Source organism: Hyaena hyaena, unplaced genomic scaffold (assembly GCF_003009895.1).
Source record: "Hyaena hyaena isolate Hyena2069 unplaced genomic scaffold, ASM300989v1 scaffold_493, whole genome shotgun sequence".
Lineage (NCBI taxonomy): Eukaryota > Metazoa > Chordata > Mammalia > Carnivora > Hyaenidae > Hyaena > Hyaena hyaena.
This window is the reverse complement of record NW_024081125.1, coordinates 344,261-485,531: the sequence shown is the minus strand read 5'-3', so window position 1 is coordinate 485,531 and position 141,271 is coordinate 344,261. Positions and strand designations below refer to the sequence as shown.

The window sequence follows — 141,271 nt, the reverse complement described above, 5'->3', positions numbered from 1 at the left end:
TACACAGTGAGGGGCTTCCAGGGACCTGAGACACTTTGATGTGGCCTCTGAGATGCTAGCTGCAGCCTCTGCGCCTCTGATACATTCTGCTTTCCAGGGAAGCCCGAGCACGGACCTCTCCTGGGCCCCAGGACCCTGAGCCAAGGCTCTGGCTTTTGGCTCCAATCAGAACTGAACTTCGCTGTCATGGTTGGGAAGGTTGGATTCTCCAGGCTGTGAACTCTCAAATGCTCTGTAACGGAAACATCTGGGCCCTCTGCTGGCCCCAGGGCGCACAGCTCTCAGGCTGCCATAAGTCACGACGGCACATCCAGGGTTTTATTGTGCTTATGAGTTATGGATATGGCCCAGGCTGTGCACTTTTCATTATTTTTTTCCTGCTGCAATTAAGCTACAAATCATACTTGAGAAATGGGAGGGTGACCGATTAGTCAGGATTCGTCCTTAATAGGCTGACCCTGGAAAAGTCATCCAGGAGGGGGTCAGATGTTCGCCAGGTCCCAGGAGCCCGGGCTGGGAGACAAACAGCGTCTCCTGGTCCAGGCTTCCAGTGCATGGACTTTGTGCATCCGAGGGACTCATGCTGCTCAGACGCACATTTAACCCACTCGGTGCCTATGTCCGGCCGCAACCGGAAAGCACAGAGACTCTGTGGTCGGCAGGTGGGGGAGGAGGCTGGTGTCCTGTTTCTTGACTGGTGGCTCAGACTGAGGACCAGCTTTCTGATCCCTTGAGTGATCATGATGAGGAGGGACTGGGACCCTCCTGAGCTCCGAGCCTCTAGGGTGAGAGGGGCTCTCACCCTACTGTTAAAATTGGCTTTGTATTGACATATAATGTACTTGTAGAAAAAGTATACAGTGTGATGAATTTTCAGCCTGTGCAGCAGGCCCCCAGATCGATGTGAAGATTTCCCACTGCAGAGAGTGAATCAGGGTTTTGGCCCTTGAGAAGCTCACAGTCAGCCAAAGAAAAGGATGCATAAATAACGCACGGCAATATCAACCGAGACAAAATCAAGGAACAGTGGTGGCAGCCCACTGCTCCTTAGGGAGGGCCTGGTGTGCTGTCCATGGGAACCTGGTTCCCTTCTGGTACCTGCGGACGTGACTGAACTTCCTATCCCCCTCCACCCCCGCCTCCTACAGTTTGGTGGGACAGGAACTGGTTCTAGGCCAATCCGTTGAGTGGATGTAACCAGCGTCGCTTCTGGATGAAAGATTTCATTGCTGGCCAGAGACTCGTCAAAGTTCTCTTTCCATCAATGATGCTTAGTGACATTTGAGAAGAGGACCACAGAGCAAGGCGGGGAGATGTGGGGAAATGTGGAGCAGCGCCCCCTGCTGACTTCAGAGGACAGGCTGGACCAGCCCGTTTTCCCCTGATAAGAAACAGAGATTGTAGGGTTGAGTGTTACTGCAGATCCAAGCGTATCCCTCCTGACGCCAGGCCCGGCCCTGCTCACCCCCGCAAGCCATCTGGGGCTACCTGTGAGCCCAGCTGACCATCGAAGCTGACCGTGAGGAATGAGCGATTCGTGCCTTTCAGCTAGTGCTAGGATCGGCCACCTAAGTGTTGGCTGGTGTCTTCATCTTCCAGCCCCCAAACCGTGGGGACCATCTCTGACACGCTAGCTCTGTGTCCTCCCCCCTCCCCCCTTCCCCAGCCCCACAACCAAGCCAGGACTCTGTTCCTGAGCTGCAGCTTCGGTCTGTGCCTTCGTGCCCATCCCCAAAGCCACTGCTGGATTTCCGGAGGGCTGGTCATCGCTAACCCCTCCGACATCGCCTTGAATCCCGTCCCCAACCTCTCGCCTGTGCGGCAGCTAGAGCAAGCTTTCTCCAGCACAAGCCTGACCGGGGCTGTCCCTCCCTACTTGCCCACTCAAAACCCTCACATGACTCCTTGTTTTTTGCAACAGGGCTTTTCGAAAAGGACAGCGCGACTCGTGGGAATGGGCCTGACACTAAAAGCCAGGCGGCCTGCTTTTGAATCTTAGCTCCACCGCTAGCCACTTGTGTGTCCCTGAGCAAGTTACTCAGCCTCTCTGTGCCCCAGCTTCATTGATAAAAGCGAGGAGAAAAGTAATAATAATGGATAATAACAATCCTTGCCGCAGAAGATTGTGGTGAGCACTACATGCATCAGTAGGTTGTTTAGGACAGTGTGTCCAGGTATATGTTGCCACACTAATAAAACGCCCTCAAACTTAGCGCCCTAACCTGGTCCTTATTGTATTATCATGTCTCGCATCTCAGGGGACTGATGGTACACAGCCGGGCCGCTTTCACTTGGGTCCCTCTCCATGGCGGCTGCTTTGGAATCCAGGCTTCCTTTCTCACCTGTCTGGAAGATGAGGCAGGCTGTCCCGGAGTCTGCACAAGGCTGCCACACCCACACCGGGCCTGGACATCCTGATGGCTTGGTGCCCGGGTTCCGAGGCTGGGGAGCCCGAGGGAGCCAGGTGGAGGCTGCACCAGCTTCCATGAACCAGCTTGGGAAGCCACACAACAGCCCTTCTGTGGTCATTAGAAGCCTTCCAGATTCTAGGTGAGGGAGAATAAACACCACGGGGGTGAGGGGAGGGCTCTCAAGATCACATTATAAGAAGAGAACGTGAAAGAGATTGTGTTATGGCCATTGTAGAAAATATAATCTGAGAGGCGCCTGGGTGGCTCAGTCGGTTAAGCGTCTGATTTCGGCTCAAGTCATGATCTCGCGTTAGGTGGGTTCGAGCCCCATGTCGGGCTCTGTGCTGACAGCTCAGAGCCTGGAGCCTTCTTCGGATTCTGTGTCTCCCTCTCTCTCTCTGCTCCCCCCCCCCCCCACACACGCACACACTCTGTCTCTCAAAAATAACTAAACAGTAAAAAAGTTCTTTTAAAAGAAAATACAATCTGCTATGCAACACCCACTGTACAGCAAGGGCTCAGTCAAGGTCAAGAGCTATTACTGTTGTTACTGTTTCACAAATGCAATCTTCCTTTGGAAGCTCAGTGTGTGAAAAAGTAGAGCAGCAGGGGTGGCAGTGATACAGAAGCCCCTACCTCAGCCCCCGGAAAGCTACTTACACTCACCTTCCCCGCAGCACCCACTGGAAAGCCACCGGGTTGTACCCATCAGAATTATCGGTTGTGAGCCACAGAACTCCCTCTGGTTACTGTTAAGGAAAAAGGGGGTTGTAAAAGGGCATCGGCAGCTGTCAGGATATCTGGGGTAAGCCGGGGTGGGGGCTCGGAGGCCCTCGGGCAGGAGCGATGGTCACATCCTGTCCCCGGGGAGAGACCAGTGGCACCACGCCTGATCAGATAGACAGAAGCAGGTGCTGGTGACGCCTGGCCCCATGCATTTCCACACGCTGCGGGCTGGAGTCTGCAAGGCGAGCCTGCAAAGCACCCTTCTCATACCACTGGGTTCCAGAATAAAGTCTCCCAGGGCCGTGTCTCATGGGTGGATTCAAGGTCACGTGGTTGTGGCTGGTTGCCAGGAATGCCGGGAAAAGAGACTTGCTCGTCTTTTCCTTGGGAAGGCTAGCATTTCGAAGAGGGACCTTCTTAACTACAGTTGGAGCATCGAAGGTCCTGCGAAGTTCGGGAGCAGTGCAAGTGTCTTCCATGTCCACGTGGACTTCCTTCTCATCATGGCTCCTGCTGCTCCACTCTTTCCCTGGCCCCTGGGGGTCTCTGATCAGCTCCTCTCGCCCTGCAGCATTCGTGCAGACCTCTGGCCCAAGTGCAGACGCCGATTGCTTCTATTTATTTGCGCGTCTGTAACTCTGTGGACCGAGTCTCCAGATGAGCGGCTGCGCTGTTTCCGTCTCGAGCTCTAACATGGGTAGCAGCGAGCTGGCACATAGCAGGTGCCCTGTGCACGAACTGTGAGGGACTGGCATGAACGGCAAGGCTCACGCCCTGGGGTCTCGCGCTCGGCTCCCCTCCGAGGCATCTGGAAGGTCTGAGACTGGAGGCTTCTAAGGGCGCGCACATGCGCCGTGCTGACGTCTTTCCATTTCCCCAAAGAAATCAGTAATCTAAGAGGTCTCTCCACCTCGAATAATACTAGAGGCTACAATTTAAAAAAAAGGAAAAGAAAAGAAAAGAAAAGAAAGAAAGGAAAAAAAAGAACCCAGCAGGAAATGAGGCTATTTCCCGGCCCAAAATGGCCTCTCTGTTGAGTGTTGACCCCACTTTTCTGGTGAAACACATTTTCCTACCAAAGAGTCAGGGAGTGGGTGACGAGCTCATCTGATTTCCTCCTGATCCATTCTGACCTCTCCCAGAGAAAGGCCGTGCGGCTGTTAATCTGGCTCTCGCCGACTAATTAAGAGTGAGGCCTTGGATATTTGCGTAAGGAGCTGAGAGTAGTTTCCACTAAGTTGTCACGCAGGCTCTCTAATCAATGTGGTCTTCACATTTGATGGCAAATGACAGTGTTTATATATAAGAAGGAGGAAAAGAAGGCATATGATCTTCCCCCAGCCCAGGCCAGCTCCCCTCCGTTCCTGTGCGGGTTTCCACTTTCCACCGGTGGCGTGGGCCGCGCAGGCCCGAATCTGGGTCAGGGGTGGCACGTGTTTATGGAATGTTCCAGAAGCCAGTTATAACTGGAAGTGGGGGACGGGGCCAAATAACAAAGGTCCTGCAAGGCGGGGAGACACATGTGTGTGCGGGCGCACACACACACACATATAGATATAATTTATTCTCTAGTTCCTCAGTTGATACTTGCCTACACATTCATTTCACAAAGTATCCCCCAATATAGAAGTGTCTAGAATAAAAAAAAGCCGTTTCCTCCCTTGACTTACCCCTGCCTTCACTGCCCCCTTCGCCCCTACACAGTTACGAGTTTCCGTGCACAGGTAGGTACCATTTTGAGCAGGTAGGAATCCTTAGGAATCTATCCTAAAGCTTCTGGATTTCTCCTCCCAATGATGACCTGCCTCTTTCTCTAACCCTGAATGGTGTCTCGGTTGAGTCCCATCCTGTAGCCTTTCTGGTCACTCCTGGATAATAGAATGTTCTCTAGTTTCTCAAAGTCTCTTCGGAGATGACCCCACGCTGGCTCCCTTGGGGGTTGACTCAGGTGGTGGGGGAGCATCTCCCACTTCTGTTCCCTGCCTTCAGCGGAAGTACCGTTTAGTCCCCCTCTTCCTGCGCCAGCACCTGCTCTCTCCCACTGTGGGCTGGGGGCTCCCACTCTTGCCTTCAGGTTTTCTCAGGCTCGGGGCTGACACCTGTGAGCTCTGTATTCACAGACACCAGGGACACCAGGTCTCCAAGGGTTCTCTGGCCGCCTCCCCCCCACCCCCCGCCGCCCCACCCTGGGCTTGAGGGAGGAGGGAAGGACCATTCCGCCTTGGGGCAGGGCAACGCCCCAGCACCCAAACCCCTCTCCCCAGGAAACCCTCTCTTTCCCTGTCCCTTCCACCTAGATATTGGGTATTGGGCCAAGAGCTACCAAACAGGTTTTTATCCACTTTCTTGGTGACACCACCAGGGGGTCCAGAATCTCACCTTGAAGTGTGGGGATGTCTGGCACCTAGTGTGTTGCTACTGGCCTCTGGGGCTTCAGGGAAATGTGAGGCAAAGTCATGTTTTCAGATCCTGCCCCCAGAGGCAAGGAGGCAACAATAACTCATCCTTCTCACCCTCTGGCTACAACACACCTCTCCACCACCCACGTTGGCCAGGACCAAGTGACCTTACGCACCATCTCACCCAACACCCCCAACATATGTGGGACATATGGGAGCAGTTAACTGTGTTCCCATTTTATAGATTTGTATAGTGAAGTTCAAAGAGGTCAAGGAATTTGCTCAAGATCTTACCACCAGCAAGCACAAGGCTGTGACTTGGACTCTCATCTTTTGACGCCGTGAGCCGGTTAATGAACGTCCATGCGGGGCACCATTTTATGCCCTCTGTGTTCCAAGGGGTCCCGAGTGGATGCAGTACAGGACGCCACCTCCTGTCTCGGTTGAGCTCGGTGAGCTGGTGCGTTTGCTCCTTCTTGGGGACCACAGGTATATTAGTGCATTAATTTACACTAAACTAGGGGGCTCTTGATAGATTTGCATTTCAGTGGAGGACGTCAACAGGATGACTCAACCCCAAGGCACCCCAAGGCCGTGAGGACTGTGACTGCGGATACACAAGACCCAGCTTTGTCTTTGAAAAGGACACTATAACTGACCCCCACCCTGATGAAGCAGGACACTTCCTGGTGTGTGTGCATGTGGGTGTGTGTGCATCTGAGCGTGTGTGCATGTGCATGTGTGCACAAATAAGTGGTAGAGGGTCATCATTTTAATAATTATTGCCAGGGTTTTTTTTATACATTTAAAGGAATTCTATGTATTTTTATTTTTTAAGTTTTAGTTTTTTAAAGTGATTTATTTATTTTTGAGAGAGAGATGGATGGAGTGCAAGCAGGGGAGGGGCAGGGAGGGAGGGAGAATTTCAAGCAAGGCTGCGGCTCCGTTGGCGCAGAGACCAGCCTGGGGTTCCAACTCCTGACACCAGGAGATCACGACTTGAGCCCAAACCAAGAGTCCTCTGCTTAACCACCTGAGCCACCCGGGGTCCCAGGAATTATACGTATTTTTAAAAATATGGAAGCATATCACACACACTGTCTGGCCTCCTGCCTTTTTCACATAGCAGTTTATCATTTCTGTAGAGAGCAAGATGGAGTCACTCATGTCAAGTCACAGTGTTGAAGACCGACGCCAGCAGGGAAGGGCGCTGCGGCTAAGCCCGGGTATCACCAAGACCAGCACCATGAGGACACACTCAGATCTGAGAATCACCAGAGACAGAGCAGGTCTGCAAAGGCCCAGGACCTACTGAATCCCTTTAAAAGGGGAGTATTTTTGCAGCAAACTATCAGAAGCCTCAGACGCTGACCCCTCTACATCTGACCCATTAAAATTTTTTTTAATGTTTATTTTTGAGACACAGAGAGATAGAGCATGAGCAGGGGAGGGTCAGAGAGAGAGGGAGACACAGAATCTGAAGCAGGCTCCAGGCTCTGAGCTGTCAGCACAGAGTCTGACATGGGCCTCGAACCCACAAACCACGAGATCATGACCTGAGCCAAAGTCAGATGCTCAACTGACTGAGCCACCCAGGCACCCAACTGACCACTTTAAAAAGCCAGTTACTACTGAAGCCTCTTCCCAACCAATCTCAGAACAGAACGAAGATCCTTCCCTGCTTGACCAGAATGAGCAATACATGCTGACAGTTTACCCAGACCCCCGAGGCCTCAACCCAACTGCGCGCTCACAGACCGACGTGGAGTTTGATTCGTTCACTTCCTTCCCCTCGTTCTATCTTGTTTGTCATGCTTTACTTTCTGTGACATGTAAGAAGCCACGTTAAACACACGGTGAAATGTCATTGACTTCAAAATCCTGAACCTGCTTTATCGTTGTGTTGATCTTGCTTTATGACTGAAGGAAACTGACATTGAGGACAGCCACAGCTCAGGTGCGTGCCTTCACGGCGTGCTCGTTACAATTTCTCATATTTGTAGGTCTGCTTCTTTCTTTCTTTTTTTTTTCCTTAAAAAGCAGTTTAATGTATTTTAATAGCAAACTTACAGGGACAACAGGCAATCAATGTTACAGACTTGCACTTGCACGCTGGAGCGACTCAGGAAAGTACAGTGAATGACAGACCCAGTTATGTGGCAAGAATTCTACAAATACCATTTGGCTGCCATTAATAAGAAAATTTGGGTTTTTCTGAAACCTCAAACGCTGGCATGGTCCAGAAATTTTTAACAGGTTATTTGTAATTGTTAGGAAGTTGAACAGCAGAAACGTGCTCACTGAAACATTCCGATTTGCATAAATGCTTTATGTCCTTACCCGTAGATTGAAAATTCACACACTAAGGGAAATGAAAAATTTCCGATACACAATTCCTCGTCTTCTATTTTGCCACTTGCAGTCATCTGCTTAGGCACCTTTCAACCCGATGGAGGAAAAATGGATTGTTCACAATACATAGTAACAGGAAGAAGAGATTTCTTTTTCCTTTCTTTCCCTTCCCTTCCCTTCCCTTCCCTTCCCTTTCCTTCCCCTTCCCCTTCTTTTACCCTTCCCCTTCCCTTCCTTTCCCTCCCCCCTTCCCTTCCCTTCCTCTCCCTCCCCCTCACTCCGCCTTCCTTTCCTTTCCTTTCCTTTCCTTTCCTTTCCTTTCCTTTCCTTTCCTTTCCTTTCCTTTCCTTTCCTTTCCTTTCCTTTCCTTTCCTTTCCTTTCCTTTCCTTTCCTTTCCTTTCCTTTCCTTTCCTTTCCTTTCCTTTCCTTTCCCTTCTTTAGTTCCTTTTCTTTTCCTTCTTTTTCTTGGCTTTGACAGTGAAATGCCTCCCATGATAGTGAAGTCTTCAGCACAACTCCATGAACACAGCATGCTGCTGGAACGTTGCATGTCCTGTGGCAGAAATGTGAGCGCTGTGGCATGGGTAGCACTAGCTTGGTGTCTGCAAAAAGGCCAGGCAGATAGGTTTTGTAGCCGGGAAGCTAGTCTGCTTTGTAAGAGCTGTGGTGTAGTGTCCTCCTCACTGACCCCTTCTCTCCTCAGCTGGAGCCCCGCAGGCTGAAGGCAAGGCTGGAGTTCAGTTCTTTCTTTTAAATAGCAGCACAGAACTCCAAAATATGAAGTTCAGAGTTCAGTCGCTTTCCCGCATTGCCTCTCTTTGCTCGATTGAATATAAAAGCCAGTAGGTTTCACTACGGCTTTGGTTCTTCATTTCCTATGAAGCCTCCCCCTGTGGCACATAAAACTTGTATTAAATAAAATCGTATGCTTTTTTTTTTTTCTAGACACAGCCAAAGAACACCCTAAGAGGGTAAAGGTAAAAGTTGGGACTCCCCTACAAACAGCTGTACCATTATTTATTCAATCAGTGCCAAGGTCAGGTTGCTTCCAGACCACTGCTAACACAATCTTCAGTGACTAGTCTTGTGTGTGTGTGCTCTTGTATTATTGATTTCTTTTTTTTTCACTATTTTTGAAATTCAAAAAAAATGTTTATTTATTTAAAAAAATTTTTTAATGTTTATTTTTGAGATAGTGACAGAGAGACAGAGAGTGAGTGGGAAAAGGGCAGAGAAAGAGGGAGACACAGAATCCGAAGCAGGCTCCAGGCTCTGAGCTGTCAGCACAGAGCCCAATGTGGGGCTCGAACACACGAGCTGTGAAATCATGACCTGAGTCAAAGTCTGACGCTTAACTGAGTGAGCCACCCAGGTGCCCTCAAAAATGTTTATTTATTTTTGAGAGAGAGAGAGAGAGCACGTGGGAGTGGGGCAGAGAGAGAGAGAGAGAGAAGCCCAAGCAAGCTCTGCACGTGGGGCTCAAACTCACAAACTATGAGATCATGATCTGAGCCGAAACCAAGGGGTGGACGCTTAATGGGCTGAGCCGCCCAGGGGCACCTTGTATCATTGATTTCTTAGGAACAAGTTATTACAAGTGAAACAGTCGATGAGAGAGCATTTAAATTTTGATAAAAATTGCTTCTTGCAAGAATTGCACCAATTTATACGCCCTCCCAAAATTTCTGCAGGTGCCTATTTTCTCACACCTTGGACACAGGATATATTGCCAATCTATCTCATCAGTTCTGGGTCAGTCAGATAGAGGAATATGGTATCAAGGTGTAGATTTCACTGATTTCTCTCATTATGACACTGGATGTTTAAATTCCACCTGTATTTCTCCCTCTGTCAGCTGCCCACATTCTTTTCTTCCTTTGCTCCATTTCTTAATAATCCATTTGTAATTTATTAATAAATAAGTATTAAATACTTAAAGTATTAGATTAATAATATATTAACAATCTATTCAAGATTATATACAAATTATATATACTTATATAATTATAAATTATATACAGTTATATATATATGCATATATTTGTGCATATGTATATATATGTAGATTGAAACTGTTTCTCTAGTTAGTCACTGGTCTTGTGACTTCATGGTACCTTTGCCTGGTGAATATTGAAATTTTACATAGTAAATTTTACTTAGTAAAATTCATCCAATTGATCATCTTTTCTTTTATGGGTTTTGGGTTTAGGATCATGCCTAGGAGAAACACACACATGCACACATCATAAAAACAAACAAATTTGCCCTATGCTTTCTTTAATACATTTAAAAATTTTTCATTTTCTACATTCCAGTTGTTGCTTCATCTGGAATATACTGATATCAAGAATGATCAAGCAGCCAGAATTAATTCTGCCTGCCTGGTTGCCACATTATCCCAGCCATGTTGATTGGAAAAGCCATCCCTTCCTCACTTTAAAATATCACATTTACCACATAGATTAAATTGAGAAGAATCCTTTAGCCTACAGATAATGGAGAAAATTACATTGTAACAGATCAATAGACGTGGCTGCATGGGAATGTACAATTTCCTTGCATTGCAATGTGCTATGAATATAATTAAAAGGCTTAAAAAAAAAAGTTGTAAACTTTGGCCAGTAAAAGGACAGGGGACTCTGTGTGTAATACATAAAGATTTATGTTTTTGCATTTACCAAACATACGAATTTTATCATCAGAGAAAAAAATGACCAAAGAATACCTTGGGGACTCATGTCGATGCCACGTTTGCTGACTCGGTACCCAGGAGGCTGAGAGAGGTTCGCAGCGGCTGGGACTGAGCTGGAGGCCGGGAACAGGTTGGTCAGAGCCGCACACGAGCCGCTTCTGCTTGAACTTGCAGGGATCTGTTAGCGCACCATTGCAATTAGCGCAGACTGATCATACGTTTTAAAAACTGGAAGGGCAAGGACTGGATTTGACCCTTTCTTTAAAAAAATTCTATTAGCCATTCCAACATTTTAAAGGGATGACTTGACAATCGCTTCCATCAAATTATGAAAAACTTCTGTTGGTTTCACTGTTATCGCATTAAATCTTTATTTCATTTGGGATCAATTGACAGCTTTTTTTGCCATTGTGTCTTCCCATTCCGGAACATGGTCTCTCAATTTCCTTAAGTCTCATTTTACAGCTCTCCGTAAAGTTTCACATTCTACATACAGATACTTCTGTTACCTTTTTAGAGTCTTTCTTAGACGTTTTATGTTTTTTATTGTTATTATGGAGGGATTCTTCTTTCCTTTTCTGTGTCTTCCCATCTGGAATTGTTGGTGTATAAAAACGCTATTGACCTGGGCATATTTATCGCAGATCCGGCCCTATTATTGAACTCCCATTATTTCCTAATAGCTTTCCAGATCATTCCCTTGGGTTTTCTTAATAGAAATACTGCCTAAAAATAACCTGATTTCATCTCCTCCTCCAGAAATCATATCTCTTATATCTACTTTATACAGAATTGCCTTGGATGGGAACCCAAGAACAATATGAACTAATAAAAACATTCCCTGGCATCCCTTTCTTGCCCCAATTTAATGGCAATGTCTGTGATACTTCACCATCGAATGTGAGATTAAGTTAGATGTCCTCTTCCTAACTTTCTGAAATGTTCCCAAAATTTAAATTGAGAATGAATCTGAAATGTCATCAGCTTTCCTTGTGGCATTTGCTAAGACTCTTTGTTTTTATAAATGTGTTTTAGTCAATTAATAGTTTACTTACTATTAAACCCTTTTGCTTTCCAAGTTTCTCTACTAGGTCATGGAGATACTATTATAATTTGATTTTTTAAAATTTTATTTTAGAGAGAGAGAGTGAGAGTGAATAGGGGAAAGGGACAGAGCGGGAGAGAGAATCCTAAGCAGGCTTCAAGTGCAGTGCAGAGCCTGACACGGAGCTCCATCCCAGGACCCGGGGATCATGACCTGAGCCAAAAGCAAGAGTCAGATGCTTGACTGACTGAGCTGCCCAGGCGCCCTTTTAATTTGATATTTGGCTTGTTAATATTTGTTTGTTTTCCCATTCACATCTGGTATGAATGAGGTAAGTGTGCATCTCCAGATCTGTGGACAGGCCGGATCTAACATTTGCAAGACCCAGAAGGAGATTTTATCTAGAGGCCATGGTTAAGAGCAGAATAAGAAGCCCACGTACTATATGCCTATAGTATATATTTGCACATATATGAACTAGATGTTTAAAAGTTATAAACCAAAGTAACGAACCACTAAATAATATATGTTCTATCCTACCTTTTCAAATATACTTGTACAACAACAAAGTAGTCTATAAAGCTATGATTTTTATATGACTAGAAGTTGGCAAAATATTTAAGAAAAAACTGAATCGAATTATTATCATGTATGCCTGGATATTTGGTTCTGTAATAGAATATACAAAATATATATACCAAATATACAAAAGGCTTAAACTGGTATATATTTTTTTCAAAAAATATTACTTATTTATCTATGCCTTCATTTCATCATTTCGGCAAAATCATTGATTCTATTGCTGTAATCAAGATTATTCAACAATATATTCTATGGACAGTAGTGAGCTAAAGTACTAAACAATGAAATGTAATTAATTCAAAGTATAAAAACATGAATGTACTTTCCTAAAAGTGTAAATAAAAAATGTAAAAGAGAAAATTAAACACTGTTCGTGTTTTCAAATGATTTTGTTTTCTAAAATATTGAAAATTATCTTTCATCACATGGCAAAATGCAAATTAAAATGAATAAATATAAAGGTTTAAATAAGAATTATTCGGGTAAGGCAGAATTTAGTTTTTAAATTTAGTTAAATTTTAAATTGTTTTTAAATTTAGTTGAATCTTACTAAATATTTTAATAAATATGAAATCATTTGCAATCCTAGGGCACTTGGCAATGTGAAAAGTCCACTCCATGCTTCATGCGTGTTTTGTCTGGACCTAGGTTGTACAAATTTGGGAGTAACATAAATTATTTAATATTGAAAAATATTTCTGGGGCACCTGGGTACCTCGGTCGGTGAAGCATCTGACTTCAGCTCAGGTCATGATCTCATGGTTCGTGGGTCCAAGCCCCACATCGGAATCTGTGCTGACAGCTCAGAGCCTGGACCCTGCTTCAGATTCTGTGTCTCCCTCTCTCTTTGCCCCTTCCCCACTCATGACCTGTCTCTCTCTGTCTCTCAAAAATGAATAAATATTTAAAAACTTTTTTTAATTGAAAAATATTCTTCAGCTGTCATGAGCAACTATTTGGGGATATTATGCAAATTTGTGAGCGCTTCCAAAAGCATAAATCATAACACAAAAAGAAGTAGGAAAATGCACGTTTGTGCTTCCAGAAAATGCTACATCATTATGCAAGTATCTGTTGAATTCTTGCTGAGGGAAAGAGTTAGCAAACCCATGTATCTGTCTTTCCTCTCACCCAAGCACACAGCTCTGCACTCAGAAACAGGGTCCGTCTTCAGAAGCAACTGGGACACAACCCAAGGTCCTTCCCGACATCTGGGCACACTTATCTTTTGTTTTGGTGACACGACACAAGAGACCTGGAGACACGTTTACGTTTTCCTGGGGCCTGAACGGTGTTAGTCATGAGAGTGGGTGTTTAGAGTTACACTGAGCACCTAACTCTGAATGTTCTTTAATACATTCGTGTGTGTGTGTGTGTGTGTATGTGTGTGTGTACGCATGCTCACGTGTATGTATATGTGCGTGTGCACGTGTATACATGTGTCTTGATGTCTGCAACTTTTTTTCAGATGGATTGGCAAAAGGAGTGTGTGTGTGTGTGTGTTGTGTGTGTATTTATATAAATATGGGTGGGGGAGAGAGAGAAAGATATCACTTGTGGCAAAATGTTAATGACTGATAAATCTAGGAGAAATGTATATGATTCTAAATTGTGTTACTCTTTTAACTTTTCTGTGGTATTTTCTGAAAGAAAATGGGGGAGGGGTGGTATTTCACTTGCTTCTTCCTTCTTTTATTTGTAGGCTACTAGAAAGTTCTGATTTGGTTCCAGCACTTGTATGAGAATATCCCCAGAACGTCGGAGGTGTTTTACTGTGGAGAGTGGTAGCAGAACTAAATCTCCAGGCATTGGGTCTTCAGGAGGCCATGGGGTATCCCCAGAATCAGCACTCTCTCTGGGAAGCGATTTGGGAATCCGCAGGTTGGGAGGTTAGCCAGGCGCGTACTTTGGAGGGTGAAGGCGGAAGCAATTGGAACTAAATGCAAGGCTGTTTGTTGCCAAAATCGGATGTGGGCCCTCAGCTGGGTGAGGAGGGAAATGAACACGTGAGAGAGTCTGAAGGAGGGAACATTCCAGATCAGTGACTGGATAATGTAATAGGACAAAGAAGCGTTGGCGTGAGCATGTTGTAAAGACAGGGTAGCGGTCAAGGGTGAGAGGGTCGTGTGGCTGAGAGCAGCATGTGGATGGTGGCCAGTTATCAGTCATGACCTAATCTCGGGTGCGGCCATAGGAACGGGGGCCCTAGGAGGGTAGAGGAAAAGATCCCACTGTAAATTCAGGCATTGTTGCCAGATAAGCAGAAGGAGTTAGAACATGTCGCCTAGACACGATAGGAACGCACTACCAGCTGCCCAACCTGGGGCAAGTCCCTTGGCCTAAGACTCAGTTTCCTCATGTGTAAAACAAAGTTAATAACCCTCCCTCAGTGGGTTCCAGTACAGAGCACAGCACATGGTACATGATGAGTGCCACTAAACACAGCCCATAACCATTGGGTAGAATCATTCGAAATTGCCAATATTCAACCATTTTAACCTTCAAAAATGAAAATTGCATAGAGTTTAACCTAATATAACATTTTATTCTTTTCAATAAAAGTCAGGTATTGTATTTCCAATGCATTATGGTTTCATGTTTACAGAGCTATTTTATAATGTCTTTATTTGAAGGAGGCGAAATATATTCAGTCAAGCCTTGGGGGTCCAGCCACTTGAGAAGAGTACACGGCCTGCTCTAGCGTCCAAGCACCTGTGGCCCAGGGTCTACGTGGCTTGAACTCAGGAACTGATTTCCACCAGTTGTGAATGGGCTTCTCTGTCTGGATGTTGGCCAGCCTCAGGGTTGGTCCCAGAGGCCTAGATGATGAGCTGTGCCATGGTGGTGAGGGAACCAGGATCCAAGGGTAGGGGGTGGTCCTAGAGTTAGGAATGGGGCCTCGAGGACATGGAGGGGCTGAGCTGTACAGATGCTTCCAGAATGGGGATCTGTGGCTGGGGTCTGTGATCATGGCTTCTTGGGCAAAGGGTTCTGAGTCTCTGAGGACCTTCTGAGTCAGGCTGCGTTCCTAGTGTGTTAGAGAATATCACTGATGTGCTGATTACCATCAGCACAGGACATTTTATCTTTGGCTTTGCAACTTTCTTTGTATCGTTCCACTTCTCGTTGAGTTTCTCTGCTGTCTGTCAAGACCCAGGATCAAAGAAGAATTTGAAAATGAACATTGTGCGCATGTGAAGGCATTTCATCAACACCGCAGGTGGTTTTCTCTAACTGCATGGGATTAAAATATCACCTGTTGGTGTTTTGGAAGTCACTTAACACACTTATCTACTTTAGGGGAATAGAAGGAGATGGTCATGAGAAGGTGGGGGCCTTTTCTTAAAAATCACTGTAATCTATTTGCCGAGGCAACTAACGTGTGCTAGATCTTGAAGGGTGGCAAAACATGAAACAATAATAATACTGGCTATAGTTTATGATGTCCACTATGTCCCAAGCACTGAATGAGACCCCCTAATTATGTGATCTCACTCAGCACTCGCGAAAACCCTTTGAGCCACGGCCCAGAAGATCAGAAGAATTTGAGACCATCTAGATCAACTCAGATATGTGTCAGAGAAGTCAGTGGTTGGGCAAAGCCAGCCCCAGAGCATGAAAAGAGGCAAGGAGAATGTACCCAGTGTAATTTATCTGTTGAGTGGATGAATTACAGTGTCAGATGGAATTTTAAGAGGAAATGGAGCCTCCAGTAACATTCTATCTGAAAGGAACTAAGCATTTCCAAATACCATTGACGAGCCCTTTGTAATAGAGTCTCCCATCAAGATGGTGCCCTAGTATAAAAAGACAAGTATGCGAATGCTGAGCCCAAGGGCAGAGAGACTGCAGTACAGGGTCCAGAGGTAAGAGAAAAGGGGTGCACACCAGCTGTAACAGAGCCTGGTCTCTGGCAATCCTAAGGTTTCATTGCTTCCTTAATGGTGAGCAGCTAAAGGCACCACAAGAAGTCCCCAGGTAGTACCCACGATATATATTCTTTTGCTTAAATTAACCGAATATAGTTCTTATCCCCAAACACAAGGTCAATAATTCTCACTGAACTTTATTCTTATATGCATAAAATTCCAAGTTAAAGAACATCCCAAAGTGGATTGGGTCCACCTCGTATGAGTAATTTAGTAGAGATTTTGGTGCTCAGCATGGGCAAATTCTGGACAATCTTGGCCACCTACTGTAGGTTTTAAAACTGACAGATACAGGGGTGGGTGGAAATAACCCATATGGGGATAGAGGGCAGATCTAAAGGACAGTGTTTGGGAGCGATAATGGACCCATAATCAAGTCCAAGTTTCAAGAGGAGCATTGACCCAAAGGTATCAAAACAGTGAAAGGCAGAGGCTGCCAGGAAGTAGCAGGCTCTGAGACACAAGCTCTGAACAGGCGGGTTCAGGCTGCAGGTGCGGGGGCGGGGTGAGCCAGAGTCAGGGAGGGTCACATGCATGGACACATATTGTGATGTGAATCAATATGTCGGGACATCAGAAAAACAGCACCTCCTATAATGTATTAACATGATAATAATAACGGTAAAAATGTAGTAGGTATGTATTTTTACTTTGTCAACTCAGATGTACAAGTGTTACGTTTCTTTATTTTAAGAATTTCCATTGATCTGACTCTGTGTCCCCATCCAGATGGCTGGAAACTCATTATCAATCATTATCAGGAAATGGGTGTGGGTAGGGCTCCCTTTCCCTTAGGTAGCAGAGGAGGAGGCTCAGGCAGGGCTCATGACATTGTAGACAATTCTCAGCCCTTCTGTCCTAATGATGCTTCAGGGATGCTCGTTGTCAAAATCTTGATTGCCATGGTCATGGTGCCGGAACCCTCCAGCGTCCACTTGGATGGGAATCCATCGATGGTTTGGGATTGTGAGAAATTCTGCATAGTAATTCTCAGGGGCATGTGCAATCTAATCTGGGTCTTCCCGATTCTGAAGTTCCCTCTCATGCTGACCCAGTGCACAAAGTCCTTAGAGCTGGCAATGCAGGGATGGGGTAAACCTCTGAGTGGGAGGTCCGATTTGGTCCTCCAGCCCCTGCTGAAGCACATAGCTGTCTGATGTAGCATGACCACTTTCCCCAAGGATCTAAGGTTAGAATTTCTCACTTGAAATTAGTGGCTTAGGCAGAACAGAAAATTCTCCCTTTGGGCAAAAGGCTTTCACAGCTTTAACTACTGAGAAGAGAGCTGTTGAGTACAATCTTCATGGGACCCTCTGTCTAAGAGAAGGAGAAAAATGCATTGACATTCTGGAGCAATTTGACGGCTTTAGTTTGGGGGAAAAAAATCTCTCAGCTGAAATGGAATTAGAGTTGACCTTTAAAAAAAATCTTGGTCCTGGCTTTTCTGAAGAAATGTCTTCCAATTCTGAAATATACAAAACTCAATGCAGAAGCAGGAAAATTATGGTCAATTGCCTTGAACCTTCTTGGTATGAGATTTCAGAACATCTAGGGTTACATAATTGTTTCCAATTCTCAGAAACACACAAACACTTAATTTCATTGTTTGATGGGTCTCCATTGTGGTCCTTGGCTGGCGAACTCAAGAGAACTAGTTGCACACAGTGTATTTTGTTCTTCCCCTTGGTTAAAGTTGTTTTGTGAATAGGTAATTTTCACCCTGTGCAAGATTCAAAATGAATAAGAGGGCTACAGGGAAACGTTCCTCCAAATGCTTCCCAGACACCAAGGTCCCCTTCCCAGAGGCAAGCATGTTTTAAGCAACTTGGACATTTTTGTCGAGAAATATTTTATTCATGTGCAAGTGGCAGCGTAATGTTCACACTTTTTTGCACCTTGCTCTTTTCATGTACTTAGCAACTTATTTATTGGCTCACAAAGAGTCGCAAAGTGTTTCCTCGTTCTTTTTGAGTAATTCTTTTGTCCGCAAGATATTCCATTATATGCATGAACTGCCATTTATGTAAGCTGTCATTTATCAATGGGTATTTAAACTGCTGCCTTTCCTTTTTCTTTCTTTTTTGCAACTTCGAATGAGACTGCAATGAATAACTGTTATACATGTCATTTCTCACCAGTGTAAGTACACCAATGGGATACCTTCCTAGAAATGGAATTGCTGGATTAAAAAGTAAGTGTACTTATATTTTTGAGAGATTATGACATATTCCTCCACAGAGGCTCCAATTTTTATTGGAACAGCTCTAGGAATATGGGAAGGTCCCTATTTCCCACATCCTTAACAATACAGCATCGACTTTTCTCATCTTTACCAATCTGACAGGTGAAACAGAGCTTCTCATTTGTAGTTGTAATTTGCATTTTTCTTAACCTGAATGGTATTTTCATAAGCTTAAGAGCCAAGTTAATTTGCTTTACTATGAGCAATAGATTGATATTTTTGGTCAATTTTTATATTGGGTCACTAGTCTTTTTCTTATTGATTTGTAAGAACTCTTTATATATAAATGAAATCAGTCCTCTTTCCATGATATGAGTTCTAGGTATTTCCTCCAGTTTTTCCTTTGTCTTTTCATTCTGCTCATGGCAGTTTTTGTCATGCAGCAACTCTCTGTATGAATTTAAACTTCATAATCTTCTAAAAATTGACTTTGGGCTCTTATAGCTTAGTTAGAAAGGTGTTTTCCACTCCTAGGTCTTTTAGGTTTTCTGAAGATTTATTCTAGCATTTTTAGGATCCCATTTTTTACATTTAAATCTTAAATGTCTATGAAATTTATTCTGATGTATGTTGTGAACGCATCCGTTAGAGTAAGGTAATGTAGGCTGCAATGCTCATTCACCTTACATGTCTATTTTGTATTAGCTTGGGGCTCTAGGACCCAGGCAAACAGAACATCGTTGGCCACTGTGGCAAGAACGTAGATATACAGTGAATCAAATCCTGACTCCTTAAGGCTTCCTCTTGAAAGAAACACATCTATGCTCCCATTGCATTGATCAAGGCAAATCACACGGTCAGAAGGAGAGGAGAAGTGGAATGTTTGTGAGTAGATTCAGTGAGTACCACAAGAATCATGGATCCAACTTTCATTTCCAGATGACAACGTGGCTGTCTCTGCTGTATCTCACAACAGATCCACCTTTTCTCTACTGATCTGAAATACCTTCTTTATTCTGTTACATATTTTGGATTCTTACAGATTTTCTATTCTGTTCCAGTGATGAGTCTGTCTATTCACATGCTGTATGGTTTTAATATTATTAAATTATAATTTTCTAACTCATAGCTAGGAGATGTATAAGATGGTTTAGTATCTGGGAGGGCTAGTCTCCACTCCCCCCCACCCCCACCCAGTATTCCTTAATTTTTGAGAATTTTGCTATTCTTGCTTGTTTATTTTTTCATATGCATTTTAGAGATATCCTATTTAGTGACCATATCCTGTTGGTGTTTTTTATTGAGTTTACGTTAAATTGATATCTTAACTGGGGAAGAATTTTTATGATGGGGGGGGGCCTTCCTGCCCAAGACTGTGTTGTGTCTTTTCTTTTGTTTGACTCTTCCTTATGTTTTCCAGCAGCATTTAAGATTGTCCCCCATCTAGGGACATCTGGGTGTGTCTCAGTTGGTTGAGTGCCTGACTCTTGATCTTGCCTCTACTCATGATACCAGAGTTGTGGGACAGAGCCATGTGTTGGGCTCCGTGCTGAGCGTAGGTCCTGCTTGAGAGCCTGTCTCTCTCTCTCTCTCTCTCTTCTCCATCCTCTCTCTCTTGTTCTAAAAAACAAAAGCTGGTCCCTCATCTAGCACTAAAGATCGTCCCCCATCTAGTGCCCACATACTTCTTGGCAAGTCCCTGAGTATTTTGTGGTCATATCGCTACTGTATGAAAAGAGGCTCTTCCTTCTTTTTCCTTCTCCTCCCTCTCCTCCTTCTCTCTTTCTTTCTCCTTATTTGTAGGCATGAAATTTCTTGGTTCCTCCAACCTATTTGCAATTATTAAATTGGAAGGAATGATAAGGTTATGGGATACGCATGACCCGATGTTAACATAAGGGTGAGTTAGAGTTGCTCACAGACATTTTTGCTTCCTTGTGTTTGAACTATATAGATCATAGGACAATGGACTTGAGCTATAAGGTTGTTATTTACTAAGTTAGCGAGAGGGAGGTAAGTTGATCTCAGAGGAGGAAGAGCAGCTTACTTGACAGTTCCCTGCATAAGCCACACCAGTCCTTTTGGGTGGAAGGACATCAAAATGAAGGACACATCCCCAGGCTAGACACCTAACACAGTGCCTGAAACTCACCAGGTCCTCTTATCAGATATTTTTGGAATAAATTTAAGTCAAACCAGAGTTTAAGCACTAAAGGGGGGCTTCAAATTAGCTAGAGGAGTGGTTTTCAACTCTGCTCGCATGTGAGAATCACTGAAGGAACTTTTGGAAAGCACTGATATATGGGCCCATTTCAGACCAGTGATGTCAGAAGCTGTGAGGCCTGGGCTGGGGGCTGGGAGGGTCAACGCCTTTCAAACTTCCCGGGTGATTTTATTGTGCAGCAAAGTGGGACCACCGCTCTGGGCCAGCGCTGTTGCTGAGCAGATGAGGGATGGGCAGTGAGAGGTGGTGAGGCGTCCGTGGTCAAGCTGAGAACCAGTATTAGGTCTTCTGGGTCCCCGGCCCAGGAAATGGGAGCTGTGCCTCCCGAGGCTGCCAGGCCCATGGGCTCCTAAGTGCTTTAGGGTTCAGACTCTTTTTACACTGTCAACCACTCCAGGGAGGAGGCACCATGCTATCCCCATGAAACGGGAAGCCAGTGGGGCACTTGGGTGGCTCAGTTGGCTGAGCATCTGAGTATTGTTTTCCGCGCAGGTCATGATCTCATGGTTTATGAGTTCAAGCCCCACATTGGGCTCCATGCTGAGAGTGTGGAGCCTGCTTGGAATTATCTTTCTCTCTCTTTCTGCCCCACCCTCTCTTTTTCTCTTTCTCTCTGAAAACAAATAAACTGACTTAAAAAAAAAAAAGGAAAAAGAAATGGGAAGCCAGTTCTGCAGCTTGCCCAAGGTCACGCAGCCAGAAAGGGCAGAATTCAAGAGAGAAACCGGGCCCTGATGGCCTGATCCAGAAGTCCTTGTGCCCCAGGCCATCCTCTTATTTAGTCCGGCCATGAGGCCCCCCGGACACTACCAGCCACTTTCCCCTCCCTGGGGAAATAGTAAGTTATACAATATGGTCATTAAGAATTGTTTACACTTGAAATATTTTTAGCAGTGCAACCTCTTTGTCAGTTGAAACCCTACTTGAAGAATGCAGAACAGAGCCACCCAGCTTGGGGCAAACCGGGGTCACTGAGCGCCACCCACTGGCCCCCTCTGCCCATCATGCCCTGGCAGGCTCCCCTTGGGGGAAGCGTTGTGTTTCAAAAGCAGGGGATAAAATGCTCTAACATTAGACGACGAGATAAAAGAGGAAAAGAACAAGAGGAAATTGCTATCCATTCATCTGCCGGTGCACATTTAGATTGTTTTCACCGCTTGGTTACTGTGAATAATTCTGAGATGAACAAGAAGGGGGTGCAGGCATCTCTGTGAAATTCTGATTCCAATTCTTTTGGATATATGCTCAGGAGTAAGATTGCTGGATCATAGGGTGGCTCTACTTTTTTTAAAAAATAAATTTTTAAGTTTATTTATTTATTTTGTGAGAGACAGAGAGCACACAAGGAGGGGAGGGGCAGAGAGAGAGGGAGAGATGAAGAGAATCTCAAGCAGGCTCTGCATTGTCAGTATAGCGCCCAACGCGGGGCTCGAATCCACAAACCGTGAGATCATGACCTGAGCCGAAATCGAGAGTTGAATGCTCAGTGACTGAGCGGCTCAGGCGCTCCGGGATAGCTCTACTTTTACTTTTTTGAGGAACCTCAATCCTGTTTTCCATAGCGGATGCACCATTTTACATTTCCAGCAATAGTGCACAAAGGTTGTGATTTGGCCTCATCCTTGCCAACACCTACTTTGTTTTATGTCGCTGGCCATCCCTACAAGTGTGAGCTGGTACCTTATGGTGGTTTTGATTCGCATTTCCCTGATGATGAGTGGCATCTCACATCTCACATACCTGTTGGCCACGTGCACGTGTTCGATGTCTTCTTGAAAGTCTGCTCAAGTCCTGTGTCCATTCTTTAATGGGGTTATTTGCGTTTTTGCAATTGAATTATAGGAGTGCCTCATATGTTTTGGATATTAACCCCTTACCAGGTAGGCAGTCTGCCAATATTTCCCCCCGTTCTGTAGGTTTCCTTTTCATACATGCGATGGAACATTATCCACTGTTTCACAAGAAGGGGATTCTGTAATATGCGACACCATGGATGAACTTGCAGGACATTATCCTGAGGGACATAACCCGTCACAGAAGGACGAATCCCTAGGATTCCACATATAGGAGCTATGGAAAATAGCCAGACTCACAGAAGCTAAGAGTGGACTGGCGGTGGCCAGCAGTGGGGGCGGGGGTACGCCGGGAGCTGCCTTTGAAGGGGCGTAAGTTGTAGTCACGGAGGATGAAAAAGCCCTAGGGACCTGCTGTGTGTTGTGGCCGTAGTTAACAGTGCTGCACGTACACTTCATTTATTAAAAGGGCTGATCTCATTAAGTACTCTCACTATAATAAAACAAAGGCGGAGAAATTCACCTGGACCTCCTCCTCCTCACTTCGCACCGCACTTCCTCTAGGGCAGCACGTGAGCTTTTTGCGTTTTCCTTTTGCCAACCCCAGATCCGGCAGACAGACCCCCCGCCCCCCCAACTCCCGCTTAGGGAGGGCCTGGTTTTAAGGGCCGCACCTTCGGGGCTCTCGGGTTACCCACCCGGCCTCTCGGAACGAGCAGACGGGCATCTGGGGTCCGCGTGTGCACGGGCCATATTGGACCACTTTTCTCTGCCACCCCTCCCCCAGGCTCAGGGCCGTCAGAGGCGCGGATGCCAAGCCTGGTTTGGGGAGATTTTCTCCAGCAGGCCCCGTCCGCCCCTGCCCGCCCCCCCTCCTCCCAGTGCTGGCAGCTGCAAGGGGACCTCTAGACCCGCTAAGTGACGGGGCTGTAGGGGGCAGGGGGCCAGCTCCGCAGTGCCTCTGGAAACAATTTCTTCTGCTCTGCTTTGGGAGTCTGTGAAATTTTCTCTCCTGTCTCCCTGCTGCCTTTCTCGGCCCCTGTCTCTGGGGTCCCTGCTTTCCCTCCCGGCCCAGCCGGCTCTCTGTGCGCATGCGCGTGCGGATGCGGAAGCCGGAGCGTGCTCGGTGTTTCCTCTCTCTCTGTGCTCCCTCCGCCTCTCCTCTGCTCTGCACGCAGGCACAGCCCACGGCTGCCCGCTGCCCGTCGGGGGGCCCCCGATTGCCCACCTTGGCCCAGGCACCGCCTCGGGGTCTGAAGGATCCAGGACTGCTGTAGGCCTGACGGGTGGGGCACGAAAAGCAAAATGCCCAAGAGAGATGGGTCGCAGGGCCCAGGAGACGCGTGGAGGACCCTGAGCGATTTGGAACAGATGTGGCTTCCACTTGGGAGCTTGGAACTCGAAGTTACTTAAGGCTCTGTGTCCCTGATTGCTCCCGCGGCTGTCAGGTGCAAGAAGTCCTCCCCTAGGGTCCTGGTGAGGACTGAATGGAGGTACATCACGTTCTGACACAGGGGGACATTCCGGCCTCCATTTTACAGGTGCACGTGCTCATAGTATCACTGCTCGAGGCCCGCACCAGGGTGCTTCCTAGGGGCTCCTGGCCGGGCCACCCTGCCTCCCTTCCCCGTCTTCGGCCCAAATCTGCCTTTGATTCGCCCTCCGTCACAGCTGAGATCCCTTGCATTCTGCCCAGGTGTGCACAGCTCCACGCGGGCTCCCGGGGGGCAGGCTCTGTGTTAGGATGCCCTGCCTGTGGCAGGGTGACCTATCCCCAGCCCGGCCTGTGCTATCAGTGTGCTGGCTTGTCCTAAAAGGCAGACAACTTCAATGGACTTCATTGTTGCAGGAATTTGGTGTCCCATGACCAAGAGCCGTGTCACCAGACGGCCAAAGGGCCCCCCTCGGCTTTGGTATTGTGGACGTCTGAGCTCATACTGGGGCTTGGACCAGATCATCCCTCCGGGTGTGGATGGGGCACAGGGGCTTGGCCAGATCAGGCTCCTTAAACCCCAAACGGGAGGTGGGTGCATTGAGCAGGACACCAGCACTTCACTCTTTCGCAGAGGCCTGGGGCTATGAAAGCTTGGAAGGGGCTGCCTGGGGGTAGGTGGAAATGGTCCAAAGCTGGGAGCTATGACCTGTGGTCCCCCGGGACCCTATAGGCCTGGACAGGGAGCGACTTAGCAGGACTTCTGAAGGCAGAACACCACCATGAGCGGGGTAAGAGCCCTAGATGGCCAGAGGAGACTGTTCGCCAACCCTCGACAATGGGGCCCCGAACAGACCTCTTGCATCTGGGGAACTCAAGGGACACAGTAGTGTTGACCCCAGAGATGGGGATTCAAGTCACCCCTGCTGTGTCTGGAGCCCCTCACGGGCATTCATTCAACAAGCATCATGGCTATGGCGCCGGCCCCTGAGCACCTATGTGGGTCATGTACCACTTTCTCAGGGCTGCTGGGACAGATGACCACAGACAGGGGAGCTTAGAACAAAAGAAACGTTCTGTAGTCCGGGAAGTCTCAAACCCTAGTGTCAGCAGGGGCCACTCGCCCTCCAGAAGAGGGAGGGGAGATCCCTGCTTGTCCTCCAGCTAACACTGGTTGTCACTGTCCCCTGTGATCAGCCCTCCCGTCTCTGCCTGGGACTTCACATGGTCTTCTCCTCTGTGTCTGTGTCTCCTCCACCCTCTTAGAAAGACTTGTCACTGGATATAGGGCCCGCCTGAATATTCCAGGATGCTCATCTCAGGATCCTTGAATACATCTATTAAGACCCCCATTTCCACATAAGTGATGTTGGCAGGTTCTGGGCGTTAGGATGTGGGTAAATCTTCTCTGGGACTGTTACTCAGCTCACTCCAGAGAGTAAATGGAAGACATTTCCAAACCACTTCCTTGGTCCAAGAACTGTTCTCAGAACTTCCCACCACTGGCCCACCTCACCTCATGCTGGTGGGATGGGCACCAGCACCACCCATTCCCAGGCGAGAGAGCCTCCAGTCTCTCCAGGGCTGAGGGGTGGGATTTCCACCTTGCCACAAAGTACAAGTAGAAATCAGAGAGACTGTGGGCACAGCTCCTCCCCACTGAGCCACCCTGGCCAAGGCTCATGTGGATCCTTGGAAGCCCTCCTGAATAGGCCTTCTGGGTCCCATCTCCCTGGGGACGGTTGACATCTGGGTGTAGCCTAACCTGGTCCACACAACAGAAGAGCTCAGGCAAAGCTGTTGGTTAGAGGCTGAGTTTTCTTCCCAGTCACTCTTCTCTGAAAGGCTGAACTTGCCCAGGGGGTTGGGGTCAAAGTGGGTTGCCCCAGGCTCTGGTCATCCCTCCTGACACCCCATGCTGGTGTCACCTGCCCTGGTGATTTCCTTCCTCCTAAACCACAAAAGCAGCTCCACCTTACAACATTCCGCCTCATATGCCCAGAAACATGTCGGTAGGATGGCCAGTTGAGATGCCCATCGCTTGCATCTCCCCCTCAACAGCAAGACTTGAGGTCCAAATGCCCTTGTGGGGACTTAGGGGTCCCGCACCATACGCCAAGGGACTGGGGGGGCATCTCTCCCACCTGGGTGTCAGATAACAGTCACAGACTCTAGCTCTCTTTGCTGTGGTCTTGGAGTCCCTGGAGAACTCTGACTGGGACAATCACCCACAGACAAGAGAGTGTTTGTAAAACATCTAAGAGTCCATTGGGAAAGTTCCAGAACATCCTTGGAGCAAAAAAGAAATCCCAGTGTGGATGCACTGGGGGCAGGAAGAGGGACAGGTGGACTCCTCTCCCGAGGCAGCGCAGCTTGATGCCAAGAGAATGCTTGTCAGCCTGTGATTTCTCCCCCGGGGCGAGTGAGAGCACATGAGTGGTTGCCGGGCTTCCCCACCTGCGTGGCCAACGTCCATCCAGGCGACTGAGTCACGAGCTGTGCCATCCCGGGGCAGAGCAGCCAGGGCTTGGAGTGTGTGCTGGGATATGGAGCTTGTCATCCCCTGGCCCATTCATTCCCTGCCTTATGCCTCAGCCCCACCCCCTCCCCTCCGCGGCTCCCCACTTGGTCCTGGGATGGCCACTCAGGCCACTCTCCCTGGCACTGCCCTTCTCTTTACAGTCCATGGCACTGGGGAGGCTCTTCTCCGTCAACGCTCCCTGACCATCCAGGGGGACACATCCTGACCCTTGCTATGCTCCGGCCCAGATTTCTCTCCCAAACCTCTAAAACAAATCCCTTGGCCGTCTCCTGCAAATCCCCCCATAACGTGACATTGGACTGTCATCATAGCCTGTGAATCGTCCCTGCTCTGTCTCTCTCTCTCTCTCCAGCCGTGACCCATCTTTTGCCCTTGATCCTCAACAGCACCTTCAATGCCCGTCCACACCCCTGTCCCCCGAGTCACTTCTCTGCATGGCAACCGGTGTCTGCTCTTTAGCGTGCAAACCTGCTCACATCAGCTCTCTGTTTAAACTCCTTTAAAGCTGCCTGTGGCTCTAAGGAACTGTTCCAGAACCGTTACTGAGCCGCAGCAGTCCTTCCCCTGGGAAGCCCCTCTGCTCACTGCTCCGGAGGCTGCCCAACACCCTCTGGTTTCTTGAAAGTGCCTCCGTCACCCTCTCCTGCCCAGAACATTCTCATCTCTGCTCACTCAACCATCTTCTACTCTTCCTCTGATTATAGCACAGAGGTCACCACCTCTAGGAAGTCTTCCCTGACTTCCCTGAGTTTGGTGTTTTGTCTTAGCTTCTAGAGCCTTGCTTTATCATCAGTCTTGACCATCAGATTCCAAGTCCAGGAGGGTCATCCCTGTGAGAATCTTTTCTTATGTATTTTTTAATTTTTTTTATCTTACATTGACAGAGAGAGAGAGAGTATGAGTTGGGAGAGGGGCAGAGGGAGAGAGAGAATCTTTTTTTGTTTTGTTTTTAGTTTTAATTTTTTTAAGTTTATTTATTTTTGAAAGAGACAGAGAGAGCATGAACCAGAGAGGGGCAGAGAGAGAGGAAGAGACAGAGAACCCGAAGCAGGCTCCGTGCTGCCAGTGCAGAGCCTGACACGGGGCTTGAACTCACCAAACCGTGAGATCATGACCTGAGCTGAAACCAAGAGTTGGACGCTTAACCGACCGAGCCCCCCTGGTGCCCCGTCACTGTGAGAATCTTTAAGGTCAGAATCTCTTTGCGGTTCGGAGTGGTCCTCTGACATCGAGCAGGTTAAGATAACAGCCTGTTGGCAATAATTCCTAGCTGTGTGGGCATGGGGGAAATTACTGAGCCTCTCTGTTCCTCAGTTTCCTCATCTATAAAAGGGGGCTCAGAATAACCTATAGGCTTTCATTGCAGTTGTCCATTTGTGGCTCATTTGCTCCCAGCCTCCACTCTGCTGGGTGAGGGTTTCATCTGGTGGGGAGAACTCAGCACCGGTGAGGCCGGTGAGGAACCCCGGCCGGGAACCTAAAGTAGCTACTCTCCCTGGATTGGGGGTGCTGGGGGTCAAAGGAGGCATCTTGGAGGAGAGAAAGCCCAGGAACAAGAGGCTATGCCAGATGTAGTTGGTGGCAGGGGGTGGGGGGGTGTCCGTGTGTAGACACAGGCTGGGCTGATGGGAGGGAAATGGCGAGTTTGGAACCAGGGACAGGGGAGGCCGCGGATGAGGGAATAAGGCTGCAGGCTCTCCTCCCATCCTGGGCCTGAGATCCAAGTGGGCTTGGCCACAAGCTCTGCGGGCAAAGGCCCCAGAGCCTGGGTGAGACTGAGCCCCGTGGAAGGTTCTGGGGCTTGGCCGCTGGGCACAGGCAGCTGTAGGCATGCGGAGTCAGGCAGATCAGGGCAGAAAGGCACCAAGAAAGCATCTAATCCCAGAAAGGAGGTTTATTGCTGGAGTTCTCAGAGCCTCCCATCCAACGGTCCACAGGCTCCCTGTGCGTGCGGAAGCCACAGGCGGACTCACTGTCGTCATCTAAAGGATGAGCCAGGCAGGGCCAGGCACGCGGCTCCTTGGCGCACCGAGGCCAGGCTGCATCTGGGGATCTGGGCACCTGGTGCCTTAGAAAGGGGCCCCGCCACTTGCGGGGGAGCCCTAGGCTTGATTGGGGTTGGTGACTTTGGCCCAAAAGAGGATGTCCTGGGTATCGTCGTGGTGTATGGAGAGCAAGAACGGTCTGTTGAAACTGACAATGAGCCGTGGGCCAATTCTTCCGGACAAAAAAACAATTTTAGTTCCCGTGGCCGCCGCCGCTTCTGTGCCCTCCTCGGCCACGTCGAGCACGGTCTTGTGGACCATCTGTGGGAACGCAAGAGCGTTAGCCCCCATAGATGGGGTGGGCCAGAGGTGAGCAGCCTGCCCGAGAGCCCCAACGGGGCACGTACCCTGGCCTCTCATGTCTGTCATTGTGCTGCTCAACTGGACCCACTTGTTTGTTCCTCCCAATGACCCTGTGAGTGGTCTTGCATAGACCCAATGCATAGATAGACAAACTGAGGCTCAGGGTCGTGGAGATATAGAGGAAGCGCTCCCTGATCTGAGTGCCTCTCTGTCTGAGTCCAGAGGCTGCGCTGCCCCCCAAATGTTCCATATAATGTAGAGGAAGAGTCAAGGGCCACATTTTTCTTGCAAGCAACTTTCTGGCAGCTCCTTTGCCTTGAAGCAGCCGCCACAGGCACCCCCGTGGACAGGAAGTGCCCCTCCTGCACCATCTGAAAGGTCCCCAGGGCCCTTAGCTACTTTGGGGGACTTGTGGCTTCACATCCCTGCACGACCTGGGATCCCTCCATTACCACACCCTTTGGAAAGTGGGGTGCAGAGGAGAGGGGAAGGCTCAGACACCCTACTTCATTCGGAGGACCTTGTTTCTAGAAGCGCAGCGCAAGGGTCCCTAGAGTCTCCTTTCACGCCCTTAGGGCATTTCCATCACCATTGCCCTGTGGCTGTGACTAGCTAGGGCCTCTCCCATGCTCTGCCCCATGTGGTTCACTGGCCATGAATCATCACTCCCATTTTACAGACGAAAATCTGAGGGGTCTGGCACTTTAATCATTTGCCGCTGTAGGCAGTAAAAGTGGGGCACAGGATGGGGGCCTCCTCTCATTCCATCCCAGCTCTTCCCCAGGAGTGGCTCTGTGTCACATCATATGGCAAGGGGAGGTGGGGACCGGCTCTCCACATGCCCGCAGCCCAGCTCTCCCGTGCTTGCAGAAGTCCCAGGGAGGGGTCCGGATAATGAGAAACAGTTATTTATGCAGATTCAGGGTGACCCGAATGTCAGCCCGGCCTTTACCATTCCAGCTCAGGTATAGAGGATGAATGATCTAAAGTTTAAAGACTCACCTGGGAAACTGCCAGGCTTTTCTCCCTGGTGATTCCTGACAGTTCGGCCTGGTTGCTGAAGACCTTCCTTATGCCCAGCTTAGGAAGGATGCCTTCCAGATTATAGCTGCTGGAGATGGAAAACTTTGGCAGGAAGAGCCTGTCTATAAACCTGGGAAAAGAGAAAAATTACTGTGAGCACCTGCTTGTCTCCACGCTCACCTTCTCCCACCTCCCAGCATAGGCTTCCCTGGTTTCCTTTCCAACCACCTTGCTGGAAATAAGTACTCGCTTCCTCAGTTTCTTCTTATTTTTTCAGCTTATTTATTTATTTTGAAGGGGGAGGAGAGAGAGAGAACGTGAGTAGGGAAGAGGCAGAGAGAAAGAGAGAGAGAGAGAGAGAGAGAGAGAGAATCCCAAGCAGACTCCACACTGTCAGCACAGAGCCCGATGCAGGGCTCGAACTCGTGAACCATGAGCCGAAATCCAGAGTCGGACACTTAACTGATCCAGCCACCCAGGCGCCCCTTGTTCCCTCTGTTTCTTGAACCCTTGTGCTAACTCGTGTTAATTCATTCTTTATCCATTCACGTCCGCAAGTGCCTACGTGTGCCAGGCAGGGGCCGGGGCCGGCTGAGGCTGTGGTGGCCTGCCCTGGTCTCCCCCTGCAAGCTTATAGTGCAGCAGGAAGCACACTCTCCCCAACAGGGATTCCACAGCACACTCCATGGGCACCTGGAAGGCTTCCTGTAGGAAGTGGCATCAAGCCGGAGTCCTGAAGGAAGGGAAGGAGCTAGCTGGGTGGAGAGGAGAGCAGGAGGCGGGTGGATGAACTTGCAGGAAGGCAGGAAGAAAGAGGGGATGGTCCACAGAGTAGAAGGAAGCCCTGGTATTGGAGATGAGGGGCAGGGGCTGGCGCTGGACATGAGGGGATTATATTCCAAGGGCCTCGGGGATCTGGAAACGAGCAATTGGCGGTCCCCATCTGGGCTGTCTGGTGAGCTCCCTGAGGACAGGGGCTTCTTCTGCTTCTGAGCAGAGCTGGTGGTGAGTTCTTGGAGCAGGAGCTGATATTTCCCACGTCCACGCTTTCCTCTCTCTGCTTATATCCCTTAAGGCTCTTGTCCCCTTCTGTCTGGTTTCACAGTGGCCAGACATGAGGAGGCTGTGTCTCCCATCGAGCCTTGAGTCCTGTGCGCAGGGAGGATGTCTCCTTCTCTCCAAATCCATTCATTCATTCATCCATTCATTCACTCATTGACTCACCCATTCCTAGCACCCATCACGGGCTAGAAATGTGTGGAGGCGTATATGTCCTCAGTGCTTTGTAAATTAAAGGTGTTTGATGAATATTCTACCCATTTACACCTGATCATTAAGCCCCTGCCGCGTAGCTGCTATGTAGTCCTGAAGGAAGGAAGCATTGCAAAGGGAGAACATGGATGAGACAGCGGGGTCCCTGTGTCATGGGGCTTCCTGGGATCTGACCCCCAACTGCCTCCTCATGTCCCCATCGCAGGGACTGGGCCCAGGACTCCCCTTACCTCGCCTGTCCCCCTTGACCTTGGTCTTCTGCATTCCATGTCCTAGCCTGTCTCTCTACCCTCAGGTTTATCTGAAACCTGACCACTCATCTCACTTATTGTGCCATGGGGCTCCTTCCTGCCTCCATGCTTGATCTCTGTAGTCAGCTCTCCCCTCAGCTTCCGGGCGGTCTTTTTAAAACAATCCTCAGAGCATTCACTCTTCGGCACAAGATCTTGTGATGACTCCCCATTTTGCTTAGAGGAGGAAGAGGTGAGGTTTTCCGGGGGCCGGCTTGGCCCTGCGTAACCAGAACCATCCCGTGAGCGCCCCCTGACTTCTGACTCTCACCCTGCTTCAGCCTCTCTGCCCTCCCTAATCCTCAGACATACCAGGCTTTGCGTGGAGGCTTTGCACTGGCCATTCCCTCTGCCAGGAATGCGTTGCCCTAACATATCCACAGGGCTCAGTCCCTCACATCTGTCATGCTGATCCTCAAATATCACTTGCTAGCGATCCTTTATATATATATAAATATATATATTTGAGAGAGTGTAAGCGGGGGAGGGGCAGAGAGAGGGGGACACAGGATCTGAAGTGGACTCTGCGCTGACAGCAGCGAGCCCCATGTGAGGCTCGAACCCACGAACTGTGAGATCAGGACCCGAGATGAAGCCAGACGCTCAATCGACTGAGCCACCCAGGTGCCCCTGGTGATCATTTTTAAAATCACTGACCACCTCCCGGTTGGTTCAGTTTTCTGAATCCTTTTACCCTGTTCTATTACCCACTTCCACGCCTTCCTTTCTTAACGCCCAACATACTAAACACTGTACCTATTTATTGTATTTATTCATTTTCTCATTTTCCAGTTACGAAGTAAACTCCATGGGGGGAGGGGATCTATGTTTTACTTGCTGACATACCCTCAGGGTCTCAATTAGTGCCTGGCCCATCATAGCTGCTCAGTTAACCTGTGTGATGGAGGAATTAAGAGGTCAAGGGCAAGGTTATCCCAAGCCCCCGCCGTGTTGGGAGGGTTCTCCCCGCACTGCAGCCCCGGCCCCGGACATTAGGGAGGCCCTGTGTGCTGGGGGCACACAGGAGTCGGGGAGAGTGGCCGAGGAGGAAGGGGGGACGGTCACCTCATCCGCAGTGAGTCTCTCCAGCTTCTCAGCATTTCTGGGAACAGCACGGCCTCCAAGGCCTCCATCGTGCCCTCGTCGGGGAGAACGAAGAGGGCGCTGTCGTTGCTCGTGTAGCGGAGCTCCACCACCGTGCAGTTCAGCAGCCTGTCCCGGAAGTAGGGCAGCCTCACGTCCTCGAGGCTCATCATGGGCACATTCACCTGCCTCCTTTTGGTCACGTAGAACTTTGACTTGAAAGTATCCCGGGGGTCGAAGGGCGTCTTCCATTTGGCTGAAGGTCAGAGAACTCTGTGAATACAGGGCTGCTCTGTTCCCACCCCTTCTCTGTCCGGGCTCCCTGGCTGCTGAAAACCCTCGGCGCCCCAACAGGCACCCCACTGGCCTCTTAGGGGAGGCCCTGCTTTGGCTCAGGGGCACCTTGGCAAGTGGGCGGGCCACCAGAGGTAGGGGTGAGTCCCACGGGTCTGGACTGGGAACGCGCTGTGGAACAAAGATCTGGTTAATTGTGGTAAGCGAGAGACCTACAGGAATTTGGGAATAGCAGGTGCAGAGAGAGAGGGGCAGGGGATCAGGGAGAGAGGGGTGAGGGGCCCGGGAGCGCCGCAGGAGACTGCAGCAGGGGGAGGGATGGGAAGCCCCGGACCCCCTAAAAGGGACAGTGCTAGTAACCACTAGTTGGCCACCCAGTTGTCGGCATTGCAGGGATGTCCGCAAACACCCACAGCCTCGTCCAATGGGCTGAAACAAGGGGCAAAATGGGAATGTGAGGGCAGGGGGGAGTCAGCCAAGGAGAGGGCACAGGTCTCTATCCTCAGGAGGACTGGAGCACTGGGTGGGGTGGGTGGGAGATCCTTTGCTGGGAAAGTGAGCCAACTCCTTTCCCCTCTCTCCCTTCCCCTTCCCCCCTCCTCCTTCCCCCTCCCCCTCTGTCCTCCCCCCTCCCTCCTCCCCCCTCTCCCTTCCTTCACCCCTTCACCCCCTCCTCTCCACTTGCTCTCCCTTCCACCTCCTTCCCTCCCCTCCCCCCCTCCCCCCTGCCCTTCTTTGTTAGAAGCAGCAGAGGAAGGGAAAGCCCGCCCCCCACCCCCCCCACCGCAGGCTGGTATATCCCTGGGAAGGAGAATTTGGAGGAGAAAATCCTCCAACAGGGCAGGGTGGAAGGAGGGGAAGACACAGGAAACACACAAAGAACAAATAGGGCTCATTCTGCTCAGATTCGTTTTACAGAGAAATCTGGTTCCAAGTCTCCACTTGCAGCTGCAAACCCAGACTCAGCCGTGCAAACCGGCCGGGAGGGTCCCAGCCCCAGGACGCAGCAGAAGCCCCGTGCGGCTCTCAGTGTCTCCACACAGCTCCTCTCTCTGAGACACCTGATGGCTCCCTGACTCCCTGATCGGTCTTTGGGTCTCTGGCTGTGTTTCGGCCCTGTGGGGACTGCTGCACCGCAAGGCAGACCCTATCTGCTCGCCCTCCGTCTCTTCCCAACTTACGGGCTGAGGTCTGCGTTTGCGGAGTTTCTACCCATGGGGTAGAAACTAGAATCTGGGAGTGGGCCCTGCCTCGGGTATTGCCCTCCCCCCAGGGCACTTCCCCAGAACAGCGACCCTGCCGCTACCACCCTCAAGATCACAGGGGCTCTGGGCGCCCCGGTGGTTCAGTCGGTTAAGCAGCTGGCTCTTAAATCAGCTGGCTCCTGGTTTCAGCTCAGATCACGATCACACGGTTCGTGAGTTTGAGCCCTGCATCGGGCTCCACACTGACAGTGCAGAACCTGCGTGGGCTTCCCTCTATCTCCCTTTCTCTCTGCCCCTCCTTGCTCTGTCTCTCTCTCCCCAAATAAATAAATACACTTAAAAGAAAAGCTTATGGGGAGCATGATTGCAGAACCTGGATTGACCAGGCTCCTTAGAGGCGTTCATGGCCCCCAATGGGGTTGGGACCCCCCAGAGGCTGAGCCCTTGGGCAAGACGGAGCCCAGGTCAGAATGGTCTCACAGGTGTGGCCCCGGCAGAGGGCTTTCTGAGCATGTCCAGAGGTGTCTCTTCAGAGACAAAGCTGAAGTTCCCACCCACCCAAGAGCGATTTGAAAGGGCAGCCCCTTCCTCCTGGTAACCAGGCAAGTGTGACTCTGACTCAGCCAAAGGGTTCCTGGGCCCCTCAGTAGTTAACAGCCTACAATGACAAAGCGTCATTCAGACAACCTTTAGAGAAGACACCGCTTAAGACGGGCACACCGCTTAAGACGGGCAGGGTGGGACCTTGGTGCCCTGCCTCCTCCCTCTGCCACCCCGGGGACCAGGGGCACCTGCTGTATGTCGGTCTCCCTAATAACACAGTTTACTACTCTGGGCCAGAAATGGCCTTGAAGAAACAGAACGAGAGGCCCTGTTTCCTTCCAAACCCTGAGCCGGGCACTCACCTTTAAGGAAGATGTAGTTCACCAGGACCATCGCTGTGTGCAGGTCAAGGTCCTTGACCAACTGCACAATTTTCCCCTGGGTCCTATTCTTCACGTAGTCATTGATGAGCCTCTCGGCGGCAGCTGAGTCCTGGAAGTTGGTGGGGAAAGCCTCGGAGGCGTAGAGCGCCCTGGCGTCGTCCCTGAACTTCTCCAGCAGCTGCAGCTGCTCGCTGACAAACATGGCATTGCCCACACTCAGCTGCCGCTCGGCGCTGGGCTGGCTGAGGGTCCGCAGCAGGTGCTGGAAGCCCCGGTGGACTTCCGTGTCAGGGGTCTCTGTGAGGTTGAACTTGAGGCCTTCGAGGATCTCCGTGAGGGTGGTGTCACGGGCCCCCAGGGAGAGGAAAGCCAAGGCGATGGAAATGCTCAGGGGTGAGAAGACGACATTCTTAGTGGGGGTCTTCGAAGCCAGCTGCTTGTAGAGGCTGACGGTGAAGTCGATGTTGCTGGAGGCTAACTGGAGGCTGTCCACAGGCGTCCTGGTGTGTTGGGCCTCCTGGGTGACTATCTCTGGGGCAAGCGTGCCCCCCAGGAGGCAGTGGCCAGTGGGCCAGAGCCCCGCCACCAGGAGCCCCAAAGCCAAGAGGGGTGACATTCCGTCTATCCTCAACTCTGCAAAACAAAGCTCTTTTAAGTCTTGGAGGGCCAGCTGGTGTCCCGACCGCCTCCCACTGTCCCCCATGTGGCCTGTGTGCTAGTCTCCGCCTCTGTAAGCTTGGTGACCTTCCACGGGTAGGCACTTCCCGTGCAACCGACACACACGGTTACATTATATTTGAGGTAAGTACTATAATTGCTGCCATTTTCCCCAGGGGAAAAACTGGGCACAGAGAGGTGAAGGGGCTTGCCCGCAGTCACACAGCAAGCAAAGGGAGGAGTAGGGTGAGGAGCCTGGTTTGCCTGGCTTGCTACGCCTGGAGACAGCAGTGTGGGCTTTGGAGCCACAGAGACCTAGACTAGGATTTCATTTTGGTCACGTGCCCTTGCTGTGTGGTAACAAGCAAGTGACTGACCCTCTCTGAGCCTCAGTTCCCATTTCTCCGCAACTCTGCTAGTAGCTCATGTGAGCGACACGGTGGAGGGGCCCGGCTCGTAGCAGGTGTACCTCCTCCCACATGCCACCCCGTCTCTGAAACGACCAGCCAAGCCAGAGCTACGATCCCACGATCCCACGGGGAGAAGGGATGGAGCCGTTGCAGGAAAGATCAACGAGGGGCTGAGTTCAAGGCCGGTGACCACGGCAAACAGGATTATTTACCTTCAGCCTCTACTCAGTCCCAGAGTCCAGAGGAGAAAGGGGCAGCTTCTGAGAGGGAGAGGGGAAGTGGGGCGGGGAAGAGAGGGAGGAGAGGAGAGGAAGGGGAGGAGAGGGAGGGGCGGCAGAGGAGGGAATTAAGCCCCTTTCCATCAGGAGGCCCTGGAAACGCCCTTAGTTCAACTGGCTCAACATTTTGTTTACTCTCTAGCTGATGCAACCATTTTTTGGAAGAGTTAAAAATCCCCCCCCCCCCCCCCCCCCCGGAATTATTTCTGGAGAAAAAGAACTTTGTTTGGGCAAGTTAGCAGCCTGGCTATTTCTGAACCATCTTTTCATCTGCTGGACAGGTACAGCCTGCCTGTCTGTTTGACCCTGGAGGGGAGAGGAGCCATGAAAGAGCAGCCATGGGGACCCCATGGCCTCTGCCCAGAGGGACCCCGCGCAACAGTTCTGTCTGTGCCATGCTGCGAGGGCAGTGCCCTGTGCCAGACAAGGGGCAGCTGCTTGTGCCCCTCGGGGGGATCGTGGTCCCGACGGTCCCGTGAATGGGGGTACCCAGCTGGCGAGAGTCAGAATCCAAACGTTTGGAGGCAGAAACACACAGGAGCCCTTGTGCTTCGTCCACCCCTTTGCGGGTGTGAAAACCCAGACCCAGAAGGAAGACTTGTCCTCAGAGGGTGCGGCATTCGGGGCCTGTCCCAGGGCTCTGGCACACCTCCTCCTGGCTCCCTCCCGCCTCCCAGGCATTGGCCTGGAGCCATCCTAGAAAAATGGGTTCCTTTGCCCCCAGCATGCACAGCGTCCTGGATTACCTGCCCCTGCGCTGGATGCGGTCAGGGGATCCCCACGCCGCCGCCTGGCCAGGCCGCTGGATTCTCGTGGGGGCCGACACGTATTTATCCCCACGACAAACTCCTCCCCTCGCTTGGGAAATGTTGGCAGGGACACCCAAGCGTTCCGTTTTTAGACTGGACTGGTCAAATAATCATTTCTGGTAACATGCGTTTATTAGATCTACTGGAATAATCCAGCTACTGGAACAGCTCCTAACCTGTTTCTTTCAACACACACACACACACACACACACACACACACACACACACCAGCTTTCCGTTTTCATTGTTATCTTTTATGAAATATTCATTGAGGAACCTGTGAAAACCTAGGAAATAGAGAGAAGGCACGGGAAAATCCTCCCTCTCCGCGAATTACATCACCCGGCTACCATTTTGTTGTATTTGTTTCATAAGGTCGTTTTCTTGGATCTGTGTTTGTAAGTGATGGGAATCTTCATACACAAAGCCATATTTTGAAAATTTGTTTTATGTTTTTATTTTATTTTATTTTCTAGAGCAAGAGGGGCAGAGAGAGAGGGAGACACAGAATCTGAAGCAGGCTCCAGGCCCTGAGCTGTCAGCACAGAGCCTGACGCAGGGCTCGAACTCCCAGACCACGAGATGAGACCTGAGCTGAAGTCAGATGCTTAGCTGACTGATGCTTAACCAGGCTCCTTCTGTCTTGTTGCTTTGCCTTTCCCAGTGTCTGTTTGCGGGGTCCTCCTCCTCCCCCTCCTGCTCCCCCTCTTCAGCCTCCTCCCCTTCCTCCCCCTCCTCCCCTCCCCCTTCCCCTCCCCCTCCCCCCTCCCCTTCCCCTTCCTCTTCCTCCACCTTCCACTCCCCAGCAACTGCAGTGGAGCCCTTCCCCACTGGAAACTTCTCTCTCTTCTTTCCTTCTCTTTCTTGCCCCCATGGCCCCTCAGTCCCCCCAAACTCCCCTGCTTGCTCCCCCGGACCTGAGATTCACTGGCTCAGTGCCATTGGGCAGCACCCTGGGTGGGGCCGTGGATCCTGCCTCTTCCACCGACGGAACGTCCACTAGATGACCGTGCCCGCTGCTGCCAGCACTGACCGCCTGTTTGTACAGCTCCCGGACCCCATTATGTTGAGAAGGATCTCTGTCCTTATATCATCTTTGTTTTTTATTTATTTTTGAGAAAGAGAGAGAGAAAGACAGGGTGGGAGTGGGAAAGGGGCAGAGAGAGAGGGGGACACAGAATCCGAAGCAGGCTCCAGGCTCTGAGCTGTCAGCACAGAGCCCGACGCGGGGCTCGAACTTGTGAACGGGGAGATCAGATGCTTAACTGACTGAGCCACCCAGGTGCCCCTGTCCCTTTATCATCTTAAGCCTTGTCACCAAGCCTTGGTCTGTGCCGGCCTCCAGAAAGGTGGGTTTGGGGGAGAGGAAGAATTCTAACATCTCGTCTTACGACTTGCCCAAGGACCCCTAGCCGTTAAGAGGTGCAGCTGGAGGAGCTTGGGCAAAACCAGCCCAATGCCTGACCCGGGCTCTCTCTTCCCCTCCCGTGCTCCAAAAAAGAAAGAAAGAGAGAAGCATTTCCATCCTTGACCATATGAGGGAAAATCCAATCATAGGAGAATAATTCTTGGGGCTGCTATGTCTCTAAGGCACTGCTTGTCTTTGGAGCTGTGTCGGGAAGGCGGCCCCCTTTATGGGGGTGGGGTCCCAGTTGGATGGGAGCTCTGTCCCTGTGTGTCACCACCTCCCACCTGTGACTGAGGTTGAGTGCGTTTCTCAGACTTGAAATGGACCCAGGCGAGCAGCCCGAGGGAAGCCAGGGGTCAGGGGCAAGGTCTCCCGGAGCCTACTTCCAGGGCTCGGGAAACCCGGAAGTTCAGAGTAGAGACAGGCAGAGGCCGGAAGTGGCACTAGGCTTTGGGGCCCGCGCAGCTGTGCCTGCGGCACCTGTCTCGAAGGGGAAGATGTGGAAGTTCTGTGTGGAGTGCCCAGCCCCCACCCTGAGGCTGCGAAGTGCTGCATCTGCGGGACAGTCACTCTTTCTGTCCCCGGCCACATACAGAGTCCGTCGGGGCTTGCAAGCTGGGCCACTGTGATGCTGTTTACTGCCTCCCATAGTTTCTGCCTTCACGGCATTGCTTCTGATCCCTGACAGCTGCCTTGGCGCAAGTGGGGTACAGAAAACCGTGGGAAAACGAGTTGTCCCCATGCGGCTGGGGCTGCAGATGGGAAAGTGTATACTTCTGGGGCTCGACGGGTCTCGATGGTAGGAATCCGAGGGTGTCCCGCATCCGCAGAGCAAGCGATGCCGGGAGGGACAAATATCCGTTTCTTCTAGAAAGCGTCTTCCTGGAGCCGGAGAGGCGGCGCTCACGGGAAGGGCCTCTGTCACCATGTTCTGGCTGGGTGACGTTAGGCTAGCTACTTCACCTCTCTGAACCTCTCTAGTCAATTGTAGCTCCTTAAAGAATTCGTAGGAGGAAGAAATGGAATACTAGTAGCGTCCCAAGCCCCAGAGTGGGTCCTGCCTTCTCTCTTACAGGCTGGGGGGGGGGGGGGGGGGGGCCGGACTCCGCTCTGGCTGGAAAAGTACAGACAGACGCCTGGCTGCTGCTCTCCGCCCGTGTTTACACTGACCTGGATTTGTGCGCCGCTGGGGAGATGTGGGCTGCAGCTCTGAGGCCTGTTTGCAGCCACCCTGGCTTTGTCCCTGGCTGTGCCCCCGTGAATCCCCAGGTGCCCACGGGGGTATGTGGCAAGCAGGGAGAATTCCTGCCTCTGCTGTGCCAGCTGCCCAGTCGGCTCTTGCTCCTCCTGTCTCCGTGATGAGGGGGGTGCTCGCCATCATCGGCTTTCATTGCAGCCCTGCCTTCCCCGTTACGGGTGGTGGCTGAGAATCCCCGGTGAACAAGGACTCTGGGGTCAGAGCGGCCCGGTCCCCCACCTGCCACCCACACCCTCATGCACACTAAGCTTTCTGAGCCACACGCCCTTCCCCCGGGTCGAGCGAGGTAGGAGCACCCTCCTCACGCACCTGTTCACTGGTGCGGTCGTCAGTCAGTCCTGCCACAGAGGGGGGTTACTCTGCCGGGTTCTGGGGTCTCAGTACTGGTCACCCTAAAGATGTGTCCTCAATTCCCCTGATAATGCTCCCTTCAAGACTCAAAGCGTAATTACCCTGTCCTTGGGTTGGACTCAGGGAGTGACTTGCTTCTAATACGGAGAATTGGCAGAAGGGGTGGGCGGTGTCATTTCTGAGATTGGGTCATAAAAAGACAGCTGCTTTTGTCCTGCATTCTCTGTCTGTCTCTCTCTCTCTCACACACACCCCTCCCCATGGGAAGCCATGTCTATGCAGCCTTGCGAACAGATCCACTCTTTGAAGAACAGCGAATGAACCTGGACATCAAGCCCCAGCCCCTGACTGGCCTTCGGGAACAGCAGCCCTAGGCCGGGGATCAGATGACAAGTTCAGGAGGGACCATGAACCAGAACCCCTCAGCTCAGCCTCTCCTAGGTTTAGAAACCATGAGGCAGTAAATGTTCCTTGTTCCCAGCCGTGAACTTGTAGTGATTTACTATGCAGCAAAAATGAACCCCAGTCCATACCCTCTGCCCCCTGAGTTCATGGGATCCGGGAAGAGAGCAAACAGCGCAATCTGAATATACTAAGCAGGTCAACCTCATACTCCAGTAGGTGGCACGTAGCTGGTGGCCCAGTTAGTGGGTCTTGCTTCTCCCTCCCTGTTTGCAGGTCAATGTATCCATTCTTCCTTTGCCCACGAGGCCCAGACATGACCTTGCATAACCGTGACTGCTTTGCTCCTTTCTTTATGCTAAGAACTCACCGGCTCTCACACATGCCTTCTGGGAAGGTTCAAGCACTCTATTCTACATCAGAGGAAACTGAGGCACAGAGCGATGGGGCAGGGAGCCCATGCTCCTGCCCCCTCCGAGAGACCGAGCCCCGTCCTGGCTGGCCGTGGTGGCACACTGACCCCAGCCTCCAGGCTTTGCCCTTGTTCTGTGCTGGCCTATGGACAGGTCCCGGCATTCGGTCTGGAAGACACGGTTTGTGACCTGGTGGTGATGGGTTTCTGAGGTCAGGGTCAAGGGATGTGAAGGTGGCTGTAGGCTGCCGAGCTCTGTGTAAATGTGAGTGTGGTCGAGGGGAGGCCCTCTTGCACCCCTACTTCCTCCCGTGTCCCCTAGGGCTGTCTCGCCTGGCCTCAGACCCTCTTCCAGGCCACAGGGACTTTGCACACCCCTAGCAGGGTGGTGGCTGCTGGCCATGTCTCTGTCAGGTCGATCACCTTGCATCTCTCACCTGGGGTACCGTGTGGCTTCTTCCAAGTTTTCAGAGATTTCTAGAATGCAGACACCAGGGCCTCCTTAGTGACCTCTCAAACAGATCACATGCTAAATAGAGCCTCTGCTGTTCCCTGCTTCCCCACAGTCTTCCCTCGTCCCAGTAAATGGTGCCTTCATCTCTCTAGCTCAGCCAGGACCTGGGGCCACCCCTCTGCCCCCTTCAGTACAGGGTGTGGTCTCCCTCCTGCATATCCCTGACACCAGCTCCCTACTCTCCATCCCTGTAGGGCCCACACTCTGGCTCCCGGCCGTTAGCACCGACCCCTGCAGCCGTGACCCCGGATCTGTCTGCCCTTCATCCTACCTGCCTCCTCCAGCCCATTTGCTACAGAATCGGTTTCAGAGAATGGGGCTTTCAGGGGTGCCTGGGTGGCTCAGTTAAGTGTCCGACTCCTGGTTTCGGCTCAGGTCATGATCTCACAGTTCATGGGTTCGGGCCCTGCATCAGGCTCTGAGCTGGCAGCCGGCGTCCCCTGGTGCAGAAGCCCCACGTGGTCGGCCCTGCCCCCCTGCGGCTGGGCCAGCGGACCGCAGGGACCCGAGGTGCGTCCCCTGGAGCACAGTTGTCCCTGCAGAACCCACAGCACCCCCGCTTGTCCCAGGAGAACGGAGCGTTTCGACTTCCTTTACAAACAAGGAAAGCTCCCAGAACGTTCTGTCTCAGGCTTCAGCTTGATGCAATCACGGGTGAGTCAACACCTGTGTTACACTTCCGGCCGCACGTCCTGTGGCAGGAGGCCTCTGGGGTCCTTCGTGGTGGAGCCGATCCTGTGACTCACCCAGATGTGTCCCCGCTCCCATTCCCCCGCTATCCCTGTGGCGGCCGCGTGTCCCATCTCTGCAGTGAGACCGTTGGCTTCCGGCCGATGGGGACACGCTTGCTGCTCACAGGTGGAGCTGAGAGTGAGCAAGCACAACCGCCTCACAGTCCCTCCGGGGCATACTTCTCCTAAAAGGTGCTTTATTACCTGGAGGTCTTACTACTCTGGGCATCCCGGGTGTCATCAGCAGCCCTGCCTGCACGGCGTGTAGTGGAGGGGCCCCGCCCAAGGAACAGAGAAGTCTCCGGCAGTGACCCTGCGAGGCATAGAACCCTGTGGACCCAGTTGGCCACCCGCCTCATCATTCATCCAACGAGAGTCCGCTGTGGGCCAAGCCCGTGCCGGGCACTGGGGTGTAGAGGTGACTCAGGGACCTCACGGGCTCCGTGGTCAGTACAGACACAGACACACAGAAGGACGGTAACTGTGTGGTGTGGAAGGTGTTAGAGGGAGGCGTGGGGAGCTGGGTCCCAGGGCCGGGCCGGGGGGGCATCAGGAGTACTCCCCGGACAGGGGCCTTGGGCAGAGTCCCGCGGAAGTGTTCTTCGAGCTGTCAGAGTGGCCATGAGCTCCTAGATGCGCTTGGGCTCTGTGTTTTTGTTACCTGGCTATTGCCCTGCACGAATTAGCCAGGAAAAAAAAACAAAAACAAAACATCTAAAAGCAAAGTGCATCTGGGCCTGTCAGTCCCTGGAGAATGAGGGTCCGCAGGCACTGAGTCTGGTGGGCGGCAGCTGGGAGAGGAGGGGGCCCGAAGGCTGGGGCCTGAGCCCAGCGGGATAGTCCCGCACGGCCCTGTACCAGGAGCAGTGTGGAGACAAGCGTGCATCTGAATCGGGAAGGCGGGGCTTGTTCAACCCCCAGCCTCAGACATTCGGATTCCTTGCGTGGGGCCAGGAATAGGAATTTTTCACCAGCTCCCGAAGAAATGCTTCTTCGGGGTCAAAGCTCCCTCCCTGCCTCATCTGCTTCCAGCCTTCAAACAACCTGGCTCCCAGTCATCATTGCAATCGTTCCCTCCGTGCAAGAGAGGCACGGGTTTGCTGCGGGCTTGCTCAGGACCACCTTGCTCAGCACCGGTGGGAGCAGAGGGTCGGGCCCACAGGTTCCTTCACCCCCCTGCCTCCCCAGACCCACCTTCCCAGCCCGGCCTGGGGCCCTTACTATCTGGGAGGGAATAAGAGGCCTGATCCAGTCTGCAGACGGTGCCTGGCAGCCTCTCTGGGAGGCTGAGGGAGAAGCAGGGGCTCGGAGAGAAAACTCTGGAAGACCCCACCCCCACCCCAGGCGTACAGCGAATGCTCAGCTCTTAGCATAATGGAGTTGGATGAGCCACTCAACAGTCACCGCTCTCCAGCAGGCTGGTGTGCGCATGCATGCGTGTGAACACATGTGTGTACGTGTGTGCACGTGTGTGTGTATATATGTACGAGCAGCAGCCTGGGTATAGGCAAGAGTGATTCATTATCTGCATTCTGTGTGTCTTCACGGAAAATTGGACTGGCTTCTCTCAAGTGGCCCAAGGACCTGGAATGTTGTACCAGTAGCTGTTGCTGCCTTGGTGTCTGTCGCCTCCCCTCCCACCTCATGTCCTGTGGAAAGGTGGGAGATGGTCCGTTTCGGGGTGCAGCTCCGCAGGAAACCAGAGAAGGGTGCTGATGTCACGTGCTTGCCGTCCCCAGTCCCTGCCAGCAGCAGGTGACTCTCTGACTCTTGGCTAACTGAGATGATACTTGCAGAGGGTATAGAGCAGGGTCACGCACACAGCAGGTGGCTTCCAAGTGCTACCTGGTATTATTACTGTTACCCACCGCCCCAGCACCTTGCACGGGGACGCAGGTGCTGACAGAGGAGTGAGACTCGGCTCTGTGAGTGGGACACACTCTCCCGCCACTGGAACTTTGTTCATAATCTTCGCCCAAAAAAAAAAAATAAAAAAATAAAAATAAAATAAAAAAAAATCTTCGCCCAGTTCTGTCCTGTTCTTCCCTCAGATCTCGGCGTCAGTGCCGCCACTCCGGAGCTCCCTCTGGACCCCCGGCTGCAGAAGGTCTCCCCCAGAGTCTCTCTAGGTGCCCCGTTCTCTTCCATAAGTGGCTTCCAGCTTCTGCCTTTACCACCTCGATCCCATTCCTATCCCCTCCTCTGCTTTTCTTTTCTTTTCTTGATTTTTAACATTTTTTTTCCAAGAAAACAACTTTTTATTTTGAAGCAACTTGAGATGCATGGAAAAGTTGTAAAAAACAGTGCAGAGAGTTCCCGGGATGGAATCATCGTGCGTAACCATGGCGTATTTATCGAAGCAAAGGAATGAACGGCGGCATGGTGTATGTTTATTTGTACCTCACCAGTTTTTCCACTAATGTCCTTTTTTTTTCCCTCTCTCTCTTCCCGGATCCTGTCCAGAAAACCACATTACATTTCATTTCCACGTCTCCTCAGTCTCGCCTGGGCTATGACAGTTCCCCAGGTGTCTTGGGCTGCTGCTTAGAAGACCACAGACAGGCAGCTTATAAACAGCAGAAATGTCCTACTCACGCTTCTGGAGGCCGGATGTCTGCGATCAGGGCCAGTGTGGTCAGATGAGAATCTTCTTCCTGGTCACAGGCTTCTGGGTGTGCCCTCGCACTGGAAAGAGTGAGGAAGCTCTCTGTGGTGTCTCTTATGAGGGTACAGATCCCTGGATGCCTGGGTGGCTCAGTTGGTTAAGCATCTGACTCTTGATTCAGCTTACGGTTCATGGGATCAGGCCCTGCATGGGGCTCCACACTGGTAGTGTGGGGCTTGCTTGGAATTCTCTCTCTCTCTGCCCCTCCCTGTCTCGCTCTCATGCTCTCTCTCTCACTCAAAGTAGATAAATAAACTTAAATATATATATAAATCTCATCCATGGAGGCTCCACCCTTGTGACCCAATCACTTCCCAAGGGCCCCACCTCCAACACCATCCAACTGAGGATTAAGGTTTTGACCACTGAGTCAAGGTAGTGGGTGCCAGATCGCTCCACTCAGCATGACTCTCCATCCCTCCCTGGGCTCTTACAGAAGCAAGTCCCTAAATCAAGCTCACGCTCCACAGCACTTGTCACCAACGAATGTGCATTATTTACTCTGCGTTCCTATTTTATTCTTTGATACGTTTTTATTTTATTGTCTGTCCATACAAGAATGGAGCTCACCAGGGCGAGGATTTTTGCAGTTTTCTTCATTTATTTCCAACACCCAGGATGGTTCCAGAAACACAATGGCCATTCAGTAAACATCTGGGGACGAACAAACTGTCCTCACCAGTTTATAACCCTATTGAATCTGTTTGTTTATCTGGTTGTGGCCAGAGCCCGTGTCCGCTGGGCTCGCTGCTGTGCCCGTGTATTACTTCCATGCCCGAGTCCCCTCCGGCACCCACCAACACTGGCCTTTGGGTGAAAGAGCTAAATAAGCAAGAGTGGGCCGGGCAAGGCTGCTCATTGGTTGAGAAGTGTTGCTTCTTGGAGTCCAAGGTCATGTTTCTGGTCTGAGTCTCTGCAGAAGAGGTGAGGGAAGGAGCCCTCGGCTCTAGATTGTCCTCTGCATTCTGGTTGGGGGGACGGGGGGGGTCACAAGGGAGAGGTCCTGAGAGTTCATGTGGCCAGAGGGGAAATAAAAGTGCATCTCCTAAGAATAAGACTGACTTGGCAATAGATGCAGGAACTCAAAGGGAATGACTCTCATGGGCTACATTGTGTCCCCCACTCCCAAGTTCATTAGGTGAAACCTTAACCCCCAGCACCTCAGAATGTGGCTGTACTTGGAGAAAGGCCCTTTAAAGAGGGGATTAAGTTAAAATGAGGTCAGTAGGGTGGGCTCTGATCCAGTCTGACCTCCGGGGAGGCTGGGAGACCTAAGAGGAGGTTAGTACACGGAGAGGGAGGACCATGTGACGGCACAAAGAGAGGAGGCCACCTGTGAGCTCAGCCAAGGAGAGGGGCCTCAGGAGGAGCCTGGATCTCACACTCCATCCTCCAGGACTGTGAGAACATTAATTTCTGCTGTTAAGCTGTCCTGGCGGTGGCACTTCGTTACGACAGCCCTGACCTACCACAGTGGCTAAGAAACAGGGTCCTGAGGAGGACAGTCATGCCTCTATGTGTGGTCCCGCAGACCCATTACCTGATTTCACCAGAAAGGATGGACCAGGTCAATTAGAGAAAGGGTGGGCGGGGCTCTGGCGGAGGAGGTGTGTGGGTGCGCGCGCGCCCCCTAGAGGGCTGAGTGGGAGCGTCCGCTTACAAGCCATTGGGAGTGGGAGGGACACAGGGGTTCTGGGGGTGCCCGGGGTGTGGCGCGGACGTCCAAAGCACCCGGAAATCGGATTAAGAGAGAAGAGAGAAGAGACAAACCCCAGCCTTGCGTTCCGGGTCCCTGTGCCCCGACCGCAAGCGCCGGCTTCACCCGCGCTACCCTGGTGGGGAATGAAGTCGCCCGCGGCTCCCACCCTCGCTCAACACCCTTCTCCAGCTCTTCCCTCCGCTGGAGTCCCATCCATGTTCCCAACCTGCTGACTGTTCAAGACCCACTTACTCCTCCAGACCAGCTCAGTGCCACCTCTTCCGAGAAGGCTTTCCTGACCTCCCTCCCTCCCCCTCCCCCCAGCTGCTATATCATTTATTCAACGATCCCAGGATCCTGAGACAATTGCGTTACATGGCCTGCAATGCCAGTCAGCAGGGGACTTCAGTGGTGACACGCAGCCGCCCCAGAGCCCATCCCAGCCTCAAACACAGCAGCTGTTTTGGGGCCACGAGCCCAGTGACCTTTAGGCATCACTGGACCTTGGCCTTACACTCATCACACAGGCAGGACCTACCCCTGACCTTGGACTGGTAGAGTAAACAGTGAGAGAAACAGCTGCCGAGGCAGAAAATGCATTTTGCAAGGGTAAAGGCACGTGGGAGCAGATTTGACCCCAGGAGGAGGCCCAATCCTGAAATCTGTCCTGAGTTCGAGACACAAATGCAGGTGAGCTCTCTGGGCCCAGCTGCAGCCGAATGTCCTGCCTTAAGCCGTCCCAGTGAGCCTCTCACTGCCCTCGGTCTTGGGGCAAGCGCTTCTATCCCCTCTGTGAAATGGGTGCATGGATATGCTGTGCAGGACTGTTGAGGGATTCAGGAGGTCACAGCTGCAAAGTGTCCCCAAGGGCCGGCACGAAGTAGTTGCTCCGTACTTTGGGGTGGACTCAAAGCTTGGGGTTCTGACCTTGCTTGTTCGAAGGGGCATCCTTTTGCAATACATTGCAGACTCTGGGATCAGAGTGGTGGGTGCGGCCTCATAGAAAGCAAGGTGGGGACATACGGGGAGCAGGGGGTAAGCACTTAGACTTGATAGGTGATAAGGCGTAGTGACTTTCAGAAGAAGAGAGAGAGTAAGCTTACCTGCATCGCAGGGGAGCCCATGGCTGAGATGCACTTGACCCAGGCATCTGGTTCTTAATCATGTCTTCCTTGCAGCAGAACACAGAGCTGAAAATGTGGGTCGAGAGGCCACACCCCGGGGGTGGGTCAGATCCTGCCTCCACCCCTGAGAGACTGTGTGACTGTATAAGCAGCCTTATACAGCCTTGTTCTCTGCAAGCCTTGCCTTCCTCATCTGTAAAATGGGGATAAGAGCGGTACCCGCCTCACAGCAGACAAATGCAACCACACACAGGAAGCACCTAGCACCAAGCCTGGCCCGTGGAAGGCTATTGATGTCCCTGTTCCCAGAGTTACTTCCACATGGACAATGACACTCAGTGTTTGCAAAAGGCTTTATTGTTCTCACTGACACTGCAATTCACTGTTAGCATCAATGTCTTTAGTTGATACTCTGGTATTTGCCACAGGCCTCCCGACCCCAGCCAACGCCCGGAGGTTGTAACTGAAGCCACAGGATGGTTTGATGCCGTGATGGGCCATTACCACGCTGCTGTCCACTTGCTGTCCTTCATTGACAAGTAGCACTTGAATGTAGTAAAACCCACTGTGACTGGCAGGGACACTCCAGCCTCTTTATATGATGTCATGGAGCCTTCAGCCCTTGACCTGACCCTTCATTGTATACATGGGGGAAATCGAGAGGGACACCATTACCCCAGTGTCCCACAGCTGGTTGGCCTGGACAGAAGCCCCATTCTAGACTCCCATGTCAGTGTTCTTTCCAGCAGATAAATGCAACCACGCACGGTAAGCATGATGAATTTCAAACCATGATGAACTGATAGCTGGGATTACCTGCCGGTGGAGGCCTCGGCTTGGAAATACACTTCTTGGTAGAAATGTCGACCGCAACAATCCCTCAGAGCTTTGTGGCCCTGGGCTGGGCGTCAGGTGCCTGGGCTCTGGGCGTCTCTCTACCACTCACATGCTGTGTGACCTTGGGCAAGTCAACCAACCTTTCTGGGCCCCCAGTGCTAGACTCCACTGATGAAGGGTGAGGGCAAGACCAAAGGCTCTTCTTCCAGGCCCCCATACCTTGCAGTTGTGTGAAAAGAAGCCATCATCCGTTTTTCAATGCTATTATTGTTATTACTTGTAAAAGCTTCAGTAGTCAATGAAACCTGCGTAAATCATCAGTTCCCAGCAGACAGATGCCACAGTGAGCCTTCAACTTCTGCTACGGAGGCTTGTGGCCTTTCAGGGGAAACACCCCCCTCAGGGGTGGGTCACTTTGCCAACGAAGAGGATGTTGGTGAAGTTCTCTACAATGAGCATCATAAATGGCCTGTTGAAGATGACCCTTTGAGAGCTAAGTGCAGCCGACCTGAACATGAAGATCATCTCTGTGGCTGCGGCCGCTTTGGTCCCCGACTCGTCCACCTCCACGACGGCCTTGTGCACCATCTGCAGAGCAGACATCACGTGTCACTGAGCCACCGGGGCTGGAAGATGCCATCACTAGAGATGGCAAAGCTGCTGCCTGTGGCGTCGCTGTCCAAGTGTCTGTGCAGCTGCACCACGAAGCATGTAGCAAATGACACAATTGTGTGGCTACTGTGTACCAGGGTCTGTGTCTGGAGGTGACTGGGCAAGGGCCTGCCTTTGAATGCTCACAGCACCTTCCAGCAAGGATGTGACTCTCCAATTTCATATAGAGAAAAGAGGCTCAGAGAGGTCAAGTAATTGTTGGAGGTCACACAGCTAGTGAGTGAAGGAGGTAACACCTAATTCTTAGTTTTGATTGCTTAATACAGGCTCCTTCCCCCAGGACACATTGCACATAGGATAAGACACAAAAGGATACCTTTGCTTCTTGAGAGAAGAAAGGAGAGTGAGAGAGAGGGGGAAAAATATGGAATGTGGAATGGAATGGAATGGAGTGGAGTGGAATGGAATGGAGTGGAGTGGAATGAGAGTGGTGGAGTGGAGTAGAAAAGAATAGCACAGAATAGCACAGCATAGCATAGAATAGAACAGAAATCTCTGAAAGCAGGGGCTCAAGAGCTTCTGAGCTCACCTCAGACACCTGGATGCAGTTGGTGCAGTTGGTGATGCCCGTCAGGTCAGCATGGGAGGTGAAGACATCATTGATGCCCAGCTTGGGGAGGACTTCCTGCAGCTGATAGGAACCCTCAATGGAGAACTTGGGAAGGTAGAGCTCAAGCTGCCTGGAAAGAGGAGAGGAACTTTCTTAGACTCTTCCAGAGCATCAGCTCACTGAGCTCATATCCCTGCTGTCTCCCCTTGGCTTCATAATGACCCTTCAGCCCCTTGTCTAGAGGCCCCCCACTCTGCACTTGGACCTGGGCTGCCCCCAGGACTCCCCGCCCACTCTGATGGCACCCTCAGGACATCAGGCGTCTGGCCCTGTTCCTTCCAGCTGGGCCAGGGCCCCAGGGGCTGGGACTTCACATAGTCTCTCTGGCCTTGGGGGCAGCTCCCGGGCTGGGGTGAGCCCTTCCCACTCCCGCCATGTCACCCGGCGGTGTGCAGGCCAGGCTGGGGCCCCACGTCGTCTGAGGAATACCTCTTTGTGAACATCCTGAGCCACCTCCTCAAGGTCCTCTCATTCAGTCCGTCCTCCAGCTGCCCCATCCTGCCCTGGCTGGGGAGAACGAACAGAGCGGTGGCGTTGCCTTGGTAGGGAACCCCCACCACCCTGCAGGAGAGGCTCCGGTCCAGGAAGTAGTAAAAGTGGTCTTCGCACTTCATCATGGGTACCTGCACCACCATCTCCGAGGTCACGTGGAAGTCCTGCTTACGGGTGTTTTTGAGGCTGAAGCTTGTCTCCCACTTGGCTAAATATTGAAATGGATAAAAGAGAGAAATTCTCAGCCACAGATGAAAAGCGTAGAGACGGTAAACCCATCCCTCAGACAGATCTCACCCTCCTCAGCGAGGCCTCCTTGGTGCTTGTGATCGCCAAACCCTTAGGAGATAAAGGCTTGCCTTTCTAGAACTTCGGGGACATGCCTGAGCTTTCTGTGGGGCTTTTCCTTCCACGTGTGCAAAGCCAGGAGGCTGGTTTCCATGTCTTTGGAAGCCCTTAACCACTAATGTTGCTTGTTTGACTCTCTGGCATTACTCAAGGTCAACTATCCAAGGGAAGAAGGTGAAAACTCTGGACGGCTGGCACTCTACCCAGCTGAGTTATTCTGTTCTCCACTCTTCTCCCATGTTTGGATTTTGAGCTACATTTGGGAGAGAGGTTTGTAAGGTTCCTGGAAGTACACAGTTCTTCCTACTGAGAAGCCTTCAGTTACGCTTCCTGCTCTGTCTGATTCCTGCATTTTCGCATCAACGGGATACAAGTAGTTGTTTCCACCTTCTTCATAACCATCAAATACGGAACCCATCCCTGTGCCCCACTTGGCTTCTGTCACAGCTGTCCCCTGCAGCCTGGTGTCATAGCAATGGCCCTGCACTGGGGGACAAGAAATCTTGGAATCCAAGCTGGATCTTTGCCATTTGTGCTCTTAGGCAGAGGGGAGGTGGTTAACAAGTTAACTATTTTCCTCTCTCCTCCCTCCCTTCCCCTCCTTTATCCACTCCTGCCTTCCCGTCCTCAGCCTGGCCCTAGACAGGCACCGAGGGACTCAGCGTCTAGAAGGAGAAGCAGATGTGAGAGCCGGTGCTGGGGAGGGGTATCCCCAAGAAATGTCAGGGAGATGAGCTGATATCACCTCACACCATAAAAAGATGTTTGTCTTCCCCTCGGCTACTTGTTGGCCTCCCTCTGTCGACAGGCACCAGAAGGGACTAAATCTACTCTCACTCCTGTATATGTGGGGACCAGGACAAAAGCAGCAGAAAGGAGAGAGCTCAGGCTCGAGCACAGGGGTCCTACCTTTAAAGAAAATGTAATTCACCATCACCATGACCTCAGTGCTGTCTAGGTCCTTAACCAAGTCCTCAATCTTGCCGTCTGTTTGCTTTGCCACGTAATCGTTGATCTGCTTCTGGGCCCCTGCGGGGTCCCCAAAGTTGGTGGGGAAAGTGTCGGCCAGGTACAGCGTCCTCACGGAGCTCAGGAAGGCGTCCCGGATGTGCACCATGGGGCTGATGAACAGAGCGTTGCCGAGGCTCAGCTGGAGGCCCTTTCTGGGCCGGGCAAGCTCCCGCAGCAGCTGGTGGAAGGCATGGTGGAGGCCCTGCTCCGAGCCTCCCTGGGGACCGAGGCCCAGGCCTTCCAGGATCTGTGCCTTTGTGCTGGACCGGGCCCCCAGGGACAGCATAGCCAGGGACATGGAGATGCTTAGAGGGGAGAAGAAGATGTTCTGGTCGGGGACAGCCATAGCCAAGGCCCTGTAGAGGTCGAAGGTGAAGTCCCTGCTGGGAGGGGCCACCGTGCTGACCATGGGTGTCTCCTTGGCCTTCTTCTTTGACTCCCGGGAGTCGTGGCGGTGCAGGGTGGCCCCCGGTGGGCTCAGGAGCATCAGGCACAAGAGGAGGCACAGCGGCATTATGGCTGACCCTCGTTCTGAAAGGGAAAGTGGGAAGCTGTCCTCAGGGAGGAGACTGGGGGGATGTCATCCCAGAGATGTCACACAGCCTCCAAGGGACATGGCGAGCCCATGAGTGAGGGTTCAAGAAGAGCCATAGGGACTCGAGGACAGACACTTGGGGATGTGGGTACCTGACGGCGGAGCGAGGCAGGAGAAGGCAGAGGGTGCAGCCCCGAGGTGGGGGCTGGCCATCAGGGTGAGAATGCTCTCATCCACACCAGGGTACGCGTTTCGGGGGGTGGGATGTGGGGGTGGACAGCTCTCCTTATTCTGCCTGATCAGCATTTCTGAGGTTGCCAGGGCATGAGAAACCCGCTTCCGAAGTGGCCTGTGACTGTCGCTCCAATCCCCTGGGAGTAGCGTTTGCAAGGCCTCACGGTCCTTCCATGAACGGACCGACCCCCCATGGACCCCTCAGGACTCCTGGGTCTGTCCTTGATCCCTCAGCAAATGTATATTGAACATCATGGCGGGGGTGGGGGGTTGCTCAGGCTCAGAGAGTCATTAATGAACACACAGAGGCCAACCAACCCCTTCCTCCTTCCCCCGGGGCTGCTCCAGGACCCTGCGGCCCACCTTGTTCTCAGAGCCCCTCCCCCACTCCCCCCACCCCACCGCTCAGTGAGGAAATTCTGCCCTCTTCGTGTGAGCAGCCCGACTCCCTCCTATTCTGTGACGGCTGAATTGTGTCCCCCAAACTCCTATGTTGAAGTCTCAACTCCCCGTACCTCAGAACCTGACTGTATTGGAGAAAGTGCCTTTAAACAGGCAATTAAGTCAAAACGAGGTCCTATGGGCGGTCATTTGATGCAACCTGACTGGTGTCCTATGAGAAGAGGCGATGAGGACACAGATACACACACACGGAGGGGAGGCCCCATGAGGACACAGGGAGACCACCGCCCGCAAGTCGAGGAGCTGAGCAGACGGGCCTCAGAAGAAACCAGCGCCCCTGACACCTTGACCTGAGACTTCCGGCCTCTGGGCATTGAGACAAGAACCTTCTGCTCTGTGCTGCTTCGTTATGGCAGCCGAGCCAAGGCATCTCTTCTTCCTTCCGTCCTCCAGATGGGGAAGCCCTCATTTCTTGTGTCTCCACCGCCTCCTACGTGGGCTCTGGGGGGTCTTCAGTGCCCCCCTTCCTCCACTGTGTCCATCTACCTAGACCCCGCCTCTGCAACCAGAAACGCTTCCTGTGCCGGTGGCCTCCCACAGTCCCCTGCAGCCCAGCCTCCTGGGTTCAAATCTCAGCTCCGCTACTTCCTCTGAGTGTGGTTTGGAGCAAGGCACTTACGGCCCGTGCCACTGTCCCCCGCCTGTACCACGGAGGTGATGACAGTCCCCGTGCTGGGACTGGCTGGGGGCTTTAAGGACTCAACATACGTGAAGTGTTGCATCAGGGCCCCGCGCAGACCGGGGGGAGTGGTAGTGTGAGCTGTGGCTGTGGCGGCGTCCAGCCAATCCCCCACCAGGATCCCCATTTCCTCTGCTGTGTCCTGGGGTACACGCTCCCACCGCTCTCACTGCGGCCTGCCTGACCGCTGATGACAGTCTTGCTCCGGGGTGAGAACTCCCTCTAGCTGGGTCTTCCTCCCCCTTGGGCATCCTGTCACCAGGTCCCCAGCCTCAGGGCCCTGCCAGAGTGACATGACCCATGCAAACCCAGCCCCCAAAGGGCCCCAAATGCCTGCACTGGACATTGTATGCAAAGTGGCCCGCTGAGGTGGTGGTGCTGGTGCCAATGAACTGGGGGGTCAGGCTGACCTGGGCTGTGATTGTCTTCGAGAGAAATCCAGTGACTTGAGCAGGCCATGCTCCAAATTGCACCCCAGCCCACAAAGGAGGCTCATTAGGAATGTTCTGTCTGCATAACCTCCAACCACCCAGGACCAAATAGAGCAGCCTCATCGATCTCCATGTCCGCTGTCCCCACCCTCTTCCCCACCATCAGCCTCACACCCTCCTCCTTGCCCTCCCTCTGTGAGCAGTGCCATTCTACAGCTGGGTAATCAGAAGCCCAGAGAGGTTGAGTCACTGGCTGACAGCGGCAAAGCGTGGGCTCAGACCCAGTTCTGACACTCAAAGCCCACGCTCTACACAGTCACACCGTTTGGCTTCCCCACACCGCTGGCCCTCCTTCTGTGTCACAGCCTCTCTGTGTCACAGTCTTTGTCGTCCCTGCCTCAGAAGCTACCACTATAGCTGCTAATCTGCAGATAGTTAAGAAACAGGGTCTGAACCTTCCAGGCTGACACTCCCTTTCTGTTTACACCCAGAGAATGGCAGCCTTTCAAGGACATGGGTGGGTGGTTTAATCTCTGTGCCCTTTAAAATGGACTCTTCTACAGCACAGTATGATCCCTCCTGTAGCGTGCTAGAACTGTCCACGGAGCAGGATCCTGGTAAACGAGCCATTCAGCTCACCTCCCCCTTATGATCAAAGATTAACGTTGAGCTGATAATCACCCTAAAAGAAAGACATTCAAAGAATAGTTGCAGACACAGAGGGTGTTTCCTGCTTGGATGGGGCCTTGAGGCAGTTGACTTGGGCAGGAGAGTTCTGGCCTCCTGTCCCTCAGCAGGCCCGGTGGCCTTGGGCTGTTCCCATCCCCTCTCTTGGCCTCAGTTTCTTCAAAAACAACTCAAGGTCTGTCATGTGCCACGGCCGGTAACCTTCTTCCCACCACTGCCCCCCCACCCCCGCCCCAACACCAGAGGTCTGGGGCTGATGGGCCAGAGCCCCTTTCCCAGAGCCCACTGAGTCCCCCTAGAGAGTGGGGTCTCTTTGAGGGGGCCCCAGCCTCACTTATTCTCCCCTGGGCTGCAGGTTGGGGATCTAGAAATCTCACTCCATCTGGGCCCACTCTCTATCTTTTATTAAAGCCACTACAAATATTACTACATTTAACTGCCAACAAAAGTAACCATTATGGACACCATTTTACAGGTGAATAAACTGAGGCTTAGCAAAATGGAATAGCTTGTGCCAGCCAGAGAGCGATCACGGAACCAGGATTAAACTCCAGATTCCTGTGTCTGGTGGACACACTGCTTCTTGTCTTCCTTTTGTGGCTCTGAGAAACGACCGCTCATTCCTCCTCTCCAGGGGCTCCTGGTGGGTTTCCCCGGGTCTCTTGCAAGCCGTTCACCTGTATTAGCTCGTTTCTACTCCCCCACCACAGCACAGACTTGGTATCATTATCGTCATTTGTACAGAAGAGGAAACAGAGGGTCAGAGAGATCGCTTCCGAGAAAATGGAGGCCTCAGGGTGCTTGTTTCATGATTCCTACTTTCAAATCCAGGCTGTGCCGTCACGCTACTGGGCCTCTGGTGGAAATGACAGAGTCGACAGAGTTTCATGCCACCTTGGAGCTGGGGGTGAGTCTGCTCTCGGTCCTGGGAGCCTGGCCCCTGGGGAGACCAGCTCTCAGCCGGGAGACCGGAGCCTGGCCTGGCCGACCCTCTCCTGGGCTCCCGATGCCAGTTTTTTGTGGAAATGCCCCACGGAGGGGAGCAGATGGTTCAAGTTCATCTGGCAACCCCAGGCCAAAGGGACTCGAGCCGGTGGGTGAGGACAGGGGTGGGCGGGTGCTGAGCAAGTCCCCCCACTGGTGCCCACCTTCCATGGACTAAAAATCTGTCGCATTTACTCCAACTGTCAGGCAACAAAGTCCTACTGGGCAACCTTGAACCCCGCTGTGGGAGGTGTGTGGCTGAGGAGGTCCATCCCCTGAAAAGGAGATGTGGGACTTGGTGCCCAGGCAGGGAGGGAAAGACAAAACCTCAGGTTCCCTGGATGCTTAAAGGGCCCGGAGAGCTTCCTGGGAGCAGTGACCTAGGCGCTTTCTTCACCCCCCCCCCCCATCTCCAGACCATCTGCGAGGCTCGTTGGTTTCTAGCTCCAGAACGGGTCTCATGCCTGCTCGCCTCTCCCCATCTTCACTGCCACGTCCTCATAGAAAACCTGCCGCCTGTCGCCCGGACCACCCCACACCTCCTCCTGCCCCCAGTCACCAACTGGGTCGCAGCGCCCGCCACCTAGGAATGCCAGCGCCGCCCTCCGTGCATGGAGCAGGACTAGCTGGTCTGTGTGATCACCACCAGGGACTGAGTCTGCCCGGCTGTCCCCAGCCTCAGCCTGATCTGCTCTGCCCTTGCTCACGTGTGTCCTCTGGAGATACTTGTCAGCTGGGCAGACAAGCCCCGTCACAGCCCTGGGCCCTTGCATGCTGTGCTGTCCCCTGGAACCTTCTGTCAGCCTCCCTGACCACGGCCAGCTTCTCCCTGGGCCCCAGGCCGCTGCTTGAATGCCACCTCTGGGTGATGCCACGTCCCTGCCCGGCCCCTCCCTCCGCAGTGCTGTTCTCTATCACGGCCTCTCCGTTACTACGCCATCAGCGATGGACGTGCAACCCCACATCGTGCCTTCTTGTGCCCCGGCCTCCCTCCCCGACTACACAAAGGACCCGCATGGACACCTGCTCTTGCTGGGAGATTGACATTTGCAGTCAAGGGGTGGTGCTCACACACCCATGTGGAATGAACGAATGAATGAATGAATGAAGTCCTTGTCCATGGTTCAGAGGTTTTAGACCACTCGCTGGATGCGGAGCCAGGCTGGGCAACCAGGGCTAACTCTGCCAGGTGACCTTGACCACCTCCCACGCTGCTGTTCACCTTCTGTTTCCTTTCTCTTTTTTAAAAACCATTTTCCTGGGGCGCCTGGGTGGCTTAGTCGGTTAAGCGTCCGACTTTCGCTTAGGTCATGATCTCACGGTTCGGGCTCTGTGCTGACTGCTAGCTCGGAGCCGGGAGCCTGTTTCAGAGTCTGTGACTCCCTCTCTCTCTGACCCTCCCCTGCTCACACAGTCTCTCTCTCTCCTAGAAATAAATAAAACATTAAAAATAAAAAATAAATAAATAAATAAATAAATAAATAAAAACCATTTTCCTGAGAGGCGCCTGGGTGGCTCAGTCGGTTGAGCATTGGACTTCGGCTCAGGTCATGATCTTGCAGTCCATAGGTTCGAGCCCCACATTGGGCTCTGTGCTGACATCCAGCTCAGAGACTGGAGCCTGCTTCAGATTCTGTGTCTCTCTCTGTCTCTCTGCCCCTTCCCTGCTCATGCTCTGTCTCTCAAAAATAAATAAATGTTAAAAAACAAACAAACATTTTCCTGAGGTGTGGCTGCCGTACGAAAAGCCACACCTATTTAGTGCGTACCCCCGTGAACCTGTTTACCGCGTCCACCCGTGATACCATCACCACCAACACCCACGCGTCCTCAACCCCCTCCCCACCACCTTATTCTTCACGCTATGGCTTCTCGATCAGCGAACTGGGATGTTGGCCAGGGGATCATCTTCCCCTTTCATGGTCGCATTTCCTGCCAAGGGCCTCATCCTTAGAAAAACTGATAATCACACTCCTTTTATGTCTACATTTTGCTCATGTCACAAATAGCCAAACAGCGTCCAGCACACAATCAGCCCCTGTGGTCGTTCTGGGAGGCAGCCTCCAGGGCGATCCCAACTCGGAAGCAGGAAGGTGGATATTTGACCACATCTCGCCGTTTCTAAAGGCCTGAGTTTGCAGACTCAGAAAACAGCAAGGAAAGCGATGGCTGGCAGAGGAGCCGGCTGTGTGCCAGACTCTCTGTCCCTACCACTTCTTTCTGAGTTTGTCTACTGCGACGCTGTCGGCATTAGAAGTCTGGTTATTCTTTGTCGTGAGGGCGGTGCTGTGCCCTGTAAAGGGTTAAGCAGCACCCTGGGCTCTACCAGATCCCAACTCAGCCCTCCTTCCAATTGTGCCAACTAAACATGTGTCCCAATGTTGCCAGCCGCCCCCTGGGGATGAAGCCACTCCTGGGCGAGAGCCACCATCTTACTGAATCCTCTCAGTCGCCATGCAGAAGATGTGATCTTTTGCATCTCACCTATAAGGAAACTGAGGCACAGCCAGATTTAGTGTCGTGCCCGGGGTTCACACAGCTGGGAGGGGGGCACACAGGCCCTGGCTCCTTCCCGGCCGCTGCGGGGAATTTTCCTGTTCACTCTGGGAAAGCGCCAAAGCTCTGAAGCCCTGCAAGTCCCATAACCCCGGCATCCCGTCCACACCCTCACGCCCACGAGCCCTCCGTCTGTCCACAGTGTCTGTACTTACTCTGTCCCATGGCTGAGCGTGCACACGGCGGAGGTGACAGCCCCTTACACTCAGTGTAAAGCAGAGATTTGGTGGGGCTGGAACCAGCATTTGTCACTGACCACAGTCAGGCTCTGACTCCGCCCCATTGGCTCTGCCCTGTTCTGTCCTGTGGGTTTCTAGCCAAAAGACTGGCTGCAGCAACAGCCACCTGAGCTCTGACCCTGGGCTCAATTCTCCACCAGCCCCACACAGACCCCTGTTTGTCTACAATGGTTCAGGGTTCTCAGGGGAATGACCTGCTGCTGGCATTCCAGACACAGGGAAAGGGATCCCCTCTGGCAAACGTCCCTCTCTCCAGGCTGATTTCTCTGTCTCCTGCAGCCACTTTGCTCTCCATCGAGGGGAGTGCAGTGTGAGCCTAAGATCTCACAGCCCCATGTGCTTGCCGGATTCCGGGTGGTGCTTGTTCGATTCATTCCATCGTGAGAATCTGGTGGAACCCAGAGGGGCTGAGGGTGTCACGACAGCTGGGTGAAGGGACCGTTGTATCCAGTGCCCTCTCTGCACTAATGATTGCATCGAGGCTCAAAAAGATGAATGGATTTTTCAGAATCATGCATCAAATTAGGGACAAAGTGGGATCAAGTGCCCACGTCGCCAACTTCAATGTCAGGGCTCTTACAAAAGGGCTGCATCTAGGATTTCTGTGGGTTCATCTGGCCCCTTTTGACCTTGAAATTGGGGCTCTGAAACTCAGCCCCACCCTTTCAAGTCCATTTCCAAGATGCTGGTGCAAGTGCTGGCTCAACCCTTGTTGCATTCCCAAGGTCCCCAAGCCTGGGGCTTCCTAATACCAGGGTGTCCCAGGTATGGCCACGACGCAGAGGTTGTGTGGGTGAGCTGGGGCATGGAGTTGACAGTGGAGACCTGGGTTCAGGTATTGCCTAGGGGGAAGTGACCTTGGTGTTCAGCAAACAGAGTCCCTCTACAGCCTCTGTGACAGGAAGGGGACTGAGCTCAGCCTCAATCTAGAGATAAACAACGTCACTACCAGGCACCAAGCACTTGCTTTGTGCTCACCACCTTCCCAATGTGCAGGAAGGTGGGTACTAGCATCCCCATCAAATCATCAAGAAGACGGAAGCAGAGAGCCGTTAGGCATTCAGCCCAAAGGCACACAGCTAATAAGGAGAAGCATTAGCAACAGGGGAAGCTAGGTGTCTTCTGTCTAGATATTGCTTTCTGTCCCTTGTGCCACGTGACATAGCAAAAGTCTTTTCTTTCCTAACCTAAAGATTCGTAAACTGTGGTCTGCGGGGTGGGAATCGTGTTAACATTTGTGCCGGGATGGCTAGCGCGTCCCGCAGAGATGTCCATGTCCTAATGCCCAGGACCTGTGAATGTTACCTTCTATCACTAAAGGGACTTTGCAGGTGTGATTAAGTTAAGGCTCTTGGAAATGGGGGAGGGGGAGACTATCACAGATTACCCAGGTGGGTCCTAGCTGTACTTACAGACCTCAACCGTGAAGGCAGAGGGAAATCAGAATCAGAGGAAGGCAATGCGATCATGGAAACCGAAGGAGAGAAGACTGCAGTGTGGGGCCATGGGCCAAGGAGCCTCAGAAGAAAGCCCTGCTAACTTCCTGATGTTGGCCCAGTAAGACCTATTTCAGACCTTGGACCTCTAGAACTTTAAGAGAATACGTTTTTGTTGTTTTAAGCCACTAAGTTTGTAATAATTAACTACAGCGGCAACAGGATGCTAGTGCAGTCATGCCCCCAAATGGGCTCCAGGTGGAAGTATTTGGGAAAGATGGGGTTAACCAAGATAGGAAGGGCTTCTCCAGCTGTGTGTGCTGTTTGCAGAGACACCCCGTGTACTACTTTCTAAGTCTATATTATACGGAATATCTTGAGAATCTGGGGAAGGGCTGTGGCAGCCCTTGACTCTGCTTGCCCACTCAGGAAGGGGGCAGAAGCTGGGAAAGGTTTTGGGGGTGGGACGCTGTTCTCAGGGCCTGGTGCCTCATGTATTAGCCCGCTAATGAGGCTGCCATAACAAAACACCATAGACTGGGAGCTTAAAGGGCAGAAATTTATTTTCTCCCGTTTCTGGAGGCTGTCAGTGCAAGATCAAGGTGACACCACATGTGGTTGCTGGTGAGATCTCTCTCTTCCTGGCTTGCAAACGGTGCCTTCCAACTTGGGGCTCACATGGGCTCTTTGTGCTTAAGGAGACAGAGGGAGAGAGGCAGCTGTGGTGTCTCTTTCTCTTCTAATAAGGACATCATTCCTGTGAGATTAAGACCCAACCTATGACCTCATGTAACTTTAATTGAGTTCACTAAAGGCCCCATCTCCAAATATAGTCACATTGGGGGTTAGGGCTTCAACATATGAATTTTGGTGAGGGGCCACACTCAAGTTCATAACAGCCACAGTGAGAGGGTAGGATGGGCAAGTGGCCAGAATATGGGAATTTAAAGAACCATATCATTTGTGACACATTTATTTTTTGATTAACACCAAGAGCAACAGAGAACATCATCCCCAACAGGTGAGTTTCATCCGGGGCAGAGGTGGGTTCTGCTCAGCCCACCAAGTGTAACAATGCTGAGCAGAAATGTCTTTAAATAAACAGGGACCTTGGGGTGCCTGAGTGGCTCAGTCAGTTAAGCGGGTGACTTTGGCTCAGGTCATGATCTCATGGCTCGTGGGTTCGAGGCCCGCGTCGGGCTCTGTGTTGACAGCTCAGAGCCTGGAGCCTGTTTCGGATTCTGTGTGTGTCTCTCTCTCCCTTTCTCTGTGCCCACCCCCACTCATGTTCTGTCTCTCTCTCTCTCTCAAAAATAATAAATAGACATTTAAAAAATTAGAAAAAATAAACAAACAGGGGCCTTTACTGACCCACCTGCCTGGACCCCAACACTGTGAGCCCACTTTACCTGTTGAGACCTGCCACCTCTGGCAGCCATATGAGGTTGTCACTGTGCTCTAGAGGACAGGGTTGTGACAAAAGATGAAATGCAATAAAAGTTAACAGCCGCTTCTCAGAAAAGGACTCCTTGCAGTGTTTTTGCTCTGTCAAAGTAAATAGAGTTAAAACAATTTTTTTAATACATTAAAAAAAGAATAGCCCATGTCACGTACTGTGATGGGTTAAACTGTGCCCCAGCCCAATTGAAGTCCTAACCCCCCACCACAGAAGTTGACCTTATTTGAACATACGGTCATTGCGTATAATTAGTTACGACAAAATCAGACTGAAGTAGAGAGGACCCTTAATCCTGCATGACCAGTGTCCTTATAAAAAGGGGAGGGGCGCCTGAGTGGTTCAGTCAGCTAAGCATCTGACTTCAGTTCAAGTCATCATCTTATGGTTTATGAGTTCGAGCCTCACGTCAGGCTCTGTGCTGACAGCTCGGAGCCTGGAGCTGCTGGGATTCTGTGTCTCCTTCTGTCTCTGTCCCCTCCCTTGCTCTCTCTCTCTTTTTCAAAAATAAACATTTTTTGAAAACTAAATAAAATAAAATAACATAAAAAGGGAAATGTGGACACAGACATGCCCACACGGAGAATGCCACAGTTTGCCAGCAAACCACCAGAAGCTAGGAGGGAGGCCCGGAAGATTCTCCGTCACAGCCCTCAGAAAGGACAACCCTTCCAACACCTTGATCTCGGACTTGCAGCCTCCAGACTGTGGACGATACATTTCTGTGGGTTAAACCACTCAGCGCTTGCTGCTGTGTGTGATGGGATCCCAGACAAACTAATATACTCAGTCATCGGCAGCGGCCAGATTCGAACCCAGGCATTCTGGCTCCAGCATCTCGGTTCCATGAATGAGTGTTCTGTGGCCTCTGGGTACCTCCTGGAAACACGCGCCCCCACACCTTGCTCACTGTGGGTTCTCAGGGCCTGGGTGCTATTGAGCTTACAGTCGCCGCTTCTCAGAAAAGGACTCCTCTGGGGCACCTGGGTGGCTCAGTCGGCTAAGTGTCCAACTTCGGCTCAGGTCATAATCTCGCAGTTCGTGGGTTCGAGTCCCGCATCGGGCTCTGTGCTGAACACTTGCTCAGAGCCTGGACCCTGCTTCAGATTCTGTGTCTCCCTCTCTCTCTGCCCCTCCCCACTCATATTCTGTCTCACTCTCTCAAAAATAAATAAATGTAAAGAAATTAAAAAAAAAAAAAGAAGAAGAAAAGGACTCCTCTGCCTTCCCAGGCAGCCAGGGATGGAGCTGGCTCCTTCCTGCCACTCGTCTGGCCCAGCAAGAGCCAGGAGTCCCCCATCTGCCTCTTCAGGGGGTCCCGTGTCCATCCTCTCCCTGCTGCTGGAGCTGCTGCGGGGCTGTGTGCCCACTTACAGCTGGGACATGCACGTTGAGACCCAGAGAGGTGACGTGCCTGCCCCGCAGGACAGGGCTGGTGGGGAAGCAGGGGCCGCACCCCTCCTCACTTCACTCCAGATTTCACGTGCATCCTCCTCCCCAGGGAGAGGCCCTAGTTCCTGGGCAGTGGCCAGTCCCCCCGCTTAGCGACTCTGTTGAATGACTGAGCGAATAACCGAATGAACCCATGTTGCATCTCCCAAGCGGCGTCATGAGGGCCCACACAAGTAAGGGACCCCACAGGAGAGCAGCAAAGGAGACAGGAAGGAGTCCCGGGCCCCGCTCTGGGAAGGGGGTGGGGATTAGGCGCCCTGCGTGGATTCTTCATGTTTATTTATCGGTTTAATATTCCACAAGGGCATTTAGAAATCTGAGGAGTTGGAATAAAAAATATTTACCCAATCAATTCCATGTATGTGTCAGGGGGTGGTGATGCAGAGCAAACAGCTCATGGGGACCTTGCTCAGGGCACAGCTTTTTTAATTCATTCATTCGCTCATTCACTCACTCATTCATTCACCAAATATTAATTGAGCCTCAGCCACATGCCAGACCATACAATCAGCTCTGGGGCCAGGTTCCAGGGTAAGTGAGGGAAATGTGGGGTGAAGGGCCCTACCTCCTTCATGTCCTGTCTACTCAGGGCCCGGGGAACAGAGAAGACTGTCAGTCAACCATGTTTGATGGGAGAATGGCAGTCTACCTTGGGGAGGGCGTGAGGCTGGCAGATTCTCAGAGACGAGGAAGGGGGTGCTCTGGGTGATGGGGGCCTGCAGGAACGAAGGCTCAGGGTGCAACCTATGAACAACCTAGGGAAACAGCAAGTTTCTGTGGCTTGAGTCTTTGGGCCCAGGAGTGCAGGAGGAGGGACTGAGGCAGGAGAGGCAGGCGGGAGCCAGAGTGTGAGGGCCTTGGCTGCAGATAGAGGACTTTGAGCTTTAGTCTGTAGGCAATAGGGAGCCACAGAGTGCTTCTGAGCAGGGGAAGGGGCTTCATCAGAATATGGCAGCATCCCTCTCAAGGCTGAACTGAGGGTGACTGCTCCCCTTCTCTCCCCTTCATCACACTGAGGCTCCCCCTTCACATACCCCCCAGGGAGTGCCGGCCACAGCAACCACGGGCCTTGGGCTTTCCCCACTGAGGGGCTTGAACCCACCCACGCACCTGTTTCTATAGGAGCAGAGTTGGGAGTGTCAGCCTGGGCCTGGCTTTATTTCTTGCCTGATCACTAAAAAATAGAATTCAACTTCCCAATAGGTGCAGGGAGATGCAGACCAATATTTTCGGTAACATATGTTCTTCTCAGCCCATCAAACCAGGGGATGGACAGGAGGGTCTATGGTCCTCCGAGCAATGGAAGGCACCATGGTCCTGTGGCATTTACAGGTCCTTGTCCACACAGCTTGGGGCTGGTGTGACAAGCACTTCATTTGGGATCTTTCTTTTATCAATGTTGGCCCAGGGCTGTCCTGTCCAGCTCAGGGCTGTATTTTAGAGTCAAGGGGCAAGAATCCTGAAGTCTTCCCTTCCCATCCTCTCCCGCTTCCTTTTGCAACGATTTCTTCCACCATAAAAAAGCAATGTCTCCTACTCTGGATACTGTTTCGTGGTTTCCCACAACGAGCCTATTCTGTACTTGTGGCATTATTTGGGCCAGGGACCACATCCATCACACAATCCCAGCAATGTTGCAGCTCGTGGTCAACCATCAATGCTGGAGGTGGCCCTCAGCATGTCTCTTCAGTCACCAGGTGCAACCTCCTGCCTTGGCCACACCGGCTGAGAAGAAGATCCACGGACTCTTCCTCGGGAAATGTGTTTGCCCCAAATCACTGAGGCTTGGGGACCAACACAGCCAGGTGCTGTCAGCCCACCTCCTCCTGGGGGAGGGCTGGAGGTTTATTCTCGAAGCCTCTGGGTGGACCCTGATCAGAGAATTCACCTCGCATACCAGGGATGTCTGAACTGGACCACCTGGGTCAGCCCATACTACCCAGGTGGGGAAACTGAGGCCCAAGAAGGGAAGGCATTTGGCAGAGGCCCTGGAGCGCATCATTAGAAGTTGGGGATATTAACACAGGTGCCCAGGTGTCAGTCTCAGGCTCTTTCTTCTTCTGCAGCGCATCCGTGACCATGGCCATGATCTGGGGAACCGGCCACATCTCCATGGCCAAAGGAAGGGGCAGTGCCTGTGCTCTCCAGGTGGCTGCCTGCCTTGCAGGGCTTTCCTCATTAGGTCCCTGTGGAAGCTGCCTCGACTGTGCTCTCCCAACCAAGGCCTTCCGTGCCCCTGCTCTGAAACCAGGTATCCATCCTGCCCAGGACAGCTGGCTGCCCACACCGCTTCTCCCTTCCATACGCACCTTGCCAACCCCCTGGAACCTGGAACATCTCACCCAAATGTCTGCAACCAGCTCTGCCAAGGCCATGCAGGGCAAAACCCAAAGCGATGGAAAACAGGGATGCATTTATTGAGTATCTACTATGTGCGAGGCACCAAACCAGGTTCCTCATAGCCAGCATTTTGTTTAATCCCTTCAAACACCTGGCAAGGTGTCTCCCACTCTTCCGGGTGGCGCTCAAAGCAGTTAGGCGATCTGCCTGAGGTGGCACTGCCCCGAGGAGCTAGGTGTCCAGTCCACACGCACCTCGCACCATCCACGTCCCTCTCCCTCACCAATAGCCTTTTCTGCCCCGGATTCTCAGAATCTTCTTGTGTACATGGCTCCAAACATGGATCTGCTCACACTGAGTGCCCCAGGCCACATCCTCTGGCTTGTCACAGAAGAGCCAGCCCTGGGAAGGCTATGGTTTCGTGGGGTTGACAACCTTGCCCAGAAAGAGGATGCTCTGGGTATCGGTGGAAAAGATGACCACAAGGAAGGGCCGGTTGAACCGGAGGACCCCACGACTGTGCCGGGCGGACAGAAAGGTGATAAAGCTGCCAGTGGCCGCTGCAGCCTGGGTGCCAGCCTCGTCCACCTCCAGGATGGCTTTGTGGAAACTCTAGGAAGGAAATCACAAGTGTTACCTCCAATAGAACATGAACCAGGACTTAGGGAAGCCTGGAAGAACCAGAGATCGCTGAAGATCAACACCACAGTTCACTGCTGGTCAAGCCACTTGTTGATATCACAGCAGGATTGTCTACACTGGGTGAGTTGTTGAGCTGGATGCCCTCTAATTTACAGAAATAATTCTTTCTATCAGCAACTGGACACTTACTACGAGCCCAGGACGCTTTTTAAATCTTCATGACCACCCTGAAAGGTTAATGCATTATGGCTGGTTTACAGGTGAGGAAAATAAATCCAGACACTAGATGGCTCTTTACCGCTATAAGGGAAGGAACTGGAATTCAACTCTGCTACTCAAGGCTCTCCCTGATAGTGCACTTTTGTCTTCCTCACTGAAATCCTGGTCTCTTTCTCTTGTCAAAGGAATCTCTGATACACCCACCCAGCCCAGCCTGGTCTGTCATCCTTTCTCTATCAATGTGTCACTCTCCATTGTGGGGATCTAGGGAGCCCAGTTGGCTGCAAGAGCTCCCTGAAGACAGGGATTGGGTAGACACCATATTCCCAGTGCCAAGCAGCACGCCAGCATGTGGTGGGTTTGTTTGTGGAAGCCCGTGCCTGGGGATGGTTGAATGACACTCGAGCTCAGAGACTTCACGTGGCGGCAGAGAGAACACGCATCACCTGGCAGCTCCCAAGGGGCAGCTGTTCCCCACCGCGTCTCCAGGCATTGATGACCACCAATGACTTACTTTGGATACCTGCAGCTTTCGCTCTTCAGTGATGCCGGACAAGTCAGCCTTCTGCGAGAACACATCCACAAAGCCCAGTTTGGGCAAAATCTGATGTAATTTATAGGAGCCAGAAATGGAGAACTTGGGGAAATGCAACTCGAGCTTCCTGTAAAGGTACCTGAAGGAGGCATGGGGTTAAAACACTGGACTCGGGAACAAGCAAGGGACCCCAGCACACTGTGTCCACCCTGCCTGCACCCTCTAGCTGGACCCACTCCACCTGACTTCTGCCACCACAAACACAAACACCGTTTGCTCAGTGCTCCCAGGGGCTTAGAGCCAGGTCCCCTTTGTCCCCAGGGCCTGCTGTCTGCAGGACCTCCTCCCTTGGGAGCTCATCTTCAGCAGAGATGGTTTTCCGTGGGCCCCAGGTGTTTTCTGTGTTTTCCCAGGTGCCCAGGCAGATGCAAGTCTCCCCTCTCCTCTCCCACTTTTGCCTTTGCTTCTGTTGGGGTCCTGTGGTTTTCACTTATTTGGGACCAGATGATTTCTTTGGCTAGGATTCCTCTATCCCATGAGCTGTGTGAATTTTCCATCCACACGTGGCCTTGGGTTGAGGCCCTTTTCTTATATGTGGTTGGAAACATTTCCCACTCATAGCCCCAGAGTGATGTGGAAATTCCTGGCTACTTCCTTGATGGGCAGCTGGAGTTTTCTTAAGTCCCTCTATCTAACCATCTTGACCAGAGGTCTACGCCTTCACTGCACAGGGCGGACCCTCAGAGAGCCAAGGCCACGCCACCCAAGCCCTGTGCTGTATGAGGGTTACATCTAGAACCAGGACTCTTAACTCCTAGTCTGGTTCTCTTTTCACTGATAAGGGCAAAATCCTACCTCAGATGTAACAGGAGACTTCGCTATTTGCGGAAACTCAGGGAATGTCTTAAAGCAAAAGAGAATTCTTTCGTAATTTGGCAATCGCCCCCAGTATGGGGCACTGGCTTTCCTCAGGAGTGTCCGTTTGAAGGGCAGTGCTGTGGACTCAGCCCACACATCACACTGATTACCTCTTCTGAAGCAACCTGTTCCACCTTGTTAACATCTCTGGAGTCAAGACTTCCTCCACCTGCTTCATTTCCCCTCGGTTAGGAAGGATGAAAAAGGCCATCGCGTTTCCTTTGTAATCCATCCGCAGCACTGAGCAGGGCAAGTATCTGTCGTGAAGATACCAGTGATGCTCTGTGTCCTGCAGCATCATAGGAACCTTGACCACTGTATTCTCATCAACGTAGAAGTCTTGGGGAGTGGTCAATGAGGGAACGAATGGTTTCTCCCACAGAGCTGAAGGGAAGAAGGGAAGAAGGTACAAAGCACCCTGTGACCAACAAGCCAACTGTCCAGCCAGGAGATGCCTCTCCAACAGTGGCGGAGACCTCCACCTTACAATTTCATCACGGCATATCATTTAGACCATTCCGAACCTGACCTGCCTAAGGAATGGATCTCTCAGGCTCATTTAGATTCTAAAATATGAGATACAAAAAGGTATCAGCAAAGTTGTTTCCTGTCTTCGCCATTGAATTTACATGGCGGCACTTAATTTTTTTTGCCAACCTGATGTTTCTGTAATGGTAGCTCATTATGGCTTTGTAGCGCACTTTTTTGGTTAAAAATGAGGTTGAGCAATCTTTTGTATGTTTACTGACCTATTGACCAACTAAATGTCCTTTTTTTTTTTTTTTTGCATCAGTGCCAGATCATGGTTTTTTCCCCCTTTATTTGTGTGGGGCTGTTTCTTAGTGACTTGCAGGAGTTCTTTCTGAACATTAGCTGTGCATCAGTTGTGTGAGTTGCAAATAACTGTTCTCCCTCTCTGACTTGTCTTTTCACTCTCATGATGGTGGGTTTTGGTGATTGAAATTATTATTTTTTTATTTTTTAAAGTTTCTTTCTTGATTTTTGAGACAGACAGACAGACAGACACACACACACACAGAGCGAGGGAGCACGCCCAGGGCAGAGAGAGAGAGAGAGAGAGAGAGAGAGAAAATCCCAAGCAGGCTCTGCACTGACAGTGAAGAAGGCACTAGGCTAGAACTCATGAACCATGAGATCTTGAACTGCAACCATAAGTCAAATGCTTAACTGACTGAGCTACCCAGGTGCCTTGGTATTTGAAATTCTTTAATGAAGTGAACATATTCGTCTTTTCCTTTGTTATTAGGTCTTCTGTGTCTTGTTTAGGACAACTTTCCCTCCATATATATAATGTATATAGAATAGAAGCTTTGCTTTCCTTTTGCAAAAAGCACTTTAATCCACCTGGAAGGAATATTTACAATTGGTAGAAGGGAGGGGTCTAAACCCATGTGTTTTTCATTGTGGGGACCTAGTTTTCCCAGCACCAGTTTTTTTTAAATCCATTTTCCCCAGTGCTCTATCATGGTGGCGATATCAGATGTCCAGGTATCTATCCATGGCGCCATTTATGGGCTCTGTTCTGGCCTCACTCTTCTGACTCATTGGTCTACTTGTACCACACGGTCTAAATTAATACAGATTTATGACAAGGTTGGCACTCTGGCAGCATCGTAGCTATTCTTGACCTTTTGCTTTCTCATATACATTTTAGGCTCAGCTTGTTAACTGCTTCCCAAAAGAAAAAAAGAGAACCTGTTAGGATTTTGATTGGGATTACATTAAATATTTAGATTAATTCATGGGAGAATTGACATCGTTACCATATTGTCTTCCTTTTCTATGAATATGATACATTGGTGTTTTTTTATTATTTTTATTTTTTTAAGTTTACTTACTTTTGAGAAAGAGAGAAAGAGAGAGAGCAAATAGGGGAGGGTCAGAGAGAGAGGGAGACACAGAATCCTAAGCAAGCTCAAGGCTCCAAGCTGTCAGCACAGAGCCCAACACAGGGCTTGAACTCACAGACTGCGAGATCATGACCTGAGCCAAAGTCGGACACTTAACTGACTGAGCCACCCAGGCAGCCCAATATACCAGTGTTTTTTTTAAAGTTTAAGTCTACTTTAACATCTCTCAAGAGAATCCTCTCTACAGAGTACCTGCGCGTCTTTTGTTTGTTTTCTTCTAGGTACTTTTCAGTTTTGAAGATAAGCCACAATTTTGCCATTCTCTCACCATGTGACCTACAGTGAGGACTGGGTTAACTTCATGTCCCCAAAGTGTTGAGCAGATGTGTCAGCAGCCAGGATGCCTCTATCTCCCTTCTATTTCTGGAGAACCTCTCTTTTTCATGCCAACAACACTAAACCAGCCTGAGCTAAGTTTCTTTCAGAAGAGAGCGCCCAAACCTTTCATTATTTATAATCAGAGCCTGGGGTGGGCCGATGGTGTGTATTATACATTTAAATTATATTTTAAGAGAATGGCATCCCGTAGACTATCATGTAGGCACTAGGTAAGACCTAAATAGAGTTTTCAATAACATAAAACTATACACACACAGGAATGCATGTAAAACCTGGTGAAATCTGAATAAGGTTGTAGATTGCACCAATGTCAAGTTCCTGGTATTGTTATTGTACACTTACATAACGTGATCTAGGATAGCCTGCGTGGAAGTTGCATGGGATCTCTCTGTACTACTTTTGCAACTTCCTATAAGTTTATGGTTATTGCAAAATTAAAAAGGTTTTTTAAAAGGTTTTTAAAAAAGGTTTCAATGTTGCATGACAAATTCCCTGTGTAAAATGCAAGGATAAGAAATTTGGCTGGATTGTTAGTCTGGCTGGGAACGTTTCCCAGAATCTGTGCCCTGTAGAGTCTGGGTTCAAGGTGGTTACAAGCGCGAGGTGGGGAGGTAGATGTGAAGCAAGCACAATACCCTGAAGGTCCTTGCAAGAAGATGCGATGATGGACAGACATAGTGGAGCCCTGTGTGCTCCGGCTCATCCATGCTGTCCTCCAAGTTCATTGTCCAACAGTAGCTCTCCTGACCAATAGTGTCCCCAAGACACCACCATGTGTCCAGCACGGGCCTCTTCACATGTTCCCATTACGTGGAGCCACTGTGGGGGCTGAAAGCGCCTGATGTATATTCCCCTGGTAAGCTCCAAACTTCCTGCACGGAAGACTTCACTCTGTCCCTCCCACCCCTGCTTCCTCCAGACCTTCACGTCCCCACAGATATGCAAGGTCCAACTCCTGTAGCAATCCCCTTTCCCTTAACACTTATAGTTTTGCTTCTCTGATGGAACGCTGATGGTGCCCGCCATGTGAAACTGTCCTCACACTGTAATTTCAATGGTTAACATGTGAGTGTGAGTAGAAGACCAGAATGAATTAGGCGAAAATGTTAACATTTTTGGTTGCCTCAGGTGGCAGGATTAGGGGCAATTTCTTTTTCTTTTTAAGTTTATTTATTTTGAGAGAAAGAGAGAGAGAGAGAGAGAATGAGCAGGGAAGGGGCAGAGAGAGAATCCCAAGCAGGCTCCGTACTGCCAGTACAGAGCTCCACACAGGGCTCAAACTCACGAACCCCGAGATCATGACCTGAGCAGAAACCAGGGCTCAGATGCTTAAACAACTGAGCCATCCAGGCGCCCCTGGGCAATTTCTATTTCTCTTTTATACTCTTATGTGTTTTTAAGGATCTTCAAAATGGGTATTATCCTTAGATTAATTACAATTACTCTAATTGTTTATCGAGTATATATAATGGTCAGGGGGTGCTAAACTTCTTTTGTGAAGGGCCAGAAAGCAAATATTTTAGGCTCTGTAGCAACTGCCTATCTCTGTGGCTGTGTGAAAGCAGCCTAGGGACAATGCATAAGTAAATGGGCATGGCTGTGTGCCAATAAAACTTTATTAACAAACACAGGTAGTCCATCAGATGTGGCTGGGGGCTGTAATTTGTCTATATTTTTAGGCCCTCTTCTAAGGAGGACACATATCTGTGCCATGATTTGATCCTCAAAACAGAACTTTGAAGGGGGTATTCCTAAACAACAACCTTCCCTGTTTACATTCTTGGTAAATGGCAACGCTTCCTTATGAATCCAGAAGTTCAACTTGTACATTTCATACATTACTGTTACTAAAAAAAAACAAATAAGAAAATGTATCTAAAGATAGGAGGGTATGGAAACCTCAATGCTACTCACTCTTAAATATCTGATGCTCTCACATGAGTCTGCTAAGGGTTGCTTGGCCCTATCTGACCCCATCTATCCGCTTTTTTTTTTTTTAATTTTTAATCCATCTATAAATCGGGGAGACACAGGACCCACCGATGAACTGACTCTTACCTTTGAAGTAAATGTAATTCACCAGCACCATCGCGATGTCCGTGCTCAGGCCGCTGACCAAATCCACAATCTTCCCTTGAGTTTCCTCCCTGACGTGGTCATTGATCAGCCGGGTGGTGCCCTCAGTGTCGTGGAAGTCGGCGAGGAAGGGCTTGGACTCGTAGAAGGCCACGCTGTCGTTTAGAAATCCCGGAAGGATCTGCAGCTCCTGGCTCAGGAACAGAGCGCTGCCTGCGTGCACCTCCAGCCCGTCTCCCGGGAGGTGGAGAGTGTGCAGGAGGTGCTGGAATCCCTGGTGGATGTCTGACTCAGACACCTCCGTGAGGTTGAAGCCCAGACCCTCAAGGATCTGGGTCTGGGTATGTGAGCGGGCGCCCAGGGACAGCAAGGCGTAGGAGGAAGAGATGCTCAGCGGGGAAAAGAAGATGTTGCTCCCAGGGCTTTGGGAAGCCATCACGTGGTAGAGGCGGAGAGCAAAGACTGTATTGCCTGGGGCAACCTTGAGGCCGGGGGAGCCCTCACCTGTGCTCGGAGCCTCCTGATAGCCAAGGTGACCCTGGCTGCTGTGCTCAGGGAGCAGCTGACTGTGAGATGTGACCAGTAGCCCAGCCAGAAGGAGGAGCAGGTGGCTGGCAAGATGCATCTTCTGCACTCTCGGGGCTGTAGGAGGAAAGAGAGTTTCCAGGTAATGCCCGAGCAGGATGCCCAACTCTACTGAGAAGTCGGGGAAGGACAGTGCCCCCCGGTGATAGGCAACATGGTCAATTCTTGCAGATGGGCTTGTGGCAGACTAGCAAACACCTAGCAGCTTCCCAGTGTGGGTGAAGATGACATTCTGTGGATTAACAAAGCACATTCCTGGCGCCCCCACCATCTCCTGGCGTTTCCCATTCCTGTGAGCTCTGCAAAGCACCGGCCTCCATTCTTGTCACTGAGAGTCCCCAAACAACAGAATCAGGTCACCTAACTGGTAAATATCTGAGCTAGACCACAAGTCTCCAGACTTGTGGGGCTCCTTTTGCCCTTTAGCTAATTTCTTCAGCCCAGTGACCCACTGCACCGAGGGTGCGAATCACCAAAGTTTAGCATCTACTCCACAAACATCCATGGTGTGCCTTAGCGTACAAAACCACTTTAATGCCATTTTGTCTGAGCCTCTTACCCAGGCAGAGGTCAGTAGAACAGGCATTCTTACCTTCACTCCATGCAGGTAAGATCACTGATGTTCAAACACTGATTTGCCTGGGGCTCCTGGGTGGCTCAGTCGGTTAAGCATCTGACTCTGGATTTTGGCTCAGGTCATGATCTCATGGTTGTGAGATCGAGTCCTGCTTTGGGCTTTGCACTGAGTGTGGAGCCTGCTTAAAATTCTGCCTCCCTCCCCAGCTCTCTCTCCTTCTGTCTCTCTCTCTCTCAAAACAAAACAAAAAACAAAAAAAGAACAACCCCCCCCACCCACCAAACACCAAAACAAAACAAAAAACAAAAAACCCTGAATTGCCCAAAATTCCAGGAAAAGGATTGGTCTCTTTTCTTAATAAACTTAACCTACCCAATCAGGCTGCTCGATTTTCTCCCCTAAATCTGCTCTGCCACATCGGATGGCCCTACTGTTATTATCGGGTTCTCAGCCCCCAAGCCAGCTATCATGCCTAACCTGGCTCTGGCCCTCGGATACCACCCCCACCCCAGTCAATCTTTCCGCATATCCTGCAGGCTCTTCCCTTAACCTCCTGGCCTCCCCACCGCTATGACCCCCACTCAGGCCTCCAGCGCGGCTCACTCAGACACCGCAATGCCAGCTGCACCTACCCAACCTGACTGTGCTGGCTGGAAAGTGGCCACTCGCAAGGCAGGCTGCTGTGTGGCTGGGGTCCAGTGGAACTTTATTAATGGACGATGAAACATGAATTTCATATACATTTCATGTGGCACAAAATATTGTCCCCCTTTAGATTTTTTCCAGCCATTTACACATTTTATGTATTTATATTTATGCTGTATATTTATATTATATCTTGCATTCCTTGCTCAGGGGCAGTACAAAAATTGGCAGTGGGCCAGATTTGACCCTCGTTTGCTGAGCCCTGACCTAGACCATTGTAGCTTTCTAAGTAACTGGTCTTTCTACTCTGATTTCCACCTGGGAGCTGCAGTGATGGCTTAAAAACATACGTTGGATCACTTCACTCATCTCCTTAACACCCGTCGCCGTAGCATGGCTTCCGACCAGGCTGTAACACCTTCTCCCGTCCTAACCTCCATAGGATTTCCCTCTGGCAGGAACTCCCCACGAGCACCTGTGTCAGGGGCCAGAAGTGGCCTTGCAGGAGGCTGTTTCTGGCCTGCAGCACCGGTGCAATGAGGAGGCTGGTGGTGTTAGGTGTGGGGGTCATTCCAGCCCTAGGGTCTGTCATTTCTAGGTCCTTCTGAGTCTCAGCACCGGAAGTCTTATGTCCCGGAGCCCCCAGTCCTGGACAAACTAGAACTTGGTCACCCTCCCCTTTGAGTCTCAGATGCGGCCCTCAGAGAGTTACTCACGGTCAGTCCGGGTGTGGCCCTCGGGCGGCTGTCTGAGTGCAGGGGGGGCCCAGGAACGTGGCCTGGGTCTGTCAAGCCCAGGAAGGTTGGCAAAACCCCTCAGCACCCCCGGCACCACCCACCACCTTCCCGATTAGGTAATTATTAATGAACAGATCCATGGGTGCCGTGTGGAGTCTGAACACAGGGAAACCTCACTGCAAGTTGGCCCATCCCCTCCCACGAGAAACCCCCCTTCCCTCCGGCGGGTGGGGGGAGGCTCCAACAGAATTTATCCCTTGTTTGCATCACACAAGGTTTGCGTGGCACATGCTGAGGCCCAGGGGCTCCCTTAGTGGATGTGGTCTTCATAGTGCCCCTCATTGGCCATGTGAACTTGAGCACATCTATTTCCTTCTCTGGGTTTGTCATGCCCACCCATCCCATCCCCCACCACCTCCTGCAGAATGAAGAAGTAGGCCAGACCAGGGGCAGCAGACCCCAGGGCCTCACAAACTTGGTAAGGAGGCTTTCAGGGTGATGTAATGGAGAATGGTGGGCACGTGACACTGGGGAGAGTTAGCTCTCTGCAACCATCAACATCAATCCGGGCGCTGGGTCCTGCCCCGCCCCCCAGTATACGATTGCCACCCCCCGCCCCGGACTATGTGATTGCTGAACAGACTTCCAGCTTTAAAGTTAACACGATTCTGTGATGGAATCCTCCGAGATGCCACATGTTGGCCTTCGAGAAGAGTGAGGCCCAGGGGCAAGGGTGGCATGGGGTGGGAGCAAACCCCTCCTTGGGATGGGAATCCAATTGTACATTTTCCTTTTTAATTATGGATCTTAAAGCTGCTTTATCTCCAGTAAGCAGTGAGCTTCAGCATCCTTGGACCGTTCGGGAGCAGTTGAATATGTAAGGGACATGTGGCTTTTTATTAGGCCCACTGGGGAAGGAAGCAATATGGCCACTGATATTCCAAATGAAATGCCCTTGACATATGGCTGTTTCTTAAGCCCACTGGGGAAAGAAACAGTATGGCCATCGCTAGCCTGAATGAGCTGCCCTTGACATTCAGGCTTCCTCCTGTAAGCGTTTCTGAATGTGTCCAGGCACTTGGAGCTTTAGCTTGAGTGGAATATATACCATTGAGCAGCAAGATTGGGCAGGGAGCCCTGATCTGGGCAGGGCACAGAGTGGTAGAGTAGGTACAAGCACAGGCTTGGACCCAGCCGCCCTGAGGTTCAGGGGCATGTCCAAGTTCGCACAACAGAAATGCATCAACACCAGGGCAACAGAGAAACTTACCGGGCTGACAGGAGTTCGAATATGACTTCACTTGCTTCCTCCTCTCACCACACACGTGCACACACCAACCCCTCCCCACCCTCCTGAAGGACGTTCCTTATCCCATTTTACAGATAAGATAATGAAAGTCCAGAGAATTGCTAGCTCAGATTCCAGAGTTAGACTGAAGCCCACGTTCTTTCTCTGTTTGGACAAACCTGACATTCTTCTAGAATATTCGCTCCAGTTTTGCTTTCCACTGAAACTCATGTGCTAGAACATGTGTGCACACAGTAGGTGTTCCATCCATGCTCACTGAGTAAATGAATGAAAGAAAGATGGTTATGGATTCATGAGTGTGAAAATAAATTATTCCCTTTCCAGAGTCAACAGTTTGGGTTTTCCTTCCTTAGCTGGTTTCTGCAGTGAGTTAGAGCCCGATGCGGTGGATTCCAGGGGTCAGTGTGTGCGTGGTTACAGCTGGAGGGACAGGTGGCCTGACCCCGGTGTGAGCACATGGAGACTGCCCTTTGGTTCCTGGACCCTGCCCCTGCCCCTGGCTTTGAAGTTAGGCACCGCTGCTGCTGAGCGGGTTAACCCCGGGCAAGCCCCTCTACCTCTCTGAGGCTCGCTTCCCTCACCTGTCAAAGGAGGAGCCATCGCTGATTGGAAAGGCAGACGTGAGGGGATCCAGCATCCTCAGTGTGCTGCGCTCCAGTCTAGCCCAATGGAGTTTCCTTCTTCCCTTCCAGCTTCTTGCAGGGGTGACAAGAACAGGGAGTATAGGGCCCATCCCAGCCCCAGCACCGGCTAAGTTACTTCCTTTGCTTCTCATCTGTCAGCTGAGGGCACTAAGCATTCCAGATCTTGGCGTTGTCATGAGAAGTCAGTAATTCATGTCTGCAAAGTGCTTAGAGTAAGTTTTGGCAATAGTAAGTGCAACGTAAGTGTGAGTTATTCTATGGTATTACTCCAGATGGTTTGTACTCCATTCATTTATCCCTAAATGTGCAAATATGGCTAAATCAGTCTTTTTCTTGTTAATTAAAAAGAATTTAATGTTCATTTATTTTTGAGAGAGAGACAGAGTGTGAGAGGTGGAAAGGCAGAGAGAGAGGGAGACACAGAACCTGAAGCAGGCTCCAGGCTCTGAGCTGTCAGCACATAGCCTGACACAGGGCTCAAACTCACAAACCACAAGACTATGACCTGAGCTGAAGTCGGAAACTTAACCCACTGGGCCACCCAGGCCCTGGCTAAATCAATCTTTTTAAACATTTTTTTTCATCGTGGTCCTGACAGAGTATCTCAAGAAAGTCTTGGACTCTCCCTGAGATATGCACATACTTCCAAATTTTACAATTTAGGGAGTTTGTTGAATCGCTCATAGTCCTTATGGTCCCTGTGTGTCAGGATAGTCATTTTCTCCCACAGAAAACATTCTGCATAAAGGAAAGATGGAAAGGACCTTCCCATCTTAAAGGAGTCACCCCTCCCCCATCCCCCACCCCCTACCCCTACTGAGGGCACGGAGGATGGGGACCAAGGGCGGGCAGCTCTGACAGCAGGCTGGGCTTGGCCACAAACTCAGCTCACTCCCGCCCAGTATTTGGCTGCTTGCTGTCCTCGGGCCTCTGGGTGTGCTTACGGAGTGTGAAAACTGCACGTTATACCCTGCAATGCCAGGAGTTTCTCATTACACATCTGTGTGGTGTGAGAGAGCAATAGATCACGTCACAGTCAGATTTGTTTCTCTGTAGCAGAACAGAACTGGCTTAGAGAAGACGCCTCATGGAAGTGTATGAATGAATGAATGAATGAATGAATGAATGAATGAATGAAAGGACACCAGAGGCTCTGCTCAGAGCGTGGGCAGTGGTGTGCTCCTGAAAACAGAAGTGCTCTCAGCAAGCACCTGTTTATATGATAGACGAAAAGCCCTCTGACCTGGAAGTCTAAGAAGCACAGGACTTGTCCGTTTCTCTCCACCCTCACCCCCCAGAAATGCTAGTGGACACAACCCTGCTCCACGTGGGGTGCTGCAGGGACAGGGGTGAGGCCATCGAGGGGAAGCTGCTTTCCCAGCATCTGAGTAGCAGCCTGAGCTGTACATGATCATGAGCCTCACTCCCTTGGGAACTCCCCTCTATCACTTTGTAGCTTGAGACCCCGTCCTCTGTGGGTGTCCTGGTTCCCCAATCCAGCACAGGTGTAGACAGCTTAAGCTGTCCTTCCTCCTAACCACTCCCAACCCCTTTCACATCCTCTAGACTCCAGGTGGAGCCAGGATATTGACCTTCAAAAGGCTGCCATTGGTTTTTTTTTAATGTTCTTTTATTTATTTCTGAGAGAGAGAGAGACAGCGTGAGCAGGGGAGGGTCAGAGAGAGAGGGAGACACAGAATCTGAAGCAGGCCCCAGGCTCCGAGCTAGCTGTCAGCACAGAGCCCAATGTGGGGCTCGAACCCACGAACTGTGAGATCATGACTTGAGCTGAAGTCAGACGCTCAACCAACTGAGCCACCCAGGTGCCCCAATAGTTATTTATTTTTGAGAGAGACAGAGACAGAGACAGAGAGACAGAGCGTGAGCAGAGGAGGGTCAGAGAGAGAGGGAGACACAGAATCTGAAACAGGCTCTAGGCTCTGAGCTGTCAGCACAGAGCCCAACGCAGGGTTCGAATCCACGAACCGTGAGATTATGACATGACCCGAAGTTGGGTGCCTAACCAACTGAGCCACCAAGGCGCCCCAGGCTGCCATTGTTTTTAAGTTGATTATTGATGTAATGATGGAGGCTATGAAAAATCTGGGAACGTACACAATCTAAAGAAGAAAATAAAATCATCAGTAAACCTGTCATTCAGATACAGTTAGATTAAATATGTTTACTTCCAGTTTTTTTTTAATGGGTACATGCATATACAGAATATCAACAATGAGGCCCTTACGTCTTGGTTTTGATGGAAGCATGAAGACGATAAATGTTACAGTCCAGAAGACCACACACCCCCCTCCCACACCGCATGCAAAAATTTCACAAAAGGTGGTTGAGAACTGGTCTCTTGACTTTTAAATGCTTTACTGGCAGGAAGGAGGATTTAGAAATGGGGAGAAGGTGGAGACAGGAATTAAAAAAAGAAGGGAGGAGAGGAGAGGGGAGGGCCTCCCTGGGACCCTGTCAAGAATGATGAGCTCACTGGGGCACCTGAGTGGCTCAGTCAGTTAAGTGTCCGACTTCGGCTCAGGTCATGATCTCACAGTTTGTGGGTTCAAGCCTCCCATCGGGCTCTGTGCTGACAGCTAGCTCAGAGCCTGGAGCCTGTCTTCGGATTCTGTATCTCTCTCTCTCTGACCCTCTCCTGCTCACGCTCTCTCTCTCTCTCTCTCTCTAAGATAAATAAAACATTTTTTAAAATTAGGTAAAAAAAAAAAAAAAGAATGATGGGCTCATGGTCCTAGGACCATCATGGTTATGTTCTGGTGAGGCCGGTGCCTGGTTCACAGCCATTGCCTCTTTGCCTTGCCCTCACGTGGTGAAGGGCAAGGGATCTCTCTGGAACCTCACATTTAAGCACCCTAATCCCATTCATAAGGGCTCCACCCTCCTGACCTGATCACCCCCAAAGATCTCACTTCCTAGCACCATCATCTTTGGGGGCTAAGACTGCAACCTGTGAATTTGGGGGTGGGTCCCAACATTCAGACCGCAGAAAGGGCCTTTAAGGGGGGCACTCATAAAACAATGTGTACCCCTATTGTTTGGGGGGGCCAGTGGATTGACACCTGCTGCTTGGCTGAAAAATCTGGAAGGTGCAAGTGGCTGCTCAGACTTCCTGGGGACTCACTCACTGCCTCTATTTCCCTGTCCCTCTGACCCAACACCTTCTGCTTGGCTTTTAGATATGTGTGTACACGTGCCTCTGGGGTATGTTCTGTGGGGTAAGAAACCACCCCAAACGTAGCTCCATAAACGAGCAGCAGTCATCGAAACCACAGCATCTTATGTCCCCACTAGACTCGGAGCTGTTTGGAAACAGGGACAGAGTTTTATTGATTTTTCCCTCTGCATCTGTCCCCTTCCCTCTAACGTTCAATGCTCAGCCCAGAGCAAGCCCTGTTGTAAGGGTCTGTGAAACAAAAAATGATAACTACAGTATCCGCTCCTCTTCGCTGGGGTTTGACCGCACGTAGGGTCTTGTGTTTGGTGATTTAACCATGATACGTCTTCCTAGAGATCCCACAAGGCGCGCTTTCTCCCGCCAATGGGAAGAGCGAGTGGGAGCCAAGAGAGATTAAGTATTTTGCTTGCGGTCACACAACTATTGCATGGGAGAGCTGGGATTTGAATCCGGGGATATCTAGTTCCAAAGCCCAAAACCGCAGCCTCCACTTTCTTTTATTTTTTTTAATGTAATTTAATATTTATCTATTTACTTATTTATTTATTTGGGAGAGTGTGTGTGCGCGCGCGCGCGCACGCGCATATGGATGGGGGAGGGGCAGAGAGAGATGAAAAGAGAGAATCCCAGGCAAGCTCCATGTTCAATGAAGAGCCCAATGCAGGACTCGATCTCATGACCCTGAGATCACGACCTGAGCTGATATCAAAAGTTGGACGCTTACCCGACTGAGCCACCCAGGAGCCCCCGGAGCCTCCACCTTGACCTCTAACTATTAGACACGGGGAGACTGAACCTCAGCATAGTGTCCAGTCACCCAGTGCCCGTGACACCCCCCACTTGCCATCCAAAGGAACAGGGCTTTCTTTACTGGGTGACGCTGGGGACTGAGAACCTCTGAGGGCGAGACTGTGTGTGACCTTGGCCCTGCTACTTCCTGAAGCCACACTCAAGGTCACAGGCTGGAGATGGCTCTCCAGTAAGACCGCACCGGCCGCTGGGAAACGGAAGGATTCACTGCTTTTTGCCCAAGACCAACATTCTTCAAAATGTGGGCTGGGGTCCCCCATACGTGGGTACTTGTTAAAAGCGAAGTACCACAGGCTTTCCCTCAAGTTTCCTGAATCAGAGTCATGGAGCTGGCATAGGGTGGCTCAAGGAATTGCAATTTAATGAGCTCCCCTAAAAAATCTTGAAAAATCATTCACTGCCTAGAAGCAAAGGCTTTGAGAGGCCTAGTTCCTGCAATTTGACATTCGACCACCAGAGGGCGCGCCACCACTTCTTAATCGCAAAGGCGTCTCCATGGTCAGGTTTCCTATAACCCTTCACTTGCAGCTTTGGGTGCAAACGGGACGGTTTGTGTTTAAGAAAGTACACCTGATCCTCTGCTATTATGAAAGAGCACCAAAGCTGGCTTATCTGGCCAAACACTTCCTCTTGCAGAAAGAGATGGAATTTTCCCAAAGCAAGTAAATGACAGAACTGGGATCAGAAGACCAGGCACACGTCTCCGCACACCGGCACAGACCCCCTTCCCCTCCGAGCTCAGACTCGCTCCAGGCTGGAAGAGGAACAGAAACACCCACGGGTTCTTGCATTCATTCATTCACTTGCTCAGTCATTCCAGCCATTTACTGAGCTCAGTCACCATGAGCAACAGCACCCCATGCTCCTTTGCGGGGGCTGGAGAGGGCAAGCCACCACGACAGTGTGCGGTTCTGAAGGGGAAGTTCGGGAGTTAGCATTGACCGTATGGGAATTTGCCTTCACCAGGGCAGGGGTGGGCATTAGGAGGGGGTTCCCGAGGAACGGACACTTGGGCCGAGAGGATGAAGAGTTACCAAGCTAAAGCAAGGGGTTGCCGTGGGAACAGGGTTCCAGAAAGTGGAACCGCGTGTGTGATGTCTGGCAGGAGAATGAGGCACGGAAGGATGACAGATGTGAAGACGCCGGTGTGCCTGGGGGTCAGGACCTGAAAGGCAGGCTGGTGGGAAAGGACAGGGACAGGTGGGAATCGGGGACACGTGGGTGCGTAAGATACAACCTCGATCTCAGGCGCCAGGAGTCAAGGTCTGACCAGGAGCAGCACTAAGAGGAGACAACCCCAGGCAAGTTCTCAAGCCAGAGAGCAAGGGATCGGAAGGAGGCTGCAGGGTGGGCTTCATGGAGGAGATGACATTTCAGTTGATCCCAGTTTGGTTTGATTTAAGGACTTTGGGCTGCTTTCTGTGACTTCACAGAGCAGCTATCATCTTCCCCAGGAGGATTTTCTGTCTGGTCCTGAGAAGATTATTCCAGGAGGTAAAACTCATTCTGAAAGGAGACAGAAGGGAGAGGATGAGGATTTCTGCTTTTCAAGGGCCAGCTTGGTCCTCCAAACTTTGTCTCTCTCCCCACGTGGCTCTAGGCCCCCAGGCTGTTCTACAAGCACCATTCTGTGCAGCTCCGAGCAAAGTTTAGGCTTTGAGTGCCCTGCCCATGAACCCCTTCATCCCTCTGCTTGGAGGTCTCTGGATCTCAGCACTTTAGGGCTGATGAAGGCTGTGGGGAAATGGGAAGGAATGGGTTTGATAAATGATAGGGCAGATGTAGAGGATTTACAGCAGGCTCTGGTAAATAGAGTCTGACTCCATTTTTTGTGACTTCTACAATATTATTATTATTAATTATTACTATTTTGCTTTAGCCTGATATCCATGGGGTTTTTTTCTTTTTATTTATATTCAAATGAGTTAACATACCGTGTAGTCTTGGCTTCACAAGAAGAGGAATAGAATCCAGTGATTCATTTGTTACATACATCACCCAGTGCTCATCCCGAAAAGTGCCCTCCTTAATGCCCTTCACCTATTTAACCCATCCTTCCACCCACTCCCGCCTCCAGCAGCCCTGATGTTTGGCTGCTGGTGGCTTTTAAGGCGCATTCCTCCCTCTGGCTCTTCTACCCCCTTCTGGGTGAGTTGATGAAAAAGCCCATTGATGGTAGTTCCAACCTTCCCTGGGACCCCTCACCCAGCTCACCCACCAGTCACCTTCACACCTCAAGCCCAACCTTCAGTCTTGCTTTCTCAAGCCACTTCTGGAGCATCTTGGGGGCCTGCCCTGGTCTCCCCAGAAAGTCTCATTATGTAAGTGGCAAACCTTTCTATGCTCCTTGAGTGCACCTGTGGTGTCATCATTCAAAGTCCATACCAGAAATAATCATAGTCGTCATGGCAGGAGCATGGCAGGAGCATGCTCCCCCCATGCCTGGAGCACAACAACCTGGGTTCTTCAAGCAGGGCCTGTGATGGGCTCAGTCCCTGTGGTGAATTCAATATGGCATCAAAGTCTTTCCTGGTCCTCCCATCCAGAAATGGAGGCCACGTCTCTTCCTCTTTCAGAGTCTGGGCTTCCCTTGCGACTTGCCTTAATATGGAGGCCGAAGTGGTGCTGTGTAAACTCCTGAGGGCAGGCCGTGAGACAGGCAGCTTCTGCTTTCACAGGCTGGAACGTTCCTTCTTGGACACCAGCTGCCACGTGAGACTCCCTGGGACCTCCATGTTGTGAGGAAGCCCAAGCCAACCAGTGGAGACAGAGATCGTAGGATGGAGGCACCAGACGTGCAGATGAACCTTCCAGTGCAGGCCAGACATGGTCGAGGGGCATCTGAATGAATGACCCCGGCCAGCGCCACACAGAGGAGAAGACCCACTCCCCCCCCCCCCCCCCCCCCCCCCACTGCTGCCTGAATTCCCAACCCACTGAATCCTAAGCAGATCAAGCGATTGTTGTTTTCAGCCACTGAGGTTTGGGGTCATTTGTTATGTGGATANAGGCACCAGACGTGCAGATGAACCTTCCAGTGCAGGCCAGACATGGTCGAGGGGCATCTGAATGAATGACCCCGGCCAGCGCCACACAGAGGAGAACCCCCCCCCCCCCCCCCCCCCACTCCAGGTTAACTGCTGCCTGAATTCCCAACCCACTGAATCCTAAGCAGATCAAGCGATTGTTGTTTTCAGCCACTGAGGTTTGGGGTCATTTGTTATGTGGATAGTGGATGTTCCAAACATGCCCAGACTTAAGAGTTTTCTTTTATTATTTATTTATTTTTTCAGTTTATTTACTTATTTTGAGAGAGGGAGACAGAGTGAGCAGGGGAAGGGCAGAGATAGAGGGGGGAGAGAAAATCCTAAACAGGCTCCACGCTGTCTGCACAGAGCCCAATGACCTAGAGATCATGATCTGAGCTGAAACCAAGAGTCAGATGCTTAACCAACTGAACCACCCAGGTGCCCCAGATTGAAGGCTTTTTAAATGCCTGTTCTTTTCCTTTTTCTTTTTGGAAACTCCAAAGCGCAGCTCACCTGATAGGCACAAAGCAGCAACACCACACCTGGACAGGTGGCATTCTCGGGATGGGAAGGTGGGGTCTTGAGATAAAGCATGGGTGGGCTCACTCGCTTGCCGGTGTTTTGGGGAGCACCCGCTACATGTAGGCACAATGCAAGGCTCTGGGACCTGAGCGTCGAGCGGAACAACATCCTCACCCTCGTAGGACCTCCACCGTGGCCAGGGTGATGCAGGAAACAAACAAATAATAGGATTTCATATGGAGATCAATGCCAGAAGAAACATGACAAGGGAAAAGGGGGTAAAGACTGATTGGGTGGGGGTGGTCAAGGAAGCCCGCTCCAAGGTGGTGGCATTTGAGCCAAGACTCGCCTCAAGGACAAGGGCAAGTGTGCAGACAAGTGTGGCTGAGCCATTGAGGCCAAGGGAAGGGCACTTGTTGCCCAAGACATAGAGGCATCAGTGGCCAAGGCAGGTGGCCCGGCATCCAAGCTACACCAAGGAGACTGGATCCACATCTCCCATTGACACAGAAACCTTCCTGAAAAGACAGTGATGTCCCCTTGCCTCACTCACCCTAGAAACCCCGGAGAGGAAGACAGGGTGGGGGGTGGGGGGAGAAGAGCCAGCAAGGTTGCCAACCTCCCACAGGTGTGTGGGCAGAAGACCAAGCATCAGCATCAATGACGGTTGGCTGACAATTCACTGCACGTCAGAGGAAATGACTGGTTTCAGTACAGGGATGGCTGGGTTGGACGTGCCTGCTGATATCTGGTATCAAAGTGAAAATAACATAAACAACAAAGAGGCCACAGTGTTACTCAAATGGCAACTTTCTTTGCTCTGATTAGCAACACGCTGATGATCTGGGAAATTGTAGGAGCTGCTTATAATCCGCCGATAATGGGAATTGAAGCCAGGGTGTGGACCTGTCTCTCTCCCCTCAGCCGGAGGCAGCAGAAGGGGACACAGAGCTGGTCATGGGGGTCAGGAAGCCTGGGTTCCAGCTCCATGTTCGCCAGTGATTGCCGAGTGGCCTTCGGCGAGTCACTTTCTTGGCCTGGACCTCAGTTTCCCCATCTGTAAATCAAGGTGATTAGACCAGTAGGAGGTTGCACACTGGACCTTCTCAGGGACCCGGCTGTTGACACTACAATGAGGCAAGCCATGGGAGCACAGGGGGAAGCCTGACATGAGCCCCACGAAGACTGAGATGTCCTCCTGTGCTCACTCTGGACAATGTCAGTGCTTGGTGACGGCCTCAGATGCTCAGTAAGTATTGTTGAAGGTTCACATGAACCCATGTACCTGATCTAATGACGACTCCCACAGACCTTCTGGGTATTCCTGGGGAGTTGGAAACCTGGATTTCTTTCTTTTTTTTTTTAATTTTATTTATTTATTTTGAGAGAGAGAGAGCAAGCAGGGGAGGGGCAGAGAGAGGGAGACAGAGGATCCAAAGCAGGCTCTGTGCTGACAGCAGAGAGCCTGTTGTGGGGCTCAAACTCACCAACCGTTGAGATCATGACCTGAGCCGACAATGGATACTTAACCAACTGAACCACCCAGGCGCCCCTGGATTTCTTTTTTAATGTGAATGAACCTAATTTTTTAAATGTGGGCCCCTCCTTCAAGTGAGTTTTTAAAATCTGTGCATGCCAAACAGTACAGTTTCCAGCCTGTTTGCTGCTGGTTTGCAGCGACCTTGGTGCTAGATCTTCAAGGCCTTTTCCAGTTCTGCATTCTCAGGAGGGAAAAGAAAATGTTTATGACTCATCCCGTCCCTTAAAGTATTTGAGGCCAGTGTAAGGGACCTGTCCAGATTTCAATGTAAAGGTAAAACATTGAAAAATCAGACTCACAACCAAGAAAAAGAGGGGCGCCTGCGTGGCTCAGTCCGTTAAGAGTCTGACTTTGGCTCAAGTCATGATCTCACAGTTTGTGAGTTCAAGCCCTGCATCAGGCTCTGTGCTGACAGCTCAGAGCCTGGAGCCTGCTTCGGATTCTATGTCTCCCTCTGTCTCTCTCTGCCCTTCCCCTGCTCACACTCTGTCTCTCTCTGTCTCTCAATAATAAATGTTAAAAAAAATAAATAAAAATATAAATTAAGACCGGATTCTTGACAAAGCAATGATTAAAAGAATGAAAAGAAAAACAAAGCTGAAGGCTTCCCCTGCCTGATTTCATGATAGTTTAAAGGCACAGCAAACTGACAGCAATAGATTAAGGGTGTGTTTACAAGGTGTCACAGGGCTACGTGCCTCTAAGCTGCCTGGACACCACAGTCACAAGGGTCAGGTTCTCTTACCTTGTTCTCGCCGCTTGTATGGGCAGGGACGTAGCCTTGACCCTGATGGAGACTTCCACCTCCCTCACGGGCCGTGGCTCCTGCTTCCCACGTGCGCGCCTGGTCCTGGGGAAGGATTGGCAGAGTTGATTGCTTGAGGTGAGGGGGGGGCCTCCCTGGGGGCAGACCCCATGGCTGAGGGCAAGACGCTCAAAGGGCAGCCTGTCTCCATCAGGGCTGAGTGGGAGGGGACGAGGGAGCTGTGTGTTCAGGCCTGTCTCAGGCTGGGGGACAGCAGGAAAGGGGATCCCAGGACTGGGCCTCCGTGTGCACCCAGCGTGTAGGGAAGCCCCAGCCTGAGAGGGGAAAGGCACCCCCTTCCTGCTTGCTTCCTTCCTTACCTTCTCACCTCCGCTCGCTCTGTTCTGCTCCAGCTAGAGGCTCATCGTCCCCACTGCTGGCTCTCAGCTCTCGGTGCTGAGTGCAAGGTGCTCCTCCTAGGGCCTCCTATCGCTCTGGATGCTGGAGGTCAACACCGGTCAGGACTGGCCATTTGCATGGTTCATTTTCAGACATAGAGCATCGCGCCCTGCTGCTCCCACTCAGCATTAGGCTGTGAGTATCCCCCGCATTAAAAAAAGCTCTTCTGAACAGCCACAATATCTCCTCTTTGGCATCTGCCGTCAATTGGTGTAGACAATCCCCCGTCTCTGGTGTCGCCAGGGCTGTGCTCCCTCAAAGGCTCTGGGGCAGGATCCTTCCTGACCTCCTCCAGCTGCTGGGGGCGCTGGGGTCCCTGGGCCGTGGCCATATCCCTCCAGTCTCTGCCCTGCCTTCCCATGGCTTCTCCCGCAGACCTCACTCTGCCTGGCCCTCTGTTTGCTGGGTTGGGTGCCGCCTGATTCATGGATCATTTTAAAGCCAATGAGATCTTCAAAATTAAAAAAAAAAAATTCTCCCTCTGACTTTTTCTTATAAGGACACCTGTCATAGGATTTCGGACCCACTGAATAATGTACGGGAATCTCATCTGAGATCCTTAATTATTTACATCTACAAAGACTTTTTTTTCCCCCAGATAAGGTCATGTTCACAGGTTCCAGGGATTAGGACTTGGACATATCTTTTTGGGGGCCACCATTCACCCCATGACAGATACCCTTGGCCAACGGCCCTCCACGGAGGAGTTCCCCCACTTTACACCCAACAGGTGTCCCAGAATGCTCATTTCCGTTGCCTCTTACCAATGGCCTTGGGGAAATTCTTTGTTTCTCGGAGCCTCGTTCCCCCCCAGTCAAACAGGAATAATAATCCCTGGTTCTCAGAGGGTCAGAGGAGATCGTGGTGGTGCAGGGGTCCACTGAGGATGTCTGTGGTGCAGACGAGGCAGCAGGTGCTGCTGTCCCCGCAGCACATGGGGTGGGCTGTGAGTGCAGCCGGAGGCCACCCAGGAGGAAGTGGGGAGGCTGGGGGAGCTCCTGGCAGGCAGTCAATGCCTGGGATGCAGTCACGGTCACAGGAGGTGACCAGCAGGTGACCGGCAAGGGCAGCCCTCTCTCGGTGGAGATTCCCTGAAGTTGGACCCCTGGAGTGGGGAGGAAGCCGGAATGCCCTGCTGCTCCTGGTGGGTCTGGAGGCTCTTCACTCGGCAGCCTTGCTTGGGGCCGAATTCTTGGACTCTCAGCGCCTGTGCCTTCAAATAAAATGCCTGGGCTGCTTCCGATCCCTGCTGGGCCAGCCTCGCTGAATCGTGTGGGAGTCACCCACGCAGGCTCATCTAATGCTATGAAGACCACCTGTGGATTCCAGGCCCCTCCACTGCAGGAAGGGGTGAGGGGGCAGCCTGGGAGGGACCTGCATCTTGCCGGTCTCCAAGGCAACGTGACAGCAACAGGGTTGGAGAATCGTTGCAGCACCTGGAAAGGGGTCAGCCCAGCTGTGCCATCAGGGAGCTGAGCCGTGCCCAGAGGTCACGAGGACTCCCCCCACCCCAGGTCTCCCGAAAACCACCGCCGGTTCCCCTCCCTGACGCTGGTTCCTGGAGGCGCCTTTGTGCCCATCTGTGTTTAGAATCAGCCTTCCCAGCACAGCCCCTTCCTCTGCCTGGACTCACAAGCCTCGTCTGTAGTTACATTTGATCTACACACACTTGTGTCTGTAGACTCTCCGTCTCTCTGTGTAGCCAGGGATGATTTCTGTTATGTTTCACATTGTATTACAATGTGACATATGAGCGCATGCGCGCACCTGGGAGGGAGGAGAGAGGGCCCAGAAGCCCTGACCGCTCTAGACCTAACATCGCAGGTTTTCCTCCCACGGGAAACCAGCTGGTGAGCGGGCCTCAAGGGCGGCAGCCTGACATTTGTAGGCTGCATCTAATCGAGGCCCGAGGAGCTGTCACGCTGAGTGGCACAGACGCCCAGGCGCCCCGGCTCTCTGCTCGCAGCCTCACAGCATCGCGTTGCCGAGTCTGCAGAGAATGCGGTCAAGTCCTCGACGGCGAGAGCGCCGCTCTTCTCCAGGAAGACTTTTCCAGATCCTTTTATGCTCTTTCTCTCTTTGCAGGACTTGAGCCTGCGGTTCGTCACCAGTCAGCCCTGACCCACTGAGGTTCGTTGGGGCCCTCACATCACTGGCCAGTGGAGTGGGGGGGGGGGGGTCAGGGAAGCAGGACTCCGGCAGGTGCTGGTGGTATTTCGTTTGGGGGCTCTGATCTTCTCAGTGTCCCAGGAAGCGTTCAGCAAGACATCCCGGGCTGTCCCATCACAGCAACACACAGGTGCTCTGGGCGCAGAGGCCACAGTGGGAGGGTGACACTCGGCAGCTTGTCTCAGCTGAGCCCCAGAGAGCCGAGGCTTTGGGCAATAAAGGAGAAATCCCAAGCCCCGGAGGGGCCACCTCCACCTCCACTGCCCAGTGTCCTGTGGCTGGAGGCAGCCATGGCGCAGACTTCACGGGTCTGGCCTTGGCGCTTGCTGTCTGCGTGCCCAGAAGCAAGCACTTTCCCCAGTCGGGCCTCAACTTCCACATGTGGCAGATGAAGACTGTCCTCCCGACCACACGGGGTGGCGGGGGGGGGGGGTGGTTCTGTGCCTTTGTTGGAAGAGGAACCTTAGGAAGCTTGAAGTTCTGGAAGCATCTGACACCGTGCTGGGCAGTACGCTTTAGTTGAAAGGCCATACTGTCTCTGTGTCTTCTTTTTATCCCCAGAAGCTCTGCCCTCCATCGAGGTCTCCTTCACTGACTACGCCCTCAGGTCCTGGAGGGAACGTACTTGGCCGCGTACCTCTGGATGTGCTGCCTCCCTCCCCCCATCAGCACCTGCCGCGCCCTCCACCTTGCTGAGGGTGACCCTGCTGTGTGCTGCTGAGCAAGCCACCCACCTCGTTCTCCTTCCCTTGGGCGCTGCTGGTCGAAGGAGGGCCACCTGGCCCGGGACCCGGTGACCCGCGGATCCCCTCTCTCAAAGGGGCACAGAGCACATTAACAGAGAGCCACGAGCTGGGGAGGAGCTGGAGACAGAGAGGAAGGAGGAGACGCAAAAGTGGGAGGAGGTGAGAAGCTGAGTCACCGCCCAGGAGGTGACATGACTCTTCCCAAGAGCACGGTGGGTGGCCAGTCCCTCCCAAGGCCATTCCAGCTCTGCGTGATGGTACTGCTGCCAAGCCCCTCCTCCTCCCTGATTTCTGGGGTGACCTTCCCGTCAAGAGGTGTCTGAGGGTCTTTCCTCTGCACCAGTCACATGCTACCAGAGTTGGAGAATGCCAGCCCCAGAGTCCTGTCCCACCGTGTTGTGCACGGATGACGGGAGGTGACAGGTGACAAGGGGCTTCACTCAAACAATAGCTGAGCCTTACCAAGCACTCCCATGGAAAGCATAAAATTGATCTGTTGAGGGACTTCCAGGGTGGCTCAGTCGGTTAAGTGTCTGGCTCTTGATTTCAGCTCAGACCACGATCTCCGGGTTTTTGAGATCGAGCCCTGCATTAGCTCTATGGTGACAGCTCAGAGCTTGCTTAGGATTCTCTCTCTCTCTCTCTCTCTCTCTCTCTCTCTCCACCCCATTCATGCTCTCTCAATCTCTCTCTCTCTCTCAAAATAAATAAACTTAAAAAAAAATCATTCTGTTGAATGAGCCCAGCCTGCCTTCCGTGCTTCACACTACTGGCATTATGCCTATTTCACAGATGAGGAGACTGAGGTTTCCAGACGTCTGTCAACTGACTTTCCCTAAGTTGGCTTTTCTAACTCTAGATTTAGGCCTTTGCATCTCCAGGGAGCTACGTGCTTTGCCACCCGGCCCAGCGCTGGGTCTCCAGGAGTCCTCACATAACGTGCCCGCTACTGGTGGCTGCTCACGTCACCGCGAGGGAAAATGACCCTTCAGGCTGGATTGTAAGTCAGCTTGCTCTTGCTCCGCCTCCTCCTGATGGTGCCACCACGAATTATTCCAAACCCATTTTCAGTAAGTTCTGGGCCATTCCCCAACGTTCCACAGCTGCATATTAGAGGGTATATAGGGTTTTTTTTTAATGTGTATTTATTTTGAGAGAGAGAGTCTCAAGGCAGGGAAGGGCAGAGAGAGAGAGGGAGAGAGAGAACCCCAAGCAGGCTCTGCACTGCCAGCATAGAACTCACATGGGGCTCGAACTCACAAACCATGAGATCATGACCTGAGCCGAATCAAGAGTTGGGTGCCTAACCGACCGAGCCACCCAGGCGCCCTATGAACTGTAGGATCTTTAGCAGCATCTGGGTCTCAACTCACTAGATACCAGTAGCACCACATCAGGTGTGACCACCCAGAACATCTCCTGACATTGCCACATGTCCCCGGGGAGGCAAAACTTCCCCCTGTTGTTGTAGAGAAGCCTGCAGTTTTTCCACTCAGGACCCTGCTCACCTTGGTTTCTGGCCTCACTTGTGAATCTTCTATAAAACACACACACAAGTCTTACATTCTCTCTTTTCCAGGCATTTTCCAGGCGGGGCCTCGGGGCGCCCGTCTTCTAGGTGTGTTTGCGTGCCTGCTGGCAGGGCAGACGCCAGGCCCGGAGACGACAAGGCTCTGCATTGCCAGCCGATGGCACATAAATGCATCTGAGCCCTTCGAAGACCTATAAGTTTTTTGTGTGTCCTGTCCAAACTCTGAGAACCGGATAATGTTGCGGCCAAGAGGAGCTTCAAGGCCCTGGCTCTCCATCCGGGGTGAGTGCGCCCCCTAGGGGACATTGGGCAATGTCTTTGAGACCCTTTGGGTTGTCACAGTGGGGGACTGGGCGCTCCTGGCATGTAGTGGAGAGAGACCAGGGGAGGGGGACCGAACACCTTCGAGTGCAGAGACCCTCGTTTATGATGGGCCAACAGGGGTGGGAGGTAGCTTGACTGTGGAGTGACATCCTGCCGTGGTTATGAAATAGGTTGAGAGCTCTCTATGATGAAGGTCTGCGAGTCCAGCAGGCGTGATCTGGAAAAGTTGGCTGAACTGGACTGAATCGGCCCCACCACGCACCAAGATCGGTGCATCTTGGCCCTGGCTTCGGACCAGCCGCTAGTGGCCGCTTGGAGCTCTGGTCCGGCCTGAGAAAAGCACGGGACTCAGTAGGGAAGGAAGAGTCCTGGGATCGACTGGTAATGTCTGCTCGGGGTGCAGAGCTAGACGATCAGAAAATTAGCCTTTTTGCTGATCCTAGGATAGGTATCAGAATACAGAATGGGAAGGAAAAGATTCCACTGGAGAGAAATTTTCTTATAATTCCTAAGTCTTCTGGACTGATTCATGGAAAATAGATAAGCACCAGGATGCCTGCAGAGGGTCACGGACAACAATGGCAATGACATACCTGGTTTTGTGGCCTCACCGTCAGGTGAGACATGTTACATTGTTGCAGGATGGAGAACACGCTGCTCACCAGAATGACTCTTCCAGGGAATTCTGTCCTTGAGGAGGCGCCCTGGGCAATGGTCTCTGAGCTTTTGCTCAGGCTGGCCTGTTCAATTGCTCAGTGTCTATGGGTGCCCCTTTCCTTGCTCACCCTTCTATCTGTGGTATCTTTGAAGCCAGCACTTCAGCGTATTCTAATTTCAGCCTTCGCCTCTGCTCCACTTGGCCGAGTACCATCACCAGTGCCAGCGCCAGCTTGCTCATCTGCAAAATGGGAGCGATAATACTCCCCTCACAGCTCTGTTGGACATTTTTTTTTTAATTTTTTTAATTTTTAAAATTTTTTTTTTAACAAGAGAACAAATCTACACCTTTATTTATTTACTTTTCAGTTAGTTTAAATCCTTGAGGGGCACAGCATCACACGGATTCTGTGGCCAATGGCTTTAGCAGGAAGGTTGCTTCGGAATTTTGCACGAACTATGCCATGGTTTCCATGAGCACGAGTTACTTTTCCCCAGATTACTCTGGTTTTATTCGGTTTGCCACCAGGAGTCACTGTGTTGTTCTTTGCTTTGTACACATAAGCACATCTCTTGCCTAGATAGAACTCAGTTTCATCTCGGGCATAAACACCTTCAATTTTAAGAAGAGCTGTGTGCTCCCTCTGGTTCCTGAGACCCCGTTTATAGCCAGCAAAAATGGCTTTGGACCACAACCTTCCAGACATATTTGTCGTTTCAGGAGTCCTGTTCCCAGCAGGCCTCCACGGGTTCAAAGATGGCAGAAAGAGAGCTGTTGGACATATTTTTTAAATGCTTACTTTGTTTTTGAGAGAGAAAGACATAGCATGAGCAGAGGAGGGGCAGAGTGAGAGAGGGAGACACAGGATTCGAAGGAGGTCCAGGCTCAGCTGTCAGCACAGAGCCTGACACGGGGCTCAAACCCACGAACCATGAGATCATGACCTGAGCCAAAGTTGGACACTTACCCAACTGAGCCACCCAGGCGCCCCTGTTGGACGTATTTCTTGAGATAAGGCATTGGAAGGTGTTTCCTAAATTTCGAAGAGCCAAACACTGCCCAGACTCGTTTGTGAACTGAACAGCACATTAGATTATGTTGTCATGTTCTCCAGGGGATAAGCATGATGGAGAGGATTTTATTGCTTGTTTTGTCTTTGTTCCCTCATCCCCCCCAGCTCCTGAGGCTGATAAACCTTTGGAACTTTCTGGAACTTTCACCCTCAGCCCCCCACTGCCCTCCCCTTATTGTGTCTGTTATGTTTTACCAGATAAAGTTGGCCTTGGCTGGATTAACTTTTCCAGGGAAGGCGATTGCAACAATTGTTGCCCTACTTTGCTGAGCTTCCATCTTCACTCTGTCACTCGATCTTCACGTCTTCACTCCGTCTGATCCGCACCCTTGCTCCCCCTCCTGGAGCGTCTATGGGTCTGACTCACTAACCTGCAGGGGTTTCCCACGGCAGCCCCCCCATAGCCCACCAGGGGTACTTTTCACTATGCCTTGGTCCAGAGATAAGACCCTTAGCCGGCACCATGTTCCCAAAGGCATGCTATGCCTTCTGATTCCAGCTCTTTGGGGAAACTGAGGCATGGAGAGGTTTGTGAGGATTCGCGAGTGAGGTAGGATTAGAGCCTGTTCCCTCATGTTCTCTCTCTCTCTCTCTCTCTCTCTCTCTCTCTGTCTCTCTGCCGAGGGTTTCTGGGACCACATTGCCATCCTGTGCCAGGATGGGGCTGAGATAGCAGTTGGGGAAGAAAGCAGGGGCCGGAGGTGAAGAGGGCATGTTGGAGGCTTATCAGAAACCCAGAGAATGGGTGAATGCACAGCAGGATCAGAGCCAAGGAGACTGTCAGGAGCACAGGGCAGGTCCCTCTGGGGATCGGTATCAGAACAGCCAGTATCTGGAACCAGCCCAGGCTTCTGGAAGAGGTACGGTCTTCAGAGCCTACGGAACTCAGCTCTGTTTCCAAATAACTGGTAACAGTTAAATCCCTCGGCTGCCTGAGCTCCAGAGTCTTCATTTATAAGTGGGGACACCTCCCCTATAAGGCTATTAGAAGTAGCTTCAATCATGGATATAACCCGCCGGCACATAGTAGGTGCTCAATTAATGTTATTTTCCTTGTGTCATCCCCAAGAGTCACATTACAAGAAGAATAGAATCTAGAATGAGGGAGATGAAGTCCCCCATCTTCTGCCTGTTTCCAACCTGGCCTGGAGCCAAGGTTCCCATAGCGCATCAGGCAAGAACAAGGGGACCATGGCTGGAGAATACAGACAATGGTGCAGAGGGTTCTTAGGATTGTGTCCTGAAGCCTGGGTAAGGAGAAGGTGGCATTGACATTGGACAAGAGATGATATAGGCACGTGCTGGGATGCATCATGAGATGCCTGAAGGCCAGTCAGCTGTGCACTTGGCCAAAACTTACCAAGGGCATCGATGTGCCAGCAGCATGCAGGGCTCTGGGGACAGGATGCCAGGCACAGCCCTTTTCCCCAAGGAGCTCGCAGCTTCCCAATGTTTAGGAAGGAGTAGGCTTTGCCATTCCAATGTCCAATGGCCTCTTGTTTCACTTACAATGATACTCAGAGTCTTAACAATGACCCAGAAGGCATAGAATGGCCAGGCTTCTATCTACTTTCCCACTTCACCTCCTAGCACTGTCTTTCCTTCATTTATGTCCCTCCAGCCTCACTACTCTTCTTTCTGTTCCTCCAGAATGCTAAGCTTAGCCATACCTCAGGGCCTTTGCACATCCATCCTGTTCCCCCTGCCAGAAGAACACTTCCAAGATGGACCCTTCTTGTCATGCAGGTCTCTGCTCAAATACAATGTCCTCAGGGAGGTCCTTGGTCACACTCCACAGAGAGCTTTGTCCACCTTCTGCCCATGGTCACTACGAGTCACCTTGCACTGTTTAGTCCCCCCATGGCAATGACCCCTACCTGAAACCATTGTTCACATTTACCTGTTTGCTGTCCGTCTTGCTCCACTAGAATGTAGCCTGCATGAGAGCTGATACCCACCTAGACAGTACAGGGGTGTCTAAAGCAAAGTGCTCGAGATGATCCACGGGTTAGAGTGGCAGGAAGAAAATACTAGAACTTTGTTTAGCTTTTATTGCTTTAATTAAAAAAAAAATGATGTTCTACTAGTACTTAATAGATGTTACTGAAGACTTCGCTCAGTCACGTCGCCCAGGCATACGCCATGTGCAGAACCCAAGGTATGTTGATGAAAGGGGTGCCTTGTAGCATGGGGGGTGGGTGGGACAGTATTGTCTTCAGTGCTTGGTTCAACTTCTGACCAAAGGCTTATATTACAGTTTCTGGATGCCTGGCTAAGCGCATTTAGGAATCATACAGAATACATAACCGAGGGGTTAACTGATAATGAACACTAGTAAGTGGGTAACCCACTTACAGAGCTTCCCACAGGAAGCTGTGGGTTATGCAGAGAGAACTGTACAAACAGAAAATGGCAGAAACCGCTTGGCTCTCACTAGAGGCAGCCGTGTATAGTTGTGCAGGTTGTGAACTGCACAGAGGCATGCAGGCAGGGGGCGAGTGGGGCCTGAAATCCCATCTATACCCCTCTGGCCAGCTCTTTCTGCCACATGTGGGGCTGTGTCCACCTGGATGGAACACCTTAGCATTTGCACAAAGGCCACTGTGGGCTCCCCATGGCCTGCCCATCCTCCGAGTACTGGCTCCCATTAACCCCACTGCACAGGACTCTAGTGGTCAAGCCACATCCCATAAGGGATCGGCCATAGTGCTCAAGAGGCCACAAGGACTTTCTGAAGCACACGTTTACACCCATGATCAGTAACTAACTACTCCAGGCCTTTCCTGGAGACCCCGCCCAGTGCCTCTGCTCTTATAGGAATACCCATGTGCCCAGCGAGAAAACTAGCTTTCCCTCCTTCCATGCTACTAAGGATGAGCGTTGGGACAGAAATCTATCCAAGGAGAAATAGCGAGCGTCTCCCAAGGATTTTCAGAGAACTCCCTTTTCTAACATAGGCAGTACGCCTCCTCTTTATGGCTTCCTCCTTCCTTTCTGGAATACAGACGTGCTGACCAGTGATGTGGCAGCTGCATTGTCATCGTGAGGGAAAGGGCAAGACAGTGGCAGAGATTCATCCCGACATCTTTGAGCCTCTGAGATGGTGCCAGGAATTGCCATCTTTCTGTTGGATGAGAAAACACAACCCTCTAATCTGTTCAAGCCCAGGGGTTCTTTTGGATCAAGTTCTGTGTTACTTGAAGCCGAACACAGCTCTGGCAAATTCACCCCTTGGTAAATATTGCTCCTTGAAATGTTAGCTATAAGCGTGCGGAATGATCCCAGTTAGTTTAAGAACTAAGACCAATCTTTGTAAATTTCTCCAGCGGTGCCTAAAATCATGTATCCCTCAATCTGGAATGTTACAAAACGGTATTGATTTCAATAATATATTTGCAAAATCTCCTTAAATACTTTATATTGAGGTGTAATACACATACAGAAACAAGCAAATATGGCGAGTGTGTGGCTGGCTCATTAATTACTCACAAAATGAACACATCCGAATGGTCAGGACCCAGATCAGGAAAAGGAATGTGACCATCTTTCTGGGGGAAGCCTCTTTTGATCTCTCTTTCTTAATAGCGGAAACAAAAAGACACATACTGTTGGTCATAGTAAAAATGATTTGTCAGCAAACACTGTTTAATGAACCAGATACAACATTGTTGAAGATCCAAAACAGGGATTGACTAGAACAAACTCCTCACGTGGGTGGTTTGCTTAAGGTTGGATGAAGATATTGAGTCTACTACATCTCTAATTATCAGGCTTGCAAATTCTTAGGTCCTGTGGCAGCAATGGAATATACCTAAAAATGATTGTTTTTTGGTGAAACGCTAAAGGAAAAATGTACCGAAGCATATATATTTTTGACACTTCATTATTTCTTAAATCAAAACAGTATTTTTATGGGGAAAGAGTGTGGGTACATATGCAGTATCCGTTTAGACTAGAATCTGCAAAGGATCCTGGGGTATATTTATAAAAGCAGTATCATATATGCAACTCTTCCCTTATATGTTGGGTAAGCAAGCTATATTATTGATGGGTTTAATTTTACAAAACAAGCCTTTGTAATTCTTTATATTAAGATAGAGAATCATCCCAAGTGTCTTGATTTGCAAGATATTGTCAATATTATGAGTTTTGTAAAAAGAGCATCTCACATTGTATCTTTACAAGATGAAGAATTATGCTGAAAGCCTTGATGCCACACAGGAATTTGCTGCCTATATTGTGCAAAGCACTTACAGGTCTGGTTCTTAAAGATATGTTTTATATTTTGTTTCTTTTACTAGTGTAGGTGTTTTCAAATTTGTTGACATTATTTTGTTTTGCAGTAAGAAATGGATCTCATTTCCAAGTGGATTTATTTCTAAAAAAATATGTTTCTTCTATACAAAAGAAATTTTAATTATAAGTGAGACAGGAACAGTTTTCAAAAGACCAAAAAAAAAAAAAACCCTCAAAAAACCAACCAGGCTCTTTGAATATCTTTCTTTTGAAAACTAGTATACAGAAATAGTTCTATTGTTAATTAATGTTGGAAGCCACGTAAACATGTCACCTATAAAAATTCTCGTGTATCTGTAAACCTGAAAATGCTTGGCCACAGATTTTTTTTACATCTGTTTAAAACCTTTTTTCTAAATAAAGAGTTCCAGAGATTTTGAAGTGGAGGTGGACTGTTAGGTCGCTGCCCTTCCCTGGGAAAAGATGCTATGTTGACCCTGAACACTCAAATATGTGCAGTGTCCCTTAGGGGAATAGGTTTTATGAGCCATGCCTGGCTCACTGTGCGTCCTTTCCCCACCACTGTGACCAGCAGTGCCTGGGATGGAGTCTGGGCCCCAGAGTGAGGACAGTGTACAGCATCCTAGCAGCCAGCCAGGGACTGACATGGGGCGTGGAAACTGGCCAGTGAGGCAGGGAATGTGTAGTCATCTGGTTTGACTGGACCACTGGATAGAAATGGCAGAAAATTGAGAGATGAGACTCAGAAAGTAGGTCGGGGGACACCTGGGTTGCTCAGTAGGTTAAGCATCCAACCTCCAATCAGGTCATGATCTCGAGGTTCTTGGGTTGGAGCCCCTTGTCGGGCTCTGTGCTGACAGCTCAGAGTCTGCTTGGGATTCTCTCGCTTGCTCCTTCTCTCTCTGACCCTCCCCAACTCTCTCTCACGCTCTCTCAAAATAAATAAATATACTTTTCTTAAAAAGTTTAAAGGGGCGTCTGGGTGGCTCAGTCAGTTAAGCGTCCAACTTCAGCTCAGGTCATGATCTCATGGTTCTTGAGTTCGAGCCCCGCATCAGGCTCTGTGCTGACAGCTCAGAGCCTGGAGCCTGTTTCAGGTTCTGTGTCTCCCCCTCACTCTGCCCTCTCACTCCTGCTCGCACTCTATCTTTCTCACTCAAAAAATAAGTAAACATTAAAAAAGAAAGGAAGGAATGAAGGGAGGGAGGGAGGAAAGAAGGAAGAAAGGCAGGTTGGGGTGGCATGGAAAAGGACCAGGATTCCACAGGGGAGTGCACTGGGGGTGCAGTCCCCGAGGAATCCGGGAGGGGTTGTGAGCCGGGAGGCCAGCCCAGAGCTCCATGCAGAGAATGGTTTGTGCATCACCCTCATCAACACAGTAGAGAAATGAGGTGCGTTGGATGGGACTGTGGCCGTGGGTGGAAGGAGGCTTGCATCCATGAGGCTGGTATGAATGTCATTCTGTGACTTCCTGCAGGGGTTTCTCTGTGGCAGTAAAAATAGTCTCTTTGACCCTCCTTACCAAGTATTGGGCTCTGTAAAGTACTTCACACACATGATAAGGATCACAAAGCCAACAAAGCCGGATAACATTTACAGGCACCTCCCAGGGGAGAGGTGCCCTTAAGATCCTCATTTCACAGATGTTCCTGTCTCAGTTAAGCACCTGCTGTGTAGACTGCAAACATGGCCCCAGTTCCTCACCCCTCCCTGCATGCATGCCCTCTGCACGTAGATTTGCAGGGTCCTCACACCCTGATTTCGGGTTTGGCCAACAGATCGAGGCAGAAGTGATGATGGCGAGCTCGTTCTCGGCCCAGGGCTTTCGTGTCTACACCTGAGGGCTTTGTCTCTGTCATCTTCAGAAGAGGGAGATACCCAGGCTAGCCTGCTGGGGAAAGAGAGGAACATGGAGCAGAGCTGAGTCATCCTGGGGGAACCCAGCCTAAATTGGGGGGCAGCCAGCTGACTTCCAGACACGCGAGTAAGCCCAGAACAAATCGATGGATTCACCAGTTATCTATCTGGCTGGCTCCATATGCATGAACTGTGGACACTGATCCTACACCACCAAATTCTGGCTGTTTGTTACATGGTACTATCATGGCAGCAGGTAACTGATACAAGCACAGTCAAGGCTTGAGCTGCCAGTGGACATCAGGTGTCTGACTTTGCATTGTATTGGCTCTAATGCGTTGTGCACTGCCCTTGGTGGGCAAATTCCCAGGAAACGGCAGCGATGAATTCCTTCCCTGTCAGAACGCTTGCTTTCCTCATGTCCCCTCTTTGATTTCCCTCTGCCTCATGTACTTTTAAACAGCACACACACATCTGTTTGGAATCTTTTATTTATTTTTTCCTGAGCTATTGGCATTTCAAATGTGCTCACCCTAAAAGAAGAGTTTTGTTTCATTTTTTCCCAAATGCCCTTTTGTTTGTATCACATCTGTGTTTGGATATGAAATGTGGTTGGCGGGGGTGGGGGAGGGGGGGCGGCGCCTGGGTGGCTCAGTCAGTTGAGCGTCCAACTTCGGCTCAGGTCATGATCTCGCGGTTTGTGGGTTCGAGCCCCATGTCGGGCTCTGTGCTGACAGCCAGCTCAGAGCCTGGAGCTGCTTTGGATTCTATGGCTCCCTCTCCCTCTGCCCGTCCCCTGCTCGCACTCAGTCTCTCTCTGTCTCTCAAAAAAGGAATAAACATTAAAAAATTAAAAATAAATAAATTAAATTAAATGTGCCTTGGGGGTGTGGCCTGCGTGCCTCAACCAGTTGAATGTCCAACTCTTAATTTCCTCTTGGGTCATGGTCCCAGGGTTGTGGGATTGAGCCCCGTGCTGGGCTCAGCACTGAGCAGGAAGCCTGCTTAAGAATCTCTCCCCCTCTACCCCTCACCCATGCATGTACACAGACGTGCGGCCTCTCTCAAGAACAAACAAACAAACAAATAAATAAATAAGTGTGGTTTGGGATTTTCTGATCTTCTGCTTCCCTCTCACCGCATCCCAAACCATGGCAGCATCACCAGGAGGCAGCACTAGAGGTCACTTAGCCTACCTCGTGACAGTCACCTTCACGTTGTCCCCATGGTATCTCTGTCCTTCCCCCGGCAATCAAGAGCTGGAGAGAAATTTCCAAAGCCAGTCCTGTTTCTTCTTCCTAAAGCCCAGGTACTGCGCTCACATAAAGTCCAAACCCCCTAGACGGACTTCCAAGGTCTGTCGGGACGGTCTCCACCCCACCCCAGACCTTGTCACTGTCTCCACCCTCACTCTGCTAACCGGTCACACTAAGTACCTTACAGCTTCTGGAACTGAATGTGCCAACTTGTCTCCTTCCTCCAAGTCTCCTCACACACTCTCTCTTCTGCTTTCTCTTACCCCCTTTCTCTCTGATGTCTCCCTTCTAAGCCCAGCAAAGTCCTGGAAGACCCACCCTAAGTGTCGCCTCCCGTAGGACAGTCACCTTCACAGCCCCAGAGGTGTCGTGCTGGGACAGCCCTCAATTAAATGGTGTGGGAATGAAAAAGTGTGGCGCTTACTCCTTCTGCAGCTGCCTCCCTTCTTCATAACTCAGTTCACTCTAACTGGACTCGGCAAAGCGTTTGTACAAGGAAGGGGTGGGGGGTGCAGGTGTGGATATGCAAGGTCAGGGGACAGGGCTAGTGGCTGGCGTTAACATTTGTTATTGTGGCTGTGTGATCTTCGATGCAATGTCTAACTTGTCTTATGCTTCATGCCTGTAAGACGGGTGACTGTCCACTCACAAGGTCACTGAGGGACTAAAGTTGTCTGATATAAGAGCTTTGCGATCTGCCATATGATTAGGATTTCACCATCTCCTGTGCACTGTTGAGAGCATCCCGGATGCTTTGAATCAGTCTCTTTTCTTGACACTGGTCTGTTTTGTAGCCTCTGGAAAGAAGATCAGGACCTTAGATAGAAGGTTGTGTCATGAATTAAGTGAGGAAAACACATATTTCCCCTAAGTTTCTATCTAGTTAAGTGATACCACTGACGTTGTAGATGCACTTCTTGGTCTCTACTGTTTCCCCGCAAAGCCCCAGTCTCTTCTCTTTCCTGGAGGTGGACCTGTTGAAAATTTTGGGGAGTAGATGCTGTTCTCTTCGGTGACCAATAGCACTGCCACCCCAGTCTGCTGCTCAGTGTCCTCCTCCTCAGTTCAAAAGGCCTTTTACCATTTCAACTGCCCTCAATGGCACCAAGTAGTCCCTTCCAGGGATCGGGTCATGGGGTAAGGATGGGATGCCTGTGGTTTAAAAGTCTGCACCTGAAGCTCTTTTTCACTCTAGCGTAGAAGACAATTTAATATCAAAATGCAGCAGAAATGAAATCCTTTACAAACCGGATGTGCAGGGGTGCATGGGTGGCTCAGTTGGTTAAGCGTCCGACTTTGGCTCCAGTCACAATCTCATGGTTCATGAGTTCAAGCACCGCATTAGGCTCGCTGCAGTCAGTGCAACTGCTACGGGTCCTCTGTTCCCCTCTCTCCCTTGTGCTTTACCAAAAATAAATAAATATTTTTAAAAAACACCAAACTGGATGTGAAAATGGGTGGTTCTATGGAAAACAGCAGAGAGAACAGGAGAATTCAGTGATGGAGTCTGAAAAAGGTGGTGTTGGGTCTTAGTTTTGTGTTTTATCAGCTGCATGGCATTGAGCCTCAATGTCTTTTTCTATCAAATGGGCAAAATTACCCACCTCATGGTGGGGGCAAGAATTAAATAAGGTAATACACACACTCAATGGCAAGCCCTTGGAATGGACCCCGTTCCCAGCAGCTAGGGAAGATAATGGTCACCTTACATTTGAATCCTTATAAATGCTCTTGGTTTGACTTCTTTCTCAAATAGTTTATTTTGAACAGCAAAGTTCTGTATGAGGGGTGACACTTCAGCCTGAGAATAACACCATCTGTGTTAGTTAGGGACACATGGCTGGTCCCAGGAGAGAATCACAAAAAGGGAGACCAAAGGGATACAGAGATTTGTCCTCATAGCTGCAAGCTTCCCTCTCAGAGGAGCCACAAAAGAGAAGGCACAGGACCCATCTAGAGATGGTAAGACTGTTCTAGAAAGGGAGACAGAGTGGGTGTCGTGCTCAAAGTCTGGGGCTCTGTCACGACCGGGCCGACTGACAGTATTTCCCTGGAGGTTGTATGTGTCTGCTGGGAGAAGGGCATTGGGCTGAACGGGTGGGACAGGAGCCAGGGGCTTTGGCTCAGTCCTTCCCGATAGGCCACAGAGGCTTACAGAGGGAGTCTCCAGGCAAGGAATTTCTTCCCAGAGACCCCCAAAGCTCTCCTCCTTGCAACTCTAGGTCGAAAACTACAAGGATCACAAGAAACAGCGGATAATTTGGGAGAGGAAGAAAGCTTCCAAAAGACGCTTTATGTTGTACACGATCCTCTCCATCAACGTCACACCTAATCACACGTGTTAATTTGTTAGACGCTTTCCTGAGCAAGTTGCCATGGATGGCAAGGGGCCAGCTCCGGGTGCCTCCTGGGACCTGTGGATAGTAAAGCACCCAGGCCTTAGCCGCCGGCACTGGCAGAAAATCCTCTGCGTCCAAGCCCTCCATCCATCTGGCCCTTGTCCCCCTCATTCTTCTCCACCACCTTTTCCTGCTTCTGAGGCTTTATTTTTCTCTCTTCTCACCAACTGGCTATTCCCCTTAGTCCACATGGCAGAGCAAAGCTGCCACTTCTCTAGGCTTATGTCTCTTCTAGGTCAGAGAGCCGCCCAACCAAACAGGCGTGACTTTGGAGTCCAGATTCCAGAGGAAGGGATTCCATGGACCCAGATGGCCAGCATAACGGTAAAGATCCAGAGATGGGGAACAGGAAGTTTCTGGATGAGAGGGTTCTCAGCAAACAGAAATCATACATGTCAACTATAGCTATTTAATTATTTTACTTTTTACTTTTTTAATGTTTTATTATTTGTCTTTGAGAGAGAGAGAGAGAGAGAGAGAGAAACAGAATGCAAGCAGGGGAAGGGCAGAGAGAGAGGGAGACACACAATCTGAAGCAGGCTCCAGGCTCTGAGCCGACAGCACAGAGCCTGATGCAGGGCTTGAACTCACAAGCTGTGAGATCATGACCTGAGCCAAAGTCAGATGCTTAACCAACTGAGCCCTCCAGGAGCCCCTAATTATTTTAAGGTTAATAAAGATGCAACATTTAATTAAATAACAACTTTTAATATCTATGTATGAGATATCCACTTATACATGTTATTCCATTTCTTAGTAAAAGCACCTAGTTTTCTCACAAAATAAAACAAAAAGATGTTACCTACAAAAACCTGCTTGTTCATGTTTATCTCACAATCCAAACCCTTGATTTTCTTTTTTCTGCACACTACTATGTGTGATAAACTATTATGCCAGTAACAAGAATGTTCTTTCTTCTGGTATCAGAGGAAGACATCTTGTGATAATGATCTGTGGTGTTTCCCCAACCTCCACGAATATGCTGGAAACCATTGAATTGTGCACGCTAAATACTAGAGTTGTATAGAATGCAAACTCTAATAAAGCTGTTAAAAGAAAAAATTCCATCCATCTAGCCAATTTTTAGTGGGCCCCTACCACCTACCAGCATTGTTCCAGACCCTGAAGGAACAGCAAGGAGGTGGCTGTCCTCACGGGCAGTGAGGGGTGGGGGAGAGAGAGGGCAAACAAACAAATATGGTAGTAAGTGCTAGAGAGGAAAGTAAAACACAAAGGGGGTGAAGTAGGGCATAAAGGTCTGTTGCTAGGTCACCAAGGGAGACATCTCTGAAGCTGACATTTGGACAGAAGCTCGAGGCAGGAGGGCACAGACTTGGGGTCCGGGGGTTCTAGTTGGTCAAGGCCCAGGCTCATGGCCAAGGGTCTCGCCGCTCAGCTGGTGTTTCTCCACTGTTGTCCGTAGCACCCCAGACTTCCTCAGAGGCCAGCCAGTGGGGGTGCCCTGGCAAGGGCTGTCATCTCCAATTTTCACCACCTTCCCTTTCAATCAGAGAGTGCCTCCACTTTGGGTTGGTTATGTCAGGGTAGCATATAAAATCATATTTTAAAAATAAGCATGCTGCAAAATCGAAGAAGTTTGAAGACCACCAATTGGGGAGTTGAAATGGGGAAGGGGAGGGGAATGGCCCCAGTGGAAGCCAAGGTGTTAGACTAAGGTAGAGTCATGGCAGATGCCATGGGTTGAAAGAGATCTGTAGAAGTCTTAACCTCCAGTGTCTCAGGATGTGATCTTATTTGGAAACAGGACCTTCACGGAAATAATCAAGTTGAAATGACATCATGAGTGTGGGCCTTGATCCAATGTAATTGTGTTCCTTCCAAAACAGGGGAAATTGGGACACAGAGACAGGTACAAAGGGAAGAAGATGTGCAGAGACACAGGAGAGCACCACGTGATGACTGAGGCAGAGGCTGGGCTGACACTGCCACAAGCCAAGGGACCCCGAGGACTGCCTGGGGTCCCCAGGAATTAGGGAGGGGCACGTAGCAGTTCTCTTCAGAGTCTCAGAGAGAGCGCGGCCCCACTGACACCTTGATCTCAGACCTCCAGCCTCCAGAGCCATGAGGGAACTCATATCTGTTGTTTCACGGCCCAGGCTGTGGTTCTGTTACAGCGGCCTGAGCACACTAACACACCAGGTGATGTGGGACAAGCTTTCCCACAGCACCCCCCTGCCTGCGGTGGGTACCCCCAATCCACTCCCGGACCCCTACCCTGTCCATTCTCACGACATTTACCATCGTCTTGTCCATTCATGTGCTTGTTTCCGGTCTGCGTCCTCACGTTGTTTGCTGCTGGATTTCAATTGCCCGGAACAGGGTGTGCACACAGTCAGAGCTCCATCCAGACCGGCTGAATGAACGGATGAAGACCCCCAGGAGGTGAGTTGCCGGCTGAGCTCTCTGAAGCAGATGCTGAGAGGGGGGTTGCGATACAAGATGCTTGGTGCAGACCAGCACCTGGGAACGGAAGCAGGAGGAAGCAAGGCGGGCAGATGGGAACGAGGAACTTCAGTGCTCGCTGACAGTGTTTTGGCCAGTTCCCGAGCTCGAGAGGGAACACCATGCAGTGGGCTAAAATGGCGAGGCCTTCTCATCCCATCTAGCTCAATTGCTGGACACAGCCTTCCCCGGGGATCGGAAGACCCCGAAGGAGCCAACAGCTGGATGCCGTCTGCTGACCACATTCTTCACGTCCACCAGACCTGGGCTGGACACTCAGGTTCATAAGGTACTGGTGCTGCAGCCACAGGAAATGATGAGCACCAAACAGCCTGCAATCTGTGCCCTGGAAACGTGCAGGTCGAGCCCGGCTGGAAGGAGAAGAGTGTGGTCTCTTCTAATCAAGGAATCGGGGAGGGTCTCCGGAAGCTGGAACTTCACTTGAAGGGCTTATTGTGCAGAAGCTGGAGAAGAGGGGCTTCCAAGGGAAAAGGCAGCCCCGAAGTGGGGAGTGCAAATGTTCCTGCAGAGGGATGTGTGGTTTAGCAGCAATGTAGACACGTGATTAGCCAGGATGCTTCTAGAGAGGTGGGTGGAGGCCATACACAGGGCCATGGATGGTGGGCTGGGTGCTGAGGGGCAAGCACTTACCCAGCAGTGGAAGATGCCTTTGCTTCACTTTCAGGAAGGGAACCCATCTCCCGCAGGGCTGATTGGGACCAGGTCAGTGAGCAGGTGGCCGACTCGCCCCATAGAACGCGACATTATGCAGCCGCTCCAGAATCCAAGCCCCATGGGAAAGAAAGAGCAGCTCAAGGGAATGCTGGCACAAGGCATTGCTTTAGAAACTTCTAGGAAGGACAGAATAGAAACAGGATCAATGGAAGTGGCCCCAAAACTGATAGAAAAAAATCTGTGTTCTACCACAAATTCCCAGAAGCAGATTGGAGCTTTCATCTGCTAAAGAAGCCCCAGTGGCTGTCGTCATCACCCTCCGGGGGAGGAGATGAGAGCCGCTGATGCAGTGTATCCTTCAACAAGAGAGAGCGTTGGGAAAGTCATCAGGGCAGCACTTACCAACCAGGTGGTCAGGTGGCCATGCTTAATGCCTCCTGTCCCCACAGGACCTGCCTGTGCTGGGCAGTGAGAATCATGCCAGGTGGCCCTGCAGGTCCCAGCGGGGTTTCTGCCCTCATGAACCCCTGGCTACACCTGCCTACTCCCCCGCTCCCCTTGTCTTGAGCCTGAGTCTGAAGTGCCAAAGATTCCCCTGGTCAGTTGCCTCTCCAGACTCCAGCAAGAAACACCTGCCTGTACTCCTTTCCATTTTGTTAAATTTCTGGAATGGGGACTTAATTCTCTAGCTCAGAAGGCTGGCATAGTGGCTGGCACTGTAATTCAACTACAGATGAATTACAGACATGTTCCTGACTAAAGTGCCACTGTACGTTCCCTAGGGGAAACCGGATCTGTGGCAACCCGAGGGAATTCTTTGAGTGCTGTGTCCCCAAGCCTAACACAGTGCCAGGCACAGAGACGCAATCAGTAAAAACTTGCAGGTAGGTGAATGAATGAATGATGGATGAAAGGTAGTGGGGGGTGGGCCAAGGGAGGCAATCCCACTGTGAGCACCAAGACCCGCAGTTTTGCCCATGTCCCACTCCAGGACCCTTCTGCTATTTATCCCACCTGTCTTCACAGGCCACCTGGCTACATCCAGAACTTTATTCCCACTCAAAGATAGATGGCCAAGAACAGGGCAAGCTGAGGGCTGAGGATGTAAATGTATTTTAATGTCAAGATGAAGGAAAGGAAGGCAGCTGTGTTAACCACTATATGACCAATGCTAAATGTCCATCGACTGAGGAATGGATCAAGAAGATGTGGTTTATACATACAATGGAAAACTACTTGGCAATGAGAAAGAATGAAATCTTGTCATTTGCAGCAACGTGGATGGAACTGGAGGGTGTTAGGCTAAGTGAAATAAGTCAGGCAGAGAAAGACAGATACTATACGTTTTCACTCATATGTGGAAGTTGAGAAACTTAACAGAAGATCATGTGGCAAGAGAAGGGAAAAATAGTTTCAAACAGAGAGGGAGGCAAACCATGAGAGACTCTTAAATACAGAGAACAAACTGAGGGTTGATGGGGTGGGGCAAATGGGGGATGGGCACGGAAGGGGGCACTTCTTGAGACGAGCACTGGGTGTTGTATGGAAGTGATGAATCATGGGAATCTACTCCCAAAGCCAAGAGCACACTGTATATATATACTGTATGTTAGCCAGTTTGACAATAAATTATATTTTAAAAAAATAAATAATAAATTTTAAAAAGATGAATAAAAGGAAAAGAATAAGTTTTTCTTTTCAGTCACATGACAATTGTAATTAATAATATCCTAATAATTATTAGGATAAGGATTTGTTTACTGTCAATACTACCACCACCACCATCACCACCACCACCATCTCCATCACCGCTACCATCATCACCACCACCATCACCATCTCCACCACCACCACCACCATCACCACCAAAACCACCACTACCACCATGACCATCTCTACCATCTCTACCACCATTACCACTGTCATCATCACCACCTCCATGTCCATCACCATCACCATCACCACCACTGCCACCACCATCTCCACCATCACCATCACCACTACTGTCACCAGCATCACCACCACCATCACCAGCATCACCATCACCATCACCACCACATCTACCACCACCACCGTAGCTGCCACCAAGGTACAAGCTACGTGAAGGTCAGCACTCTGGTGCTCCTGTGAACTATTAATTTCTTAATGCCAGATAATGGATTAGATACTTGGATCACAGTCATTGAATTGAAATGAGCAATTGAATTGCATATCCACTTTGCTGTTGATAAAAATAGCTTCCAAACCCTAAAGTCAATATTTCCATAACTATTCTTCACAACACACTCTGTGTGGGGACCACGTAGTCCATTTTTAGCTAATAAGGGCTGTAGCCAGAATTTGAAATCAGGCTCTTCTGACATCAAAATACGATCTTTCCCTTTCAAAGTGTCTCCACAATGAATGGATGAGGCTGATATGCTGGAGCCTTAGACACGGGCCACGAGGTAGGTTACCAGCATCGGGATAGTGCTTTTTTGTCTGTTTTTTTTTTTTTAAGTTATTTAAATCCCAGTCAACATGCACTATAATATTAGTATCAGGTATACAATATAGTGATTCAACACTTCCGTACATAGCCCAGTGCTCATCACAAGTGCCCTTCTTAATTCCCATCACCTATTCCACCCATTCCCCTAGCCACCTCCCCTCTGGTAACCATATTTGTTCTCTGTAATTAAGAGTCTATTTCTTGTCTTGGCTCTCTCTCTCTCTCACTTTTTTCTTCTCCTTTGCCCAATTGTTTTGTTTCTTAAATTCCACATATGAGTGAAATCATATGGTACTTGTCTTTCTCTGACTTACTTCGCTTAGCATCATACTCTCTAGCTCCATCCATGTCATTGCAAATGATAAGATTTCGCTCCTTTTTATGGCTGAGTAATATCCAATTGTGTGTGTGTGAGTGTGTGTGCTACATCTTATCTATCCATTCATCAGGTGATGGCTGTTGGATACTTGGGCTGTTTCCATGATTTAGCTACTGTAGATAACATTGCTATAAACATTGGAGAGCATGTATCCCTTTGAGTTAGTATTTTTGTATTCTTTGGATAAATACCTAGTGGTGTATCACTGGATCATAGGGCAGCTCTATTTTTAACTTTTTGAGGAATCTCCATGCTGTTTTCCAGAGTGGCTGCACCACTTTGCATTCCCACCAATAGTGCAGGAGGGTCTCCCTTTCTCTCCATCCTCGCCAGCACCTGTTGTTTCCTGTGTTGTTGATGTTAGCCATTCTGACAGGTGTGAGGTGGTATCTCATTGGGAAAATGTCTATTCATATCTTCTGCCCATTTTTAATTGAATTATGCATTTTTAGGTGTTGAGTTTTATAAGTTCTTTATGTATTTTGGAAACAAATCCTTTATTGAATATCACATTTGCAAATATTTTCTCCCATTTCATAGGCTATCTTCTAGTTCTGTTGATTGTTTCCTTTGCTGTGCGGGAGCTTTTTATTTGGATGTAGTCCCAAGAGTTTATTTTTGCTTTCACTTCTCTTGCCTCAGGTAGCCTCTCTATAAAAACATTGCTATGGTCGATATCAGAGAAATTACTACCTGTGCTTTCTCCAAGGACTTTTATGGCTTCAAGTTTTTCAGTCTTTAATCCATCTGGAATTTATTCTTGTGCATGGTATTACTAAGTGGTCTGGTTCGTTCTTTTGCATGCCACTGTCCAGTTTTCCAACACCATTTGTTGAAGAGATCATCTTTTTCCATTAGATAGTCTCTCCTGCTTTGTCAAAGATTAATTACACATATAATTGTGCATTCATTTCTGGGTTTTCTGTTCTGTTGGTCTAAGTGTCTATTTCTATGGGAGTCCTATATTTTTTTGATCAGCATTGTACCATGACTTGAAGTCTGGAATTGTGATACCTTCAGCTTTGTTTTTCTTTTTCAAGATTGCTTTGGGAATTTGGGGTATTTTGCAGTTTCATACAAATTTTAGGATTGCTTGCTCTAGTTCTGTGGGAAAAAAAATACTGGTGGTACTTTGATAGGGATTGCATTAAATGTGTAGGTTGCTTCAGGTAGTATGGACATATTAATATTTATTCTTCCAATCCACAAGTATAGAATGTCTTTCCATTTTTTTGTGCCTTCTTCAATTGCTTTCATCAGTGTTTTATAGTTTTCAGAGTATAAGTTTTTCTCCTCTTTGGTTAGGTTTATTCCTAAGTATGTTATTGTTTTGGGTATAATTGCAAATAGGATTTATTCCTTAATTTCTCTTTCTGCGGCTTCATTATTGATATATAGAAATGATCAGAATTCTGTACATTGATTTTGTATCCTGTGACTTTACTGAACTTGTTTACCAGTTCTTGCTGGGAGCCGAACTTCATCACCCACCTGATAGCACAGCCCAGGGGTTCGACAAGAGAAGACTGCACATGGTTCTTTGAAAGTGAAGCTACTGATATCTCTTCTGCTATTCAATCAGCTTATTTTTCTTACTGGGCCTTTCCCTGTAACTTAGCAGTCGGTTGATCATTAAAAGCACTGTAAAGAAAATGTGCCCCTATAATAGGTTACAGAAAGGGTAGATACTAAGAAAGCAGTAGCACTTCAATTTCTCTAAAGAATAGGCTCTACCTGTCTCAGCTATAACAAATGTAACTATAAATATAGAAACCAGGGGTGCCTGGATGGCTCAGTCTGTTAAGCGTCCGACTTCGGCTCAGGTCATGATCTCACGGTTCGTGGGTTTGAGCCCCGCGTCCAGCTCAGAGCCTGGAGCCTGCTTCAGATTCTGTGTCTCCATCTCTCTCTGATTCTCCCCTGCTCACACTGTCTCTCTTTCTCTCAGAAATAAATAAAACATTAAAATATTTTTTAAAAAATAATAAAACAGAATTAGCTCTTTAGCTTGTTAGGCATAGAAATAATAAGATTAAAGATTAACTCTAAAAAGTAAAAGAGCAGAAAAGCAAGGAAATAACCAGAAAGTTTCCTCACAGATGAATTCCCTGGAAAACATTCTGAGAATAAAAACAAAACCTTGATGCAAACATATAGGAAGTAGAAGGCATATAAGAGCTTGCTGAAGAATCAATAAACTGCCCAGACTGGTTCACTTGAGCTGTCTGTGTCCATTCCTTCACGCCTACGCCATCCATCCTATAGGGATCCCTGGAGCAAGACTCTGGCAAGTTCTAGCAGTCTTTTGATGGAGTCCTTCAAGTTCTCTCTATATAGTATCATGTCACCTGCAAATAGTGAAAATTTTTACTTCTTTGCTGATTTGGGTGCCTTTTATTCCTTTTTCTTGCCTGATTGCTGCAGCTAAGACTTCCAGTGCTGTGCTGAATTCTAGTGGTGAGAGCGGATATCCCTGTCTTGTTCAACAGTTTTTCCCCATTTAGGATGAAAGCATCAGTATATTTTTGAGACTTCCTTGGATGGACTTGCTGTGGACAATGCTTCGCTCTCCCGTGCTTAATGCAATGACACTGTTACCTCTTGCCAATATGTTCCTATTTCCCTAAAGAACAGCACAGTCTCCTGGCCAGGCCCGCTGAGGCTTAGAACTCGCTCATGGGGGTTCATCCCCTCATAGTCCAATGCTGACTTTCAGCCAGAAGTGTCTGAGGAGACCTGGAGTGTCACAAGCTTGGAAGGACCCTGGAAAATTAGGGAAGCCCAAGTGCCCGGGAAGACAGTCCTTACCTGCTGGCTGGTGGCTTGCTGGCCTCTGAGAAGACTGAATCTCATGGGCTTAGTCTGCTGGGCATTCTTCTTAAGTCTGGGAAATCACTCATCCTCAGGAGGAAAAAAGCAAAGCTTCCAAAGCTGGGGTGAGGAGAAGGAGGAACGGAGGAAACCATGTCAGTCTGATATGTAGAAAAAGAAAATCAACTCGACACACAGACACTGGGCATCCAAACACGCAGACGCACGCGGACGGAGGTCGTCGTATCTCTCTCCCTGACTCCAGTGTCAGATGCACAAGGACATGGCTCACATTGGCCTTGTCCGCTGCCCTGTCCCAGTGCTCAGCACAGAGTCAGTGCCAAATACATGTTTGTGAATGAATGGAGTGAGTGAAGGCTAAAGAAGGGATTTAACAAGAAGGTGGGTGATGCCGTCCTAGAGGAAAGAGACCGGTGAAAGCTGTTCTCCTGGCTTTGAGGAGACACATGTGGATTACGAGACACGAGCCTCCCAAACGCACCCTGAAATCCTCTGTTGTGCTTCCTGCTAAGACAAGTGCGCCTGCGCTGCTGAGTGTATTAGACATCATCTCTGTGCGCCGATGACCGCGGCACAGCGAGGGGGGACCCTCACACGTGCGTTCACACCGAGACCTGCAGAGCTACAGACAGCCATGTATCCTTCCTCACCAGGTCCTTGACCCCAGAACCCAGAAGGCCATGTGGTATATACTGCAGAGGTCAAGTTCATTGACATTTATGGCCAGCACACTGGCTGCCCTCTTCTTAACAATATTTCTTCCTCCACATTGTGCTATTATACGAATGTAACCTGCATGTACGTGTGTGTGTGTGTGTGTGTGTGTGTGTAGTAACTCTCCTTCCTATGGACACTACCCCTCCCCAGGGGCCTACACAACTCTCATTTTATCACCTGTGCTGCCCTGGCCCCTCATCCAGAGTGTTTGGCCCAGAGTAAGACACTTGCACCAGGCAGGACCACCTGGGCCCGGGGATCAGCGAGTGGGACCCTGGAGAGCTAAGGCAGAAGAGAAAATATAAGCCTTGGGAGCTGCTGAGAGTGATGGTCCCAGCCAGGCATGTCCACTTAGCTAGGAAGGCACCATGAGGCAATGAAGGAGCAGAGAGCCACAGACAGAGTGAGAACATGCAAGAGTGACAGTCTTCGTGGCAGGAGGAGGGCTCCGGGGTGGCATGCTGGGGGCACAGCGCAGTCCTCAAGGGCCTGATTCATTGTTTCCTCTTCCTGTCCTGACACCCAACCTCACTCTGGTCCCCCCACTCACTCCCTACGCCCGGTGGTCACCGACGCTCTGACTCAGATGACTGTGGACTCAAAGCTCTACCACCTGCCTGTCTCCAGCCACCAGTCGCCACCACCAGCCCTTGTACCTCCCAGAGGCCCCCACCCCCACAGATACCCACGCTGGCCCCGATCAAGTCCTGGGTACCAGACCCACTGGCCCAGAGAATATCTGGGTCCACCCGCAGTACCCCTGCCTGGTCGCTCACAAGCACCCAATCAAACAACCGTGACCCAACCAAGCCATCAGGGCCACTTCCAAGGACGCGCCCCATCCCCACCTGCCCCAGGCCCGCCCAGTTGCCCTCACCTTGTCTGGAGTTCTGAACATAGTTCTCCCACCTCTGCCAGATGTAACTGAGAGGTGACTCACAGCTGCACAGGGGCCAGCTGAGATTGCCTGCCCGGTGGTAGCCCTAGCATCCGGCACTCCCTGCGTGCCTATGGCATACGCCTCCTACCCAGCCTGGCATGCCCCAGGCCGTGGGAGACAGCTGGGATGGGAGGTGTGGTGGGTGTGGTGAGGCGATGTGGACACACCTGTGGAAATGCTCCGCCCCCCGTGGCTCATCTCCATCACTAGGGTCATCATGAAGTAATCACAATTATGTATAATAATGATAATAACAAAACAATAAAAGCAGCTTCTGCAGAGTGCCTCGGGCTGCCAGGCACAGTTCAGGGGCTTTGCATGTGGAGGGGTGAGTACAATCATACCCATTTTACAGGTGAACACATTGAGGTGTGGAGGCATGAGATTCTGAGGTGACCCCAGGATTCTGACACTTCTCATAGCCAGCCCCCCTTTCAGGCCCTGAGTCCTCTGAGGGGCCCCCAGAACAACCTAGCTGTTCATTATGCTAGTTATGCTGGTGTCCGGAAGCTGGAGTGTAGGATGTTGACAGATGTGGGATGTTTATCCTTTAATCCTTATACTACACAGACCTCAAGCCCAGCACACAGAACTTTTTCAGATTCACACCAGAAGGGAAGAATATGAAAGCTACTGGTCCAACCATCAGGGACCCCCTGCAAAATTCTCAAGTCCAGGAAGAGCCGTGCGCAGGTGGTGATGGTAGACACCACGTCTCTGACAGTCCTGTTGCATAGATTCTCCCAATGGATTTCTCAAGCATTCCCTGATTTTATGGGCGAGGAAATGGAGATCTTTCAAGATGAAGTAACTTGAAGAGGGTTGTGTCGCTGGGAATTGGCGGATGAGGAGACTGGACCCAGATTTGCTGACTTCAGACGCAATCTTTCTGTCCCCACCCTCCTTTCCTTGTTCTGTAATCTTTCCCCATTCTGCAGTCTTTCCTCCCTGCTTCAGATCCTTAGGGTGCTACTGTTTCTTTCCTTGCCCCCCACTGAAGCCATCTGATATTAGTCATTCACACCTTAGAATGAAGTTCCAGTCACTATATTCTCTCTCGCAAAGTAGTTGTCCTTCATTTTGTCTTGGCTTGTAGAGACAGTCCTCCATAAAGGTCTGTCTGGAATCAGATCACAGCTCAGAATTATACCCTTGCAGATCCAGGAGAGCTGCTTACCAGCCCACACACAATTTTTTACCAGCCTGCTTTCTCTCATTCAGGGAGGGGTGCTAGAAACATGGATGAGGGAGAGGAACCTCCCCTTCCACATTTCTGATCTGCCTTGTGCCCCCGTCCATCTGCAGGGTGAGCCCTGTGAGAACGGCTTTCAGAGCCAAATCACTCCTCATTCCCACACCAGTGCCTTGCTCCTTGTCCTGGATTGGGATTTGGGGGTTGGTGTGGACCATTCCTGAAGAATGGAAGCATGCTGTTGAGTATTCCCTTACTGCTTCTCCACCCACATGGCTCAGCTTCCCAGTCCCGCGGCTTGGGCGTCTTTAGTAGGCAGGCTTTCCGTCTTCCCAAATCTCTCAAAACTCAGAAATGAGCATTTCTCATACTTCACTTCACCGTAACACATAAAACAGCTAGTAGGTACCCAAATAGCGACATCTTTTCCTGTCTTTACATTGGTAAATAACAAAATTATTTACAGACCTCCACCTTCCTTGAAATTCTACTCCCGCTGTCCAATCCGTTATTTATAACACACACTCCCTTTGATGGGAAGGATTGCCCACCACTGGGACTCAGTGGCATTAAGTACCCAACACAGTCTCTCTAAATGCCACAGGGTAAACAGGGCGTGACTTGGATAAGCAGAATCAGGTGTTCCTCGTGCTCATTATGACTATTGTTATTATTAATTATGCTATTATTATTAATTATTATTAATTTACCACCTTCACATTGACTATTGCATTTGAGAGCATTGCCAACAACTTGGCGAAACAGACCAAGCAGGTAGGTCTGTCATCCCACTGAACAGAGGGAAACAGTCAGGCACAGAGAGGAGAAATGGTCCAGGTGAGGTGGCCCAGCTAATGCATGATTGAGGCAGGACTTGAAAACCCAGACCTCTCTGATTTCAGGACCTGGGCTCTACCTCAATATCACGCTTCTACGAAACTCTCATGAAGGACATTGGTCATGGATTGGAAGGAGGAATACTACCAGCAGCAATGTACACATTTCATGGAGTCCCAGTCAGAGCACCAACAGCATGATTGGAGAATCTGCAAGAACGCGGGAGAGGGGTATAGCCAGGTCAGGTGACATCACTCTGCTTCTCCCTCCTGTCGATTAAGTGGTTAGGCGTCTGACACTTGGAAGGCTCCACCTTGCTCCTGGCCCTGGTTTCCAAGCAGGTGGAAAATGGATAATGTATTTTGCAGAAAAACCCACTGAGGTCCTGGGAGAAGTAGATATAAATCAGCCATATGTGTGTGCATATGTGAACATTCTACCTGGGCTTGCTGGGGGAGTTGGGGGGGGGTGGTGCTTAGGGCGAGAGGACCTCCCAAGGCCAACCTTCACCTGTGCACATTCCATTGCTTCCTGTGGCTTTGTTAGGGCCACGCTTTGTCCAGCTGCAGCCGCACTGGAGTTGCTGGAGGGAAGCCTCAGACTTCACTTAAAACTTTTTTTTTTGAAAGAGCATGTGCACACACACGTGTGCAAGTGGGGGAGGGGCAGAGGAAGAGGGAGAGAGAGAAACTTAAGCAGGCTCCATGCTCATCACGGAGCCCAACATGGGGTTCGATCCCATGACCATGAGATCATCACCTGAGTGGAAATCAAGAGTTGGATGCTTAGCCAACTGAGCCACGCAGGCACCCCCAGACCTCACTTTAGGAAGAGACCCCTGACTCCAGGAAGCCTTCCTTGCTCTCCTGGATGGCTAAGAAGCGTCTCTCCACTGGGAATTCACAAGGGTTTGCTCAGGCCTGGGTCACAGAACTCACTAAGGTGGCTGACGTGGGTTCCTTCTCACTGCTCTGTGCCTGGCACATTGTGGACATTCGATCATGTTTCAACTCTGCCAGTCAGTGACAGAGAGGAGGCCACATTGGAAGAGAGCAGAAAAGAGGGTGAGGAGAGCAGGCTGAGAAGTGACACAGAGCCAATGGCCCAGAAATGGAGAGCGGAGGGCAATGAGGTCCCCTTGGCCACTGGGCCACATGGAAGCAAATTCTGCAAACCGTTGAAGCAATGACTACGTGCAGCTACAGACCGTCCCCATTTTTCCTCAGTCTCCCCCCAGTTTCTCCACTAATTGTACCTACATTAATTTTTCTTCTTTTATATGAAGGTATTCTTGTGAAGCTGTCCATCCACTTAATGACCATGTCTTATTCAACATATTATTCACTATTTCTAATCTCAGTTTTTTAATCTACATAATGGGAATCACAATCGTTTTTCCTTCATAGCCTGGTAAGAATTAAATGTCTACGTGTGTGTGTGTATGTGTGTGTGTGTATACACAAGTGTGTGTACATGTACACACACTGCTGATATGAAATTGGTAGACTTATCCCAAAGTATAGTAAAGCATAAAATTAGGGACTTCTTTTTATGTGTGATTTGTGATTACCTTTTCCATAAAGATTCTTCTGAAACATTTTCCTCCTATACTTTTGTGGTTCTGCTATTTGACCAGACACTAGTCCCAGATAGAACATCATTAAGCACAGACGGAAGGTCTGTTGAATTTAAGTGTAATTGATTCACAGCATGGCTGCCAAGAGAATGGCCTCCTCAGGCACTCATAGATCTAATGTATCTCCCAGTCCCCCCACTGAACAGGTGGGTAGACTGAGACCCAGGGCAAGATAGGGCTTCCTCAGTCACCTGTGTGTTACAGGTGGCCTATGTCTGCAGCCCAGAGCATAGGCCCAGGCCTGTGGGTTCTAGATCTCCCAGAGCTTGGGGGAGGGCAGAGCGAGATGCCTGCTCCCAGCCTACACCTGGGAAGTGGGGCAGGGACTGTGCTGTGTGGTTGCTATTCTCCAGCGGTGCCAGCGCATCTGGGTCCCTCCCCTCCTGCCCCAGGGAAGGAATCTGGGGTGGATGATTCTACTCTGAGACATTACAGAGATCAAGGCCGGGGAACAAAGGACTGGTAAGGGGTGTGTCATTCTGATTTCTGGGCAGCGTGCCCGCACCTTTCTCTCGGAGCTTTCCCGGGAGCCAAACGCGCAGGTCCTAGCGAGCTCAGCCTCCAGCAGTGGATCTACAGGCTCTCGCGGTTGCCCGGCAAAGTGTTAGGGGCTGTTTGGGGGTGGGGGTGGGGAAAGCGGGCCTGAGCTTTTCCAGGCAGTGAGGAAGGGAGCTCCAGGCAGGTTGCTGTCTAAGTACAGACCCCAGCAGGGCGGACTGGCAGCCTGAGCCGGGGGGAGGGAGGAGGTGATGCAGGCATTGCGGGCCCTGGGCAGGGAATTCAGCAATCACTGGATTGCTGAAGAGGCTTGTGAGGTGGGGAGCCTGGGGGAGGACCGAGACACACAGAGGGCCAGTAACTGGGGAAGCAAGACCTAGGGAAAGCCAAGGAAGACTCACCGAGTGTGTGCATGTGTGTGTGTGCATGTGTGTGTGTGCATGCGTGTGCACATGTGCGTCTCTGTGTGTATACGTGTACATGTGTGTGCACATGTGCACCTGTAAGTGTATGCATGTGTGTGCATGTGCGTACATGTGTATCTGCGCCTATGCATGTGTGCATACATGTGCATGTGTATGTGTGCATGTGCACGTGTGTATCTGTGTGCATGTGTGTGTGTGTGTGTGTGTGTGTCTTAGGGGAGAGAACCAAGGGCTGATGTGACCATTCAAATAGCAGACATTGTCTGTCTCTCTCTCTCTCAAAATAAATAAACTAAAAAATGTTTTAAAAACATCAAAGAATGGATCAAGAAGATGGGGTTCATCTATACGATGGAATACTACATGGCAATGAGAAAGAATGAAATCTGGCCATGTGTAGCAACATGGATGGAACTTGAGGGTGTTTTGCTGAGCAAAATAAGTCAGGCAGAGAGGGACAGATATCATATGTTTGCATGTATAGGCAGATGAGGAGGAACTTGATGGAGGGCCATGTGGGAGAAGAAAGGGAAAAATAGTGGGAGAGAGGGAGGGAGGCAAACCATGAGAGACTCTTGAATGCTGAGAACAAACTGAAGGCTGATGGGGGTGGGGGTGGGGAAGGGGGGTGATGGGCATGGAGGAGGGCACTTGTTGGGATGAGCACTGGGTGTTATATGGAAACCAACTTGACAATAAACTATAAAAGAAAAAAATAAATAAAAATAAAAGATTTTAAAAATTAAAAAAAAATAAAGGCATCAAAAAGACAGACATTCTGTCTCCTCTCCCTACCATGGGGCTGTAGGGGCCAGAGCTCCAGTCTGGACAGGGACCCCAGAGGTCAGTGCTGGCTGTCCAAATGCTGTGACCTCCAATTTCATTTATGGTCTTACAGAGCTATTGCTAGAGCAAGAGATTAGGATCCAGAAGGCCTGATTTTCAGTCTCGGGTTTGCTAATCATTTGGCTCGAGGAACCTCAGCTTCCTCATCTGTAAAATGTGTCTCACAGCACCTAACTTACAAAGTTGTTGTGAAAAATGCAATATATCCTTCAGTAAGTATATTTTATTTATTTTTTTTTTTATTTTTTTTATTTAAATGCTTATTTATTTTTGAGAGAGAGAGAGAGACAGAGGGCAAGCAGTGGAGGGGCAGAGAGAGAAAGACACAGAATCTGAAACAGGCTCCAGGCTCTGAGCTAGCTGTCAGCACAGAGCCCAATGCGGGGCTCGAACCCACGAACGGTAAGATCATGACCTGAGGCGAAGTCTGACGTTCAACCAACTGAGCCACCCAGGCACCCCTGTATCTTTTATTTATTTATTTATTTATTTATTTATGTAAATGCTTATTTATATTTGAGAGAGAGAGACAGACTGCAAGCAGGGGAGGGGCAGAGAGAGCGGGAGACAAAATCTGAAACAGGCTCCAGGCTCTGATCTGTCAGCACAGAGCCTGACACGAGACTCGAACTCACAAACCATAAGATCATGACTCAAGCCAAAGTTGGGCGCTTAACCAACTGAACCACTCAGGTGCCCCGCATCGGTCAGTATCTTTTAATAATACATAGTAATAAGCCTGTACCAAGTGTGGCTCTATCTCTGTGACATCCCGTGTCCCCAGCAGACCAGTGCTCCTGGACTCAGGGCCTCGTCACTAATATGTTCCTACATCTAGGAGAGACCAGCATCTCGGACAACCAAAGGGCAAGGGTACGACCAGAAGTTCCCCGTTCCCCTCTCAGCCCGACATATGGCCAAAGCCTGAGGTCCGTCAGCTCACTGCAGTGTCCCCAGACTGGACAATTATCTTCACCTTCCTAGCCCTCTATGGACACCAGGCCCAAATCCCCGGGGCTCGCATGCTCCCATCTACAGGCGGTCAGGACAGCCCCCAGTTTAGGCTGTGGCCACTTGATAGGTGCTAGGAAGGGGCTGGTCCTCCCACAGCCATTGCTCTCCACCGGCACCCACCTCTGCAAGGCCAGCTTGCATCATCAGGACCCCAAGGGCTCCTCCCCGGTAGGCGTGGGCAGCTGTTCACTGAGATCTAGGGCCTGGCCTCCCTCTGTGGCTACTGGCCGTGGCCTACTGGCCTCTGGGTGCTGTCTGAGCTCAGGCATCCCGGGCGCAGCCCAGTGCGGCTCAGCAAGCACCCCCACCCAGCCACGGCGCTGTCCCTTTCCGGCCTCTCTGGCGTGTCTCCCGTGGGAGTTTGCCCAGGAGCAGAGTATGTCTGCGGCAGCCGGCGGGTGTGGTCGGAACACTCACACAGGTCCCACCCTGTCATTAGCAAGCAGGGCTCTTCCCTCCCAAAGCAGGGCACAGACCCGGATTCTGGGTCAGCGTCTGCCTGGCTGGATCTCAGGACCAAGGCGTCACCTTAGCCCGTCTTGTCGCCATGGCCGCGTTCCCATCTGCATACCTCAGTGAACAGAGCCCCACAGTGAGGCCTCTCGCCTCATCCCGTCACTCAGCGTATGTGGCCCGGATGCACCCCAGCAGACAAGCCTGCCTCCTGGGTGACACGGGAAGGTGGCAGCTCACAGCCGCCTGCAGCGGCTCTTCCTGATTCTCGCAGCTCTGGAGCCCCACATCCCCACAGCCTGGTTGGTCTGGTCTGTGAGTGTATCAGGATGTGGCTGACCCAGGCCTGGGAAGAGCCAGTGTCCCCTCTTTTCTAGAAGGCTTTACTGGGTCATTAGCTCTGTACCACTCTGAGGATGGGAGTCAGGCCTCTGCAAAAAATAGCATCCCAGAGGGAGGGAAACTTCTCTCTCTGCCCATCCCCTGCTCGTGCTCTCTCTCTTGCAAAAATAAATAAACATTAAAAAGAAGAAGAATGAAAGCAGAAATCTCCAGGGCAAATTTAAGGATGAGATAATGTACTTGTGTTCTACCCTCTTCGTTTCCCAGGAAGGAGGGTGAAGTCTCCCACAAGTCATTAGATTTGGTTCTGGGTCATCTCTCACATCCAGCAGGGAAGGAGGGTATGTCTCTCACCTCTGCTTGTTCTAAACTTGCTTCCAAAAATAATAATAAGCTCTTGGTATTGTGGTCACATAAGATCTATTATGAAACCTCACTAAGTGGGGGAGGTACATTTGAATGATTTTTCTGCTCATTAGAATTAGTTAGAGAAAGCCTAACTGAAGACAGGTGCTATGGGTTCCTCATTCTCCCATCCTGGGATCAGTGGGTTTGAAGAATAAGATAAGAATTTCATTTTGTTTTCAATCTCTTCAAAATTACTCCTAAAGTAACACCTCTTCCTTAAAGACAACTCAGAAAGTGCAGAAAATTAAGAGTAACCCCTCCCCCCATAGTCTCATGACTCCAGTCCAACGTGCAGCAGGAAGGCAATTTGTGATTTTCTTGAATGATCATGAACGTTGATGTGAGTGTTTGATTCCCATTATCCCTAAAAGAAACTACATATTTAATTACTTCTCTTCTCCTAAAAGACTCCATGTGAGCTAAGGCAATAGAACAGATAGTTGTAGAGTACTCGAAAAAGAGCAAACGAAAGAAAGGGGTGGTGTGAATGACCCCAAGAAACCCAGCTATTTACCTCTTCCCATCAGTGGCACCACTGATGTTTTGGGTTGAATATTTAATGTCAGGACTGCAGGTTGGTCTACCTGTAGAATATTCCAGGTCCCAGATCCACAACGATTGGGAAATATGGTGGTTGCAAAAGATATAAATGGACTTCATTAGAGAAGCCACAACCCAGCAGGTGTGGTCTAAATATCACACTGCTGCCTCCGGGGACGGGGAGAAGCCCCCGAGAAGTGGTGTGGCCATTGCTCTCGGAGGCTCCATCACCTGCCCACTCAAGCCAGCTAATTTTATTGGCCTTTGGTCTACTTTACCTAGAGGCTATGGAAGTATAAATAATAAAGGAAGAAAAGCAGATTCATTTGGCTGGCTCGGTGGATTTCTCCTGAATTACTGTGAGTATGATACCTCCTCTTTGAAAATGCCCAGTGTTGTGTGTTTGTTTGCCTGTTGTCTATTCCACACAAAGTTTGCTTTAGATTGTGGGAAAATGCAGTGCAGTCCCAGGATGGGTGTCTTGAAGGAAGTTCCGGAGGAGCTCCAAATCTGGGAAACCCCTCTCTTGAAGAGAGCAATGGGCATCTTGGGTGAGGCCCTGATTCATTTTCATGGATGTCTTCCTTCAGTGCTTTTTTAGAGGAAAAATGTTGGTGGGTATGGGAATGGGGTTGTCCTGGGAAATAAGGGGGTTCCTCCAATTCAAGTCTGCCCCTGCCCTGTGGTTCAGACTATGCTCAGCCTTGTCTGTGAGGTATTTGTATATCTTTCTCTCTCCCCAAGGACAGATGCGGTATCCACCAACTCACTAGTTCATGGAGAAAGTGAGGCCAAACAGCCAGCCTCATGTATATTTGCAGAATTGCCTCAATGAGTAGGGACTTCCACTCTGATCCATCAAAATGCATGTCGTGATCTTAGATAGCTCTTTTGTCTTCTGAGCCTCTGTTTCTGATTTATGGCACAAGTGGCCCCAAAATTGATGGTTGCTCAGCCTTCCTAATGTACATATTCCCTCTCCTGGACTGAAGTCACTGAAGACAGGGGAAACGGACCAGACAAAGAGCTGGAAGGTGCTTGAGGATTTGGAGAAGTCTGTGGGGCTGACTGTGCTCATTATCTTTCAGGAGAGAGCACCCCATGTTTAGGTTCCAAGGAAGGCTGCAGGGGGCATTGCACCTGTGCCCTGTGCCTGGCACATAAGGAAGGCTCAAAATATTTCTTAAAAGAATGAAGTCACAGGGTGCCTGGGTGGCTTAGTCAGTTGAGCCTCTGACTTCAACTCAGGTTATAATCTTTCAGTTCTTGAGTTCGAGCCTAGAGTTGGGCTCTCTGCTGTTAGTGCAGAGCCTGCTTCAGATCCTCTCTCTCCCTTTCTGCCCATCCCCTGCACGCTCGCGCTCTCTCTCTCTCTCGCAAAAATAAACATTAAAAAAAAAAAAAAAAAAGAATGAAGGCAGAAATCTCCAGGGAAAAGTTAAGGATGAGATAACGTACTTGTGTTCTACCCTCTTCGTTTCCCAGGAAGGAGGACAAAGTCTCCTACAATAGTTATTAGATTTGGTTCTGGGTCATCTCTTGTGTCCAGCAGGGGAAACAGGGTATGTTTCACCACTGCTCTGTTCTAAACTTGCTTCCAAAAATAATAATGTCTAATATGCCTAGAGCTACCTTCTCTTAAAACAGTATTAACCCTTTAAAGTAGGTAGACCTCAGAGCATGCCTGGGATATCTCCTCAAGCCCAGAGCTGTGGTGCTGGTCTTTTGGGATGCTAAGGGACATCGCTAGGAAGGGTCCCTCAGATTCCACAGTCCAAGGAAGGCATTAAGGTTGTGCAAGTACTATGCCCTCCATGGAGAGCTCTGGAAAGGACTTGAAGAAAAGTGGGATCTCAGAGGGCCTGTGGTTACATGGAGCACGGCAGGATGCCTCTGTCCAGCCTGTGTAAGGTGAGGCCCCTGATTGAGCAAATGGCACTGTAGCTGGCTGGCAATCACTCAGGGCTCAAGACACTGGGAGGGTAGCTCATCCAAAGCACCCTCAACTTTTCAGTCTCACCGGCATGAGGACAGACTCTACATGAACTTTTTCTTGCCAGGCAGTTCCAAAGAGCCCCAAACCACTATGCATCAAGCAGCTCTGATTTCTGCACAGGCTGTTTGCCACTGTATTGTTTTTTCCAAATTACTGGTAAGAGTAAGAATGAAATGACTTTCAGCATTCTTGAAGGTGCTACCCTATCCCACTCTGCCCACCTCTTAGTCTCTTTGATGGGCTGATTCCAATTACTAAGCTCATCAGTGTGGTGTGGGAGGTTGAAAGCGGAGATGCTCTGCATCTGCCCTGCCTGGGCTCTCCCCGGGGCGCCCCTCCACATGCAGACTTGAGGGGGTCTGAGCTGCTCATCCAGAGAGCTCCTCACCTGGCTTGCCATCTGTCTTCAGGAGGAATGACTTCTGAGTCAGGGCCGTACTATTTTATCTATTTATAACAGAAGGGAATTGTTGCCTGAAATTAATAGGGAATGTGGGACCACGATAGTCAGGGAAGAGTTGAAAGGCTGATGGTAGCTTTACTCTCCCCATGTGGCCCCAACCATTTTCAGGTCTTTTCTTTTTCTTCTTATTTTGTTTATTTATTTTATTAGTGTAACAAATACAAACACACTCACTCACTCACTCACTCACTCACTCACTCACTCCAAACTAAAACCCAATAAAGAATTGCTCAACATGGCAGTCTATCAATTTATTGGGAAATAACCAGTTGTTCAGCTATTTTAATGAATGAAATAAAAGTTAGCCTACTCAGGCATCTGGGGCCAGTGCCCATCTGACAAGTCTGAATCAGTTTAGAGCCTGTGATGACAGATGGAGAGGCTCAGAAATGGGGCTACTGTGGGCCATTTGGAGGAAAAGAATCCAGGCTGTTGGGACTCAGTGGGGTGGGGCAGGATGCCAGTGAGTAGGTAGCAAAAGCTGAGACCTGGGCAGGGTGTGGTCCAAGACTGCAGGGCCAGGGGCAGTAAGATGATTAGATGCAACTAGTGGAGAGGAAGCCCAAGTGTCACCATTTAATAGATGAAAAACTGAGGCTCTGAAGGGTTAATAGACTTATTTCATGCCACCTAACAGACCCATAAGCAGGAGAGAACCAATATCCAGAATTCTAATTTCATAATCAGTTCTTGTTCCAAAAGCTTGGAGAAGTAGAAGACATTTTTGGGACTATTAAGCAAGCATTGCTTTAAAAATGTGGGGTGTGGGGGTGCCTGGGTAGCTCAGTCGGTTAAGCGTCTGACGTCAGCTCAGGTCAGATCTCACGGTTCATGCGTTTGAGCCCCGCATCAGGCTTTGTGCTGACAGCTCAGAGCCTGGAGCCTGTTTCAGATTCTGTGTCTCCCTCTCTCTCTGCTCCTTCCCCACTTGCACTCTGTCTCAAAAATAAATAAACTATAAAAAAAATTTTTTTTTAATGTGAGGTGTGTGTGCGTATGTGTATGCACACCATCTATGCCAAAAGCTTCCAGCAGCTTCTCTCCTTTGCTTCAAGGTCTGGCCCTGTGCCCAGACCCACACTCCACTCCCGGCAAGTTGCCCAAAGGCTTTGCACCTCACCTGGCTGGTAAGCCTACTGCTGAGAATATTCTTTCAGCTCCTTGACGGAGGTGGCTAAGTTCTCCACTCCTGGGCATTGAGAACCAGTGCCCATGCAGGCAATTATCTGCTCTGAATACAAGAAGTTTCTATTTTTAAACCACACAGACTTTGTAAATAGTCCAGCTTGCTAATCTGAGAGATCGAATCCTTTCTAGTTTCTGTTTTCTTTCCTTTATCTGAAACATTCTCAGGGAATTTATGAATCTTCCCTTTTATAAGCTAATTTCAGACAGCTCCTCGAGCCCTTGTTCATCACCACCTATTTTTAATTTTTGCTAAAATATATGTCATGAGGGATGATCATGAGATATCACATAAGCTGAGGGGGTGGGGGACCTTTCTGAGTGTCACACAGCCAAGAGATATGAGATCAGAGCCCAGAGTCCTCACTGCTTGGTAGTTCTGGCATTTTTAAATATACATTTATATTTGTTAGGTTGCTTTTGGCCTTGAGTAGCTGACTACATTACTCACACCAGCACTACTGGGAGTCTGGAGGCAGGGTGGGCTCCGGGTTCACCTAATCTGTGGCCCCAGTTCTGGTTTCTCTGCAAAACCTTGCATACCCCCTCTCTGTGTTGGCTTTGCCCCAGAGTCATTTCCCCTTTGGGGCGAATAGTAGTCCCTGGCATCCATACCTTCCTGCCTAGGACATCCAGAGAAAGAGAGAGTGCAACACCGCCATATGCCAACAAAGAGCCCCCGAATTCATTCATTGGATCACATAAGTCATGTGCTCCTCCCTGAACAGCTGTCAGGGCAGAACCTCACCACATCCTGCTTGGATTGGGCCCAGCTCCTGAACCACCTCAGTCAGAGCCCCCCTGGAGCTGGAGATGGGGCCCTGCCCCTGAGGCACATGGGATAAGGAGGGGGAAATATTTGGAATTTAAAGTTCCATTAGGAAGATGGAAACAACAGGCGAATTCACTAGAATTTTCAAACACGGAGTCAGAGCCTTTTTGAAGATCCTGTCCATGGTGCTGAAGGCTGTGTCCAAAGGACCTGGCATTGAGGGTTTGAGGGCATGAAGAACTTGGGGATTCAGGGCATGTCTAGGTGTAGATCCTGTGCAGTTGCTCATTTACCCTCTTAGCCAGTCAACTGGAAAGGACCCACTCAGTGCCAGGACCAGTTCCCCTAGGCTGCGGGTACTGTGAGGGTTGGTTGCTAATAGCTCACAGTTCCCCTTCCCACTCCAGAAGACTGTCTTTGGTGGGTAGGGGTTAATTGACCTGAGAAGTCTACCGTAGGCCCTGCATCTTGGGGAAGACCGAGCATCACCACTGACACTTGTCCAAAAGGCCAGCCCCCTTTGTCTCACAGGGTCAGTGTTGCCATGTGATTGATGCTCCAGAGCCCTCTCCTGTGGATCAGGCCAAACCTCCATGTTACATGGGGCCACATCCTTGCTCAGTTCCTTCCCTCTCTGTCCTGATTGCCTCACTTCCTGAGGGACTCCTCCTATACAGGCAATGCATGCCTGAATTCTCACTGAAGTCTCTGCTTCTTGGGAACCCACCCTAAGACAACCATGAACAGTCTTTACTGTCATGCACACTATTTCCCATGGATTGCAGATAAATAGAGATGTACATTACAGGAAAATACACAGTAAAAACAAAGGACTGAGCAAAGAAATCTGCTTTCATTTGACATATAAATTGGTATAAAAATCATTGATGGTAGCATGTCCAACTAGAGAAATCCACATACTTTTTAGAATATCATACTTTTGGCAGCTCTATAGCCTTAGGGCTAGAAATTGTGGGGGAAACAGAAAACGAAACTTTTGTTCCCCAAAAGCTTAGTCTTTTGGGCAGATGTTGAGCTGAGAAGTGGCAAAAAGGAGAAGGAGTCCTGGAGCCAGGCAGATTTGGCTTTTCTTCTCTGTAACATTGCCTCTCTTTCTTGGAAAAGGTATAGGGATAGAGGTTTATTAGATACCTGGGCTCCCCTGGGGTGGGTATCCACCACTTATAGATCATATGATATTAGAAAAAGGGCTTTATTTCTGCAAATTATTCAGGATTCTTTTGGTTGTAAGGAAAAAATCCAACTCAAACCAGCCAACACAAAAAGGGAAATTTACTGGCTCTTATCACTTGGAGAAACAGAAGTGAGTGAGCTTCAGGTAAAGCTTGATCCAGGGACTCCAAAGATTTCACCAAGTATGTCTCCTCATTCCTTTCTTTCCATCTCTCTCTCTCTTCTTTCCTTCTATATATGGAAGCCATAGCCACACTGGGTTTTAGGACTATATCATTAAGCCAGACACCCCGAAATTAAGGCTCTTGTGCATTCTCAGGGAAAGACACCGACTTTTCTGATGCTGTCACTCTCATCCCTTAACTAATCAGTGTAGCAGTGGATAGACAATTCTGATGGCCTTGCCCCAGTCACGTGCCCACAGTGTGGATTATTCCTACTATGACCCAATGGAGTGGAGGGAGCAGTTTCTTAAAGGAATTGAGATACCATGACCACAAGATGGGGAGTGGAGTACAAAACCGAGAGCTTTCTTCTACACTCAGCCTTTTCATTTATGAAATAAGGACAAATATTTCTAGTCCCCAGAGTGATTGCAAAACATAAATGCTAAAATGGATGTCAAAGCATTTATAAACCTCACTGTGCTGCTTCTTTTATCTGGTCTTCCTTGTGGATAACGTAAGGGCAGTCAGATTGTTTTGTTCTTTTTTTCTGCTAACCTCATGTCTACTACTCAACAGGACAATCTCCAAGGAAAATGAACTCCATGCTGGGCCTGAGCTTACTTCTGGCTGGTCTTCTCACAGTGGAAAGTCTTCTGCAGCCCAACCTCCCTCTGAAGAATCATGGACCAGTGAACCAGATCGAATCATTGAAGGGAAGGAGGGCAGCCCAGGAGCTCACAAAGCGGAACACAGAATTCGGCTTCAAGCTTTACAGAAAGCTGGCCTCCAATAGTCCTAACAAGAACATCTTCTTTTCCCCATTCAGCATCTCTTCGGCCTTCTCTATGCTATCTCTGGGTGCCCAGGATTCCACCCTGGATGAGATCAAGGAAGGTTTCAACTTCAGGGATATGCCAGAGAAAGACCTTCATGAAGGCTTTCATTACCTCATCCACAGGATAAACCAGGAGGGCCAGGACCTCAAGCTGCAGCTCACAAACACCTTGTTCATTGACAAGAAGCTGCAGCCACAGAAGAAGTTTATGACAAATGTCAAGAACGAGTACAATGCAGACACTATCCCCACCAACTTCCAGAACTTGGAAGATACTCGGAAGCAGATCAATGACTATGTCAGTCAGAAAACCCGGGGGAAAATCAACAACCTGATCAAGAATATAGATCCTGGCACTGCGATGCTTCTCACAAATTGTATTTTCTTTCGAGGTAAGGCTTGGGGCATGTTGGCATGGAAAAAATAGGATGACCAGTAGATGTGGATTAAAAACCTGGGTTGGCCGCTTCCTTGCTCTGCAACCTTAATTCATATGTAAAGAAACTATCAGAACTCCACTTTACCTATCTGTAAAATGAGTACATTTATACACAACTCATAGGGCATTTATTGGGATCCAAAGTAAAAATGTATGAGAAATGAATTTGGGGAAGTCTAAATTATTCTTCATATGTGTGTTTTCATTATTACTGATTATCCTAATACAACATTGCGGTAGAGATTGGAGCGACTTTCTTTTCCCTGTTTCTTAGACAAGGAATGTGTAGCTTGGAAAGAGATTGACTTAGGGTTATAAAGCCAGTCAATCAGAGTCAGGACTAGAATCCACTTCTCTTGTCCCACAGGCTATGCACTTTATACCACTCCAAGTAGACACCCAGGATGGTAATTGTGTTGATGATGGTGATGAGTTTCACTTTGGTGGGTGCCCCGGTCTCCTTGTCACATTTTGTAGATCCCCCAAATCTGAGAGTGGGAGACTGAAAAAGAAGATGGAAGAATATTTCCAAATCTAAGCTTCATATACACCCCCCTGATCACCACCACACACAGCGACTCATGTGCCACATGAACACTCAAAGGTCAATCAGCATAGGTGAGAATCAGAGGCCAACAGCCCTCAGACCAGGCAAGATCATGGCTGGGTTGTCAGAAACATGGTCCTGAATATGGAAGTTCAGCTCTCCCAAAATCCACAGTGAGACTGACTGCATAGAGGAAAAGAGCAGAGGGAGTGAGGATAATCTGGAATTTCCCAAAGCATCTACATCCCCTAGATTTTAAAAGCAGTGGCAACAATGATGCTTATGATGACTAGCATACACTCAACACTCACTGTACAAGATCACTGAACTGTGCTGCCTTATCTACTCAGTCACACAGCAGCCCTATGAGGTGCCCATCAATATTTTCATTCTTCAGACAAGGACATTGAAGCCCAATGAGATTGAGACACTTGTCCAAGGTTACCCTTATGGAACAGTGAAGCCAGAAGTTGAATTCAGGGACTTGGCCATCAGGGTCCCATACTGGGGGCTCTGAGATTAGAGGGTATGAAAAGACCCAGGTTTGAGTTTATGCCCAATGGCATCAAAGAGTACTCAGGGTCAAAATGGAGGGGTCCAAACACCCAGATTTGAGTGTTTGCTTCTCTCCAGTAGGCTCCCCAAAACAGCCTGTTCCATCAGTTTTCTCAATCCTACCTGAGGGCAGCTACTCCAGTACTGACTTAGAATAGAGCTGAGTATTTTTGCTCACACATAAGACCCATTCCTACTAAGTATAACCCAGGCCTCTCTACTGGGACACAATCCAAGGGCTGTCTCAGCCTCAGCAGCACCTGGGCTTTGGGCAGCTCACAGGTCCCCTCTCAGCTCAGGAGCCCTGGTCATGGCTTCTTCCAGAACTGACAATCAGACCCATGCCCACCTTGTCAGGTGATTTCAGGGCATGGCACAGGGACAAGGATTCCTGGAGACCTGTCCTAATATTCCATAGTATCCAGTCCCCATCCTTGAATCCACATGGATAGAGACCACATAGATAGCTGGGTCCAGTCACCTCTTCCCTTTCAGGACACTCACTTCACTTTGTCCTTCTTCAATCCTAAGCCAGGTGGCAACATGAATTTGATCCAAAAGCAACTAAAGAGGGAGACTTCATTCTGGATGGAAACAAGTCAGTGAAGGTGCCCATGATGTTCCGCGGGGGCATGTACGAAACCTGCTATGATGAACAGCTCTCCTGCACAGTTCTGGAAATGTCCTACCAGGGCACCCTCACTGCCACCTTCGTTCTTCCTGATAAGGGCAAAATGGAGAACGTGGAGAAGGCTTTAAATACAGATACTTTGGTCAGATGGAAAAAACTAATGACACAAAGGTAAGAGAATGCCTGGCATATGCAGCTCCTCCCTTTTCCTCTTTACTTCTTCTAGTTCAGATCTATTGAGCTCTCACCCCATGACCAAGTCCTATTTTGGGCTCCATGATGGACTTGTGTTTTGGTAGGAAGTAGACCAGAAAACGAGTCCTAGGAATATAGTGAAACACTTGTTTTTAGAAGGAGATGGTTATATCATGAGAACGGAGTGAACAGAGCAAAATCATGGTGAGCAGTGGGAGAAGAGGCTCTGTGGAGAAGGCAGCATTGGCGTTAAGTCTTCAAGTCTTCAGGGCTGAACAATGGTGTGTGTGGATGAGAAAGAAGTGATGGGATCCTAGGCAAAGAGAAACTGAGGACAAATGCAAAGTGTCAAAGGGAATTGTCTGTTGTACACAGAATCATACTTTAAACTGTAATGTTACCATAAAACCAGTGAAGTGTGTTCCAAATAAATTACACTAATAAGAGTTGAAGAACTAAAGTGACTAATTAATTTTTTAAACATAAAATTAGACCACATTTAAGATGAGCCTACAAAATTCTTCTCAGGCACTGGCTTAACAGTAGATTTTCCCAGGAAGGGTAAAGGCTGGGAACTTGGCATCCATGCAGACTTGGTGTCAGTGTAGGTGTGCACAGTGCCTGGGGAGCTTCAGGGCCAGAAAAAACGTATGGCTCTGGAAGTAGTTGTGGGTCTATGAGGTGGAGAAGGCAGTCTCCACTTGGGTGGGAATGATGTCAGGAACAGTCCTGCTCTGTGCACACCCTCTTCCACTTTACCCCCACCATCATTCTCCACCTGAAAGGTCTTTAGTGAGAGCTCTGTCATGGCTAATACGCTGTCAGGAGCTAAGGAGAGTTCTAGGAGAGATGGATGATGTCAGAACTGAGCTGGGCAACCGTGAGTACTCTGTCTCACAGGAGCATACCCCTGGAGGAACTGCTGAACACATCTTGGATCTCTAAGCTGAGCTGAAAGCTCATGAAAGAGAAATTCCACTTCTGAATGCTTGAGATAAAGTCACCGTTACCCGGGTGGGGAGAATAGCAGGCTAGATGGTAGGTCATCTCAAGAGGGCTGCTATGTCTTGGGATCTGCACAGTGCCCCCTGATCCTCCCTGCTGAAAACCAGGTCTGCAGGGTGTAACTGTGTCTGGCTCCTGAAACGGGTGGACGTGTCTGGGTTCCAACCTTAGCTGAGACCCAGTTCTCTTATTTGTCATATGGTCCACTAATGCTGGCCTCATAGGACTCTTGAGAAGGCTAAATGTGGCATAGCAATTCGTGATCCCACAGAAGGCACAGCCCTTCACCTTCCAATGGGTTGAAGAGGTAGGGTTCCAAAGTTCTCAGAAGATCATCTGAACTTCAGGCTTATTGAGTGACAGTTGTCTTATAGAGGTGATCCCTTTACCCACATGGTGAACCTCCAGGATGGCAGCCCCGTCAGTTGAAAATGAAGACACATCTCTCTTAACCTGGGGATGCAGCCAAGGAGGTTGGTGGTTTCCAGCTTGTGCCCTCCAGCTTCTGAATTCACAGAGGTGTCTTGGGGACTGAAGGGTGTGGAAGTGTATGGAAAGTGGACTGCATACCCTCCACCCACACTTTATCCAGAAGTCCTGGCTTCATGAGAAGATCACATTTCTTTTGGTATTCAAATTATGATGACGAGAGACCCTACAGCTGGGCTGGAGGCACTCAGCATCCTCATCTCCAGGTGATCCCTGCCAGTTTCCCATAAGGTGCAGCTCTGATCCCAGCAACTGGTGCTGCATGTGGTCTGTGTGCAAGCCCCTCTTCAGCCTTTGGATCTGAGACTGCCATCAGGACACCACTAACTGCACACAGATGTTCCTGGAGGACTGGCCATCTCTCTGGTTTGAGGAGAGAGGCCCGTACTCCTCCCTTTGTGAGATAGGACTTAGAGATTTCCTGCAGCCAGGACAGGCCTTCCTTGAGGTTTAAGCTTAACACAACCAAAGATCTTCGTAGAGGTCCATGGATACTTACAGCCCACAGAGCGGCTTCTTGCAAAGTCCAAGTGCAGGCTGCTCTTGGGGGTTCTTCCACAGTGCCTCCTAGCTAGCTCCTGTTCCTGCCCCTCCCCCACCACATTAGGATTGCAACCACTTCCCAGGGGACTCCCAGCGCCAAGTCCTGTGCCCTCCCCCCCATCACCACCAGGAGTATATTCTTCACAGAGCGGATATAATGACCATTTTCAGCCCTAAGCAAGAGCATGTTGAGCCTCTATTCAACACCCTACTGTGGCTCTCCATTTCACCCAGAAAAAATGACCCAGCTTGCCTGATTCCCTTGCCTCCTTCAAAGTTTCTCAAATCTTCCCCGTGTCTCAGCATTCCTGATTTCCCCAAGTTGATCTGTATTTTTTCCCAATGCATGCACTGCCTCCTTATACACAGACTCCCAGTCTATGCATCGATGCTTATGGGATGCTTTTCGTCATTTGGGTTTTCTTGCCTGTCTTCCCTGCTAAAGCATACACTCAAGGGCATAAGTTTTGCCTCTTTTGTTCACACTTGCATCCAAGCACCTAGAAGACCACCCCTTGTATACAGGAAGCACTTAATTTGTTGAGTGAATGAGTGGGAAGGTAAGTTTGGGAGTCACAGGCCTATGGCTGGTATTTAGAGCCATGACACTGAATGAGATCCTTCTGGAGGGAAGAAAGAGAGAAAAGAAGAGGACCTAGGGGCTGGGGCTTGGAGCATCACAGACAGTACAGATGGGTGATGAGGTGGTGTTGGCAAAGGGGGAGAGAAGGGGCACTGGTGAAGGAGAGTGAGCGGGACTTGGGTTGGAATGCTTCCAGGTGAAGAAAGGGGGCCCACTGTCTGGAAGTTGTCTCCTGGATCAAGCAAACTGAGGTCAAGGGTGACCCCCAGACACTGGGACCCCAGACCCCAGGACCTTGATGGCAAAGGTCTAGGTGGCATGGGCTGAAAAATAGTGGAGGAAGTAGAGATCTCTGGCAGAGATGATTAATTTCTGCTATGAAAAGGAGGGAAAGAAATGGGCTGGAATCTAAGGGGTGACTTGGGGCCAGGGGAGATTTGTTTACTTCTGTTTTGCAGGATTGAGGTTATCAGAGAACATGGTCTGTTCCTGGTGGTGATCAGACAGATTCCATTTATGACAGGTGTTGCAGAAGAAGTGAACAAACGTGGGCAGGAATGAGGTCCCAGATAGGCAAGAAGAAACAGAGTTTAGGGCCAGGGGGACAGGAACCCAGGGCCCACGGGTGCCCCAGGGTCCCTGGCCCCAAACCCAAGGTGGCGAGGCCAATCTGTGTCCCACCCATAGAGGATGTGAAGCCATTAACTCATGGGAGAAAAGAGAAACACCTGTCTGTTGGTCACTGCCTGCTGAATGCCTACATGCATTTGCTTTAGCACCTTGTTGTCCCATGCTTGCTGTGATTAGCATCATCATTTCACCCAAGTGACTCAGGGATGTGAGATCATTTGCTCCAAGAGTCAGCATGGATTTGAACTCAGTTCTGCCCTGCTTCAGATCCCAGGAACTTGCTGCCTCTGGCATCTAGCCTGCTGAGTCAGGATTGGCTCAGGGCTTGGGCAAGGCTGAGACTATAGTGGGGACACCTCAATGTCTGTGGTCCGTGGGGCCCTGAAACAGTGGGGATTTGAGAACATTTCTGTGGATAAAGGCTCCAGGGCAGGGGCCGGTTTGATAGGGGTAATGGACATAGTTCAGAGATAGATGTTTTGAAGCCAGGGTCCCAGGGTCAGAGTCCCTCCTCATTCTGGGGACAGAGAGAAGTTCTGAGACCCTCAGTGCTGAAAGGGCCAGTGTCCCATTCATCATCTGCCCTCTGGCCTACCTAGGAAAGCAGGGACACTCTGCTGCTCACCTGTCACTCCTGTCTCCCCCAGGGTCGTGGACATATCTTTGCCCAGATTCTCCATCACTGGGACCTATGACCTGAAGAGGACGCTCTCCTACCTGGGTATCACCAAAATCTTTGAGGAGCATGGTGATCTCACCCGGATCTCCCCTTATCAAAGCTTGAAAGTGGGTGAGGTAAGCCGGTCTGGCCTGGATGCCACCGCCTCCCCCAGGGAGTCTTCGCAGAGCCCTGGGCCAGAGCCCTTGTCACAGCAGCTGTTCGAGCCGGGTTTCATCCTGCCACTCAGGCTAGGTGCCAGTCCAGCTCTGTCCCTAACCAGCCGTGTCCTCCTGGGGGCACCACGTAACTTCCCCAGGCCTCATGCTTCTGGTCTTTGAAGCTGGAAATATCAAGCTCCTGGTGCTATTTTGGAAGTCGATTCTGGGCAACAAACAATTGATCAACGCCTGGAACATTTATCAGGCCTAGGACCGGTCTAGCTCAGACTCAGTCTCTCCCAAAGACCTCACAGGCTTGTTGGGAGTAAGTTGCAAAACTGTTCTACGTGAGCGAGCCAAGGGCCCTGTGATTTCTAGCAATGCTGAACACCTCTGTGCTGGGGGCCATGAGAACCACATGGGGTACCATCCTGGGAGACAGAAAATATAAGACAGGACCCTAAGTTAAATCCAAATTTCAGATAAGACAAAAAAGTTCCTTAGTCCAAAATATGAGATACACTTACACTAAAAAAATTCATCATTTCTCTGAAATTCGAATTGAACTGTACATCCTATATTTCATCTGGCAACTCCACTTTTAAGTTAAAAGGGCACTGGGGGTGGGGAGATTTCAACAAGCAGAGACAGGCATGGGGAGGATCTTCCATGAAAGGGAACAGCATGCCCAAAGGCTTGCAGGCTGGAGAACATGGTGTCCTGGGCGATGGGAATTGCCTGGTGCTACATGGGAAGTTCAAGACGATCTGAGAGAGACCCGTGTTGCCAAGCCGACCTGACAGTAGACACTGATTCAGATTTGTTTTCCTCTTTGCAAGAGGAAGAAAGACAGCTAATAGAATTTTCTCGCTTTTAAGTTCTCCTGCCGCAGACTTCCTCCCATAAAGAATCAGTGCCAACTACCCCCCTTCCTGAAGTTTCTGCATTTCTTTCCCTCAGTTAGACGTGCTGATGACTGTGATTCTACGTGTCAACAACGGCTATCGGCCCACTAGTAAAGTGTTAGAATCTCGTAGAGTAGAATGAAATGCATCAGTAGTAGGGGAGGCCCATCCGTCTCCCAGGGTAGGTCACCTGGTCACAGATGTCAGTGTCCTGGGGTGGATCTGGGGTCTCAGTCCTCTCCAAAGGCTCCCCCAGAATCTGGCTCCTTCCTCACCATCCTCCAGGCTGATGAGAGGACTATGGACGACAAGACTTGGTGGGGATAGAATCCCTTCCCTTCTATCTAGCTGAGGTTCAGTACACCCTTCCTACCATTATACCCCTAGACACTTGCCTGTAATTCACAGAAGGTTAGCAAAGCACCCCTGCCTCCTCGCTGCAGCTGATGCCTCCTTCGCCTCACTGTTTCCCTCAAGCTGCATCTACTTGCCCATATCCTTCTGCAATGACCACAGAAGAGCAAGGAGCCCTGGGGCAGCTGGCACCAGCCTGGTTACTGCTGTGCTGGGCAACCTTGGCTGAGGCCTCTCCCTCTCTGGGCCTCCCAGTAGCCTGGTGACACTGACATCACTCCTGATTTTGCAGGCGGTGCACAAGGCAGTGCTGAAGATGGATGAGAGGGGCACAGAGGGCGCAGCAGGCTCCGGAGCACAGACGCTGCCCATGGAGAAGCCCTTCTCCATCATTATAAACAGACCCTTTTTGGTGATTATTAAGGATAACATCCTGCCTACCATAATCTTCATAGGAAAGATTACTAATCCTACTGGGGCATAAGGGGTAATTCCAGCTTGCTGCAGACCCAGCGATGGCTTGGGGCCGAAAACATTCTGTCTGCCTGAGACTGGGATTGCAGGACCTTCTAATCTAATCCTACACCATCAAGAGCTCCCAAGACCACCGTCCAAAGAGACTGCACGGCTGGCTTTGGGGGTTCCTGTGCCCCACCTCTGCCCTCAGCCCTCTCCCTGTCCATTCCAGTGTAGGTCCTGGACACCCACCCCATCCACTTGGCTGGCTGTGATCTTCTCTCCCCAGAGAGACAGAGGGGGGTTCGTGATTTAATAAACACCCCCTCAGTTCTGCTGACTGTCGGTGGATACTTTGGGGAAAGCTATGAGGGGAGCCGCGCACCCAGGCTTTGGAGTGAGAGAGACGGCTTCACATCTTAGAAACAGAATGTCTCTGGGAAAACCACACACCTCCCCTGAGCCTCTATTTCTGTATTCCTGAAATGAGGGCAGTGATAAGTCCTTTCTGGGGCTCTGAGGAAACTAACTATTCTTTAGAAAAGTTGGTTCCCCTTAGTGAGGCTTTAGCCTTGGGTCTTTGGTATGTGAGCTACAAAGTTATGTCTCCCACGGTGTCCACTTGGGAGCCCCACGATGAGCCAGGCATCCAGTTGGATGACAAAGCAGGGGTGGAGTGGGCCCAGCACTGGAGGGATGGAGCCTGGAGTAGCAATGACTAGGATTCAATGCTGGGTTTGTCTGATTCCAGGGTGCACAAAGGAGAGCCTGAGGTTTGAACCTGTTAGGAAGCTCAGCTGAAGAGCAAGGGGGGGGTCCCTGTACTTGCCCTAGATCATGTGACCCGGTGAGACTGTTCCACGTGCTTATGGAGCTACCTAAATTAGAAGCATGGGAGCCCTCATTTCCAGCACCTGATTCATTTGTCTCCTGCAGTAAATTCCCAGTGCGCACGTGTTTTGGGAGGAGGGGACCCTGACTGGCAGGGCCCCTAAGAAGTCTGAGGTGGCATCAGTGACATTCCCTGGGTGTGCCTAGTAACTCGCAGCTTACTGTGCCTTTTGTGTTCTGGTCACAGCTCCCCTGTGGGGTGGCCAGAATGGACATCCATTTGACAGATGTGGAAACTGAGGCAGAGTGATGAAGTGACTTTCCTACAGCCTCGTGGTTTGCCATGGGCCACAAACGCTTGACCTCTGGGTCAGGCCAGGTTCCACGTGGACGTGGGGGCCTGCTAGCCACCCCTGAGTTCCTCTCTCAGCTAAGAGAGCTACCCAGCCCACTCCCGCATCTGTGTACCCAATAAGCGCCCTCTCTTCCACCCTGGGCACCGCCGGGGCCCTGGAGATGCCCATACACAGGCTGGCGGAGAAGGCCGTCTGGAGGGGGACTGGGCTACTTTACAGTGTGGTGAGAGCTTAAGATGGGGGAGCACCAGACTAAACACTTCTCTTTGAGAGTGTAGGATCCAGAGAAGGCTGAGACCCTGCACCAGAGATATAGACATGGGGCAAAAAGCTGGGAGTCTGAAAAGCACATTCTTGACTACCACCATTTCCCCTGCACCAGCCTGAGGGGGTGGGGATGGGAGGGAAGACACCAGATACACACGGAAACCCTCAGGGGTCGGCTCAAGTCTGCAACATTACCCACTGGGGATATGGGACAGTTAGGCAAGCCACTTAGTCGCTGGGTGGCTTGGATGGGTCACTTAACCCCTCTGAACCTCATTTACTAAAACAGGTATAATCGTATCCACATTATGGGGCTGAGGAGCTCTGAGCTCATGGCATTGAATGGAAGTCATGCCTGGCACGTGGCAGACATTCAGCAGAGAGCCGCTGGTATGGTCTTCTCCCACCCTTACTCAAGCCTCTGAGATGACCAGCTCTTTTCTAAAAACCAGTGTTCTGGGCCCTTGCCTTTGCAATCCCTTCTACTGGGAATGCCCTTATCCTGCCTAACGAGCTCCTACTCACCCTTCAAAGCCCAGTCCCTTAGAGCATCTTTATGAGATCATCCCTACCTTTCCAGCATCTTCCAAAGAGCCCCTCAATAAAGCACTCACCTCCATGGCTCCTGGGTCTGAATTTCCCCTCCACCCCCACATGGACTGCAATCAATCCTGCATTAAACAGGGACGTATGGGGTGACAATCTGTGCACTGTTTGCCGATACAAACATACCTGGCCCTGACCTTTATGATATCACCATCCAGTGGGAGAAACAGCCGCAAGTTGCGTAGACACACACATGCATTTCTGATCTTGAGCTCCAGTGAACATGATAAAAGGCGACCCTGGGGGCCTTCAAAGGTAGATAACGGGGGTCTGACCCCATCTGGGGGCTCTGACAAGGCTGAGAGAGCTCCAAATGCTGGGAGCTCATCTCTTCTTGAATTGCCACTATTAATTAAGCCTGCACACATTAATTAAGACTGCCTCAGTGTGGTTAGCAATCTAGAGAAATGCTGGCTGGTCTTTCAAATAGAAATAGAACACAAGCTCTACTGCTTTACTGACTGGCCTTCCCTTTAACCAACTTTATTGTAAAAGTGACTGTTGCACCCCCTAAACATTTTTTACACGATTTCCCACCTTCACAGACATACTTTTGTTCTGCACTACAGAACTAAATCCTATCATGGTGGGGGGAGGGGAAGAGAGGAAGAACTTGGGGTGGGAGCTCTAGGAGACTCACCAAGCAGAGGGAACAGCATGTGCAGAGGTCCTGGGGTAGGAAAGTGGCAGGGATGAGGGAGGGAAATGAGATTAATGTGGCCAGAACAACAAAATAAAACCAGAGGAGGTGGGCAGTGAGGCTGGGGCCCCAGAATGCTGGTCTTTAGCAGAAGAACCATGGTGAGCTGTCCCTGGTGTTGAGTTGGAGGGTGTCTTGGGCAAACGCTTGTGTTTCTCAGTGTCCCTCTGGCTGCAGACTGGGACGTCCCCCAGCCCCATCACCCAGGCCATGCCATGGAGAACATGCTCAGTGTGTGTTTGTTGCAAAGAAGGACTAGCACAGCAGCCCCCCTTGCTCCAGACACGGCCAGCCCCCCATCCCCTGTCCTCTGGGAGGGAAGGCCATCTGTCTTGGGCTGGCAGGCCCACCCGGCGGAATTGGCCATGCCTGCTTCTCCCCCTGGGTATTGCCGCCTCCCTGCACCTGTTCACCCTGCCCCACCTTGCCCTTGTTCCCTTCTCTGCCACACCCACCAGCTCCTTTCAGCATATTACTCCAGCTTCCAGAAAAGATCCACGCCTACTTCTTCTAGAAAGCCTTCACGGGCCACCTGTTTGTGGACGGACTGATCTCACGAATGAATAAAGGAGTAAATGGATTTGCCTTTGAAGTAACCAACACTTACTACCTGCCTCCCATGGGACTGGCTCCCATAGGTTTTCCCACCAAGTCACCGAACCACCAACCCTTCACACTGGGTGACCATTCTATTCTACGGATGAGAAAACTGGGGCTCGGGAGGACTGTATAACTTGCCCAAGTCCCCACAGCTGGAAAGCCACAGATCTGGGACCAAATGCAAGCCCCCTAAGCATTGCAGTGCTTATTTGTCCACACACACACACAGCAAATACTTGCTGAGTGTCCATTCTGTGCCAGGGACTGTTTAGGGGCCTGAAATGCATCAGCGAACAAAACATACATAGCTCCTTGCCCTTATAAGGCTCCCAGCTAGTAGACACAGGCATCCAATAAACAGTAGGGTTACTAAATGAACAAGGGCATGAAGTAGAGCAGGTGAGGGTGGTTGAGGTGCCGGTGGGGCTGGCGGTGGTCAGGTGGGCCTCCCTGAGGAGAGGATGCCTACTGCTGAGATGGTAGATTTTGTGATTTGGCTCTTCACAAAAAGAGATCTCTTGCACAATCAGCTTCTGGAGACTTCTGGCCCCGGGGATTCCCACCACAAGCCTACTGGCTGATAGGAGAAGGGATATAGCCCCAACCAAGAAGGGAAGTGCCCGTCCATCGTCAGAGCCCCAGGGTAGAAAGGCCCCTTTGATGGGACTCAGCTGGCTCTTCATGTAATGCAGAAAGTCTTTGCACGGCTTCTGAGCAGGTGGCTTTCCAAACACGTGCAGGGTGCCAGGAGGCTGGTTTCCTGTCTGCCCAGGCTGAGGTCATTCATGTGGGCACACTCTGGAAGTGACAAGCCGGTGAGCTGATGAGGGTAATGACAGGCAGGAAGCCCTAGTTCCTGACCCTGCTTTGCCCAGACACTAACAATACATACAGCTTGGGCAAATACCTTCCCCTTCCACAGCTTCTGTTTCCCACATTTGCTACGATGGGATGGCCCTGGATGATCTCCAAAACTTCTCCTATCTCCAACCACACTTTAACATTCATCTTGGAAATGATAGAGCCTGCTCCAAAGTTTCAATGTCATGCATTCATTTAGCCAGCACATCCTTGCTTAGCATCTCTTGTGTGCTGGGCATGGTCCCAGGCGTGGAGAAGCCAGGTGAGAGCTTAGGGACCCGTCCCCTGCTTCCTCCTGTCCAGACCTAGCTAGGTCACATCAGTGCTTACGTGTGATGGTAGGGAGTGTGAGGCCGGGGCTCCCTTCTCTTTGGGAAACATGCTCTCTATTTCCACTCAATTTCATAAATTTCTTTCATTCCCAAGCCACTCTTGATATAGTGGCCAGATCCACATCTCTTTGTGCTATTATTTACTCAAGATGGATCTTGAAATCAACTTATGTTAAAAAGAAAGAAATTGGTTCAAGCAGAAAAAAATAATTTCTGGTTTTCTATATATGACGTATATCATATATACAGATATTCTCTATTTTTTTCTATAGAAAACCAGAAAACTGGCCACAAGTGGAGAATAACTGTAAAAATAGATGCGACACAAACAATCTGGCAAATAAAGTCTAAGATCCGCTGCAGCCTCTGAGTCTGAAGGCTGTTACTGGGTTTTAAAAAAAGGAAGAAATGGGCATATTGTAGCTATAATGACCTTTGTCTGTCCAAGATTCAAACCTAGGACACCATGATGCCTAGTGTCATCCTTCATTTCAGGAACTTTGTCAAGGGCTTCAAGTACCTGGAGGTTGGCAGGAGGTGCTGGAATCAGACAAGCTGAAGTTCAAATCCCAGCTCTGCCATGTATTTGGCTCATGACGTTAGGCAAGGC

At 50.3% G+C, this 141,271-nt stretch overlaps 5 protein-coding genes across 5 annotated transcripts; 1 reads left to right on the top strand and 4 right to left on the bottom strand.

Annotated features, from left to right (window-relative positions):
* Positions 1-28,184: 28,184 nt before the first annotated feature.
* SERPINA3 (serpin family A member 3) lies at positions 28,185-47,476 on the bottom strand. Its single transcript, XM_039254549.1, has 5 exons — positions 47,449-47,476; positions 34,731-35,384; positions 32,309-32,582; positions 29,661-29,811; positions 28,185-28,616 (listed from the first exon to the last, which is right to left on the bottom strand). The coding sequence occupies exons 2-5, from the start codon at positions 35,365-35,367 to the stop codon at positions 28,413-28,415; spliced, it is 1,266 nt and encodes a 421-aa protein (XP_039110480.1). The 5' UTR covers positions 35,368-35,384; positions 47,449-47,476; the 3' UTR covers positions 28,185-28,412.
* A 328-nt stretch (positions 47,477-47,804) lies between these two features.
* On the bottom strand, positions 47,805-58,247 carry SERPINA5 (serpin family A member 5). The gene is made up of 5 exons (XM_039254550.1): positions 58,163-58,247; positions 51,338-51,970; positions 50,018-50,288; positions 49,508-49,658; positions 47,805-48,894 (listed from the first exon to the last, which is right to left on the bottom strand). Exons 1-5 carry the CDS (start codon positions 58,170-58,172, stop codon positions 48,706-48,708), a joined length of 1,254 nt encoding a protein of 417 aa, XP_039110481.1. The 5' UTR covers positions 58,173-58,247; the 3' UTR covers positions 47,805-48,705.
* A 6,737-nt stretch (positions 58,248-64,984) lies between these two features.
* Positions 64,985-72,221, bottom strand: SERPINA4 (serpin family A member 4). Its single transcript, XM_039254566.1, has 4 exons — positions 71,573-72,221; positions 67,355-67,628; positions 66,306-66,465; positions 64,985-65,542 (listed from the first exon to the last, which is right to left on the bottom strand). Exons 1-4 carry the CDS (start codon positions 72,213-72,215, stop codon positions 65,342-65,344), a joined length of 1,278 nt encoding a protein of 425 aa, XP_039110497.1. The 5' UTR covers positions 72,216-72,221; the 3' UTR covers positions 64,985-65,341.
* Positions 72,222-92,175: 19,954 nt separating this feature from the next.
* On the bottom strand, positions 92,176-92,522 carry LOC120246898 (60S ribosomal protein L35a-like). The gene has a single exon (XM_039254543.1). It carries the CDS (start codon positions 92,520-92,522, stop codon positions 92,190-92,192), a length of 333 nt encoding a protein of 110 aa, XP_039110474.1. The 3' UTR covers positions 92,176-92,189.
* Positions 92,523-127,706: 35,184 nt separating this feature from the next.
* Positions 127,707-136,136, top strand: SERPINA12 (serpin family A member 12). Its single transcript, XM_039254551.1, has 4 exons — positions 127,707-128,349; positions 130,030-130,300; positions 134,222-134,369; positions 135,945-136,136. Exons 1-4 carry the CDS (start codon positions 127,716-127,718, stop codon positions 136,134-136,136), a joined length of 1,245 nt encoding a protein of 414 aa, XP_039110482.1. The 5' UTR covers positions 127,707-127,715.
* The last annotated feature ends 5,135 nt before the right edge of the window (positions 136,137-141,271 follow it).

Bases quoted from the DNA above. Each gene is read 5' to 3' on its own strand.
- SERPINA3 (XM_039254549.1), bottom strand. From the start codon at position 35,367: ATGTCACCCCTCTTGGCTTTGGGGCTCCTGGTGGCGGGGCTCTGGCCC. The intron at 32,583-34,730 runs GTGAGTGCCCGG...TCTGACCTTCAG, and splicing joins GAACTACATCTTCCTTAAAG to CCAAATGGAAGACGCCCTTC. The intron at 28,617-29,660 runs GTGAGTCTTTAA...GCGTTCCCACAG, and splicing joins AAAGCCTGGCAGTTTCCCAG to ATGGTCCACAAGACCGTGCT.
- SERPINA5 (XM_039254550.1), bottom strand. The intron at 49,659-50,017 runs GTATTCCTCAGA...TCCTCTTTCCAG, and splicing joins CTCAGGATGTTCACAAAGAG to GCAGCTTGAGCTCTACCTTC. The intron at 48,895-49,507 runs GTGAGCTCAGAA...TCTGCTCTGCAG, and splicing joins ACTGCATCCAGGTGTCTGAG to ATGGTGCACAAGGCCGTCGT.
- SERPINA4 (XM_039254566.1), bottom strand. From the start codon at position 72,215: ATGCATCTTGCCAGCCACCTGCTCCTCCTTCTGGCTGGGCTACTGGTC. The intron at 67,629-71,572 runs GTAAGAGTCAGT...TCTTCCCTTCAG, and splicing joins GAATTACATTTACTTCAAAG to CTCTGTGGGAGAAACCATTC. The intron at 65,543-66,305 runs GTAAGTCATTGG...TTTCCTTCCTAG, and splicing joins GAAAGCTGCAGGTATCCAAA to AGTTTCCACAAAGCCATCCT.
- LOC120246898 (XM_039254543.1), bottom strand. From the start codon at position 92,522: ATGTCTGGAAGGTTGTGGTCCAAAGCCATTTTTGCTGGCTATAAACGG.
- SERPINA12 (XM_039254551.1), top strand. From the start codon at position 127,716: ATGAACTCCATGCTGGGCCTGAGCTTACTTCTGGCTGGTCTTCTCACA. The intron at 128,350-130,029 runs GTAAGGCTTGGG...TTCAATCCTAAG, and splicing joins AAATTGTATTTTCTTTCGAG to CCAGGTGGCAACATGAATTT. The intron at 130,301-134,221 runs GTAAGAGAATGC...TGTCTCCCCCAG, and splicing joins AAAAAACTAATGACACAAAG to GGTCGTGGACATATCTTTGC.